This window comes from Chiloscyllium punctatum, chromosome 1 (assembly GCF_047496795.1).
Source record: "Chiloscyllium punctatum isolate Juve2018m chromosome 1, sChiPun1.3, whole genome shotgun sequence".
Taxonomy (NCBI): Eukaryota; Metazoa; Chordata; class Chondrichthyes; order Orectolobiformes; family Hemiscylliidae; genus Chiloscyllium; species Chiloscyllium punctatum.
This window is the reverse complement of record NC_092739.1, coordinates 57,028,552-57,148,305: the sequence shown is the minus strand read 5'-3', so window position 1 is coordinate 57,148,305 and position 119,754 is coordinate 57,028,552. Positions and strand designations below refer to the sequence as shown.

General features: G+C 41.4%; 1 protein-coding gene across 2 annotated transcripts; it reads left to right on the top strand.

The window, feature by feature from the left end:
* The first annotated feature begins 13,333 nt into the window (after positions 1-13,333).
* Positions 13,334-118,264, top strand: LOC140469203 (protein sel-1 homolog 3-like). Of its 2 annotated transcripts, XM_072565543.1 has the most exons (24): positions 13,334-14,078; positions 18,237-18,801; positions 26,132-26,258; positions 27,309-27,430; positions 42,085-42,200; positions 42,420-42,478; positions 52,629-52,761; positions 57,850-57,985; positions 59,383-59,541; positions 60,042-60,262; positions 66,417-66,596; positions 80,706-80,825; positions 82,308-82,448; positions 82,675-82,737; positions 85,598-85,774; positions 92,391-92,518; positions 92,611-92,694; positions 93,497-93,587; positions 93,699-93,777; positions 93,872-93,981; positions 94,085-94,212; positions 96,978-97,080; positions 98,285-98,357; positions 114,576-118,264. In XM_072565543.1, exons 1-24 carry the CDS (start codon positions 13,980-13,982, stop codon positions 114,719-114,721), a joined length of 3,360 nt encoding a protein of 1,119 aa, XP_072421644.1. In that variant the 5' UTR covers positions 13,334-13,979; the 3' UTR covers positions 114,722-118,264. The 2 variants fall into 2 exon arrangements, with proteins under 2 accessions (XP_072421644.1, XP_072421713.1); XM_072565612.1 differs by lacking the exon at positions 96,978-97,080 and having other exon boundaries at positions 114,576-114,689.
* Positions 118,265-119,754: the final 1,490 nt, after the last annotated feature.

Here is a 119,754-nt window from a genome sequence, read left to right as displayed (position 1 = left end):
AATCCACAAATAGTCCATGCCGACCAGGTATCCCAACCTCAACTAGTCCCATTAAAGACCATAAGACATAGGAGTGGAAGTAAGGCCTTTCGGCCCATCGAGTCCACTCCGCCAATCAATCATGGCTGATGGGCATTTCAACTCCACTTACCAGCATTCTCCCAGTAGCCCTTAATTCCTTGTGACATCAAGAATTTATCAATCTCTGCCTTGAAGACATTTAGCGTCCCGGCCTCCACTGCACTCTGCGGCAATGAATTCCACAGGCCCACCACTCTCTGGCTGAAGAAATATCTCCGTATTTCTGTTCTGAATTTACCCCCTCTAATTCTAAGGCTGTGTCCACGGGTCCTAGTCTCCTCGCCTAACGGAAACAATTTCCTAGCATCCACCCTTTCCAAGCCATGTATTATCTTGTAAGTTTCTATTAGATCTCCCCTTAATCTTCTAAACACCAATGAATACAATTCCAGGATCCTCAGCCATTCCTTGTATGTTAGACTTACCATTCCAAGGATCATCCGTGTGAATCTCCGCTGAACATGCTCCAGTGCCAGTATGTCCTTCCTGAGGTGTGGGGACCAAAACTGGACACAATACCCCAAATGGGGCCTAACTAGAGCTTTATAAAGTCTCAGTAACACAACGGTACTTTTATATTTCAACCCTCTTGAGATAAATGACAACATTGCATTCGCGTTCCTAATCACGGACTCAACCTGCATGTTTACCTTTAGAGAATCCTCGACTAGCACTAAGTGGTTAGCACTGCTGCCTCACAGCGCCAGAGACCTGGGTTCAATTCCCGCCTCAGGCGACTGACTGTGTGGAGTTTGCACATTCTCCCCGTGTCTGCGTGGGTTTCCTCTGGGTGCTCCGGTTTCCTCCCACAGTCCAAAGATGTGCAGGTCAGGTGAATTGGCCATGCTAAATTGCCCGTAGTGTTAGGTAAGGGGTAGATGTGGGGGTATGGGTGGGTTGCGCTTCGGCAGGGCGGTGTGGACTTGTTGGGCCGAAGGGCCTGTTTCCACACTGTAAGTAATCTAATCCTTTTGTACTTTGGCTTTACGAATTTTCTCACCGTTTAGAAAGTAGTCCATGCTTGTATTCTTTTTTCCAAAGTGCAAGACCTCGCATTTGCTCACATTGAATTCCATCAGCCATTTCCTGGACCACTCTCCCAAACTGTCTAGATCCTTCTGCAGCCTCCCCACTTCCTCAGTACTACCTGCCTGTCCACCTAACTTTGTATCATCGGCAAACTTCGTTAGAATGCTTCCAGTCCCTTCATCCAGATCATTAATATATAAAGTGAACAGCTGCAGCCCCAAAACTGAACTCTGCGGGACACCACTTGTCATCGCCCATATCCCTCTAAGCCTTCCTATTCATATACCCTTTTAAGTGTTGCAATTGAACCAGCCTCCACCACTTCCTCTGGCAGCTCATTCCATACACACCACCCCCTGTGTGAAAAAGTTGCCCCTTAGATCCCTTTTATATCCTTCCCCTCTCACCCTAAACTTATCTCCTCTAGCTCTGAATTCCCCCACCTGAGGGAAAAGACTTTGTCTATTTATCCTATCCATACCCCTCATGATTTTATAAACCTCTATGAGGTCACTTCTCAGGCTTTGATGCTCCAGGGAAAACTGAGCCAGCCTATTCAGCCTCTCCCTATAGCTCAAATCCTCCAACCATGGCAACACCCTTGCAATCTGCTTTATAGAAAAATCATGCTTTAGAAACAACGCTGAAAGCATTGGCAATGTAATCATGTTACAGCCAACACACATTTTAAAAGTTCACACTTCAGAAACAGCATCCCCAATTCGTCAGTCACATTATAGCGAATTCACGTTGATGAAACACGTGTTATAGCAGAACGACCTGTACACAAAAAGTGGAGCCCCAATAAAAAGGGGATTTCTTTCAGCATCTTAACTCACCCACTGGCAGCACTCATGGAATTGCTAGTGATAATATCCATCTGTTAAAACAAATACTTTCTTCAAAAATAATTAGTGAGACTCTAGCTGATTTCTGTCTTCGTAAAAATGATAAGTAGAATCAGAAAAATGAGGGGAGATGTAGCAGTAAGGTTGAGTCTTACAGTGACAGGCTGATGAGACAGTATAATATACAAAGGAACCTCAATTATCCAGTTTTTGATTATCCGAATATCGGATTAACCGACAAGATCGCAATTTCCCGATTGTTAGCCGACATTCGATTATCCGGAATTTGATTAACTAACCAAAATACTCCGCTTATGGAATATCCACAACAAAGCATGTTTTATGACATGAAGCCACTGAGTAAAATATGTAGGGGTTCGCAAACTTTTGGAAGAGAGACAACAATCAAAAAAGGAGATAGATGGAATTCCCACCGTTTGCACAGCACATTAGTGGGTTTGATGATTCCATTCTGTGGGAATCGCCCATCTCAAAGATGGCGGACGGATGCCTAATCACTTGACATTCTGCGCATGCCAGTGTCCTTCGGATAATCGAGGTTCCTCTGTGTATAGGAGAAAGTGAGGACTGCAGATGCTGGAGATCAGAGTTGAGAGTGTGGTGCTGAAAAATCACAGCAGGTCAGGCAGCATCCAAGGAGCAGGAGAATCGATCTATCAGGCACAAGTCCTTCATCAGGAATGAGGCTTATGGGCCAGTGGGGCTGAGAGATAAATGGGAAGGGGGTGGGCGGAAGATAGCTGGGAACGTGGTAGGTAGATAAAGGTGGGAGTGAAAGTGATAGGTCAATCCCAGACCATCCACAACCTCATCACTTCTGGGGATCTCCCATCCACAGCCTCCAACCTCATAATCCGAGAACGCTACACCACCCGGTTTTACCTCATACCCAAGATTCACAAACCTGACTGCCCCAGTTGACCCATTGTCTCAGCCTACTCCTGCCCCACTGAACTCATCTTTGCATACCTTGACATCATCCTGTTCCCCTTAGTCTGGGACCTCCCCACCTACGTTTGGGACACCACTCACACCCTTCACCTCCTCCAAGATTTTCATTTCTCCGGCACTCAATGCCTTACCTTCACCATGGACATCCAGGCCCTATATACATCAAATGCCATAATGAAGGCCTCCAAGCCCTCCGTTTTTTTCCTCTCATGCCGACCCAACCTGCACCCCTCCACTGTAACCCAGCTATGCCTGCCTCTTCATCGGGTATGTGGAACAGTCCATCTTCCACAGCTACATCGGCACCGTTCCCCACCTTTTCCTCCGCTATATCGATGACTGTATCGGCGCTACCTTGTGCTCCCATGAGGAGGTTGAACAGTTCATCAACTTCACAAGCACCTTCCATCCTGACCTCAAATTCACCTGGACCATCTCGGATACCTCTCTCCCCTTCCTGGACCTCTCTTTCTCCATTTCTGGCACCAAACTAAACTTGGACATTTACTACAAACCCACCAACTCCCGCAGCTACCTGGATTACACCTCCTCCCACCCTGCCCCCTGTAAAAATGCCATCACTTATTCCCAATTCCTCCGCCTCCGCCGCATTTGCTCCCAGGAGGACTAATTCCACCGGAGAATATCCCACCTGGCCTTCTTCTTCAAAGACCACAATTTCCCCTCCCAGATGATCGATGTTGCCCTCCAGTGCATTTCCTCCACTTCCTGCATCACTGCCATGAACCCCACCCCTCCAATCCCAACATGGCGAGAACAACAACCCCTCCCCCGACCTCATCTTCCACCTCGCATTATGCTCCATTATTTCTGCCACCTGAAAACAGACCCCATCACCAGTGATATTTTGACCTCCCCATCCCTATTAACATTCCAGAGAGACCATTCCCCCGGTGACTCCCTTGACAGATCCACTCCCCTGACTCACGGCACCGTTCCCTGCCACTACAAGGTGCAAAACCTGCAACCACACCTCTCCCTTCACATCTGTCTAAGGCCCCAAAGGATCCTTCCATATCCCACAGAAGTCTACCTGTACCTCCACACACGTCATCTACTGTATCATTTGCACCGGATGTGGTCTCTTCTACATCGGGGAGACAGAACACCAATTTGTGGATCATTTCAGAGAATATCTCTGGGACACCGCACCAGCCAACCCCACCGCTAATGGTTGAACACTTTAATTCCCCTTTCCACTCCATCAAGGAACACAGGTCCTGGGCCTCCTCCATTGCCAAGCCCTAACCATCTGACGCCTGGAGGAAGAATGCCTCATCTTCTGCTTTGGGACCCCAAAATCACACGGGATTAATGTGGATTTCACCAGTTTCCTCGTCTCCCCACCACCCACTTTATCTCAGTCCCAAGCCTCCAACTCGGCACCGCCCTCTTGACCTGTCCACCTTCCTTCCAACCTCCTCCCCAACCCATCACTTTCACCCGCACCTTCTTCAACCTACCACATTTCCCAGCTCCCTTCCCCCAAATCCCATTTATCTCTCAGCCCCACTGGCCCACAAGGCTCATTCCTATGAAGTTGAAAAATGTGGTGCTGGAGAAACACAGCAGGCCAGGCAGCATCCGAGGAGCAGGAGAATCGACCTTTCAGGCATAAGCCCTTCTTCAGGAATGAGGCTGGTGTGCCAAGCGGGCTGAGATAAAAGGTAGGGGGGAGGGAATTTGGGGGAGGGGTGCTGGGAATACGATAGGTGGAAGGAGGTGAGGGTGAGGGTGAGGGTGATAGGCCGGAGAGGGGGTGGGGGCGGAGAGGTCGGGAAGAAGATTGCAGGTCAAGAGGGCGGTGCTGAATCCGAGGGTTGGGACTGAGATAAGGTGGGGGGAGGGGAAATGAGGAAGCTGGAGAAATCTACATTCATCCCATGTGGATGGAGGGTTCCTAGGTGGAAGATGAGGCGCTCTTCCTCCAGGCGTCGTGTGGCCAGGGTCTGGCGATGGAGGAGGCCAAGGACCTGCATGTCATTGGCGGAGTGGGAGGGGGAGCTAAAGTGTTCAGCCACGGGGCGGTTGGGTTGGTTGGTGCGGGGTGTCCCAGAGGTGTTCCCTGAAATGCTCTGCAAGTAGGCGGCCTGTATCCCCAATGTAGAGGAGACGCCCTGAAACGTTCCGCAAGTAGGTGGCCTGTGGGATGAATGTAGATTTCTCCAGCTTCCTCATTTCCCCTCCCCCTACCTTTTCTCAGTCCCAACCCTCGGATTCAGCACCACCCTCTTGACCTGCAGTCTTCTTCCCGACCTCTCCGCCCCCACCCCCTCTCTGGCCTATTACTCTCACCCTCACTTCCTTCCACCTATCGTATTCCCAGTGCCCCTCCCCCAAATTCCCTCCCCCATACCTTTTATCTCAGCCCACTTGGCACACCAGCCTCATTCCTGAAGAAGGGCCTATGCCCAAAAGGTCGATTCTCCTGCTCCTCGGATGCTGCCTGGCCTACTGTATTTTTCCAGCATCACATTTTTCAACTCTGGTACTCCAGCATCTGCAGTCCTCACTTATTCCTGATGCAGGGCTTGCACCCAAAACAGCGATTCTCCTGCTCTTTGGATGCTGCCTGACCTGCTGCGCTTTTCCAGCACCACACTCTTGAATATAATATATATAGCATAACTGGAAGTGAGGCAAGTCATGCAAGCATTCTGAGGAAGGGTCACCAGACCCAAAACATTAACTCTGATTTCTCTTCACAGATGCTGCCAGACTTGCTGAGCTTCCTAATGAAGAGTTTATGCTTAAAATGTCGACTCTCCTGCTCCTCAGATGCTGCCTGACTGGCTGTGCTTTTCCAGCGGCATACTTATTCGACTCTGATGTTTAGCATCTGCTCACTTTCTCCTGCTGAGTCTTTGCTTAGCCTGTCACAGAATAGATGTGTTATCCCTGTCCCTCGTAGCCCTACACATGGATGAAAAAAAAACACCATTTCGACTAGGACAACACATCTATCCTAGGACAGGCTAAGCAAAGACATGCCAGAGAATTCCTAGAGGCCTGGCACTCCAACCACAACGCCATAAACAAACACATAGATCTAGTTACCATCTATCAACCCCTCAGAAAACGAACAGAAAATGACATCACCACAAACCCCTGGAACCCCATCCAGGACAAACATATAAATAGAAAGCAGGAGACAACAGCTTCGCTTCACTTGGAGGTCGCCACTGATGATGTTACCTCGCCAGGTAATGAAACGTCTGGATATCAAACCTACAGCTCAGCGAACAAACCTACACCCTAAACAATATGATTAAATTTGGTATGGTAGTTAAATTCACAGATGACACAAAGATAGGAAGGAAAGTATGTTGTGAAGAAGACATCAGAATGTTACAGATAGACATTACTAATTTGAGTGAGTGGTCAACAATCTAGCAGATGGAATCTAATGTGGGAAAATGTGAAGTTGTTCATTTGGTGGGAACAGTCGGAAAAAACAGAGTATATGTTTAATGGCAAGTCACAGGGAGACAATGATGTATTATTATTGCAGGATTAGTATTATACAGACTCAGATAACATTCTGGGAACTGAAATAACTCCACACAGGCTGGTTTTGCGTCACCAAGTCACCCTTTATTTACATGAGGCGAGTCTTTGACATTGATCTAGCTCCCTCAAAGCCAGCTGTCAGAGTGAACAGAATCTCTGACACTTCTGTTCTTTTTTTTGTTTTTTTTTCTTTTATCTTTTCTTTTTTTTAAATTTAACCCCCACACTACCGCCTAAGTGCGGTAGTGCTTATTTTTCCCCCCGCACCCATGGTGTGTGTGTGTGTGCAGGTGTAAAACACAGTGAAGGACACAAAGTGCACGAATCTTTATTCAATTTCCACCACCAGGAAGATATGAAAAAACACCCGAGTGGCCAGTGACAAGCACTGCCCTTCACATCAAAGGGCAATGCTGTGTGATCAAAACAGTGAAGGGGAGGGTAGGGACTAAATCAAAATAGAGTTGGACGGGGAAATAATACACTCCACTCCCTGCGGCGCCCACCTCTCCCTGAACGACTCCAGGGTGTTGGTGGACACCGCGTGCTCCTTCTCCAAGGACACCCAGGCTCTAACGTAACCGCGGAAGAGGGGCAGGCAGTCGGCCCTAACGACCCCCTCCACGGCCCACTGCCTCGACCTGTTGATGGCCAGTTTGGCCAGGCCCAGGAGCAGACCCACGAGGAGGTCTTCAGACCTGCCCTCCCTCGACACTTCTGTTCTTATCTGTCACCCAAGGCTCTATGATTGAACCAGGTTAACAGCCCCAGTCAAGATACTCATATTGTATGAGGTCCACCTGGCTAACCTCATTACAATCACGACAGGAATCTGATTTGGAATCACACCATGGCAGATGAAGAATTTCAGCCTCAATGAGAATCTGAAACATCTGAAAATTAAACTTGTCCACTAATGATCTTCTAATATCAGAAAATATATCTGCCATCCCTATCTGGTCTGGCCTACATATGACTCCAGACCAACAACAATCTGGTTAACTCTTTCCTGCCCTCTGAAATAGCTAGCAAACCATTCAGTTCAAGGGCAATTAGGAATGGTCAACAAATTCTGGCTCAGCTGATGAAACCTATATCCCATGAATGAATTAAAGAAAAACTGCAGAATCCTGAAGTGCAGAGGGATTTGGATTTCTGATGAACAAGTCGTAAAACATCAGCAAAACAGGTACAGCAAGAAAGCAAATAGGATCAAGAGCCAAGAGTCAAAAGTAGCTTTATTTGTCATTTCTACCAGAGACCTGTACAACTGATACAGTAAAAACAAGACTGTGTTCCTCCAGGACCAAGGTGCTACATGGACAGGACAAACTACATGACTATATGCAGGGCAGCATAAAGGATGCTGTCCTTTATCACAAGAGAAATTGAAGACAAATGTAAGGTAGTTGTGCGTCAATTACATTGGTGAGACCACATCTCAAATCTGTTTGTAGCTTAATCTTCTTATTCCAATGTGAATGCATTGGAGGCAGTTCAGAGGAGGTTAACTCAACTGATAACTGGAATGAGTGGTTCACCTTTTGAAGGTAGGGTGGACAAACTGGGCTTGTTTCCACTGGAGATTGGAAGAGTCAGGGTGATTGGATTGAGGTGTATAAGATCCTGAATTATCTTGACAAGGTGAATATGGAAAGCATGGTTCCCCAGAAAGGATGTTTGTGGTTCAGTCCAGAACAGCATGAGGGCGCTGGGTTCAATTCCAGCCTCGGGAGACTGCCTTTGTGGAGTTTGCATGTTCTCTCCATATCTGGGTGGCTTTCCACCTGGTGCTCCAGTTTCCTCCCACAGTCCAAAGATGTGCAAGTCAGGTGGATTGGCCATGCTAAATTATCCATAATGTTCAGGGATGTGTACATTATGTGCATTAGCCATGGAAGTTACAGGGATAGGGTAGAGCAATGGATATGCGTTGGTGTGGACTCGTTGGGCCAAAGGGTTTGTTCTCACACCGTAGGATTCTTTAAAAAACACTAGGGAACAGTGTATTAAAATTTGGACTCACCTTTCAGGGCAGAGACGAGAAGAATCTTTTTGTCAGTGAGTTATGCAATTTTGGATCTCTCCACCTCTGAAGGTGACGGAAATGCATCATTGAATATTTTTAAGATGGATTTGGATGGATTCATGTTAGGCAGGAGAGTCAAGAGTTATCAGGAGTAGATGGAAATATGGAATTCAAAATACAAACAGATCAGCCATCACCCTACTGTATAGATGAGCAGGCTCGATGAGTCAAATGGCCTATCTCTGCTCCTATTTCATATGGTCTATATTTGGCGATAGTTGTTATGGTCACCATTATGGAGTTGAGTATTTGAATCCAGATTTTATTTATTGAATTTAGGTTCCTCCAGCTGTTGTAGTGGTATCTGATCCTGTGTTCCCAGATCATTAACCTAGGTCTCTGGATTACTAATCCAGTGACATTACTATAGCACCAGCATCACCTGCCTATAGATGGATATTTTGCCAGGAAATACAGAATGCCACTGTTTTCAATCAAGGTTTAAAGGAGCAAAAACAGAAATTGCTAGAGAAATCTATACAATCTGTGGAGAATCAACGTGAACCTTCTTCAGAACAGATAGCAGCGAGGAAAAGGTGGCAGTGGAAACAGAGCCTAGACAGAGGGAGACAGACAGACAGACAGACAGGGACAGAAAAGTTAGGGATTGTTGACAGTAAGCCAGGTAAAACTAAAGCTAGAGAAGTGATAATAGGGTCGATGAGTATGGTTGGTAGGTTGAAAATAAGGTTCTCCAGCAATTTTCTTTTTTTTTGTTTATTTCAGATCTCCAGCATCTGCAGTTCTATTTTAGGGTTTAAAGGAGGCTATGCTTGCTGCCAACGCAACTGCAGGGGACACACTCACCAATTATGCAAGCCTTGTATTATAAGGTAAATACCTAATTATGATATCAGTGACACCCAGTTTTTCTGTTCCAGTGCATTGGCAGGAGACACACTTTTTAAAGGAAGAAAAGGAACTGTAGAGGTGCAGAGTTTAAAGGAGAGTAAACAAGCATTGACTGCTGAAGTTGAGAGTATGTTGCTGGAAAAGCACAGCAGGTCAGGCAGCATCCGAGGAGCAGGATGCTGCCTGATCTGCTGTGCTTTTCCAGCAACACACTCTCAACTCTGATCTCCAGCATCAGCAGACCTCACTGTCTCCATTGATTGCTGAAGGCCTAACTGCCAATGGCAGCTGAGCAAAGTAAGTGGGAAGCATACAAAGGATCACACTTGGAAGAGAGTAGGGTTGATGGCTGGATATGAAAAGAAAGCATGATGCAGGATAGTATATAGACAGTTAGTAGTGGATGAACTCAAGTTTATAGGACATAGGCTGGAAGGCTGCAAGCGGAGCTAGGAATCGAAAAGAACGTCATGATTGCAAGTAATCTGAGTCACTCTGAGACAGTGACTAGTTAGTGACAAGACTTTTGAGTTTGTAGTGCAGATTGGAAGTAACAGCTTCATTCTTCACATAATTACATGTCCACATGGAGGAATCTATCAGGATTCTACACAAGCAATTTGACAATAGACAGCCCTGAATGGGTCAAGGAGGTGATACAGAGATAGAGCTGTCTGGACATGTGGAAGCTGACATTATGTCTTCAGAATGATATCGCCATAAAGGCAGCATGTAGACATGGAAGAGTATGAGGTTGAGGATAGATCCTTGGAAGACTCCAAAAGTAACACCATGTTGGGAGGAAGAGAAGTAATTCTTGGAGATGACTGATTACATTTGGATAAGTGAGAATGAAACCAATCAAGAATAGACAATGGAGGTAAATAGAGAAAGAGAGATATTGGAAGAGTATGCAGTAATTAACTGTGTTAAAGCCTGGTAGGATGAACAAGAGGAATTTAACTCCACTCGTCTTAGAGGATGCCACTTGTGCTATATCAAAGGTGAAAATCTGACAGGCAAGATTCAAACGAGGGATGAAAAGAAGGTGACATCAGACTGAAACTTCAATTAGTTCATGACAATCCAAAGGTACTTGAAAGCTCTAAGGTTACATTTGAAAGTGGAAGAGAGAAGCCTGTGCTGATCTGCAATCTAAGAGTAAAAAGAGTTTCAGCAGCAGCCCAAAAGTGCTACATTGATCCAGCACAATGTGGTGAGGGATATACTCTATGTTGTGGTTCTGTTCACCGAGCTGGGAATTTGTGTTGCAGACGTTTCGTCCCCTGTCTGGGTGACATCCTCAGTGCTTGGGAGCCTCCTGTGAAGTGCTTCTGTGATCTTTCCTCCGGCACTATAAATGCCAGAGGAAAGATCACAGAAGCGCTTCACAGGAGGCTCCCAAGCACTGAGGATGTCACCTAGACAGGGGACAAAACATCTGCAACACAAATTCCCAGCTTGGCGAACAGAACCACAACAATGAGCACCCAAGCTACAAATCTTCTCACAAACTTTGGATATACTCTATGTTAGATATTTGCAAGTCTTTTGATACTCACTTCCACAGAGTGAGGATGGTCTGCACTGAGCGATCTATTAGGTTAGACTATTTCTTAAAACTCTTGAATGTTCTCCCATTTTCTACCACATCTATCTTTCATGACATCCAAAACTCTATTTTCCATATTCTAATTCACATTGAGTCCATTTCAGCTATCACCCCTTTGCTTGTTGACTCATACCAACTCCCAATAAACAACATTGTGATAGTAAAATTCTTATCCCTTCTTGAAAATTTTTCCATGGCTTGACGTCCCTATCACTGTAATCTCCTCCAGTTCCACAGCCCTCCAATATACCAGTTCTCCTAAATGTTAGCCTTGTAGGCATTCATTCCACTACTGATGTCCATATGGTTAGCTGCAAAAACCCTCCCTAATATGAAGGGCAGAATATGAACATATATATGATGGGAGCATGTGCATGGGAACATAGATAGTCTGGGAGATGGAAAGAGCTGATTGTGAATAAACAATGATTTATCTGGAGGTTGGCAGTCGTCTTAGTGGCATACTGGCAGATTCCACATGCAGGAGGAGCAGTCGAGGTGTGACCCACAACAACTGAGAGCATTTCTGAGAGATTGACAGCAGTAGCTCATCACAGATGCTTTGCCAGCACCTTCCAAACCTGTGATGTCTACCACCTTAAAGATAAAAGGTAGTAGGCTCCTGGGAATGTCACTAACTGGAAATTGTCTTCAAGTCACACTACATCCTAACTTGGAACTATACTGCCATGTCTTTACTGTCCCTGGGTCAAAGTCCTGACATTCTAATCAACAGCAATGTGAGTGTTTCAATCCCACATGGTCTGCAGCTGTTCCAGATGGCCACTTTTTCAAGGCAAATGAGGATGTGCAATAAATTCTGACCTTGTTAGTGGTGCCAACATTCTGTGTGCGAATACATATAAAAATCAACAACAAATTGATAAACTAATTTGACATTAAGGCTATGAATGTGGATCAGAGTCCATGATTTGGAGGGGCCAGTGTTGGACTAGGGTATGCAAAGTTAAAAATCACACCACACCAGGTTATAGTCCAACAGGTTTATTTGGAAGCACTAGCTTTCGGAGGGCTCCTCCTTCATCAGGTGGTTGCCAAGCACCTGACGAAGGAGCAAGGCTCTGAAAGCTAGTGCTTCCAAATAAAACTGTTGGACTATAAGCTGGTGTTGTGTGATTTTTAACTTTGATCAGAGTTCAGTTAGCTGAATGTGATACAAGAAGCATTGTGAAAAACATCAAGAAAGGGTATATTACATGATGCGTCCCTCTAATGTCTTGCCAATCAAGTTGTCTCAGTTCTCCCGAATGATGTCAAGCTTTTGAGTGTTGTCGGAGCTGCACTGATCAAATTAAGCTGGAAGTGTTGTGTCACACTCCCATCTTGTGCCTTACAGATGGTGAACAGTCCTTAGAAAATCAGGAGGTGAATTAGTCCATGCATGATTCCTAGCTTCTGATCTGCTTAGCATTTATTTGGCAGATCCAATTACATTTCTGGCCAAGAGCGATGTGGTGGTGATGGTTTTGATTATGCTAATACTATTAGACATCAAATGAAGATGGCAAGATTCAATCTTGTTGATGATTGTCATAGACTAGCACTTAGGTGGCACAACTAACAGCCCAAGATTGAATGTGATCTTGGTTTTGCATGCAGATATGGTTTGCTTCATCTCCAAAGCAGTGGGAATGGAACTGAACACTGTGTAATCATCTGAGAACATTCCCTCTTTAGACATTATGGAGGGAATGCTATTGGTACACAACTTACTTGAAGCAAAGGCTGACAGATCCGCTGAGTACTTCCAGTACCTTATGTTTTATTTCAAATTTCCAGCCTCTGAAAAATTTTACTGATTGAATATTTAATACCTGACCTGTTTATTTTTGATGAAGGATTCGTGTGAACAAAAATTTTGAATTCTTGGCCGGTAAACCCTCGATCAGGGAATCTGAAATTAACTCCCGGGTTCACTGTGAACATTTAGTGAGCAGTAGTTGTTTTGGTCATATTGAAATATACACTGAACATTTATTTCTTATAACTCCTTTTAAAAACTAAAAATCAAAGACAAGCCTTACAGGTCAAAACTGGATCAAAAATTTCGTTATATTTTTCAATTATTGCTCCCATAAATCTATCGCAGGAAGAATTAATTGAAACAAAACATAGTTATTTTAACAACTGTGGTTTCTGGAGTCGTTTATTAAATAAAATAGAAACACCAATACTGTAATGCCACTTTGCTAAATATAATTGTGGAGCACACAGCGTTCTTGTCAGTTCGCTATTTTGAATCCATGCTTGCTCACCAGAGGAAGCTTGAGTTTCTATTGAGGAATTGCAACGAGTTCCCAGAGCGGTCAGCGTCACGGGTGATGACTGAGTGAAAACAAAATCTCTCGATCCTGTTTGTAATTGTTATTCACAGCGACGTGGCAGGAGATGAATGAAAAGATATGTGGGGCAGAACTAATTGTATACACAGGAAATGGCACCGCAGTTTACCAGTTCCTTAATCCTGGAGACACCCACTTACACCTCGGGCAGGGCACTTTATTTCTTCAAAATAAGTCGATCCCGGCCTTGGTCCATTAGTGGTCGGAGAAGGGGCATGGTATGAAATCAAACAGGCTGGCGGGAGCAGTGGACCGCACACACCTCGACATTTCAGCGGCGGCCGCAGACCACTTGCTGCCCCCGGGCTGCGGCTCGATCTTCCTGGGTTGCTCCCTGGACGCCTCTCCCATGAGCGGTGCCGTTCCCGGAAGTATTTGTGGAGGCTCCACGTCTGCCAGATTTCCCCAGCCCGTCCTGCAAGCTTCGGGGCAGCCTGCTGCACTCAACCCAGATCAGGATTTACCGAACCACTCTTTGTCTGTGAATTGCTTTTGTGTTCATTTCAAAGTCTTTAAACTGCGAGTTACATAACTCTTGTTTATCCAATATAAACATAATCGCGATGAACTCGATGTGAAATTTAAATGGAAACTACATATTGATGGAAGCGGGGGAGATGTCCAGTTTGTTTCTGATATCCCCTCACAAGAAGATGAGGCAATCCCACTGGCAACTCTGTTTGGGGTGGCTATTGATCCTGGTAAGTGATGCTCAACAGGGATGTAGTAGGTATGGAGACATACTGTCCGAAGCGTAGTCTTTCCACGGTTCTGAGGTATATCCAATTAATTGGTCTGGAATTTTCGGTAAGAACAACAGTGAAACATTCCTGTTCATTATCCCTCGCAAATTTACAGCACCTTCTGCATCCGCACATGTAACTGGGTAAATTCAGAAGTCACTTCTCCCTGTTCCAACTCTCTGCACTTGCTGCAGACACCTGTTGAGTATTTTCCAGTTTGCACTATCATCTCACTGCGAAAGAAAAGTTGAAGACGGGTTTTGCTTTTGACCATAGCGGCAGCTCATTCTGGGAACCCCCGACGCATAGCGGCCGATGGACCATTCCAGCAGACACGCTGGCCGTTCCCCGACCGGATACTTTTATTTCTTTCACACGATGTGGGCGCCCCTGGTTGGGGGGGGGGGGGGGCAGTCTTGGATGCCCATCCCCGATTGCCCTTGAGAAGGGGCTGCTGAGTTGTCTTCCATGTGATGCAGGTGCTCCCACAGAGCTGCTGGGGAGAGATTGAAACAGCAGTAAAAACCAGACTCTCTGAATATTTTTAAAGCTTCTTGACCAACTTCTCTCTAAACTGTAGCCACTGGAAAGTTCCACTCATGTTGAACACATATGGATGCAGGACTTCAGCGTATTGACCTTGGAGAGTCACACAGCAGCAGGAAAGATTACAGAGAACTTTGTTTGTGACTAACAAGTGGTGAAAGTTATCCAAGGTTAGACAGGAATGTGGAGTAATCGAGTCAACCATGATTGTAATGAATAATGTAGTAGGTTTGAGGGGTGACTGGCCTATTCCTGCTCAGAATTTATGTATTCCAATGTATGGAAGTGAATTCCAATATTTTGACTCAGGATTAGTGAAGGAACAAGGATATAGTTCCACATCAGGATAATCTGTGGATTGGAGGGGAACTTGAATTGTTCTTGGGCATCTGTTGCCATGCAGGTAGTAGCGGTCATGGGTTTGGACAGCTCTGTGAAAAGTAGCTTAATGAGTTATTGCAGTACATCTTAAATACAGTACACCTGCTGCCACTGTGCCTGGTGGTGCTGGTGGAGGGGGTGATGGTTTATGTGATCGATGGGATGACCGGCAAACTAGCTACTTCATGCTGGTCTTGAGTTTGAGTGTTATTGGAGCTGCACTCATCTAAGCAAGTGGAAAGTATGCCATCACACTCCTGATTTATACCTAATGAATGGTAGACAATCTTTGGAAAACCAGGAGCTGAGTTACCTGCCCAAGAATTCCAAATCTCTGATCTTCTCTTGTAGCTGTAGTTATATGGCTGCTTCAGTTCAGTATTTGCTTAGTGATAATTCTCTAGGATGTGAATAGTATGGGATTCAATGACAGGGATGCCATTGAATGTCAAAAGTATCATGGTTGGATTCTGTCTTGTTGGAGATGACCACCACTTAGTATTTGTGTGGAGTGAATGTTACTTGCCACATTAGCCCACACCTGGATGTTGTCTCTGTTATATTCCTTTTAATATTAAATTCTTTAAGTTAAGCAAACATCTTTTAAAATAATCCTTTACATTGGAATTATTTTCACTCTTATTTTCTTAAAGAACATACCAAATTTGTCAGTGTCAAATTTGTCACTTTATAAATGAATCTTCAACTATTTTTTAATAACCGTAATGTAGCTGCTCCAGTTTCATTTGTGAGTGATGTCATGTTTATCTCTGTGTCTGTTATCGAACAGAGCGGCCAGAGTAACAGCCAGTTTATTTTCTGGCATGTTTTGAATGTCCAAGCTCTTGAACACATGATTCCACTGTCAATACAGTACTAAGGAAGTTATGAACTTTCAGAAATGCTACCCGTCTGATGAAATGTTAAACATCCTGTTCAGGTGTTCATTAACAACATCCTGTGGGATTATTCATTTAAGAGAAGTTCACTTCCCTGATCATTTCCATTTGCCAAGGCACAAGTGTAACTTCCTGGCTAGGAAGGCAGGGCAGAAGAAAGTTTTAAGACTGATTCCTAACATCAAAGCACTTAGTTATGAGGATGAATTGGAGAAATGTGGATGTTTCAGCCTTGAAGAGCACATAAAATGTTAAGTTTCAGAGCTATACAATAAAATGGTATTCAAAATGGTACATCCAGAAAAAAAATGAAATGACCACATGGAGAAATAAGCAATTGAACTCCAGTTCCCAAAAAGACTGACCCATTACTTAAAAAAAAACAAAGAATTGCAGATGCTGGAAGTCAGAAACAAAAACAAAAATTGCTTGAACACTTCTGCAGGTCTAGCAGCACTTGTGGAGAGAAAGCAGTGATAAGGTTTTGGCTATTGAGGGTTTAACAGACTGATTCCTGGGATGGCAGGATTGATGTACTGGGAGAGACTGGATTAGTTAGGACTGTATTCACTAGAGTTTAGAAGAATGAGGGGTGGATAAAATTCTAACTGGGTTAGACTGGATAGATGTTAGATTAGATTCCCTACAGTGTGGAAACAGGCCCTTCGGTCCAACCAGTCCACACTGTCCCTCCGAAGAATAACCTATTTCCCTCTGACTAATACACCTAACACTAATGGGCAATTTAGCATGGCCAATTCACCTGACCTGCACATCTTTGGACCATGGGAGGAAACCAGAGCACCCGAAGGAAACCCACGCAGACATGGGGAGAATGTGCAAACTCCACACAGACCGTCGCCCCAGGCTGGAATCAAACCTAGGTCCCTGGTGCTGTGAGGAAGAAGTGCTAACCACTGAGCCATTGTGCCACCCTTCTCAGTGACTGGGACTCTGGAACCAGGGAAAGGTAAAGGCCTTTTAGGACAGAAATTTCAACACTCCAAATGGTGAGCATGTGGAAACTATTGAAGTCAAAATATTGAAGACTTTCAAGAAAGGTGTCGGTATAGTTCTGAGGACCGAAGGGATCCAAAGGATATGTGGAGAAAGCAGGAATAGGGCACCAAACTGGATGATCAGCCAAGATCATATTTGAATGCTGGAGCAGGCTAAAAGGGTTGAATAGGAGACAGTGAGGTCTGCAGATGCTGGAGATCAGAGTTGAGAGTGTGTTGCTGAAAAAGCACATCAGGTGAGACCGCATCCGAGGAGTAGGAAAATTGACGTTTCAGGCCAGAGCCCTTCATCAGGAATCACTAAAAAGGTTGAATAGTCTACTCCCGCTCCTATAGTCTATGTTTCTATGTCCCTCCCTATTATTCTTTTAGGAATGCTCTGTCGTTCTTTACATTCTGATCTATCACCTGACCTGCCATTCATATTTGTTCAGTTATAAGCATTTTCCTTAAGTTTAACTCTTTCTTTAACTTCCTTAATTAACCACATATAGGGACCCACCCTTTAGAATATTTCTTTACTGTAGGCATATTTAGTACTTATAAATACTTATTTTGAAATATACTCCGAAATATCACTTCTGCCATGATGTGTCCAATAACCTATAATCTAGCCTACTTTGTTAGTTCACTTCAGCAAGCTCAGTTTTCATGCCTACATAGTTTCTGTTATTTAAGTTTAAATCCTAGTCTTAGACCAAATTTTCTCCTTTTCAAACTGAACATAATGTTCAATCATATCGTGGTTACTACTACATATAAAAAGTGCCTTAACTTCAAAGTTATTATTTAATCCTGTAATACTTCACATCACAGAGATTAATATAAACTGTTGTCTCATTGCTGCTGAGCACAGCAGGTGAATATTTATTTGCTTCCTGGAAACGCTTCAGTAATGTCAGTTAGACTGTGATTACGTTCAGTGCTCATCACAATCCAGAGAACATAAGTGGAGGCTGTGAAGTTCACACATGCAACCTAAATTTATCTGAGTAAAATGTATAAGTCCCTGCTTCAGATTTTGTTCATTACAGTGCAGCAGTGATGATATTAACACTTATTTGCTTATAAATTTTATTTCTTTGTATTTTTCTTATTTTATTGTCCCGATTCATCTAGTTCATTAGAAAATAGTGAAGGGCCATTTCAGTTGATATATGTGTTTTAAGGAATCTAAAAATGCTAAGATTTGATAAAAATGTTCAACAATATTAGTGTTGTGCAGGTGCTGAACCTAATAGAAATTTGTCCTTTTTGCTTATTTTTTCCAGATGCCAGGATCTTTACACAGTGCAATTACAACACAAACTACCACAATTTTGAAATCTTCAACAGACAGACAGCGCAATGATTTCATTAGATTTATTAATGCATCTGACATGGTAGCAGCTGACTACAAACTTTCCATTGATTATTTGTGCTCTGAGCCAAGTACTATTAGAGTTGAGGTGATAGTTTCAACCAGTATTAAAACTGGTGTCGTCATTTACAAGAAAAAATGGAAATGTGAAAAACATCTTAATATCTTGAGAAATCGGACTCTGTGGGTGAAATTTCCAAACATTATGTTATACAGGCCTGATTATGTGCTTCGACGTTCTATTGTCATAAACAATGTAATGTTAAGAGCATGGATTATAAATAATGGATTTGAAGCTCGTGAGAATCACAATCTGTTTGTTTATGAACAAGCTGCAACTAGAACCTACAAGTTACTGAAGACATTAAGTTCTTTTGAAAGGCCTTTTAAAGATCATAAAGAATGCCTTCAGTGGGACACAGAGAAGATACGGGCAATAAAAGAAAGGAAAGTACTCCAGTGTTTGCTTGATAATGGTATGGCCATTTTTTCTCACTTACTTTATTTAACTATATATATAATTTTCTTTCCTATTGTGCTTGTGATTCATAAAAGTGATCAGCTCCAATCACATCTCTTTGGGTCATATTTCTTCCACACACAAAAAAATTCCTCATGTGTTTCATTTGAGTTCTCTCTAATAAAGGGATAAACTTTCCTAGAAATATAGTTATATTAGCAGTTATAAAAACCTGAATATTTCCCAAGATGTCCAATTTAATCAAAGCAATTTTAGAAATTCCAAAATCATTTGAAATACCTTAGATGTGCTCAGCTGTACATTTCTATGAGTCTATGAGTCTATCTAACATTTAGCTCATATCTTTGCTGATTGTTTTATAAGGTTCTCCACACGAGGCTCATTCAGAAAGTAAGTAGGCATGTGATACGGGGAAATCTGGCTGTCTGGATACAGAATTGGCTGGCCCATAGAAAACAGAGGGTGGTATAGATGAAAAGTATCAGCCTGGAGCCTGGTTACCAGTGATGTTCCACAGGGACCTCTGCTCTTTGTGATTTTTGTAAATGACTTGGATGAGGAAGTGGAAGGATAGGTTAGTAAGTTTGCCGCTGACACAAAGGTTGGTGGAGTGGGGTAGATAGTGTGGAGAGTTGTTGTAGGTTGCAATGGGACAGTAACAGGATGCAGAAGTGGGCTGATAAGTGGCAGATGGAATTCAACCTGGAAAAATGTGAAGTGATTTACTTTGGAAGATCGAATTTGAATGCAGAAGGCAGGGTTAAAGGCAGGATTCTTGGCAGGGTGGAGGAACAGAGAGATCATGGGGTCCATGTCCATAGATCCCTCAAAGTTGCCACCCAACTTGATAGATAGGGTTGTCAAGTAGGTGTATGGTGAATTTGCTCTCATTAGCAGGAGGATTGAGTTTAAGAGCCATGAGGTCATGCTGTAGTTGTATAAAGCCCTGATTAGACCACAATTGGAATATTGTGTTCAGTTCTGGTCATCTCATGAAAGAAAGGATGTGGAAGCTTTAGAGAGAGTGCAGAGGAGATTTACAAGAATGCTGCCTGGACTGGAGGGCATGTCTTATGAAGAAATATTGAGGGAGCTAGGACTTTTTGCATGGGAGCGAAGAGGGATGAGAGGTGACTTGATAGAGGTGTACATGATGATGAGAGGCATAGATAGAGTGAATAGATAGAGACCTTTTCCCAGGATGGAAATGGCTATCATCAGAGGCATAATTTTAAGGTGATTGGAGGAAGGTTTTGGGGAGATGTCAGAGGTATGTTATTTACACAGAGAGTGGTGGATGCATGGAATGCACTGCCAGCGGTGGTAGTAGAGTCAGATACATTCGGGACATTTAAGCAACTCTTGGATAGGCACATGGAAGATAGCGCAATGCATGGTTTGTAAGTTAGCCTGATCTTAGAGCAGGATAATAGGTCGGCACAACATCAAGGGCCGAAGGTCCTGTACTGTGTGGTACTGTTCTATGTTCTATGTTCTTCCTACATTAATTCTCAGCTTTGCATTACCCAGATAATAAAAAAATCATGTATGAAAGATTAGATTCCCTACGGTGTGGAAACAGGCCAATCAGCCCAACAAGTCTACACTGACCCTCCAAAGAGTAACCCACCCAGACCCATTTCCCTCTGACTAATACACCTAACACTATGGGCAATTTAGCATGGCCAATTCACCTGACCTGCACATCTTTGGACTGTGGGAGGAAACCGGAGCAGCCGGAGGAAACACACGCTGACACAGGGAGAATCTGCAAACTCCACACAGACAGTTGCCCAAGGCTGGAATTGAACCTGGGACCCTGGTGCGAACCACTGTGCCACCGTGCTGCCTCAATTGTTTTGAAACTAAAAACATTTTAGCTCAGTTGTGTAACAAATCAGGAAAAGGTTTTCAAGGTCTCAAGACTTTGAAAATAACAGTAAAGTCAAACATATGGACATGGTAGAATAGGGAGCTGTCTCTGGTATTTGAGTACTGTAAAGTAATGGTTTTGGGATGAATTGGAATTTTATTTCACCATATGCTTTGAAATGTTTCAAATTGTATTCTTTTGTAAATAACTTGATTTGCTCTATATTGTCTTCATTTAGAGTCATAGAGATGTACGGCATGGAAACAGACCCTTCGGTCCAACCTGTCCATGACAACCAGAAATCCCAATCTAGTCCCACCTGCTAGCACCCGGCCCATATCCAACCAAACCTTTCCTATTCATATACTCATCCAAATGTCTCTTAAATGTTGCAATTGTACCAGCCTCCACGACTTCCTTTGGCAGCTCATTCCATACAAGTACCATCCTCTGTGTGAAAACGTTGCCCTTTAGGGCTCTTTTATATCTTTCCCCTCTCAGCCTAAACCTATGCCCTCTAGTTCTGGACTCACCCACCCCAGGGAAAAGACTTTGTCTATTTATCCTATCCATGCCCCTCATAATTTTGTAAACCTCTATAAGGTCACCCCTCAGCCTCTGACACTCCAGGGAAAACAGCCCCAGCCTGTTCAGCCTCTCCCTATAGCTCAAATCCTCCAACCCTGGCAACATCCTTGTAAATCTTTTCTGAACCCTTTCAGGTTTCACAACATCTTTCCGTTAGGAAGGAGACCAGAATTGCATGCAATATTCCAACAGTGGCCTAACCAATGTCCTGTACAGCCGCAACATGACCTCCCAACTCCTGTACTCAGTACTCTGACCAATAAAAGAAAGCATACCAAATGCCTTCTTTACTATCCTATTTACCTGCGACTCCACTTTCAAGGAGCTATGAACCTGCACTCCAAGGTCTCTTTGTTCAGCAACACTCCCTAGGACCTTACCATTAAGTGTATAAGTCCTGCTAAGATTTGTTTTCCCAAATTGCAGCACCACGCATTTATCTGAATTAAACTCCATCTGCCACTTCCCAGCCCATTGGCCCATCTGGTCAAGATCCTGTTGTAATCTGAGGAACGCTCTTCGCTGTCCACTACACCTCCAATTTTGGTGTCATCTGCAAACTTACTAACTGTACCTCTTGTGTTTACATCCAAATCATTTATGTAAATGACAAAAAGTAGAGGGCCCAGCACCGATCCTTGCGGCACTCCACTGGTCACAGGACTCCAGTCTGAAAAACAACCCTCCACCACCACCCTCTGTCTTCTACCTTTAAGCTAGTTCTGTATCCAAATAGCTAGTTCTCCCTGTATTCCATGAGATCTAACCTTGCTAAACAATCTCCCATTGGGCACCTTGTCGAACGCCATACTCAAGTCCATATAGATCACCTCTACTACTCTGCTCTCATCAATCTTCTTTGTTACTTCTTCAAAAAACTCAATTGTTTGTGAGACATGATTTCCCACACACAAAGCCATGTTGACTATCCCTAATCAGTCCTTGCCTTTCCAAATACATGTACATCCTGTCCCTCAGGATTCCCTCCACAAACTTGCCCACCACCGACATCAGGCTCACTGGTCTATAGTTCCCTGGCTTGTCCTTACCACCCTTCTTAAACAGTGACACCACGGTATCCAACCTCCAGTCTTCCGGCACCTCACCTATGACTATTGATGATACAAATATCTCAGCAAGAGGCCCAGCAATCACTTCTCTAGCTTCCCACAGAGTTCTAGGGTACATCTGATCAGGTCCTGCGGATTTATCCACCTTTATGCGTTTCAAGACATCCAGCACTTCCTTCTCTGTAATATGGACATTTTGCAAGGTGTCACCATCTATTTCCCTACAGTGTATACCTTTCATATCCTTTTCCACAGTAAATACTGCTGCAAAATACTCATTTAGTCTCTCCATTTACTGTGGTTCCACACAAAGGCTGCCTTGCTGATCTTTGAGGGGCCCTATTCTCTCCCTAGTTACCCTTTTGTCCTTAATATATTTGTAAAAACCCTTTGGATTCTCCCTAATTCTATTTGCCAAAGCTATCTCATGTCCCCTTTTCCCCCTCCTGATTTCCCTCTTCAGTGTACTCCTGCCTTTCTACTCTTGTAAGGATTCACTCGATCTATCCTGTCTATACCTTATATATGCTTCCTTCATTTTCTTAACTAAACCCTCAATTTCTTTAGTCATCCAGCATTCCCTACACCTACCAGCCTTTCCTTTTACCCTGACAGGAATACACTGTCTTTGGGTTCTTGTTATCTCATTTCTGAAGGCTTCTCATTTTTCAGCTGTCTCTTTACTGTGAATTTCTGCTGCCAATCAGCTTTCGAAAGTTCTTGCCTAATACCATCAAAATTGGCCTTTCTCCAATTCAGAACTTCAACTTTTAGATCTGGTCTATCCTTTTCCATCATTATTTTAAATCTAATAGAGTCATGATCGCTGGCCCCAAAGTACTCCCCCATTGACACCTCAGTCACCTGCCCTGCCTTATTTCCCAAGAGTAGGCCAAGATTTGCACCTTCTCTCGTAGGTACATCCACATACTCAATCAGAAAATTTTCTTGTACACATTAACAAATTCCTCTCCATCTAAACCCTTAACACTATGGCAGTCCCAGTCTATGTTTGGAAAGTTAAAATCCCCTACCATAACCACCCTATTATTCTTACAGATAGCTGAGATCTCCTCACAAGTTTGTTTCTCAATTTCCCTTTGACTATTGGGGAGGTCTATAATACAATCCCAATAAGTTGACCATCCCTTTCTTATTTTTCGGTTCCACCCAAATAACTTCCCTGGATGTATTTCCAGGAATATTCTCACTCAGCACAGCTGTAATGCTATCCCTTATCAAAAATGCCACCCCCCTCCTCTCTTGCCTCCCTTTCTATCTTTCCTGTAGCATTTGTATCCTGGAATATTAAACTGCCAGTCCTGTCCATCCCTGAGCCATGTTTCCGTAATTGCTAAGATATCCCAGTCCCACCTTCTTAACCATGCCCTGAGTTCATCTGCCTTCCCTTGCATTGAAATAAATACAGTTTAATTTATTAGTCCTACCTTGTCCCTGACTGTTTGACTCGCTTCTATTCTCAACTGTACTAGTCTCAGAATCACCTCTTTCCTCACAAATTCCTGGGTCCCAACCCCTGCCTTACTAGTTTAAATCCTCCTGAGTAGCTCCAGCAAATTTCCCTGCCAGTATTAGTCCCCTTCCAATTTAGATGCAATCCGTCTTTCTTGTACAGGTCACTTCTACCCCAAAAGAGATTCCAATGATCCAAAAATGTGAATCTTTCTCCCATACACCAGCTCCTCAGCCATGCATTCATCTGCTCTATCCTCATATTCCTGTCCTCACTAGCTCGTAACACTGGGAGTAATCCAGATATTACTACTCTCAAGGACCTCCTTTTTAAATTCCTGCCTAACTCTCTGTAAACTCCCTTCAGAATATCAACCTTTTCCCTTCCTATGTTGTTAGTTCCAATATGGACAATGATCTCTTGCTGGCCCCTCTCCCGCGTGAGAACATTCTGCACCCTCTCTGCGACATCCTTGATCCTGGCACCACGGAAGCAACACACCATTCTGATTTTTCGCTGCTGGCCACAGAAACGTCTGTCTGTACCTTGAACTAGAGAATCCCCGAACACAATTGATCTCTTGGAACCCGACGTACCCCTCATTGCATTAGAGCCAATTTCAATATCAGAAACTTGGCTGTTCGTGCTGCGTTCCCCTGAGAATCCATCACCCCCTACATTTTCCAGAACAGCATACCTGTTTGAAATGGGTATAGCCACAAAAGACTCCTGCACTAGGTGCCTAACTGTCTTACCTTTCCGGAGGTAACCCATCTATGTGACTGTATCTGAGACTTGCCCCCCTTCCAATAACTGCCATCCATCATATACTGTTGCTGTTCCAAATTCCTCATTGCTTCTAACTGTGTCTCCAACTGATCCATTCAATCTGATAAGATTCGCAACCAACAGCATTTATGGCAGATATAATCCACAGTAACCCTTAAACTCTCTTTATCTTTTGCATAATAAGCTTCTGTTTTATTGTTAAAACCAAATCTGCTGCATAGCATTGCATTTTTGTATTTCAATGAAATACCACCATGTTAAATACTAAAAGGAAAGATCTGTCAGGCTGAGATCTATGTATTCTTTGGTAGAATAGAATGAGATAGAATAGAATGTCTCCAGTGAGGAAATAGGCCATTTGGCCCAACAAGTCCACACTGGCCCTCCGAAGAGTCTCCCACCCAGACCCATCCCCTTACCCTTCCCCTATAACTCTACATTTCCCATGGCTAATGCATGAAACCTACACAAGTCTGAAAACTATGGACAATTTAGCATGGCCAGTCCACCTAACTTGCACATCTTTGGACGCATGATCAACTGGGTTCATACTGTACCATTTTTCAAATTATGCTACTTGCTCCTTTGCACTAATTTCTTAAATGAGGTGACTTTACAGGCTAAACCAATGACAAGTTTGATTCATATCTTCCAAGGAGCAGCAATGATCTTTGGATTGAGCTCGATATTTCTGTCCAAATCTTTTGATCATAGCTTCTTTGGAAAAGGGTTTTCCGTTGGACTACTTCCTTTTCATGCTGAAGTTCCAGCTTGGGGATTGTTGGGGAATACCTCATCGAGTGATAGAGCTGTACAGCACGGGAACAGAGTTGAGGTGAGAGTGGTGCTGGAAAAGCATAGCAGGTCAGGCAGCATGCGAGGCGCAGGAAAATTGACGTTTCGGACAAAAGCCCTTCACCAGGAAGTATCTTCATTCTTTCCTGTTGTCAAGGAGACAGACGCCAGCATTCTTAAAGATCCATTCCACCCTGGCAATGCTTTTCTACAACCTCAACCATCAGGGAGAAGGTACAGAAACCTGAACACATGCACCAGCCGGTTTCAAAACAGTTTCTACCCTACTATTGTTAGAATACTGAATGGACTCACAAACTCTTAGCGTTCGCCTCTACCTGTGTTTTTGTTTTTGCCACTGTTTATCTTTTATTTACTTTTCTATGCTATTTAACCATGTGATCTGCCTGTGAAAAGACAAAACTTTTCACTGTGCCTCGGTACACATGACAATAAATTAAATTAAATTCAATTCAATTCCTTCCTCTCACTAAACCTTGTGTTCCCTGACATTTTTGGGATGTCATTTGTATCCTCCTTTGTGCTGGAAGAACTCATGTATGTCTTTAATTGGTTTCCTTTTATACCTTTTAGCTGTTTCTAACTGAAATTGGCCGACATTTGTCTTCACTGTTATATTTCTCTTTGCAAATTGATTTACTGGTACTCCTAACTGTCAAACGTTTATGGTGTTTTGGACGTATTCACATCTCCAAATTAATTTTATTTCTTCTAGATGTTGTTGAACTACTTTGTTTTCCTTTTGCATCATCTGGTTCAAATTTTGGCATAGTAAGGAAACTAAAAACATTTAATAACTTTGAAATGGAAATGACAAGTAAAGACCTTCTTCATAATCCAAGGTATGTCCTACAACTCAGAAAGTCCAAAATTATATGCTTGACATTCATTCTTACGATTTATAATTCTAATATCTTATTTGCTTGCATCAGAGAATAGCACAAATTGTCTTTGTAGTTTAATATAGTTCAGTAACTAATGATTTATTTTACTAACTTAAACAGAGCAGAAGGTGTATCCAGTAATATGTTTTGAATTAAAACTTATAATAAGGCTTCAAAAACAGCAAATACAGCAAGATGCACCATGACCAAGGATATGGCCAAAATCTCTCATATTTTCTTATGCAACTGAATGTCTAATTTTGTCTTATAATGTTCCTGTGAGGCGCTTTGGGATGTTCTATAATTTTAAAGTTGTTATATAAATATTAGTTGTTGTTGCCGTCGGAAAGGGTGGCGCTGGAAAAGCACAGCAGGTCTGGCAGTGTCTGAGGAGCAGGAAAGTCGATGTTTCGGGCATAAACCCTTCATGGGGAATGTGGAGGGGGAAGAGAGATGAGAGATAAATAGGGGGGTCGGGGTGGAGCTGGAGGGAAGGTAGGTGGGATGGCAATAGGTGGATGTAAGGGCAGGATAATTATGATAGATTGGTGGAGAGGGTGGTGAGGATAGGTGCGAAGGAAGATGGACAGGTAGGACAGGTCAAAAGGGTGGTGCTGTGTTGGAGGGTTGGATTGGGATGAGATGGGTGGAGGGGAGATTTGGAAACTATTGAAGTTCATGCAGTTCGTGTGTTTGAATGGTCCCAATGCAGAAGATGAGGCATTCTTCCTCCAATTGGCGGGTGGCTTTGATTTGATGGTGGAGGAGGCCTAGGACTTCCATGTCCTTGAGCGAGTGCGAGGGGAGTTGACGTGGTTGGCCACAGGGTGGTGGGGTTGCTTAGTGCGTGTTAATTGTAAAGCAACCAGATACTGTATGTACATGTTATGCTTTTCTTTGAGATATATTTTTTCTCAGATTAGGCTATATTTTGCTTAATATTATTTATAGAATTTTCTGATTGTTTAACATAATCAGGTTTTTTTTTCCTCTAATTTTGTTGGATAGGTTCACTGTGTCCATCTGGCTTTTTGTGCTTCATGATTGTAAATGGCCCCTCTGTGGGATCTTCCATCACATCAATGACAAACAGATCTATGCCACCCCATTGCTGTTTCTTACTCAAGATGGTAAGCCATGCTTCATGACATTCTAAATTGCCAGATACACTTTAACCAGCGCTGTAATGGAATTAAATTGCTACTTTCAGTTTTTCCTTTGATCAGTAGGTAATTGTGAGATAATGGGAGGGGAAGTTATTGGAAGCACCATTGTATCTGCTTTGGGACAGATAGGAGTGGAACTAGCGGAGTTTGCTGCAGATAAAGAGTACAAAGGAAAGATGGTATGGCATGTGGAGGAAGGAATAGTTACTTGTGGAGAAGATTAGAAGGAATTGCCCACCAGGGATGCTGTGATTTAACAGTTTATGGTAAATTTAACCAGCACAGGTTTTGTGCTGTTGAATCCTAGGTTGGAGCAACTAAACAGGGCATGAGTGATGTGACTTGGACTGCATGACATTATTTCATTTTAGGTTGTGGCTAAATGTTTGTCAAGGAGATGTGAGTTATAAATTGTCCAGATTCTGTAATTCCATCTTTGACCTGGAGAAGCTCACCCTTCCTATTTTGGTACCAGGGAGGTAGGCATGGGTTGAAAACAGATGTCTGGTCAGTTGTTCAAACAACAGAAGTCCTAGCACTGATCTTTGCGGAACACCACTGGTAACAAACCTCCAGTCAGTAAGACATCTTCCATAACAACCATCTGTCTTCTATGATCAATCTAATTTTTATTCAATTTAGTATCTCACCATGGATCCCAAGTGACTTAGTCTTCTGGACCAGACTATCATGAAGGACCTTATCAAATGCTTAATAAAGCCAATATAGACAACATCCAATGCCCAACTCTCATCAATCATCTTTGTGACTTCTTCAAAAAATTCAGTCAAGTTTGTGAGACAAGATGTCCCCCACATAAAGCCACACTGACTATCGCCTATAAGTCTTTTCTTTTCCAAACGCAAATGAACATCGTCCCTCAGTTAGAATATTAAATACTTAACTCATGAATAAGCAGTTTCCATTTCAGCAACAGGAGTCGAGAGAGCGCAAGCCAGGAAGCAGCCCGAAAGGTAAGTTAGAATATTAAATACTTACCTCGTGAGTCAGTGCAGTGAAGGCTGAACGGAGTGAAAGCGGACACAGGGACTGCTGAGTAAGTGAACTAATATATTTGGGCAGTGGCTAAACCCAAAACACTACATATGTAGGGTCTCCCATCCTTTCTCCTCCTCTAACCAAAACAGTTGTGTGGAGGGTGGAAGATAAGGTTTTTTTTTGATTTCTTTTGGCAATTTAGAGTACAGAGAGGGAAGCTAGGGCAATTGCATGCTCCTCTTGCAGGATGTGGGAGGTTAGGGTCATTATTAGTGACCCCACTGACTTCACCTGCGAGAAGTGCACCCAACTCCAGCTCCTCACATAGGGATCGCATAGGGAATGAACTTTGGATCATTCGGGGAGGCTGAGGGGTGATAAGAGTTATAGGGTGGTAATTACACCTGAATTATAGGATAACGGTACCTGGGTGACTGTCAGGAGAGGGAAAGGGAATAGGCAGACTGTGCAGGGACCCCTTGTTGCTGTTCTCCTCAATAATAAGTATACTGTTTTGGATACTGTTGGAGGGACGACCATGTCTCTGGCACTGATACAATGGTTAAAGGGACAATGGTTGGAGATTCTGTGGTCGCAAACGAGACTCCTGGATGGTATGTTGCCTCCCGGGTACCAGGGTCAGGGATATCTTGGATTGAGTCTACAGGATTCTTAAGAGGGAGAGCGAACAGCTGGAAATCATGGTAAACATTGGTGCCAATGATATAGGTAGGGAAAGGGATGAGGACCTGGAAAATGAATATAGAGAGTTAGGTTGGAAGCTGAAAGGCAGGATGAGCAGAGTAATAATCTCAGGATTGCTACCAGTGCCACGAGCTAGGAACAGAGCAAGTGCAGATGAACACATAGGTGCAGGGCTGGTGTAGGAGGGAGGGCTCCAGATATTTGGATCATTGGGATACCTTCTGGGGAATGTGGGACCTGTACATGGAGGACGGGTTGCACCTGAATTGTAGGGGTACCAATATCCTGGGCAGGATGTTTGCTCAAGCTCTTTGGGAGAGTTTAAACTAGTTTGGCAGGGGAATGGGAACTGGACCTAGGGATCAGAGGATGGGGTAGCTGGTGAATAGGCAGATACAGTGTGCAGAGTCCATGAGGAAGGATAGATAGTTGATAGGGCAAAGTTGCAGTCAGTGTGATTTGTAGAAGTTTGTCTATTTTAACGTAAGAAGTGTCAGGAATAAGGTGATGAACTTAGAGCATGGATCAGTACTTGGAGCAATGATGTTGTGGCCATTATGGAGACTTGAATATCACAGGGGCAGGAATGGTTGTGGGATGTTCAGGGTTTAGAGCTATAGGGAGAGGCTGAACAGGCTGGGGCTGTTTTCCCTGGAGCATCGAAGGCTGAGGGGAGACCTTATAGAGGTTTACAAAATTATGAGGGGCATGGATAGGATAAATAGACAAAGCCTTTTCCCTGGTGTCAGGGAGTCCAGAACTAGAGGGCATAGGTTTAGGGTGAGAGGGGAAAGATATAAAAGAGACCTAAGAGGCAACTTTTTCACACAGAGGGTGGTACGTGTATGGAATGAGCTGTCCCAGGATGTGGTGGAGGCTAGTACAATTGCAACATTTAAAAGGCATTTGGATGGGTATATGAATAGGAAGGGTTTGGAAGGATATGGGCCGGGTGCTGGCAGGTGGGACTAGATTGGGTTGGGATATCTGGTCGACATGGACGTGTTGGACCGGGTCTGTTTCCATGCTGTACATCTCTATGACTCTAGATGTTTCAAAAGGAACAGGAAGGGAGGTAAAAGAGGTGGGGGAGTGGCATTGCTAATCTGGGATAGTATGACAGGTACAGAAAGGGAGTTTGTTGAGGGGGTTTATGTACTATCAGTATGGGTGGAAGTCAGAAACAGGAAAGGAGCTGTCACTTTATTGGGAGTTTTATATAGACCCCCCCCCCATTAGCAACAGAGAGACTGAGGAGCAGATTGGGAGACAGATTTTAGAAAGGTGCAGAAGTAACAGGGTTGTTGTCATGGGTGACTTTAACTTCCTTAATATTGATTGGAACATCCTGAGTGCAAATAGTTTGGATGGAGCAGATTTTGTCAGGTGTGCCCAGGAAGGATTCCTGACTCAACATGTAGATAGGCTGACTAGAGGAGAAGCTATGTTGGATTTGGTGCTTGGCAACCAACCAGGTCAAGTGTCAGATCTCTCAGTGGGAGTGCATTTTGGTGATAGTGATCACAACTCCCTGACATTTACTGTAGTCATGGAGAGAGATATGAGCAGATGGAATGGCAAAGAGTTTAACTGGGAGAGGGGGAATTACAATGCTATTAGGCAGGAACCGTGGAGCATAAATTGGGAGCAGGTATTCTCAGAGAAATGCACTATAGAAATATGGAGGTTGTTTAGGGAGCACTTGGTGCGAGTGCTGGGTAGGTTTGTTCCACTGAGGCAAGGAAGGGATGGTAGGGTGAAGGAACCTTGGATGACCAGGGGTGTGGAACATTTACTGAAGGATGTAACTGGAGAATGGACTGAGGAGAGCTAGAAGGGGGCATCAAAAAGCCTTGGTGGGTAGAAGTAAGGAAAACCCAAAGGTGTTCTACACTTATGTGAGGAAGAAGAGGATGGCCAGAGTGAGTGTAGGCAAAAGTGAGGACTGCAGATGCTGAAAACCAGAGTTTAGATCAGAGTGGTGCTGGGAAAGCACAGCAGGTCAGGCAGGATCCGAGGAGCAGGAAAATCGATGTTTCGGGCAAAAGCCCTTCATCAGGAATAGAGGGTAGAGCCATCTAGGGATAGTGCCCAGAATCAGAGGAGGTAGGGGAGTTCCTTAATGAATACTTTGCTTGAGTATTCACTAGTGAGAGGGACATTGTCATTTGTGAGGAAAGCATGAAACAGGCTGATATGCTCGAACAGGTTGCTGTTAAGAATGAGGATGTGCTGGAAATTTTGAAAAACATGAGGATAGATAAGTCCTCTAGGCCAGACAGGATATTGTAGAGAGTGTGTTGCTGGAAAAGCACAGCAGGTCAGGCAGCATCCGATGAGCAGGAAAATCGATGTTTCGGGCTGGAGCCCTTCATCAGGAACGAGGCTGGGAGCCTCTGGAGTGGAGAGATAAATGGAGGGGTTTGGGGCTGGGGGAAAGGTAGCTGAGAGTGCAATAGGTGGATGGTGGTGGAGGTAAAGGTGATAGGTCAGAAAGGAGGGTGGAGCAGATAGGTGGGAAGGAAGATTGACAGGTGGGACAGGACATGTGGGAGGTGCTGAGCTGGAAGGTTAGAACTGGGGTAAGGTGGGGGGAGGGGAAATGAGGAAACTGGTGAAGTCCACATTGATGCCATGGGGTTGAAGAGTCCTGAAGCGGAAGATGAGGCGTTCCTCTTCCAGGTGTCGGCTGGTAAGTGAGTGGTGATGGAGGAGGCCCAGGACCTGCATGTCCCCGGCAGAGTGGGAAGGGGAGTCGAAATGTTCAGCCACGGGACGGAGTGGTTGATTGGTGTGGGTGTCCTGGAGATGTTCCCTGAAGCGCTCTGCGAGAAGGCATCCAGTCTCCCCAATGTAGACGAGACCGCATCAGGAACAACGGATACAATAACTGACATGTATGGAATTGCAGGTGAAACTTTGATGGATGTGGAAGGCTCCTTTGGGGCCTTGGATGGAGGTGAGGGAGGAAGTGTGGATGCAAGTTTTGCAATTCCTGTGTTGACAGGGGAAGGTGCAGGGAGGGGAGGGTGGCTTGTTATGGACGTGGACCTGACCAGGTAGTCGCGGAGGGAATGGTCTTTGCGGAAAGCGGATAGGGGTGGGGAGGGCAATATATCCCTGGTGGTGGGATCCATTTGTAGGTGGTGGAAATGTTGGCGGATGATGCGGTTTATGTGGGGTTTGGTGGGGTGGAAGGTGAGGACCTGGGTGTTCTGTCCTTGTTGCGGTTGAAACAGTGGAGTTCGAGGTCAGAGGTGAGGGACATGGATGAGATGCGTTGAACAGCATCTTCAATCACATAGGAGGAGAAAGTTCGGTCTTTAAAGAAGAAGGCCATTTGGTGTGTTCTGTGGTGGAATTGGTCCTCCTGGGAGCAGATGGAGCCGAGGAATTGGGAACACAAGATAGCATTTTTGCAAGAGATAGGGTGGGAGGAGTTGGTGGGTTTGTAAAAAAATGTCAGTGTTGAGTCGGTCCTCGTGGATGGAGATGGAGAGATCTAGGAAGGGGAGGGAGGTGTCAAAGATGGTCCAGATGAATTTGATGTCGGGGTGGAATGTGTTGGTGAAGTTGATGAAATGTTCGAGCTCCTCATTGGAGCATGAGGCTGTGCCGATGCAGTCGTAGTGGAGGAAGAGGCGGGGCATGGTGCTGGCGTAACTGCTGAAGATGGACTGTTCTATGTAGCCAACAGAGACAGGCATAGCTGGGGCCCTTGCGGATGCCCATGGCTACCCGTTTTGTCTGGAGGAAGTGGGAGGATTCGAAGGAGAAATTGTTGAGGGTGAGGACCAGTACAGCCAAACAAATGAGTGTCAGTGCAAGGGTACTGGTGGGGACGTCAGGAGGGGAAGAAATGGAGGGCTTGGAGGCCCTGGTCATGGCGGATGGTCATGACATCCAGTCCCTCTACACCGCCATCCGCCATGACCAGGGCCTCCAAGCCCTCCGTTTCTTCCTCTCCCAGTGTCCCTGTCAGTACCCTTCCAAGAATCTTAAAAACAGGTTCCCACCTGCCATTCTTAAAGACCTTCTTACTTGAGCTGACTCCACAAAATCTCGATCTTAAAACATGGAGGTGAGATCAAAGATGAAATAGCAGCTCAGGAATATAGGCTAATTGGAATTAGATTTTTAAAAAATAGGTTCAGCAGGTTTTGATCATGACAGAACATGAAAACTGATAGGTTAATGCTGTTTTGAGCTTTGAACTGAGAAGAGATAATTCACATTGATGGAGAGGAGGAGGTACAGATCTGTTAAGAGGTATCATAGGTGTGGGTGAAGGATTTTAGAGGGAATTAAAAGCTGAAAAGCTTGCTTTCATATAGAGCCTTTTAAAACCACCAGAAATCTCAAAAGGTCTTTAATGTTGTGAAGGTATGTTAATCAAAATATTAATTTATAATCTGCTTAATTAGAAAGCAAATACATATGTGATGTGCTCACTTAAAGTCAGGGTTATATTTCTGAGACTTGTAACATTGAATGAAAAGATTTCAGGTGAAGCATGAATTCTCTTTGGAGTCGATGTTAAAATTAGAGTTAGGTTCTGGAAGCATTCATTAGAAAAAAAATTCAAGCATCTATTCTTTAAATTGAAACTCAGTACTTTAAATTCCTAATTCCAACATGGTAAATTAAATAACTATTAAAATAACATCATAGATATACAAGAAACATATAACACTCTACTTATGGGGAGAGTAGAGCCAAGGGAACTGCTAACTGCACAGGGTGGGCCTTTGCACTCCGGGCTCAGGGCTGTCTGCTGTTCCTTCCTTTTCCTGATTGCACCTCACCACAACACCCCACTCCCCCCACCCACCCCCCCCCCCCCCCGCCCCCACCACTCCACCTTCTCTCCAGAAGCTACTTGGATGCTGCCTGAACTGCTGTGCTCTTCCAGCACCACTAATCCATTCTCTCCGGTACTGGCCAGTGTCCTCGGGTTCCTGTAGGCAGTTCAAGGCTGAGGGCTGGCAGGGAAGCTGCTGAATTTTGCATAGGCTGTGAGGATGGCCAATCTCGTCTCTATGGAGATCAGCGACTCTCCTGTTTTCCTGGCCGTAGGCTGCAGTCTGCCATGGGGCAGCCTGCGTTCTGGGTGCTGCTTGGGGAAGGAGGTGTTGAGGGAGGGCCTGCTGAGCTCGGCAGTGCCCCATGAGCCAGGAGTGGCTAGGAAGAAATGGACAGGGGGAAGAGCAGAAGGAGGGAGGGCGAAAGTAGGAAAGGAGAGAAAGGGAAGGAGAGAAGATGCGGTTGGAGGAGAGATCAGGAGAGAAACAGAGGAGGGGTGTGGGAGGGAGAAGAGGGTTTCAGGAGAGAGAAAGGGAGGTTGGTGGGGAGAGGAAGGAGAGGAGGCTACTGAGCCAGTCAATGACTGGTTCACTGTGGGCCAGCTCCATTGTGTTCCAGCAGGTCCTACAGGAGGAGGCAGCTTCTTGGGAGATGCTGGTGAATGGTAGCTCCAGCCAGTGATCTGGATTAGTGGTGCTGGAAGAGCACAGCAGTTCAGGCAGCATCCAACGAGCAGCGAAATCGATGTTTCGGGCAAAAGCCCTTCAATCAGGAGTACTCCTGATGAAGGGCTTTTGCCCGAAACGTCAATTTCGCTGCTCGTTGGATGCTGCCTGAACTGCTGTGCTCTTCCAGCACCACTAATCCAGTATTTGGTTTTCAGCATCTGCAGTCATTGTTTTTACCAGCCAGTAATCTGAAGACTGCTGGGTTTGGGGCTCCCTGGGGAGCTAAGAGTGGACTCAAGTTGGAGAGGGTGAGTCAGTACAAAGTGACATCAGTCGGGCCAGGGAAGACATAATACAGTGCTGCAAACAATCTCAATATATAAGTTCATAAGATAAAGAAGCAGAATTAGGCCATTCAGCCCTCGACCCTGCTCTGCTATTCGATCATGGCTGAAATGTGTCTCGACCTCATTCTCCTGCTTTCTCCCCACAAACCTCGATCCTCTCACTTATCAAAAACCTATCTTAAATCTGTCTTAAATCTCAGCAAGTTTCACAGTGTCTGTAGAAGGAAAAACAGAGCTAATGTTTTGTGACTAGTGATCCTTCATCAGAACTGAAAATGAAGTGACAGTGTGGGGGGTGGGGTCAGTGAATAGAGTACATGGAGGTATTGCCCAGAGAGAGAGAAAAGAAAAGAGATAGGCAAGCAAAGAGATTGCCAATGACAAAACTAGAGACAGATCAGTGCTGGGTGGGGTGTCAATGAGAAATGTAAATGGTTGAAACTAAGTCAAAAATTGCTGGAAAAACTCAACATGTCTGGCAACATCTGTGCAGAGAAAGCAGAGTTAATGTTTCGAGTTCAATGACCCTTGCTCAGAAATCAGTTTCAGAACCAGATTTGCTGAGTTTTTAATGAAGATAATGAGATGTTAATGCCTCTTGCTGTACACTAGCAAGAATCCCATATTGCCATTCAATATATTTTTTACACTTAGTCGGGATCCTCCTCACTAACCATCTCACACATTGCTTCAATGACTGAGAAGTTTCAGCCCAAAATCTAAGATAATTTGCCTCAGGACTATTCTCTTTCTCTAAAATATTACCCATGAAAATGTGTGAATAAGTGGAGTGTTCCTAAAGGAGAATTCCATATTTATATCATTGTCTAAGTGAGACAGTTTTTCTCATAACTGATCCAGGAAGCTACTCCAGTGTCAATAGCTTGTATGCAAAATGACATTGGGTGCCAATTAATATTTGCATCATCTGTCAATAATTATATTCCCTGAGTTTACCTGTTCCTTGGCAAAAGTGCTTTTAGAATAACATGGTGCAAAGTTTTATATTTCTCCCCAAGACATGAAGATTATGTGTGTGATTTTCAAGAAGACAAATTGTATATTTTTGTGCAGTTTAAACATTTTGTAAATAATCTTCATATATTTGCTTCAGTGAGTGAAAGGAATCAATTTACCCCTGGGATACAACTGGGTGACAACAGCAGTCAGTCAAGTCATTCTGAAGCAAAGTAACTGTTATAGTGCAGGATTTGTGGCAGCTAATTTGTGTACAGCAAGCTCTAACAAATGACAATGTGAAAATGACCAGATAATTTGTTCTTAAGAGATGTAGTTTGAGAGGTAAATAAAAACTGGCCAAGACATTAGTGATAATTCCCCTGCGAATACTAACATTCAATCATTTGTGTCCATCTAAGAGGGTGGATGGAGCCTTGGTTTAAATGTCTCATCATAAAGATGTCACAACTCACAATGCAGCACTCTCTCATACTACACTGAAATACCAACCTTGATTTTTCATATCAAGGCTTAAAGAACTGGGTGACCAATCACAAAATGGTAGAATACAGAAGGAGCAATTTGGTTTGTCATCACTGCACTATTTTTTTCGATGGAACTGACTGTTGTCCCCGTAATAGATCATATTGGCTTAAAGGCTAAGAGTAAATTCGCCTGGAATCAATTGTACAAGTATTCCAGAGAGCCACATTCTTGGCTGCAGTGGAGAGTCAAGGATCACAACTAGCCCCAAGGACTAACAGCTTAAAGTCTTTCAGGCAGCAGTAAAAGTTGAATTAAATATGAACCTTTCAATGTTTAAAGTGTAATCATTTCTGACATATGGTTTACTTGCCAATTACTGAGTTCTCTTTTTACCATCTCACCTTCCACTGGAATTTTTATTCTCCAGATTTTTCAATCAAAATATGTCATTAGTTTGAACATCTCGAGAAGTTCTCTGAATAACTTTCTGTACTAGAATCATTGCTGTATTTCTTGTCTTGTCATGTAACTGAAGCCATTCATCATTGATACCATTGTAATGAACCTCTAACTGGAGACGAAACACATTGTAAGCACAACCTCCTGGCTTTTGCTCTCTGTACCTCTATTGATAAAACCAAAAATCCCGTATGCTTTTAGTCAACTTACCTGTTTCCTTCAAAGAGTTGTGTATGCATATACCATGGTCCAGCTTCTTCTGGAATCTTTGGAATAGTGTAATGTATTTTATGTTGCCAAAAGGAATCAATTCACATTTTTATATGAGAAATGTCATAGGGTTGTAGCATTTGTCTGTATTTTTCACCACTGAAATCCTCTTCAAGTCAGTTACTGTTTTTCTCACTATTTACTGCACTCCCAAATATTGTGTCAACCGCAATCCAGGAAATAATGTCCTGTAAAGTGCACTCAACAAATGTATATCAAAGGGAATAGTGGGCCTCATGTTGACTCTGGGGAACAGCAACAGCATCTTCCTTTAGTTTGAAAAACACCTGTGAATCAATACTATGCTTTCTGTCCCTTGGTCAATTTTGTACTAACACTGAAGTCCCATGGTTCTCAGTTTTGGTAACAAGTCTACTTTGTAGCATTTTACCACACACCTTTTGAAAGTCTCTATACACAACATCAATCACACTAGGAGAAAGTGAGGACTACAAATGTTGGAGACCAGAGTCAAAGACTGTGGTGCTGGTAAAGCTCAGCAGGTCAGGCAGCATCTGAAGAGCAAGAGTTGACATTTCGAGCATAAGCTCTTCATCAGGAATGTTGGGGGACCCAAGGCGGCTGAGAGATAAATAGGAGGGGAGTGGGGCTGGGGGCAAGGTAGCTCGGAATACGATAGGTAGATGAAGGTGTGGATGAAGGTGATAGGTCAGAGAGGAGAAGCAGACAGGTGGGAAGGAAGATGAACAGGGAGGACAGTTCAAGAGGGCGGTGCCAAGATAGGGTGGGTGGAGGCGAAATAGGGAAACTGGTGAAATCTACATTGATCTAAGGTGGGTCCCAAGGTGGAAAATGAGGCATTCTTCTTCAGGGCATCAAGTGGCTAGAGTTTGGCGGTGGAGGAGGCCCAGGACTTACGTGTCCTTGGCGGAGTGGGAGGGGGAGTTAAAGTATTCAGCCACAGGGTGGTGGGTTGTTTAATATGTGTGTCCCAGAAATGTTCTCTGAAACATTCCACAAGTTGCTGTCTTGTCTCCCCAATGTAGAGGAGACCACATCAAGTGCAACAGACACAGTAGATGACGTGTGTGGAAGTACAGGTAAATCTCTGTCAGATGTGGCAGGATATTTTGGGGCCTTGGACGGAGGTAAGGGCGGAAGTGTTGCAGGTTTTGCACTTCTTGCAGTAGCAGGGGAAGGTGCCAGGTGTGGAAGGTGTGTTCGTGGGGGACATGGACCTAACAAGAGAGTCGCAGAGGGAATAGTTTCTCCAGAATGCAGATAGGGATGGGAAGGAAAATATATCCCTGGTGGTGGGGTCTGTTTGCAGATGGCGTAAATGGCGGAGGATGATGCGATGTTTCTGGAGATTAGTGGGGTGGAAGGTGAGGACCAGGAGACCTATGTCCTTGTTGTGGTTGGAGGACGTGGGGTTCAAGGGCACAGGTGCAGGAAGTGATGTGCTGGAGGGCATTGTCGACCATGTGTGAGGAGAAATTGTGGTCTTTGAAGAAGGAGGCCATCTGGGATGTTCTATGGTGGAATTGGTCCTCCTGGGAGCAGATGTGGTGGAGTTAGAGGAATTGGGAATAAGGGATTTTGTTTTTACAAGAGGCAGGGAGGGAGGAGGTATAGTTCAGCTAGCTGTGGGAGTCAGTGGGTTTGAAGTAGAAGTCTGTGTTGAGTCAGTTGCCAGAAATGGCGATGGAATGGTCCAGGAAGGGGAGGGAGGTATCCTGGAGATGGTCCTGGTGAATTGAGGTCGGGGTGTAAGGTGTTTGTGAAGTTGATGAACTGTTCAACCTTCTAGTGGGAACATGAGGTGGTGCCGATTCAGTCCTTGATGTAGTGAAGGAGAAGGTGGTAAATGGTGCCGGTGTAGCTGCGGAAGATGGATCGTTCCACGTACTAGAGGAAGAGGCAGGCACCCATGGCTATCCCTTTGGTGTGGAGGAAGTGGGAGGATTAGAAGGAGAAATTGTTGAGGGTGAGGACCAGTTCTGCCAATTGAATGAGTGTGTCACTGGAAGGGTACAGGTTGGGTTGGCGGGAGAGGAAGAAATGGAGGGCTTCATCATGGCGGATGGATGTGTACAGGGACTGTATGTCCATGGTGAAGATGAGGCTTTCGAGGCAGGGGGAATGAAAGTCATGGAGGAGGTGGAGGGTGTGGGTGGTGTTTTGAATGTACGTGGGGAGATCCTGGACCAAGGGGGACAAGATGGTGTCAAGATATGCAGAGGTAAGTTCAGTGGGCTCGGAGCAGGCTGAGATGATGTGTCGACGGGGGCAGTCAGGTTTGTTGATTTTGGGTAGGAGGTAGAATCGGGCAGTGCAGTGTTCCCGGATGATGAGGTTGGAGGTTGACGATAGGAGATCCCCTGAGGTGATGAGGTTGTGTACGGTCTGGGAGATGATGGTTTGGTGATGGGAGGTGAGGTCATGGTTGAGGGGGCAGTGGTTTAGAAGGGCGCATCTACCTATGTCCATGAGTTGGCGCCTGGCTTCAGTGGTTTAGAAGTTAGTGAGCCAAACTACCGCTGTGCCCCCTTGTCGGCAGGTTTGATGGTGAGGTTGGGTTGGTGTGGAGTGGAGAGCTGTGTGTTGCGAGGGAGAGAGGTTACAGTCAGTGAGAGGGGTGGACAGATTGAGGTGGTCAGTGTCACGGCAGCAGTTAGAGATGAAGAATCGAGGGCAGGTAACAGACCAGCATGCGGTGTCCAGGTGGCTGGGACGTGTTGGAAGCAGGAGAAGGAGTCTTCGGTGGGTGTACGAGAGTCCTGATGGAAGAAGTAAGCACAGAGGTGGAGGCAGCGGAAGAAAAGTTCAATGTCGTAATGTATGTTGAAGTCGTTGATCCGGGATCATAGGGATTGAAGGTGAGGCCTTGACTGAGGACTGATCGTTCATCCTCAGTGAGGCCAAACACTTTAACTCACCCTCCCACTCCGCCAAGAACATGCAAGTCCTGGACCTTCTCCGCCGCCAAACTCTAGCCACCTGATGCCTGGAAGAAGAACGCCTCCTCTTCTGCCTTAGATACTTCCAACCACAAGGGATCAATGTGGATTTCACCAGATTCCCCATTTGCCCCTCCCCCACCTTAGCCCAGATCCACCCTTCCAACTTGGGACCGCTTCCTTGAACTGTCTTACCTGCCCATCTTCCTTCCCACCCATCCGCTCCACCCTTCTCTCCGACCTATCACCTTCATCTACCTATCACATTCCCAGCTACCTTCTCCCCAGCCTCAATCCCCTCCCACTTACCTCTGTGCCCGCTTGGGCCACACCCCCCACCAATCCTGATGAGGAGTTATGCTCGAAACGATGACTCTCTTGCTTCCTAATTTCGTTGAAGGACTCACTGCAGTTTTTCAAAAATGATTTGCACTTATTAAATCTAATAGAAAAGAAAATTTGGAATATGGAACCTGGGTTGGATGCAGAATAATTTTGGAAAAATTGAAGACAGAAGGTAGATGGCCCTAGTATAGGAACAGTCCAGGGGCTCTTTTCACGGTATGTTCAAAGCTAAGATAAAAATTTAGGAAGAAATGCTGTTGTATTTGACAAAATCTCCATGGTGTGTAATTTGAAACTGCATGAGTAGTTCAAGTTTAACTGGTTTAAAATCTTGAATTGAGATGAGAATTGAAGTGGATACTGTACGTGCACTTTGTGCTTGCGTAGAATTTCAAACAGTAATAGAGAAGGAATATTTGGCTCATTTGCGTCTAATTTTAGTTGAAAAGCAAATAGGTGATGAGGCTTTAACTCATTAAGTCAGATCCAGCAACTGGAAGAGAGTTTGCTCTTGAACAATGTGCATTGTCGTCAGCTGTCTTTGAATTTGTAGCAGTGGTTGTTGTAATGTTTGTTGTATTGTGGAAAATAAGGCAGGATAAGGCAGTAAGTCAACACTGGCATGAAAACTTTAACAATAGAAGTTGACACTTAAAGAGGAAGTTTATGAGGACCAGAGTTATATAATAAGGAAGAGTTTGCAGTGGCAACTTCTGTTATTGAGAAATATTTGAAAATGTATTTTATAAATTACTTCTCACAAATGTAATTTCTGTTACTAAGTCAGCAAATGTGATTTCTAATTTTCACACAGCAGAATTCCATAAACAGTAATCTACAGCATTGTTCATCCACAGCATTAATGTTGATATTGATTGAGGAAATAATGTTGTCTGGCTTCCTTCTTGAATACTGACTTTGGGTGGGCCAGGGAGGAGGAGAGGTCGGGAGCTAGGGGGAATATTTGCTTTGTCTCTGTTCAACCCCCAACAACAGCATTATTTTCAGAATCTGGAGGTCATGGTGGCAAGACCCTGGAAGTGATTAAGTTGCTCCCTCTGAGAGTCCTGACCAATTAACGTTGGCAGGAAGGCTTCTGAGGTTTAAGCGTTGACAGCAGGCCATTCATGACTGAAAAGGTTGGCAGCCTGACTGTCTCTAACTAAAGAGAGAGAACAAGAGCAATATGCTTCAGTTATTGTAGAACATTTCATCTCAGGATGTCCCAAAATATTTTACAACTGCTAAAATACTTTTGGAATACAAATGTTGTTGCAACATGGCCAAACTCAGTGGCTATTTTGGACACAGCAATGGCTGACAAACAACACTTGAATAATTTCAGACAGAGGGAACTGTGCATTGAAAGTGCCTGAGGGAATTTGCATTGAGTGAGTAACGAGAAAGCAGTTAGAAATACCCATCTCATGATCTTAGAGCAGCGAAACCCCTCGCATTCAAGAGGTAAGAGGAATATCCATGGGTATAGATAGAAAATTAATAAACACATTTAATTTTGCAGATTTTTATCATCTGACTAGATGGCTAACTTGCTAAGTCAGCACTTATGAGAACGTCTACAGGGCACGTGTTCACCCACATGATATTTAAGCTGCAATATGTTGCTAATTCTATGATGTTGTGATTTTCCTTAGGTCATATTCACTTTCAGATGATGCTGTCCTCAGGAACATATGTTGCAGGAAAGTCAAATTTCAAATTGTCATTGAGACGATGGTGTCGATTGGATTTCACCTTACAAGACAGAAGGGTACGTGATGTGTCTTTACTAATATGAGATTCATTGATTCTAGTGAGAACATTTCTGACCTCTAAATGAATATGTATTTTGTTTCCATTCCTCGTATAAGAATAAACGTCTACTTAACAAAGCAACTAGCAAAGATAGACTACTCAAATATCAACTTAATAATTCAGTGAAAAAGTGATTGAATAATAATTTTCAAACACTATTTTGATTATTTGATAGATGACTTTGTCAGTCAGCTATGGCGAAAATCTGCAAGGCAGAGAAGATGCATTTTATAAGTAAGTTAAAATACATAATTACATAATATTTTAAGTCTTAATTTATTGTGCATCATTCTGAATAATACAGATCAATAACAGTTCATTATTTTGAGCATTTCTACAAAAAAGAGAGAAATGCAATGATGTGCATCAGTTATACAGGTTCTTTTCAATTAGAGAGCTATCTGACAGAATTAAATTGTTTCATAGAGAAATATATTGGGGAACCAACCAGGAAGAAAACTATTCCAGATTTAATATTGTGTAACAAGATGGGATTAATGAATGATCTCATCATAAAGGATCCTCTTGGGAAGAATGATCACAGTATGCTTGAATTTCAAATTTAGTTTAAGGATAAGAAGCCGAAGTCCCACACTAATGTTTTGATGTTAAACAAAGGTAATTGTGGCATGAGGACAGATTTGATCTTTGTGGACATGACAGAAAGTCAAGAAGGTTGCACTACTGATGAACAATGATAAACCTTTAAGGAGATATTTAATTCCACTCAACTAAAATAAATTCCAGAGAGGAAGGAAGATTGTAAGGGGGCGGTGGGGGCGGTGGAGTGGAGGGGGGCGGTGGTGGGGGGGGGGGGTGGTGGAATCCATGACTAAACAAAGCAGTTAAAGACAACATAATCATAGAATCTCTACAGTGTTGAAGCCAGGGCATTTGGCCCTCTGAGTCCACACCGACCCTCCAAAGAGGATCCCACCCAATCCCTGTAATCCTGTATTTCCCATGGCTAATCCACCTAGCCCGCACATCCTGGAAACTATGGGCAATTTTACATGGTCAATCCACCTAATCTGCACATCTTTGGACTGTGGGAGTAAACCGGAGCACCCTGGAATTCGAGGAAATCACCTCCAACATCTAAAATACCTCAAAAAAAGGAGCCGCTCTTACCTCATAACCTCTTCATTATCTATTACTATTGTGATGGCTTCAATGTTCTCCATCATGAAAATTATCGCAAAATATTAATTTAGTACCATTTCTGTTTTCCCCACTATTAATTCCCGAGTCTTGCCCTCTAATTCACTTTAGCTACTCCCTCTTTTTATATATTTATAGAAGCTTTTGCTCTGCATTTTTAACATATTTTGCACTCATTTTCTTTCATAATTTACATTTGCTCTTTTTATTACTTTTTCAGTAACCCTTTGTTGGTCTTGAAAAGTTTACCAATCCTCCAGCCTGCATTGAGCTTTACAATATGGTATGCCTTACTTTTTGTGGCTCAGTAGCTCAATGTTCAGAATTGCTGCCTCACAGCGCCTGGGACCTGGCTTCAATTCCAGCCTCATGCGGCTGTCTGTGTGCAGTTTGCACGTTCTCCTCATGTCTGTGTGGGTTTCCTCTGCTCAGTGCAGGCTGGAGGATTGGTAAACTTTTTAAGACCAACAAAGGGTTACTGAAAAAGTAATAAAAAGAGCAAATGTAAATTATGAAAGAAAATGAGTGCAAAATATGTTAAAAATGCAGAGCAAAAGCTTCTATAAATATATAAAAAGAGGGAGTAGCTAAAGTGAATTAGAGGGCAAGACTCGGGAGTCAATAGTGGGGAAAACAGAAATGGTACTAAATTAATATTTTGCCATAATTTTCATGATGGAGGATAATGAAGCCATCACAATAGTAATAGATAATGAAGAGGTTATGAGGTAAGAGCGGCTCCTTTTTTTGAGGTGTTTTAGATGTTGGAGGTGATTTCTCGAATTCCAGGAGCAGCAATGACTGTTTTGTATGCTGTTGCATTGTTTTGGAACTTGGGGAAACAAAAAGTCAAAACAACAGCAGTTTAAAAGGGAGAAGAGCAGACAAAGGAAGCATGTGGTGAGGACAGTGCAGGAGAGAGAGAGAGAACCTGCACAGTTACCACCTTTGCTGTTTGAATTCGTGTATCGCTGGACATCGGAGTGCATCTGGGAAAATTAACAAACAATGAAATTCACAACTAATCTTGGAGGAACTGTTGGGCAAAGTTCACAGCACAGAATCAAATAAGTTAATTGTTGTTTTAAGTCTGTCCAAGAGAGAGGCTGTATTTGTGAGTACAGTGGATTCTTTCTTGCTTATATGTTTTTGGAGATAAGTTTCTTGATTAAACTTAAAATATAAGCCATTGCTATTAATTTAACCTGGGGCAGTGTTTGTAGAGGAATAAGACAGTGTTATTTTCTTGGTCTGCAGATTGTGAAGGAGCAAAAATGGCCTTTGCAGTGACATGTACTTCTTGTCAGATGTGGGAGTTTAAAGAGGGTTTAAGGGTTACTGCGGATTATATCTGCCATAAATGCTGTTGGATGCGAATCTTATCAGATTGAGTGGATCGGTTGGAGAGACAGATAGAAGCAATGAGGAATTTGCAACAGCAACAGTACGTGATGGATGGCAGTTATAGGAAGGGGGGAAGTCTCAGATACAGCCACATAGATGGGTTAACTCCAGGAAAAGTAAGAGAGGTAGGCACCAATGGCAAGAGTCTTATTTGGATATATCCATTTCAAACAGGTATGCTTTTCTGGAAAATGTAGGGGGTGATGGATTCTCAGGGGAACGTAGCACGAACAGCCAAGTTTCTAGTATTGAGACTGGCTCTAATGCAACGAGGGGTACGTCGGCTTCCAAGAGATCAATTGTGTTCGGGGATTCTGTAGTCCGAGGTACAGACAGACGTTTCTGTGGCCAGCAGAGAAAAAGCAGACTGGTGTGTTGTTTCCCTGGTGGTGCCAGGATCAAGGGTGTCTCAGAGAGGGTACAGAATGTTCTCACAGGGGAGAGGGGCCAGCAGGAGGTCATTGTCCACATTGGAACCAACGACATTGGAAGGGAAAAGGTTGAGACTCTGAAGAGAGATTACAGAGAGTTAGTCAGGAATTTAAAAAGGAGGTCCTCAAGAGTAGTAATATCTGGATTACTCCCATTGCTATGAGCTAGTGAGGGCAGGAATAGGAGGATAGAGCAGATGAATGCATGGTTGGAGAGCTGGCGTATGGGAGAAGGATTCACATTTTTAGATCGTTGGAATCTCTTTTGGGGTAGAAGTGACCTGTACAAGAAGGACGGATTGCACCTAAATTAGAAGGGGACTAATATACTGGCAGGGAAATTTGCTAGAACTGCTTGGGAGGATTTAAACTAGTAAGGTGGGGGGAGGAACCCAGGGAGATAGTGAGGAAAGAGATTGATCTGAGACGGGTACAGCTGAGAACAGAAGTGAGTCAAACAGTCAGGGCAGGCAGGGACAAGGTAGGACTAATAAATTAAACTGTATTTATTTCAATGCAAGGGGTCTAATAGGGAAGGCAGATGAACTCAGGGCATGGTTAGGAACATGGGACTGGGATATCATAGTAATTATGGAAACATGGCTCAGGGATGGGCAGGACTGGCAGCTTAATGTTCCAGGATACAAATGCAACAGGAAGGATAGAAAGGGAGGCAAGAGAGGAGGGGAGTGGCGTTTTTGATAAGGGATAGCATTACAGCTGTGCTGAGGGAGGATATTCCCGGAAAAACATCCCGGATTATTTGGGTGGAACTGAGAAATAAGAAAGGGTTGATCACCTTATTGGGATGGTATTATAGACCCCTCAATAGTCATAGGGAAATTGAGAAACAAACTTGTAAGGAGATCTCAGCTACCTGTAAGAATAATAGAATAGTTATGGTAGGGGATTTTAACTTTCCAAACATCGACTGGGACTGCCATAGTGTTAAAGATTTAGATGGAGAGGAATTTCTTAAGTGTATACAAGACAATTTTCTGATTCAGTGTGTGGATGTACCTACTAGAGAAGGTGCAAAACTTAACCTACTCTTGGGAAATAAGGCAGAGCAGGTGACTGAGTGTCAGTGGCGGAGCACTTTGGGGCCAGTGACCATAATTCTATCCGTTTTAAAATAGTGACGGACAAAGATAGACCAGATCTAAAAGTTGAAGTTCTAAATTGGAGAAAGGCCAATTTTGATGGTATTAGGCATGAATTTTCGAAAGCTGATTGGAGGCAGATGTATGGAGGTAAAGGGATGGCTGAAAAATGGGAAGCCTTCAGAAATGAGATAACAAGAATTCAGAGAAAGTATATTCCTGTCAGGGTAAAAGGGAAGGCTGGTAGGTATAGGGAATGCTGGATGACTAAAGAAATCGAGGGTTTGGTTAAGAAAAAGAAGGAAGCATATGTCAGGCATAGACAGGATAGATCGAGTGAATCCTTAGAAGAGTATAAAGGAAGTTGGAGTACATTTAAGAGGGAAATCAGGAGGGCAAAATGGGGTCATGAGATAGCTTTGGCAAATAGAATTAAGGAGAATCCAAAAGGTTTTTACAAATATATTAAGGACAAAAGGTAGCTAGGGAGAGAATAGGGCCCCTTAAAGATCAGCAAGGCGGCCTTTGTGTGGAGCCACAGAAAATGGGGGAGATACTAAATGAATATTTTGCATCAGTATTTACTGTGGAAAAGGATATGGAAGATGTAGAATGTGGGGAAATAGATGATGACATCTTGCAAAATGTCCAGATTACAGAGGAGGAAGTGCTGGATGTCTTGAAATGGTTAAAAGTGGATAAATTCCCAGGACCTGATCAGATGTACCCGAGAACTCTGTGGGAAGCTAGAGAAGTGATTGCTGGGCCTCTTGCTGAGATATTTGTATCATCGATAGTCACAGGTGAGGTTCCGGAAGACTGGAGGTTGGCAAACATGGTGCCACTGTTTAAGAAGGGCGGTAAAGACAAGCCAGGGAACTATAGACCGGTGAGCCTGACCTCAGTGGTGGGCAAGTTGTTGGAGGGAATCCTGAGGGACAGAATGTACATATATTTGGAAAGGCAAGGACTGATTAGGAATAGTCAACATGGCTTTGTGCGTGGAAAATCATGTCTCACAAACTTGATTGAGGTTTTTGAAGAAGTAACAAAGAAGATTGATGAGGGCAGAGCAGCAGATGTGATCTATATGGACTTCACTAAGGCGTTCGACAAGGTTCCCCATGGGAGACTGATTAGCAAGATTAGATCTCATGGAATACAGAGAGAACTAGTCGTTTGGATACAGAACTGGCTCAAAGGTAGAAGACAGAGGGTGGTGGTGGAGGATTGTTTTTTAAACGGGAGGCCTGTGACCAGTGGAGTGCCACAAAGATCGGTGCTGGGTCCTCTACTTTTTGTCATTTACATAAACAATTTGGATGCGAGCATAAGAGGTACAGCTAGTAAGTTTGCAGATGACACCAAAATTGGAGGTGTAGTGGACAGCAAAGAGGGTTACCTCAGATTACAACAGGATCTGGACCAGATGGGCCATGGGCTGAGAAGTGGCAGATGGAGTTTAATTCAGATAAATGCCAGGTGCTGCATTTTGGGAAAGCAAATCTTAACAGGACTTTTACACTTAACGGTAAGGTCCTAGGGAGTGTCGCTGAACAAAGAGACCTTGGAGTGCAGGTCCATAGTTCCTTGAAAGTGGAGTCGCAGGTGGATAGGATAGTGAAGAAGGCATTTTGTATGCTTTCCTTTATTGGTCAGAGTATTGAGTACAGGAGTTGGGAGGTCATGTTGCAGCTGTACAGGACATTGGTTAGGCCACTGTTGGAATATTGCGTGCAATTCTGGTCTCCTTCCTATCGAAAAGATGTTGTGAAACTTGAAAGGGTTCAGAAAAGATTTGCAAGCATATTTCCAGTGTTGGAGGATCTGAGCTACAGGGAGAGGCTGAACAGGCTGGGGTTGTTTTCCCAGGAGTGTCGGAGGCTGAGGGGTGACCTTATAGAGGTTTACAAAATTATGAGGGGCATGGATAGGATAAATAGACAAAGCCTTTTCCCTGGGGTCGGACAGTCCAGAACTAGAGGACATAGGTTTAGAGTGAGAGGGGAAATATATAAAAGAGACCTAAGGGGCAACGTTTTCACGCAGAGTGTGGTACATGTATGGAATGAGCTGCCAGAGGATGTTGTGGAGGCCGGTACAATTGCAACATTTAAGAGGCATTTGGATGGGTATATGAATAGGAAGGGTTTGGACGGATATGGGCCGGGTGCTGGTAGGTGGCACTAGATTGGGTTGGGATATCTGGTCGGCATGGACGGGTTGGGCCAAAAGGTCTGTTTCCATGCTGTACATTTCTATGACTCTATGACTGTAAAATGAGGAACTTAAAAAAACAATTATTATTACAAGGGAAAAGATATTGTGAATAATGGTCAATGTACATTTTTTGAGTTGGAGAAAGATTTGTGGTGGGGTCAGTATTGGGACCCTTGCTTTTCCTGATTTGTATTAATGATTTAGATCTTGGTGCACAGGAGGCAATTTCCAAGCTTGCAGGTGACACAAAAGATGGGAGAACTATAAACTGTGAGAAAGATAGTGTAGAACTGCAAAAGGACTTTGACAAGTTGATGGAGTCGGTAGATTAGTGACAGATGTAGTTCAATGCAGACAAGTGTGAGATGATGCATTTTGATCAGACGAACACTGAAAAACATGACAAAATGGATGGTACAATTCTATTAGTGGTGCCGAAGCACAGGAACCTGGGTGTATATGTGCATAGATCATTGAAGATGGCAGGACAGGTAGAGAGAGCAGGGTTTATGGAGAATACAGTGTTTTCGGCTTCATTAATAAAGGCGTAAAGTACAAGAGCAAGAAGATGATGTTAAACATGTACAAGACACTTGTTAGACCACAGCGGCAGTGTTGTGTACAATTATAGCTGCCACAAAGTAGGAAAGGTGCAAATGCATTAGAGAATGTGCAGAAGCACTTTTTACATGGGCCATAGCAGACATGCAATGAATTTCACTTGAATTTGAAAGGGTTCTGAAAAGATTAACAAAAATGTTGCCAGGGTTGGAGTGTTTGAGCTATAGGGAGAGGCTGAATAGGCTGGGACTGTTTTCCTTGGACTGTTGGAGGCTGAGGGGTGACCTTATGGTGGTTTATAAAATCATGAGAGGCATGGATAGCATAAATAGACAAGGTCTTTTCCCTGGGGTGGGAGAGTCCAGAACTAGAGGATATAGAGAGCAACTCTTTCACGCAGAGGGTGATGCATGTATGCAATGAGCTGCCATGGAAGTGGTGGAGGCTGGAATAATTGCAATAATTAAAAAGCATCTGGATGGGTATATGAATAGGAAATGTTTAGAGGGATATGGGCTAAGTCTGGCAAATGGGGCTAGATTAGTTTCAGATACCTGGTCAGCATGGACAAGTTGGACCGACAGGTCTGTTTCCAAGTTGTGCATCTCTATGAATCTATAATACTTTGGAGTCCAATATATAAGTAACATTAGATACAAGTGTAAAGTGTAACACGCTTGGGTCAAACAAGGTGATCTCAAACCAATGATTTCCAATTCTGTCAGCCACTGACATTTTTCACAGGTTATGCCTGGGTCTATTTCAGACTGATCAATCGTGATTGATTGCTCTAATTATGCAGCCCAGGCTGGAGTTTGTTTTTTTTTATCATAAATTAGTTCCTGTGACAACACACATTTGCTAAATGGGACAGACTTCAAACAGATGTAGCAACTTAAGACTGGGCATCCATCAGGTGCTGTGGGCCATCAGCAGCAGCATTATTGTATACCAGCATAATCTGTAACCTCATGACCCAACATATCCCTCACTCAGTCATTATCATCAAGCCAGGGGATCAACCCTAGTTCAATGGAGAATACAGAGAGCATGCCAGGAGCAGTACAAGACATACCAAAAAAATGAGGTATCAACTTGCTGAAGCTACCAAACAAAACTACTTGCATGCCAAACAGTATAAGCAGCAAGTGATAACAGAGCTAAGTGTTCCCACAACAAACGGATCATATTGAAGCTCTGTAGTCCTGTCACATCTAGTCATGAATGGCAATGGACAATTAAACAACTCAGTGGAGGAAAAGGCTCTACAAATATCCCATCCTCAGTGATGGAAGAGCCCAGCTCATCAGTGCAAAAGGTAAGGCTGAAACTTTCACAGCAATCTTCAGCCAGAAGTGCTGAACAAATGATCCATCTTGTCCTCCCCCAGTAGTCCCCAGTATTACAGATACCAGTCTTCAGTCAATTCATTCCACTCCATGTGATCTCAAGAAATGGTGGAGGCACTTGGTACTGCAAAGGCTATGGGCTCTGACAACATTCTGTCAACAGCACTGAAGACCTGTGCTCCAGAACTTGCTGCTCCCTTAGCCCAGCACTTCTGATACAGTTACAACACTGCATCTAACTGGAAAATTGCCACATGTTTTCAATACATGAAAAGCAGGACAAATTCAACCCAGCCCATTAGTCTACTCTTGATCATTAGTAAAGTGATAGAAGGTATCATCAAAAGTACTCTCAAGCAATACCTGCTCAGCAATAACCTAGTCAGCGACGCCCAATTTGGGATCCACCAGGAGCACTCAGCTCCTGACCTTATTACAGCCTTGGTTCAACCATGGACAAAAGAGCTGAATTCCAGAGGTGAGAGTGACTGCCCTTGACATCAAGGCCAACTTCAACTGAGTGTTGCATCAAGGAACCTTAAAAAAAACTGGAAGCAGTGGGCATCATGGGGCAAACTCTTCACTGATTTGAGTCATGCCTGGCAATAGAAAATGGTTGTGTTTGTTGGAGGTCAATCACCTCAGCTCCAGGACACATCTGCAGGAGTTCCTCAGTGTCCGGGACCCAACTATCTTCAGCTGCTTCATCAATAACCTTCCTTCCATCATAAGTTCAAAAGTGGGGATACTTGCCGATGATTGCACAATGTACAGCACCATTCATGACTCCTCAGATACTGAAGCAGAACATGTTTAAATACAACAAGATCTGGACAATATCCAGGTTTGGGCTAAGAAGTGGCAACTAACATTTGTGCCATACAAATGCCAGACAACAACAATCTCCAACAGCTATTTTCTGGGCCTATAGATTGTTAAAGTGCAAAGATGGCCTTTCATAGAGTGCTGTGCTCTTCCTGTCCGATGTGGGAATCATGCAGAGGGTGGTACGTGTATAGAATGAGCTGCCAGACGAAGTGGTGGAGGCTGGTACAATTACAATATTGAAAAGACATCTGAATGGGTAGATGAATATGAAAGCCTGAGAGGGATATGGGCCAAGTGCTGGCAAATGGAACTAGATTACTTTCGGATATATGGTTGGCATGGACGAGTTGGACCGAAGGGTCTGTTTCCATGCTGTACATCTCTAAGACTCTAAGCAACACTCTTTAACATTCGATGCAGTTACCATCATTGAATTCCCACTACTACCAACATTCTTAGTATTATCAATGACTAGAAACTCAGCTCGATTCTCCACGTGAACATAGTGGTTACAAGAGCAAGTCAGAGACTCGGAATGCTATGACGAGTAATTCATCTGTGGACTCTTTAAAGCCAGTCAACTACCTACAAGACACAAGCCAGGAATGTGGTGGAATACTCGCTACTTGCATGGAACAACACTCAAGAAGTTTGACACCATCCAAGACAAAGTAGCCTGCTTGATTGACACTACATCAACAAGCATCCACTCCCTCCACCGCTGACGCGCAGTAGCAGCAGTATGTACTATCTACAAGAAGCACTTCAGAAATTCACCAAAAATCCTTAGCGTCTTCCAAACCCACGACCACTTCCATCTTGAAAAATGGCAGTAGAGACATGAGCAGAGCAAACAACACTCCAAGCCACTTACTCACCATCCTGACAAGAAAATATATCACCATTCCTTCATTGTCACTATGTCAAAATCCTGTAATTCCCTACCTAAGAGCATTGTGGGTCAACCTACAGCATGTGGACTGCAGAAGTTCAAGAAAGCACCTCACTACCACCTTCTCAAGGGCAACTAGGGACAGGCAATAAATGCTGGCCCAGCCAACAATGTCCACGTACATGAGTGAATAATAAAAAAATCAACCGTTCGGAGTTTGTCTTTTTTATACTTTGAAGATAGCATATACTTTATACCTTTTACTTTATACTTCAATTTCAAATAAAATTAAATACTGACTTGCTTGAAATTTTGTCGAAGGGATATCTGTATTATGTATCAAGCTTGTACAGTATGAAATACGAGACCATTTTAATCTCTTTTTCTTCAGAATAATGTAAACATCATTCATCTTTATCTTGCATTGCTTTCCAGCTATCCTGAAGATGTTCATCATAACGATTCAGTTGGGTACTTTGTCCTTGGAGGCAGCAATCATGTCCGAGGTTTTGAAGGATTCATTGGCCCTGTGAAGTTATACCGACTGGTAGGCCTAACAGTCCAAAAGGTAAATTTTGAACTGCAAGCACGTGACACCTAAACAAAAAAATGCTGTGTTTACTCTTTCCACCAGAATGTTTGGACCTGTTTGTTTACTGGTCACTCACCAATAATGTTATGAACATTATTACAGAACTGCTTCAAAAATAATGTGGAAGAGTTAATACAAAAGCAGTTGCTGAAAATCTAAAATAAAACAGACAATGCTGGGAATATCCAGCTGGGTCAGGCAGCATGTGCTAACAGCAAATTAGAGTTAATGGTTCAGGTCTGTTCTAATGGAAGGTCACAGATGGGAAGCACTAACTCTGTTTTCCTCTCCGTATTTGCTACCTTTCCTGCCTTGTGTCCCTTTATTAGATTGTAGTTTTACTTAGCTTTCCTGTATTCATTTGTAGGATGTGGGCATTGTTGTTTGTTTCAGCATTTATTGGCTGTCCATAGTTGCCTTTGAAAAGGTGGTAGTGAGCTGCCTTCTTGAATCGCTGTAGTCACATTTTAAAAAATTTTGCTGTGGAATGATGGCAAGGCTAGCATTTATTACCTATCCCTAATTGTCCATAGGGTAGTTAAGAGTCAACCACATTGCTATGGATCTGGAGTCATATGTAAGCCAGACCAGGTAAGGATGGCAGTTTTCTTTCCTTTAGGACCTTAATGGAAAAAATGGGTTTTTCTGACAATCAATAATAGATTTGTGGTCATCATTAGACTCTTAATTCCAGATGGAGAAAGTGAGGACTGCAGATGCTGGAGATCAGAGCTGAAAGTGTGTTGCTGGAAAAGCGCAGCAGGTCAGGCAGCATCCAAGGAACAGGAGAATCGACATTTCGGGCAGGGCTGAGGCCCGAAACATCGATTCTTCTGTTCCTTGGATGCTGCCTGACCTGCTGCGCTTTTCCAGCAACACACTTTCAGCTCTTAATTCCAGATGTTTATTTAATTCAAATTTGCCATTTGCTTGTGGCAGGATTTGAACCTATGTCCCCAGAACATTAGATTAAGAGCTCTCTAGATTAAGAGTCTTGTAATAATACCATGAGGCCATTACCTCACCATGCTACATGCCGTAGGCTGACCAGTAATGCTCTTAGGGAGGGATTTCCAGAATTTTGACCCAGTGACAGTGAAGGAACAGCAATATGTTTCCAAGTGAGCATGCTGAGTGATTTGAAGGGGAACTTACAGGTGGTGGTGTTCCCTTGTAGCTGTTGCCCTTGTCCTTCTTGATGGAATTGGTTGTGTGTTTGGAAGGTGCAGTTTAACAATCTTTGGTGAAACTCTGCAGTGTATCTTGTAGATAGTACACATTGCTGCTACTGAGCATTGGCGGTACAGGGAATGGATGTTTGTAGATTTTGTGCCAATAAACTAGGTTGCTTTTTACCAGATGATGTCAAGATCCTTGAGTGTTGTCAGAGATGCACCCAACCAGACAAGTGGGGAACATTCCATCACACTTCTGACTTAAAGTCATAGAGTCATACAGCACAGTTACAGACCACTTGGTCCAACTTGTCCATGCCAACTAGTTATCCTAATTTGACCTAGTCCATTTGCCAATAGAAGGCCCATATCCCTCCAAACTCTTCCTATTCACATACCCATCCAGATGCCTTTTAAATGTTGTAAATGTACCCACCTCCACAACTTTCTCTGGCAGCTCGTTCCATACACATACTACCTTCTGCGTGAAAATGTTATCCCTTAGGTCACTTTTAAATATTTCCTCTCTCACTTTTAACCTATGACCTCTAGTTTTGGACTCCCCTACTCCAGGGAAAAGACCTTGACTATTCATTCTATCCATGCCCCTTGTGATTTTATAAACAACCATAAGGTCACCCCTCAGCCTCTGATGCTCCAGGGAAAAAGCCCCATCCTTTTCAGGTTTTTGTTCAGCCAGACCCTACCATGAATTGTCTCAGTCTGTTTGCCTTATCAAAATGCAACACCTTTTCTAAATTAAACTCCATCTACCACTCCACTGCCGGTTGGACAACCTGATCAAGATCCTGTTGTACCCTGAGGTAAATTCTTTGCTGTCCTCTACACCTCCAATTTTGGTGTTTACTAACTGTATTCACATCCAAATAATTTACATAAATGACAAAAAGCAGTGGACCCAGCACCGATCCTTGTGGCACACCACTGGCCACAGGTCTCCAATCTGAAAAGCAACCCTCTACCCTTACTCTGTACTCTGTCTCGTACCTCTAAGCTAATTCTGGATCCAATTGGCTAGCTCATTCTGGATCCCATGTGATCTAACCTTACTACCCAGTCCACCATGTGAAGCGTGTCAAACACTTTGCTGAAGTCAATACAGACAACGGCTACTGCTCTTCATCAATCTTGTCACCTCTTCACAAAATTCAGTCAAGTTAGTGAGACATGATTTCCTCCGCACAAAGCCCTATTGACTATCCCTAATCAGTCCTTGCCTTTCCAAATATATGTAAATCCTGCCCCTCAGAATCCATCCAACAACTTCCCCACCACTGACATAAGGTTCAGTGCCTTGTCGGTGATGGACAGATTTTGGGGAGTCAGGAGGTGAGTTACTCATCACAGTATTTGACCTGCTCTTATAGCCACTTTCTTTATGTGGCAAGTCCAGTTGAGTTTCTGGTCAGTGGTGACATCAAGGATGCTGATTGTGGGGTGTTCAGTGATGGGACATCATTGAATGCCTGGAAGCAGTTTTTAGATTGTCTCTTATTGGTGGTGGTCATTGCCTGGCATTTGTGTCGAGCAAATGTCACTCACCACTTGTCAGTCCAAGACTGGATATTTTCTAGATCATATTGCTGAAACAGCATTGTACCCTAATGCTAGTTGTCATCCCAAGGATCTCCAGGACTATGGCTTATAGGTCTATGAAATCTTCATCCATAATTCCACATTGTTTGAAGAGTGTTGACCATATTATGCCAGGTTAACTTTGTCTTTAAAAGAACCCAGGTTGCTCTTGTTTTTACTGAAATGTAACTTTTTATGGTGTTAATTTCTCATATTCATCCCATTTGTTTAAGCCTTTATTTCTTCACAGAGCAGATAGGTTGAGCTTAGACATTCATACTTAATTCAGGCAAAGTCAGGAATATGATGGGTTTCAGGTCCACTACCGTCTGCTTCATTAAACTTACTTCCAACCTCAAGGTCCATCACCTCCATACCTGGAAGATAGTAACTGTGTTTAGTTTAATATTGTTCTTAGGATTGTTTGCTTATCTTTGATATTCATACATTAAGATTTTGCAGAACAGCTTTGGGACTAGATATTAACACGATTGATATTTACCAAGATGAGGCTTGGCCATGAAAGAGATATTACTGTAAAATGATCTTGCACCAACAAAGGAGCTGGAATTGCCTTTCTCGAAACTTGGACGGCTACATAGTGAGATAGGTCGAACAAAGTTTACAAGGTATTGGTGGGAATAGGTAAGATAGACAGATAAATAATTGTTAGTATTAACCAGGGAGTCCAGGACACCAGATCAATTTTGTTACAGAACAGAAAGAGGGACCAGTTCAACACGAGAAGGGAGGCAGCTGTTTGGAATTCTGCTTGGCGTATGGGAATTGATGCCAGGGGATTTGTTGATTTTTTAAATGATTGACGGATGGCTTTGACAATACCATTCTCATTGTTCCGGGGACAAAAGCAGGTTTGGGAAGATGGGTCACAAATCAGCCACAATCACACTGAATAGGTTTCAAGATTAGGGGCATAATTTTAAGGAGAGAGGAGAAAGATTTTAAAAAAGATGTGAGGAGCAACTTCTTTTTACATGGAGAATGGTTCATGAGTGAAGTGGCCCTCCAGAAGAAGTAGTGGATGTGAGTCAAGTTACAGCGTTTAAAAGACATTTGGAGAAGTTCATGAATAAGAAAGGGAAATGGGCCAAGCACAGGCATGTGGGACCATTTGAGTTTGGGATTATGGTCAGCATTGATGCGTTGGACCGAAGGGTCTGTTTCCATGTTGTATGACTCTGTGACTCTATAAGTTTAGGGGGGTTTAATCAGAAAAGAACTCTGTCTTATTGATTTTTGTAAAAGATTCCAGGCACTACTTTTGGTAAAAAAAAACTAGCATTTTTACTGAACAGCCATATCATATACAGCATTTCTTGCCTCTAGTCTCAAATCCAAGCTCCATTCACTTCTTACTAATTCCATCCCTCTTCCTGTAACTATCTGAATTTGAGCAACTGTACACAGCCTTTTATCATATTTAACTCACAGGATGAGTGTGTCATCATGAATTTCCACTATAATGCTTGCAGATCCTCATTCCCTACTACTGTAACATTGACTAGCATCAGCTGTGCCTCAGAGAATCTGTTGGTGAAATCCTCATTCATGTATGTGTCGCCTTTTCTCTTGACTATTTCAACACCGTCCTTGCTCATCCGGCATTTTCTAACCCCCATAAATCTAAGACCATCCAAAACTCTTCTGCTGCATCTTTACTTACACCAAGAGGTCTTCATCCATCAGCCCTTTGCTTGCCGACCTACACTGACTCCTAGTCAAATAATGAGAAATTAAAATTCTAATCCTTGTTTTCAAGAACCACCATAGCATCATCCTCATGTTTTTCAGCACACAATTCTTTGAAAGATCTGTACTCCCTGTAACTCTGGTCTAGTATGCCTCCCTGACTTCATTGCTTCATTACTGGTGACCATGCCTCTAGCTGCCTCGGCCTTACACTCTGTAATTCCTGCCTAAAGCACTCTGTCCCTCTATTTCATTTTTCTTTCCTCAAGATCTTTCTGTAAGACATAACATTTTGCTTACGACCCTCAAATGGACTTCTCAGGTTTTATTTAGTTTATTTGTTTAACAATCCTCCTGTGAAGTACTTTGGGATGTTTTATTACATTTAATGTGCCATATTGTTGATATTTCTGAACAATTTGATTTATTCATTGTTATGCTGTGTTTGAAGATCTGACCTCATTACTGTCAGAGGGTACTGTGCTTAGTGACAAGTGAGCAGGAGGTCTCTGTATTATCATTGCCGTTTTTATTAGTGTAAGTTCAACTGCTACCTAACCCAACTTCTTTTGTATGTCTACAGATTTCAAATCCTCTTGTAACTGATCACGAAATCCATAAACATATTGAACAGTACTATCAGAAATGCAACTATCTCACTACACTTATCATGAAATATTTCCACAGCCTTGGATTGCACAAAAAGTTACAACATTTGAGTGAGTAAACTTAAGTTTGTGAACCTTTCCAAAAAATGAGCTTATTCTCTCTTTTGCAGAAGAATTATCGATCATTGTAGAATATATAAATCATTGCATAAAATCTGGATGTAGAGGAACTCATGAGCTAACTAGATGTTGTAATGAGAAGCTATGGTTTACTGATCTGTACATTTTAGATTCTAATGAAATGCTACTCATCATCAGGAGGTCTGTACAGAAGACATATATATATAGAATTAGATGTTTTGGAGGCTGTACTTCTTCAATTGGCCTGCAATAGTTGGAGTCAGTAAGCTGAAGGGACAGTGCTTTCTGGGCTGGATCAAGGCAGGAAATGATTTCGAGTAATTCATTCACTCATATGGGTTTTGCTATGGAAAAGCAAATTACTATGGATCCCGGAAATCTGAAACACAGAAAATGTTGGAGGTCCAGCAGTATCTGTGGTGAGAGAAACAGAGTTAATGTTTTCAAGTCCAATATAATGTTCCTTCAGATCTCAAGACATTGCCACCAGAGTGGGGTTTGAACTCATGTGCTGAGAGCATTAACCTGGGGTTCCTGATTACTAGCCTAGTGATTTTACCATTATATCCCAGCATTTTGATAATAGTCTAGGTTTCAGTGACAAATCTTTTTTGAAATGTATGTTCAATAAGAAGGTGAAAGTTTTCATTTTTAAAGATTGTGCAGGGATCCCTTTTCACTGAGTTGACTGGAGTTTGGTTCGTGTGGATCTTAGCTAATTTGTGGGTAATTGCAAGTAACTGCATCATGTGGAACTTTCATCATCCTACAAAATTACATTCCAGTACTGAGGAAGAACTAACTTACCTTAGATCATAAGACTGTAAGGTATAGGAACAGAATTAGGCCATTCAGCCCATTGAGTTTGCTTCATTTTTCGATCATGGCTGATATGTTTCTCAACTTCATCTCCTGCCCTCTCCCTGTAACCCTTGATCTTGGTTGAAGTACTTTTCATGCTAGTTTTGCTCTATTCCTAGTGAGTATTTTGCGAGTTGTTCAGCTTCCAGCATAGAACACTGTGTACCAATACATTCCTATCAATATCATGAAGACTACATATGACATAACACTCCTTACACTACAGATGTTAAATTGCTTTTTGAGTGAATTAATTACATAATTATTGTTCCCTTTCATTTCTATGGTATCAATCCTGAAATTGCTATTGTGATAAAAATGTCCTATTATTTTCCCATGGAATGATTCCTACAAAAAAGGTGTTAAATTACAAGCCTTAAAACAGCAGATCACAATAAGTGCTAGCCAAGATACATTTTATATGTTTTATCTGAAGGCATTTTTCATGGGATATTCTTCATAATTTACCAATGATTATCCATGATTGTAATTTTATTTATTTACAGATCAGAACAACAATTATTATTTAGATTTGGTCACAAAATATGGACCGAAAAACTATGATGAAGAAAAATGTGCAGCACACACCTGGGGGAAAAGAACTGAGAAGAAATACGAGGCTTTATTTGATCTGCTTCAGACAATGGCATTAGAGCCAATTTTAGGTAAATGCAAAGTGTTTTGTTGTTTAGAAAATAAAAACAAAATAGGCAATCAGTCTTGGAAATGTAACTTAATTCATTCCAAATTACATAAAGGGCATCCCTTAAGTCGTGTTTTAACGCATTCAAAAATCCCACACCACATTTATATATTAAAGCATTCTGAATTTGGCATGATAAGTTAAATTGTGCAATAAAACAGAGCACTTTCCATGTTAGAAAGGAATTTACCCTGACATTTCTGTGGAGGGAGATGGAATGATTACTCATTAAATTTTTATGAAGGTAATGGTTCTGTTAAAATGATGGAGAAAATTATTTGTATCTCACTGACCATTGATCCGGAAGATAATCAGTCCACAATTACTGGAATAGCTTAGCAGTTTACAGGGGAAACTGACTGGATGTAGACATCATTAATTTATTGATTTCCAAAACTCAAATTTCATTTTTTGTGTAGTTCTTTTATTTTTACAAATCTTTTGTTGTGACCTTGTGCTTAGACTTTGCTCATTCGCCAAACCTACAATCTACACTCATTAAAGTTGGTGAGAAACTTTTTCAGAAGACAGTGGAGAGTCTTGTTCGTCCAGACAGTGCCCAGCATATTGGCCACCTGATCGCTTCACTCATGAAGGCTAGCTGCTGTGGTTACTACAGGGCAGCCTATTTCCTGGCTGTCATTTTTGAGACTGGTCTAACTGTGGAAATACAACCCTTACAGGTAAAATAGATGACTATTGATTGCATTAATTTGTTTAACTGATAAGTCCATTTATGTGTATCTTAAAATATTTTGCTCTCTTGTTTTGTTTCAAATTTACACATTACTGAAAAACAGCCAGGCACTTCTAACAACACTGCTGTGAGTTTGCTTTGAAACTCTACAACAGGACCAAAATCGTATTCTTAATGTTTGATGGTGGCTGACAATGAAATGTTGATTTGTTGTGAAGTTAACGTGGACTTGACCTATTTCCTAAGAACTTCACTCTCCTTAAAAAAGCATGAATTACTGGTCAAGAAAAAAATCCAAGTGTTACTATGTAGAGGGATTTACTAATCTGACTTGTGAATTCTTGTATTTAGAAATTCACTTCCATGCTGTGGTGTAATTTTAAATAGCTGACATATGAATGTTTTCTGTACTTACATATGGCTGCTTTATATTGGCCTGCATTGTGTTCCAACTTGCGTACACATGTACTTGTGAACAGACTCAGAAATGGAACCCATTTGCAACCTGGGGGCTGCCTGTAACTATGCTGGCATTGTTGACTAATTATAACAATAAATCTTTGTCAGACATGTGGGGATGAAAATCCTCGTGGTCAAACTCACCTATTTCTCCCAAATATGCTACACTTATCTTGTCATGTCTCAAAATACCTGTTTAATGTATCTCATAATCATATTTTCTTCTGGAAATCTACCTCATTCATTTTTGAATAAGTGAATGCCATGTAATTCGAACATCTTCCTCTGGAGGAACATACCATAGATTGACATTCTCTCAGATTGACACTGATATCCTTCGAGCTGAGAAAAGAGCATTGGGCGGTGGGGATGGGTATACAGTGATGGTGATTTTTGGACAAGGCAGCCTAAGTTATGAGTTTACCAGATCCTGCTGTCTTGGAGAATTTAACTGCAGGTTTTCGTTTTCTAAATTTTCTCAAAGTGTCTCCCTCCTGACAGACGAGTTACTATCAGGCAGGAAGGAAACTGGGGAGCAGAAACCAGGTCTGACTTTATGGGTTGGTGTTTAGATCAGAGTGGTGCTGGAAAAGCACAGTAGGTCAGGCAGCATCTGAGGAGTAGGAAAATCGACGTTTCAGGCAAAGGCCATTCATCAGTAATAGAGGCAGTAAGCCTCCAGGGTGGAGAGATAAATGCCAGCCCCACCCCCTCATTTATCCTTCCACCCTGGAGGCTTACTGCCTCTATTACTGAAGGGCTTTTGCCCGAAATGTTGATTTTTCTGCTCCTCGGATGCTGCTTGACCTGCTGTGCTTTTCCAGCACCACTCTGATCTAAACTTTGGTTTCCAGCATCTGCAGTCCTCACTTTCGCCTTTATGGGTTGGTGGTTCATCAGATGTCCTGGGAGGTCAGGGGAGCGGGTGTGATTTTTAGACATGGGAAGTGCTGACCTCTAATACTGCAAGGTTGGTCAAGTTGGAAGTTATCCAGATAGCCTTCATGTCACCTAATCATTAGCATGGTGTCAGCTGAAGGGGGTCCAATGGGAGGGGTAAGCTTGTTGGACTTTGAACACACACTCCTCATGCTTCTTCCCCACATGTAGGGCATTAAAGGCACAGGCCTCATGTATCCAATTCTTTTCCCACCTCCGAACTGCTGTGATTTCTGATTTCAACGATATCCCAATCTCCATGTGTTAATACTGATAATAGTTCTTGATAATAAAGAGGGAACTTTTTTTTCAAATGATTTCAGTTACCAGCTCATCCTAAAATCAGCTTCATTTCCAGTGTGAAGCAGCCTTGATTTGCCCTCTTGTGATGCAGTGGTAATGTCTCTAGTCTTGGACTGGGAGAACAAGTTAAATAGCAAAATAGATTGAACTCAAACGGGAGCATGTTGAAGGTTGGTTTGAATTTAAATGTGTGTCTTCTTTCATTTCTAATCCCAAACCATGTTAAAATCAGTGCACTGATGCCTTAACAGCTTCTAATGGATTTTACTGAAGATGCATTTAATTTATTCCAGTGACAAGATTAAACACAAGGCTCTAATTTGGAAATGTATTTAGAAGTAACAAAATATGATGCAGCCCTTTACAGAACTGCTGCATAGTTTAAGCTATTAACACTACATTTCAGTATCTGGGTGAGAACATGAAACTGGTGCAAATAACTGTGTACCTTCCATATTCTCTGGTTGCATTGAATAAGATTACTTTGAGAAATATCTGTGGTGCAAGAGATGTCCTTGCTTCTGTCCAGATCACTCAAAACTGTACTTCCAGAGAGGGGTAAACCGACTTCACTTGATTATATTACATGGAGACATAATTAAAGCTATTGACCAGATAGAACAGGGTTATATGACTGCAGTTGGAGGAGAACACTGTTTGCTTTCTCCCCCCACTTCACATCTAATAACAAATCTTACTTTTAACCAGCATGGTGATTAAGCAATTTATGGAAGGTTTGGACTATATCTTGTTTAATGTCAGAAACAATTCTGCCAGGTTTCTTTCGTCAACAAAAAATAACTAGTTTATTATAAATAAAGGTTAAACAAGCATATGATTATTGGTTTAGGCAGCTTTAGATCAATCAGGCTTGTGTTCTAACATCACAAAGTTAACATGAGGCAAATATGGGCAACTCTGGTCACACATTCCACAGGATAGATCAAATAGCAAATGCAATCAAATCAATCCTAATGATTACACAGCAGTTTCCCCAGATGTTGGTGGATCACAAATGGCATTAAATTTCACAAGGGATTATCATTTGTTACATTTGGTGACCTAGCTTTGAAATACTGTCAAAGGCCATGGGCTAGCTCAATGACTCAAAGGCTCAAAGACTGTTCCTGTTCTAGTTGTTTGCCATTTTTTTCCTGGGACTGTTGTCACTTGGATTCTGAAGGAATCCTTACTTAGTCACAACCACAACTCTAGATCTTGACAAACCGCAAGCTTCACCATGTTAGCAGGGTCATTGGATTTGTTTCCTGAGCTCTAATCTGGCTCAAGTGCACAAGAAAATTGTACATGTGGTTTTTTTTACACTTATTCTTCTATCTTGAACTATTAATTGTGTGTACACAACTTTGAAGCCTTTTACAGCTGTTAGTATTTTCCTGAGTCCTCACTGCACAGAGCTATGAAATGTTCTGGGACTTCCCTTAGCACCAACTTCATAGAACCTGGACTATTCAGTTGTCTTCAGCAGTATGGCCAATAGCAACCCTACCTAACATAATGTCTTTTTCACTCTCACACTCTCACTCCGACACACTGAACAACGACTTCCAGTTTCACTGGCTGTCACCTTTAAACTCCCCTTCAGTGATCCTGAACTGAAGAGCTACTGAACCCTTTGCAGCAGGTATCATCCCTATTTCTGTGTAGAACTGAATGGAATTACTATTTTAGAACAGTCAAATGTAGCACCCTTAGAATAATCTGTACCACTAAATGTTACACTTTGCCAAGTGTTGTCTCACAAATTGATGCAGCAAAAAATAACTCATTTCACAAGAAAGTATATAAAAACAATATTAAACATAAAATTGAAAACTATAATTTGGTTGTTCCTTAGTGCATATTAAAGATGGAAGTACAGGTGGCTTGTCAAGGTTGCAGCATGTTGGAGTTTCCAGGTTGGCCCAGACTGGCCCAGAGCAAACACATCTGAAGTGAATACCTGAGGCCTGAATAGCTTTAAATTAAAGTTTATAAGCTGGAGGCTGAACCACATACACTGTAATGCATCAGGGAGGGGGAAAGTTACTTGGGTTCTTTGTACTAGGAGGCATTTACAACCTTTAAGATTGGGTCATCTGATTTGCTCAATATTCAGGGACCAGAAGAGTATGATTGTGACTGAAGCAGGTAAGGAGACCCAGAGGCAGGAGTCTCAACCTCTTCTGGGAGATTCCAGAACTGGGGCTGGCAGGGTCACTGTTTAAAAATCAGAGGTAAAAACAATGACTGCAGACGCTGGAAACCAGATTCTGGATTAGTGGTGCTGGAAGAGCACAGCAGTTCAGGCAGCAGAGATCACCCATTTAAAACAGAGATGAGGCAAGAAAAGATTTCCAAGGGGTGTGAATCTTTGGAACTTGGTGGTGATTGTTGGAAGCAGAGTCCTTGAATATTTTTAAAAATTGAAATAGATACATTTTTCTTAGATTTTTTTAGGTGAGAGGTTATCTGGGTCTGGCGAGATTTACAATTTGAGGTTAAAATCAGATCAGCCAAGATCGTTTTGAATGGTGGAACAAGCTCAAGGGGTTGAATGACCTATTCCTGCACATAATTCGTATATCCATGTGACATAGTCTCAGAATAAGGGGATAGGCCATTGAGGACTGAGCTTCGAAAAATTTTGCTTGAAGGATATTTTGATTTGATTTGATTTATTGTTGTCACGTACAGAGATACAGTGAAAAGTGTTGTTTTGTGTGCTATACAGGCAGATTGTACCATACAAATTGCTTTAGATAGCAGAGCAGAGTGCAGAGTAGTGTTACAGCTATAGTGAAGGTGCAGGGAGAGAGATCGACATTAACATTTGAGACATCCATTCAAAAATCTGATAACAGTAGGGAAAGAGCTGTTTTTGAATCTGTTCATATGTGTTTTCAAAGTTTATATCTTCTGCCTGATGGAAGAAGGTAAAAGAGAGTATAACCGGGCTGGGGGGAGGCTCTTTAATTGTGTTGGTTGCTTTCCTTCGGCAGTGGAAAGAATAGATGGAGTCAATGGTTGTTGTATCTGTTGAATATCCTGCCACAACAGTCTGTGGAGGCTCAGTATGTTCAAGATTGTGATTAATAGATTTTAACATATCAAAACATCAAGGGATACAGGGATTGTGCAGGAAAATGGTGTTGAATGATTTCATTGTCAGAAGTCACACGACACCATGTTATAGGCCAACAGGTTTATTTGAAATCACAAGCTTTCGGACTGCTGAAGAATTGAAATGAAGAAAAGCACACAAACACAGAATTTATCGGCGGAGACTTCAAGGGCAGAGAGATCATACAAATGGTGTGGGTGAAGTACTAATTAACAAACTTATTAAGGTAGAGAGATCATAACGAGTTATCTAGGTGATGGTGTCAAAACAGGACAGTAAAGAAAATTTTACAGATACAGAACATTGTGGTGGGGTTACACGTAACGCGACATGAACCCAAGATCACAGTTGAGGCCATCTTCATGGGTAAAGAACTTGGCTATCAGCTTCTGCTCAGTGATTCTGTGCTGTTGTGTATCTCAAAGGCCTTAATTAGTTAGGCCCTTAATTAGTTTATACATTTTTGGAATTACTTATTACTTTAGTTAGACCCTTAGCATGTGACTGTTATACCTGTCATGTTATTCCAGCTGTTTGGTTTATGTTCAGCACCACCTTATTTTTAATTTTTGTCATTATCTCTCTGCCTCCATTAATCAGATTATAGGTCATCCCCTTCTCTTGCTATTCAGCTGTTGACAGTTTACTCACACTATCTGACACTTTTGATCACCTGACTTATTATTCAGCCAATCGACACTCCACTCACACCATTCGAACTATCATTTGATCCCTCTGCCTATAAATTCTGTTCCTGTGTGCTTCTCTTCACATCACCTGACGAAAGGACAGCGCTCTGAAAGCTTGTGATTTCAAATAAACTTAGTGGACTATAACCTGGTGTTGTGTGACTTCTGAGCTTGTCCACCCCACCTCATGATCTCATTGAACGGTGGAGTAAGCTCAAACGGCTGAATGGCCTGCTTCTGTTCCTATTTCTTATGTTTGACATATGAACATTTGAACTTTTCAACAGCCATGTTGTTGAATGCTTCCTTGGATTCACACCAACCAGAATATGCCTGCAAATTATACACAACCTGTAAAATTCAGCCCCTTGCCTTATCATATGTATCATTATTTCACAAGGTTTTAATTCACGAACATATCTTTTTCATGTATATATTTCTGTTTGCAATAGAGTTAGATAATTTGTCAGTCATCAAAACCCTACCTACAAAGCCTAGGGATCAATCTCACAATTACTTGCCTCCTTAGCTCAGTCCATTGTAAGAGAAAAGGCAATATTCAACTTCTTGAATATATTCTTATAATTATTCTCATTAAAAATGGAATTTCATTGATATTTCATCAGGGCATGCTGTACAGTCTGGTTGCTGCACAAGGAAATGAAAGACTTGCCTTAATGCATCTTGGATATAAGCATGATCAAGGTATTGATGGTTACCCCTTGGACTATGATATGTCATATGGTTACTACTCAAACATTGCACAACAGACTGTTCGTGATCGGGATATATTTGATGGAGAACAGGTAGGTGTTATGAACATAAGTAAGACCCATAATAAAAACTAGAGTTGAAAATTCAATAACTGCAGAATACAATTTAATTTAGGAAATCTCACTGTCAGGATCAACTTTTTAAAAAATCAGTAATGAAGAATTCTAAATATTTACAATTTCTTTCAATTTGTAAAGATGTTTCTCAGAATACAACTTCGTAGGTGGTTGATAACTCCCTTTGTGAGGTTGCTGAATTTAGATGCAGCTCAGATATTAGTTACATTTGAATTGGTGCAGTTCCCTGTTGATTGATTCCCCACTGATGTCAGAGATTGCTCTTTAAGACATGTTATTAAACAAAATCAAAATTAATTAAAATACTTTAGAGATTTTTCAGAAAGGATCTGATATTGAAGTTGTAAATCTTGCTGGTTATGAATCCATGCTTTAAGGGATGATAACATTAATTGAAGGTGAACCAAATACAACCGTTTGTGCATATTTTTTAATACTTACATTTGAAACTTTGGGAGGTGATGGGTGGCCAGTGATATTGAGAATCAGTGCCTAACTGAATTTATAACAATCTTTCATTTGTTATGAGGAATTAATATTCTTAAACGGCAGTCTGAGTGGTCTGCTGTGCTGAGCTCTGTGCCATACCCCTGGCAAGGAGGACCTATACCTCCCTCATCAACCACCCCATGAGAAAAAAACTGCTAATATAAACTTGCTGAACATCTGGAGCTGCTAGAATCGTGGTGTGACAGCTTTAAGGCCAGAATGAAAGCAAATAAAGGAAAGGGACCGAAAGGAGTACATCAGGCAGGGCTCCTCCCTACTGCATTGGAGGTGCCTGCAGCCATTGCTCAAACTCCTGGGGCGGCCCCTTTGGATTTAATGGGGCAGCAGCAGCAGTTACTCTCAGAGTTTGGCAAGTACCAAGAAAAGATTGAATCAGCAGTGGAATCACTATCTGGCATGCTGAAAAATCATGAGCAGGAAATGTCATTGTTGGACCGAAGAGTAGAGGCAGTTGGAGGAGAGGGCCACGGTGTCAAAGACCATGGCGGAGATCTTGGGAGGAAGGATCCGAATACTGGAAGACCAGGTTCAGGTCCTTCAGGAGCAAGTGGATGACCTGGAAAATAGAAGAAAAAACTTACGGCGTGTGACTCTTCCGGAACGCGCGGAAGGTGAAGACCTGGTTGGCTTTCTGGAAAAGTAGCTCCCGAAGTTTCTGGGGCTGGAGTTGGAGTCAGGCCTGGTGAGTATGGAGCAGGCCCGCCAGATCACAATGTGCCTGTCCGGGTCAAATCCGTAACCCCATGCGGTCCTAGTGCAACTCCTGCATTATAAAGAAAAACAGTTAATGATTGAAATAGCAAGAAGACTGGGAAGAGATTCACAGGCTTTAATGTACAAAGGCTCAAGAATAATGTTCTCTCAAGAGCTCTAATTTAGAAGAGAAGGGCATTTGATGAAGTTAAGAGAAAATTAAGGACATGAACATTTAATATTCCTTGAGGTACCCGACTGTGTTGTGTTTCGCTCATGGAGGCATGGTGTATAAGTTTGATTCTGTAGAAAAGGCAATGGATTTTGTGAATTCTCTGAATTGAAAGACTCAAGTTGGGGTGGGGGCGGTGGTTACAGGCAATGGTATGGGTTTTAAAATTTTTTTATTGCCCCTTCTTTTCTCCTCTCTCCCCTTTTTTTGTGGTTATCAGCTTTATATATACTGCCTTGATGTAAAACCGGAATTATTTAATATATCAGTCGGTTGGGTATTATCTGGGGATTTTATTTACTGCTGTATTTTTGTTTTATGATTGGGGCTGGCTGTACCTGTGGTTAAGGTGTGTGGGGGGAGGGGAGGGGCATCCTTTGTTAACTCTCAGAATGTAAATAACAGGTTTTCTTCATTTGTGAATTGCCTGGGACTAGGGCACAGCCTCAGCTAGATGGGGTTGGGATGGTAGCAAGGATTGGAAGGAGTGTCCCCTGTGGGCAAAGAGAGAGATCTCTAGTAAATTGGGGGTTATTTGGGTGTTTGCTTAAGTTAAATGTAGTGATTAGTGTTTTAGTTGTAGTAGTTTTTATAGGAGTAGTTTTTAGACTTTATAGGGTTAATGTCTTTGTCACTCACCACACCTCAGATAAGCTCCGTCCTCTTGGGGAACCACGGGCTGCCCTGGATGACCATGGCTAGTGATTTGTTCAGGTGGTGCACCTGGAATGTAAAAAGGAGCCATTCTCCCATTAAAAGAAAAATGATGCTGTCAAGTCTTAGGAAGGAAAGGGTGGACATCACCCTGCTGCAGAGATGCATTTAACTGATAAGGAACATCCGAAGCTGCAGAAAGAAGGTTATGAGAGGGTATACTTCTCCTCCTTTAGCTCTAAGAGTAGAGGAGTGGCTATACTGGTAACTGAGCAAATTAAGGACGAACGTGGACAACTCATCATCATAAAGCTCGAATACATGGAGAAGGGTATGGCGTCTTGAATGTGTGTTGTCCTCCGGCGCACCCTCTTAAATTTCTAATTGATGTAGTCACTAAATTGATGAGTCTTGGGGTGGGCTGCACGATCATATGAGGGGATTTTAATCGCCTGATAGATCCTGAGGTAGACAGGGTGCCAAGGGGCCCAGCAAGTATGCCCGCACAATCTAAGCAGTTGGTGGACTTGTGTGAGGAGTTGGGATTGGTGGATGTATGGAGGCATCTTCACCCTAATGGAAGAGACTTTACTTTCTATTCCAATCTACCCAAGTGCCACACATGACTGGACATGATTTTTTATGCCATTGGATTCTTTGGATAGAACATTGGCATGCAAAATTGGGAATATAGTTGTGTTGGACCATGTGCCAGTGTATTTAGATGTTAAAATCGAGGGTGGTGGAATGGATGCATGGCACTGGTACACGGACCCATTCTTGTTAAGGGATAGCAAATTTGTTGAGTACATCAGAAGAGAGTTCAGGGTCTTCTGGGATATAAACTCAGGTACAGCCAGTAATCTGGCAATACTTTGGGAGGCCACTAAGTCATATTTATGAGGCCTGATCATTTTGTATTCAGCGACTAGAAGAAGGCAAAGGAAGAAGAAACAATGGATGCTGGAGACCTGGCTGCAGATAACTGAGGAAGTATATTATAATAGGCCATCATTGGTCAAGCTGCAGTGGGTCACGGCCCTCCGCGTGGCTGTTGACTCATTGCACACACAGGTGGCAAAAAAAAAGAGGTCTCCTTTGCTACACAAAGACTATTTGAATTTGGAGATAAGCCAGGTAGATATCTGGCATATCTGGTTAGGAAGAAGAAAGCTTCCCAATCTATTATGTCTGTTAGAGAGAAGGCTGACACAGTTACCCGTGAGTTGAAGAAGATCTATGTTAGATTTAGGAAATACTTCGCAGAGTTATATCGGTCGGAGGGAGGCGAACACGGTGCAACGAGAATACAGTCCTTTTTTGAGAATCTGGACCTCCCCAGTATAAACACAAAACAAGTTTCCCTGTTGAATACGCCTATGATGGTACAGAAAGTGCAGGAAGTGATAAAGCATCTCCAGGGTGGCAAAACTCTGGGACCAGATGGATTCCCAAGTGAATTCGAAAAGGAATTGGTGGAGCCACTTCTGGGGATGTATAGCTATTCAAATACATGGGATTGTCTTCTGCCCTCTCTTCGAGAGGCAAATATCTCCCTCATTATAAAGAAGAGGAAAGACCCCAAAGAATGTGCCTCATACAGATCAATTTCATTGTTGAATGTAGATTTTAAATTTCTATCTAAGATGCTGGCTCTGAGGTTGGAAAAGGTCCTGCCCCATATTATAAAAGAAGATCAGATGGGTTTTGTCAAGGGCCATAGCTCTTCCAACAATATCAGGAGGGTACTGAACATAGTGCAGCTATGCCAACAAAGATTGATCCCAGGTTTGGTGGTCTCCCTAGACACAGAAAAGGCACTTGACCAGATAGAATGGCCGTACTTCTTTGGGGTTCTAGAGCGCTTTGTTCTGGGGGTGCCTTTGCTAGGTGGGTGGCCGTATTGTATAATGATCCTAAGGTAGCAGTCATCACAAACAGTACTAAGTCATGATTTGGAGATGCGGTGTTGCACTGGAGTGTACAAGTTAAAAATCACACAACACCAGGTTATAGTTCAACAGATTTAATTGGAAGCACACTTGTGTGCTTCCAATTAAACCTGTTGGACTATAACCTGGTGTTGTGTGATTACTAAGTCAGATAACTTTAATATTGGGAGAGGTAGTTAACAGGGGTGTCCTCTTTCACTGTTGTTATATACCTTGGCAATTGAGCCATTAGCTGAGGCTATCAGGAGGGATCCTGAAATAGTGGTGCCAGGGATGGGAATGGGGAACATAAGATCACCCTACATGCTGATGACATCCTTTTGTTCTTGGCCAATCCGGAGGAGTCCATTTCTCGATTGATTCAAACAATTAATTTATTTGGCAGTTTACGGGGTACAAGATCAACTTTACAAAATCGGAAGCCGTGCCGGTGGGGGGATTAGTGGAGATGCCTGATCTGAAGGATGGAATGCAGTTCCCATTTAGATGGTCGTCAAAAGGTTTTTTATATTTGGGAATTTTTATTACACCTGCCTTCCACCAGCTGTTTAAAGCTAACTATGTATAGTTACTGGAGAGGATAAAACAAGATGTTCAATGGTGGGAGGGGTTACCGTTTTCATGGTTAGGCCGAATAGCCTCGGTTAAAATTAATGTTCTTCCTCGCATGAGAATGCTCCCTTTCTTGCTACCTAGATCAATGTTACAGAGGCTCAATGGTTGGCTAGGTTCTTTTATTTGGTGTCGCAAGTGCCCCCTAATTAAATTTACCAAATTGCAGCCTTGGCAGAGTGAGGGAGGAGTGGAACTTCTGGACTTGAAGAAATATCAAATAAGTGCTCTGGTAGCATATTTCGGTGATTGGGTACGGGGGAATTTGGAGTCGGATTCGGAGACTTTGAAGCTTCACAGTTGAGATGTCCTCTAGTTAATTTATTATTTATGAATCAGATGAAATCCATGATTGAGCAGTGTAAAAAGTCCAATCAATTTAAGTACAGTGAAAGCCTGGAGGATAATGAGGCAAGACGAGAGCAATTAACTTAAATTCACCGTTTACCCCAATATGGTGGGAGCCCAAAGATTTAAACCTGGGACAATGGACTCCAGCTTTAAGTTATGGGATAATAAGGGAATCTCTTGTTTGGGAGATTTATTTGAGGGAAAGGTCTTGATGTCATTTAGCCAACTAAGTCAGATTGTCTAATAGGGACCTTTTCCGATACTTTCAGATAAGGGATTATATACAGAGGAAGACCACGCTCCTGGCTCAGTTTTACAAGTCAGACATGGAGAAAAGAATGCTCTGGTGTATGGGCGCTGTTTCAGTTAGTACTTTGTATCATTTACAGAAAGGATGTGCCTTAGGGGACATGGAGAGACTCTGTAGGATGTGGAATCAAGAGCTAGGAGAGGTTATCTCATTTGAAGTATGGGAGGATATATGGGAAAATGTAAGGAAAATTTCAGTATGTAACAGAATGCAGGCCATGCAATTGAAGATCTTACACAGGGCTCATATGGCACCAGAGAGGCTAGCTGAGTTCAAAAGAGGAGCGTCACCAAGGTGTCCCAAATGTAAAGGCACTCTTACACTTGCTCCTAGTCATGTTGTGAGATCCGAAGATACTGGACTGCTGAAGGACATCCTGGGGATTGAAGTTAACATGGATCTGGTATTTCTGCTTCTGGGGTTGCCAATTTGCCCTTTCTGGGGAAGAGATTGTGTAACATTCTTACCCACTGTGTGAGGAAGAACATGTTAATGAATTGGGCGTTGGTAAAACCACCAGGTCTTATAGGATGGCGTAGGCTGGTGATGGAGCAGCACAAAATGGAGCAGTTTTACAAAATGTGGTGGCCCTTTCTAAATTATGTTGACACAGATTTATCAGCAATATTAATTAGATCCGTAGTTTTAGCCATGGGAATCAGTCTGGATGCCCGTGGGGCCATGGGAGGGGGAGGCTAAAGGAAGAGATTATGGGTACAATGACTGGTGCTCCCAGGGATGGGAGCCCCAGTGGAGATGTGATGAGTGAAATAGAATAAAGTAGTGAGCTATAATTTAATTTAAGTTAATTTGATTTCAGTTTAATTTAATTTTTTATTTAATTTGTTTGTAGTTTAGTTTACGTTAAGTAGATACTTTTGTTGTGGTAGAATAGTAGACAATTCATTATTAATAGTATCGCAATATGATATTGTTGTACTGCCTTTATCTTTCTGTATTTTGGTATTACTCTTTTTTTGTATATAGATGTTTTGTAAAAGATTTAAAAAGGTTTCTAATTAAAAAAAGGGAGATATGCATGGAAAGTTCTTTATGCAGAGAGTGGTGGGTACCTGGAATGCGTTGCCAGCGGAGGTGGTCGAGGTGGATGTGATAGCGTCATTGAAGATGTATCTACACATAAACATGAATGGATAGGGATCAGAGGGATACAGATCCTTAGAAAATAGGCAACAGGTTTAGTTGGAGATCTGTACTGGCACAGGCTTGGGGGGCTGAAGGGCCTGTTCCTGTGCTGTAGTTTTCTTTGTTCTGAAGCTCATATTTATTCTAAGAGTAATAAGTAGTAATGAGAGTGATGGGGTAGCAGGTCAGAAGGGCTAAATACAATATATGTATAGTTACAGAATTACCATGTGTCCCAGACCAACACATCTGCAGGAAGGTGTACCCGACTGCACAAGCTTGACCCCTGGAATTTGGAACTTGAGCAGCAGCTGGAGACTCAGTTGTGCATCTGTAAAGCAGAGGATGACATGAAGAGCACATGTAGGGAGGTGATCACGGTGGACAACAGCCTCATACTGGCTAAGAGGGAACAGATGACTACCAGGTAGTCTAAGGAAAACCAGGTAGGTAGTGCAGGAGTCATCTTGATTGATAATGGGTATCATTTTGGACACTGGTGAGGTTGATGGCTCCTTGGGGGAGTGCAGCTAGGGCCAAGCCCCTGGTACTGCCGGAGACTCAGCTGTCCAGAGGTGGAGGAAGAAGAATAGAAGAGCAGTTGTGATAGGGGATTCCGTATTCAGGGGAATAGACAAGCATTTCTGTGGCAGTAAACATGACTCATGGATAGTGTGCTTCCTCTCTGGTGCAGGGTCAAAGATGTCACAGAGCAGCTGCAAGACAACCTTCTGGGGAAAGGGAATCAGTCAAAAGTCATGATTCGCATTTGTACCAATCTTATGGGTAGGAACAGGGATGAGCTCCTGAAGACAGATTTCAGGCAATGAGGAAGGAAATTCAAAACCAGAATCTCAAGAGCACTCCAGATTACTCCCAGTGCCATGTGCTGGTGAACATAAGAAGGATTGATACAGGGCTGGTGTAGCTAATAAAGAATTAGATTTCCAAGGAATTGAGACCACCTCTGAGGCAGGTGGAACCTTTACAGACTGAACAGATTACACTTCAACAGGACTAGTCTGATATCCCCACAGGGCGATTTGCTAGTGCTGTTTGGGTTGGTTAAAGTTGCTTGTCAGGGGAATGGGAAGCTGAGAAGTAAACCAAATTAGAAGGAAAATAAAACTGGTAACAGGAAGTTGAATCGATATTAGAGGCTAGAAGACTGGAGAAATAAAGCTCAACATCGAGTGTGTTTCAAAAGTGAAATAATGTCAAAATGATAAAGCTACGGGCACTCTACATGAATATACACAGCATTCACAATAAGATTGATGATCTAAAGACAGAAATAAAGATATGTGGGTATGATCTTGTTGCTATTATAGAATAATGGCTGCATGGTACCCAGGACTGGCAATTGAATATTCAAGTATATTCAACATTGAGGAAGGTTAGAGAAGAAGTAAGATGGAGTTGAGCTGATAATAAGGGATAGTAGGGGAAGATCAGAACAATAATTTGTGGAATCTGTTGGAGTGGAATGAAAAAACAGCTCGAGGCAACGAACATTGGTTGTAATTATTTGTAGGGTATAAATAATAATGTTAAATGAGGAATAATATTAATGAGAAGATGAGAGAAGTTTGTACCATGAGCAACATAATTAGCACAGGTGACTTCAATCTGCATATAGACTGGGAAAACAATTGAGCAATAGCTTTGTGGAGGATGAGTTTTGGGATTATGTTTGGAGTTTCTGGGGCAGTATATTGAGAAGTCAATGAAAGGGCATGTTATTTTAGATATGGTAAAGTCCTAGGGAGTGTTGCTGAACAAAGAGACCTTGGAGTGCAGGTTCATAGCTTCTTGAAAGTGGAGTCACAGGTAGATAGGATAGTGAAGAAGGCATTTGGTATGCTTTCCTTTATTGGTCAGAGTATTGAGTACAGGAGTTGGGAGGTCATGTTGCAGCTGTACAGGACATTGGTTAAGCCACTGTTGGAATATTGCATGCAATTCTGGTCTCCTTCCTATCGGAAAGATGTTGTGAAACTTGAAAGGGTTCAGAAAAGATTTACAAGGATGTTGCCAGGATTGGAGGGTTTGAGCTATACGGAGAGGTTGAATAGGCTGGGGCTGTTTTCCCTGGAGTGTCAGAGGCTGAGGGGTGACCTTATAGAGGTTTATAAAATCATGAGGGGCATGGATAGGATAAATAGACAAAGTCTTTTCCCTGGGGTGGGGGAGTCCAGAACTAGAGGACATAGGTTTAGGGTGAGAGGGGAAAGGTATAAAAGAGACCTAAGAGGCAACCTTTTCACTCGAGGGTGAAACGCATATGGAATGAACTGCCAGAGGAAGTGGTGGAGGCTAGTACAATTGCAACATTTAAAAGGCATCTGGATAAGTATATGAATAGGAAGGATTTGGAGGGATATGGGCCAGGTGCTGGCAGGTGGGACTCGATTGGGTTGGGATATCTGGTCGGCATGGATGAGTTGGACTGAAGGGTCAGTTTCCGTGCGGTACATCTCTATATAAACTGTATCATGTAATGAAAAAGAACTGATTAACAATCTTGCAGTAAAAGAACCTTTTGGAATGACTGACCACTATCTGATGGATTTAGCATTATTTTTGAAAGTAAGATTATTCAATCTGAAGCAACAGCGTAAAATTTGAATAAAGGAAATTATACAGGCTTCGGTTAGGCAGAAATTTTCTGAGGTGAATTATGAGAACACATGAAAAGGTCTGACTGAGTATAGGCAATGATTAATCATTAAAGACCTATTAGATGACTTATAGCAACTGTGCATTCTTTCAAACTGCAAAAACGAAAAAAAGGTCAGTCAACCATGGGTAATAAATTTAATTCACGATGACCCTCAGGTTAATTCAAGGTTAAAAGTAAAAGCTGACAAAAAAAGCAGTAAATGTGAGGATTGGGACATTTTTAGAATACAGCAAAGGAGGACCAAGAAACTGGTAAGGAAAGAGAGAATAGAATGTGAATTCAATCGAGCAAAAAACAAACTGAACTGTAAGAGCTTCTATCGATATGTAAAAAGTAAAAAAAATTGGTTAAAATATGTATCAGTCTATTACATGTAGAGTCATAGGAATTTACAATGGGAGCAGAGAAATGGCACAGAGGGTAAGTGATTATCTCGTGTCTGTTTTCACTGAGGAAAATATGAGAAATCTCCCAGAAATAATGATCCAAGTGGTTGAGGTGAATGAGGAGTTAAATGAAATTAATATTAGTATGAAGAATGCACGAGAGAAATTAATTGGGCTGAAAATTGATGCATGCCAGGACCTGATATTCTGAATGAGGTCCGCAAGGTAACTATAGAGATGGTCAATGCATTGATGATCATCTTGAATGATTCCTGTAGATTGGAAGGCACCAAGTGTCACCACTGTTTAAGAGGGAGTGAAAGAGAACATTGAGAACTGCGGATCTATTAGCTTTACATCGATTGTAGAGAGAATGCTGGAATCTATTGTGAAACATATGATAAATAGACATTTGGAAAGCGATGATATGGTTGGGCATAGTCAGCATGGATTTGTGAATGAAAAATCAGATTTGATGAACTTGGTGGAGTTTTTTTTTGACGGTATTACAAAAAAATTGACAGAGAGAGTCGCTGAACATTATATACCTAGATTTTCAGAAGACTGTTGATAAAGACCCAGCAGAACGTTGGATAGGAGATAATGTACTAGCATGGATTAACAATTGGCTAACAGAAAGAAAGCAAAGTGTGAATAAATATTCTTCACCAAGGCTCTTCAGGGAAGGAAATCTGCCATCCTTACCTGGTTTCGCTGACATGTCACTCTATGCCAATGTGGTTGACTCACAACTGCCCTCCGGGGAATTAGGGATGGGCAATAAATGCTGGCTTAGCCAGTGATGCCCTTGTCCCGTGAAGTAATTTTAAAGATGTCTGCACATCTGCTCTTCCTACCAAAGTAGGTAACCTCACATTTTTCCACATTATATTTCATCTGCCATGTTCTGGCCCATTCAGTAAGTCTGTCCATATCCTCCTGAAAATGTTCTCTCAGTGGACTGGTTGGCTAGTTTGTGATGCAGGGGTTCAATTCCTGTATCGACTGAGATTACCATGATAGGTGTGCCACCTCAACCTTGCCCAGGCCCGTGATACGATGACCCTCAGGTTAAATTCACTACCAGTCACCTCGCTTTAATGAGAGGTTTAACCCTATTGTCCTCTGTCACTATAGTGAACTTTATCTTTTACCTCTTCCTCACAACACATTTCCTGCTTAGCTTTGCATCATTTTGTTGTCTGTGTCAAAGCCAAATGATCTGTTTGGTTTCATTTTATTGTTGGGATGTTGATATGATTTATACAACTGTGTGGCTTGCTAGGAAGAGCAGGTGTGCAGAGTTTTTAAAAATTAATTAACGGGATGAAGTCATCACTGGCTCGGCCAGTATTTATTGCCCACCCCTTATTACCCAGAGGGTAGTTAGGAATTAGCCACATTGCTGTGGGTCCAGAGTCAAGTGTGGGCTAGGCCACAGAAGGATGGCAATTTCTTTCCATAAAGGACATTTGTAATACAGGTGGGTAAACTGGCCCTGAATTTTCACAAATTTCAAAGAATGAGAAGTGATCTCATTGAAGCTTAAAACATATTTAAAAGGATAGACAGGATAGATGCAGGTGAGCTGTTCCCTGGTTGGGGAGTCTAGAACCATGAATACAATTTAAAAAGTCGATAAGTGTGGTGCTGGAAAAGCATTGCAGGTCAGGCAGCATCTGAGGAGCAGGAGAGTTGACATTTCGAGCATAAGGTCTTCATCAGAGGGGGGTGCCACTTAGGTCCAAGGTGAGGATTGTTTTTTGGTGTGAGGTTGAGGGCTGTGAATATTTGGAATTCTCTACCATGTAGGGCTGTGGAAGCTCAGCCTTTGAGTATGTTTAAGGTAGAAATTGCTCCGTTTCTGAATACCAGAGACAGGTTATGGGGATAGAAGGTCGGTTATCTTGGTTGGCTGGTCTGTGATGCGGAATAATGACAAGAGCGTGGGTTTAATTCCTGCACCAACTGAGGTCACTATGAAGGTCTCTCCTTCTTAACCTCTCCACCTGCCTGAGGTATAGTGAGCCTCAGATTAAACCAACACTAGTTGTATCTCTTTCTCTAATGAGTCTGGTAAGACTATGGTGACTTTACCTCTACCTGTGAAGATGGGGTGAATAACAGGCATTGAAGTGCTTGACTTGTCCTGATGGAAGGCTTCCATCAATTTTTCATATTAACTTCTAGTAAACAACAGGAAAAGTGAAGAAGGAACAACTGAATCACAGTTGGGAATTAACAGGAGTTGCTTGCATCGAAGACCAATGACTTCACCAAGCTCAGTTCTGTTGAAAGCACTTACAGAAGAAGTTCTGCCTGGGTTGCTACAGATGACTGTGCTGTACTGTAGGATGATGAAAGGGATATTCCTTGTAATCTTCCCTACTTGGAAGAATGCTGGGCTGCTCACAGCTTCTCCTCATCCATCAGATCCCCTCAGGCCGACTCTAGTTGTCCAGAGCACAGTATGTGAGGATTATACGGCACCCTCTTGCTGTACTGTACTGCAATGAGCCCCCTGTTTTGACCAAGCATGGGAACCTCATCTTGAGGAAATATCATCTATCCCTCAACAGCCAGAGTGAAAGGTGTTGCATTGTATGTGGGCCTCACAATATGATCTGCTAGTAGTTGCATCACACTCTATTAATGCCCTATATGCATTAGATCCTGGAGACCTCTGCAGAGAGAGCAATGGGATGCCTCTGCATGGACCTTTAACAGAATAGATAGAGTCATAGAGATGTACAGCATGGAAACAGACCTTTGGTCCAGCACGTCCATGCCAAACAGATATCCCAACCCAATCTAGTCCCACCTGCCAGCACCCACCCATATCCCTCCAAACCCTTCCTATTCATATACCCATCCAAATGTCTCTTAAATGTTGCAATTGTACCAGCCTCCACCATATCCTTTGGCAGCTCATTCCATACACATACCACCCTCTGCATGAAAAAGTTACCCCTTAGATCTCTTTTATATCTTTCCCCTCTCACCCCAAACCTATGTCCTTTAGTTCTGGACTCCCCGAACCCAGGGAAAAGACTTTGTCTATTTATCCTATCCATGCCCCTCATAATTTTGTAAACCTCTATAAGGTCACCCCTCAGCCTCCGACACTCCAGGGAAAACAGCCCCAGCCTGTTCAGCTTCTCCCTGTAGCTCAGATCCTCCAACCCTGGCAACATCCTTGTAAATCTTTTCTGAACCCTTTCAAGTTTCACAACATCTTTCCGATAGGAAGGAGACCAGAATTGCATGCAATATTCCAACAGTGGCCTAACCAATGTCCTGTACAGCCGCAATATAACCTCCCAACTCCTGTACTCAATACTCTGACCAATAAAAGAAAGCATACCAAACGCCTTCTTCACTGTCCTATCTGCCTGCAACTCCACTTTCAAGGAGATCTGAACCTGCACTCCAAGGTCTCTTTGTTCAGCAACACTCCTCTTATTCAGACATTTGCTACACAGGCACAGTAGGAGATTGTAGATGTGGAACAACATGTTTTTCTCCCACCTGCACTCCCCACATTGTCCAAGAAAGACAGAATTGTATATCATATAACATCAAAATTTTACTATCCAATGTGTGAGAAAACAGCTCAGGGATCCTGTGAGATATTGGGAGGTGTTTGTGAATTGTGGAACAGTGTTGAAATTTTATAGCTTCCCTCGGATTGCTTTTGCTTCACAGCCATGACTCAGATTAATTAATAACGATCAATGACATGGTCAGGTTGCTTGTGGTCAGTGTGGTTATTCAACACAGTTGGTCACTGCATGAGGTTCACCTGCAGAGTATTGTGATGAGAGATACCTTTACCCTGGTAGGTGCCTGATTAATGCAATTGCCAGTTGAAAGCCTCACAAATAGAGCCCATTCTCTCAAACAGAAAAAAATTACACTTTGTCTGCCCATGTTGGTGCGGTGGCAGCCATTTTCTATTTCCATTGTGCATTTGAGATTTGAACAAGGTTGATAGATGCTGGACTTCACAAAGCAAAGTTACAAGCTCAGCCTATGAATCTCAGTGATCCCACCCTCACTCCTCAAAACCATCATGTTGTTTTCTGCTCTGCACATCCTGTTAACCCCATCAGGGTTGAGCTGCCACACATTCCCACATAATTCTTTTACTTAAGTGTTCATCTCCCCACTTTACCCCCTGAAGGCAGGCCTGCAGGTTAGTAATGCCAGATGTCATTATGCATTGTCCTGCAGTCAAAGCCAGGGAGATGATGCTTATCAATGATCCCTCCTCCTGCAGTACCCGGTGCTTCCTACCTGCAGAGGAACTTTCCCCTGTTGAGGATGGCTGTATGTGTCTGCAATGTTTTTTGCGCCACCAGGAGAATTAATATTGAAATTGTGTCTATGGATTTGGTACATAATAGCTGTCATGTATAATTTTATTTTATTGAAATTTAAGTTTTTGGTTATATGTTAAAATTTTGCCAATATGGTCTTTTGCCATAAATTGTCTCAATCGATCCTGTAATAATAATAATGTCCAATCTTTTCAGGCTTTTGTTGAAACAATAAGACTAATGGATGATTCAGCTTTACAGAGTCAAACTAAAGAAAATGATGACCTCTTTTTATGGCTCAGGTATCAGGCAAATCATGGGGATGTATTTGCTCAGGTATGTATTGCATATACTGTAATATTTTTGCTTTATTTTATTCATTCACACATTTTGCTGAATCATTAGAAGCTATGACTGTTTGTTGCTGCTACCTTAATAATGGATTCTGTGATTGATTGAATGTTATATTGCCGTGGTCTAGCTGAAGAGCTTTGGATGTGCGTTTGTGCTGATATTTACTCTGTGCAAGTTACTTACCTTGGTGATTTATTAAGAGTTAGTACTCAGTGGAATTTTGCCAGTGTAGACAAAGAAATGGGTAAATTGCAACTTATCTTTGGATAAAGAATGATATCTGTTGTTTGAGAGGGGGAGGAGTGAAAGATCAAACCATTTGATCAGACACTTAAACCAGGCTTATCCTCTGCAGATTTATTCTTCTTTTTGCCTGGGCATTTGTACTTGGTGTTATATCTCATTTATGTTCATAAAGAGCATCAAGCTGATGAGTTCTCAGTTGTAGGTGATCCTGTGGATTACCTATTCTGACTGAATAGGTCTGGTGAAAAGAGGTTTACATTTTTTTGCCATGGCAATTGGCGGTTGAGAAGGAATCATGTACCATCCATAACACCACCTGCTTCCACCCATATCATCCCACCCTCCTGTTGAAATCCTCATCTGTGTTTTTGGCACTTTTTGACTCAACTCTTTTAGTGCCCTCCTAGCTGTCTTTCCATCTTGCACCAAAGCTAATCTACAACTCTGCAGTTAATGCAAACACAGAAAATGCTGGAGAAACTCAGCAGGTGAAAGAAACAAAGTTAACATTTTGAGTCTATGACGAGTCTTTATCTTCTGTTTTGAAGAAGAACAAAGAAATATCTGATTCTGCACCAAATTCCTGCTCATACATGATATATTCTTGCCTCCAAATATTAGAAGTTAAAATTCCAATCTTAATGTTTGGAATCCTATATTGCAACGCTTTTCTCTAATTCTGTAACATTCTCTCATTCTCCATTCCCTACTGACCTCAATGTTCCTCAGAAGCTAGACTTTGGTGCATCATTCTTCTTTTTTGCAGTGTTGACAGTCCAGTTGCCTAGGCCACATGCTTTAGAATTCCCACCCGAAATCTCGTCTTTCTCTCCATATTTCTATGTTTCATTTAAATCCTTCCTCGCAATTTACCTCCTTGATTAAGCTCCTGCTCCCTTCTTCTAATATTCCACCCCCCCCCCCCCCCCCACCACCACCCTCCATTGGCTTGGTGTTTATATTTTAGATTTTACCTCTCCAAGTCTTGGGATATAGGTTGTTGATGAATGTGAGGAACTACAGGTACTTTCTAGTGGAAGGATTGTGAATAAATTGGGCACAGGAAGCAAATCTCTTCCTCAGTTATAACAAAAATATCATATTTTAATCCATTAAATACTTTGAAAAAATATCATAACAATGCTGTCATAACATGTAAATTAGTGAAAGATTTTAGTTGTCCTATTCTAACCAAATAAAGTTTATTCACAATTGCAGCAAAAACTTGCAAGAATGCTTTACTGGGGACAACAGGGTGTCACACGTGACGTGAAAGCTGCTTTGGAATGGTATTCTAAAAGTGCAGAAGAGACAAGAGACCCATTGTCATTGTATGAGTATGGACTTTTTCTTTTCAAGGTAGGTATTATATATTTGGACTACTCTACATACCTTCGCACAAAATTTGGATTCCATTTCTTTGATAAATGATCTCAGTTATTATACATTTCTCAGAGTTAAACCACTCTGCAAACTGACAGAAAGTTACAGATCTGAAACATTAATTCTGTTTTTCTCTTCACAGGTCCTATGAGTTAACCCTCATGTTGTATATTAACTCTGCTACGATTTAAATTTCTCTTAGGGCAAAGGAGTGAAAAAAGATATAAAGTTGGGCTTAAAACTAATCAATGAAGCTGCTTCTAAGGTAAGATATTTGTACAATGTAAACACATGCATTGTTAAACATTTTTGTTATCTATTTTAGAACATAGAACATGGAACACCCCTCAATTTATTGCTGTCCATGTGCTGGTCCAGCAATCACTTAAATGTTCCTAATGTCTCTAACTCTACTAACACTGCTGGTAGTCCACTCCATGCACCCACCACACTCTGTGTAAAGAACCTACCTCTGATATCTCCCCTATACCTTCTTCCAATCACCTTAAAATTATGATCCCTCGTGACAGCCATTTCTGCCTTGAGGAAAGGTCTCTGGTTATCTACTCTATCCAAGCCTCTCATTACCTTGTACACCTCTATCAAGTCATCTCTCTTCCTTTTTCTCCCCAGTGTGAAAAGCCCAAGCTCACTCAATCTTTTAAAGTTTTTCTCCTCTCATCTTAAAAATATACCCCCTATTCTTGATATCCCCTACCCTAGGGAAAAACATCTGCCATTCACCTTATCGATAACTCTCATGATTTTATAAGCTTCTATACAGGTCAACCCTCAATCACCTATGCTCCATTGAAAAACATCCCAGGCAATCAGTCTCTCCTATAATTCAAACCTTACATATCCAATAACACCCTGGTAAATCTCTTCTCAGCCCTCTCCAACTTAATATCCTTCCTATAGCAGGGTAACCAGACTGGACATAGTACTCCAGAAGAGGTCTCATCAAGGCGCTATACAACCTTAACATGATATCCCAATTCCTATACTTAATGATCTGAGCAACAAAGGCAAGCATGCTAAATGACTTAACTACCCTATCGACATATGACACAAACTTTAAAGAATTATGTACCTAAACCCTTAGGTCAAAAGGTTCCAACCTGAAACATCGACTCCTTCTCCTCTGATGCTGCTTGATCTGCTGTGCTTTTCCCAGCTCCATTCTGATTCTCCAGTGTCTGCAGTTCTCACTATCTCCAACTCTCTGTTCCACAACACTACCAAAGGCTCTACTTTTAATTATACAAGCCCTGCCCTCGTTTGTTTTACTAAAATGCAATATATCACGTTTATCCAAGTTAAATTATCTGCCACTCTTCAGCTAGATCTTCAAAATAGTAGTAGGATGTTTCCAGGAAAAAAGTTTGATTAAGCTTTATTGTTTACACTAACTCTACCTGCATGATGAAGTAACTCGGTAAGGAGGCCCTTAATATTTTAAGTCAGATGAATTAACAATTGATAGAGTTTGTTTAACCTTACATATTGCAACTTTGCATGTTACATGATTTTGCAATCTGGTGAGCAACACCATTTGATCAGCATTGGTTATTGTAGACAAATCTGAACCTTCAGTTCTCTTGCAACATGGAAGTGTATATACCAAGCATCATACAGACCTGACAAAATATTATGCTAATCATTATTAACATGATAATCAGAGTGCTGTAGTCACTTTGGAAGACACTTAAAGATGTTTTCATGAAAATTTAAATTTACCAAATGCAAATAAGTATGCTTATCTGGGAGTGATACGGAGAGATTAAAAAGTAACTAGCGCACACAATGTCATAGTGTAAGATTTGAGAATCCTGCTGTAGGTAGTCATGATTTGGAGATGCCGGTGTCAGACTCGGGTGTACAAAGTTAAAAATCACACAACACCAGGTTATAGAGCAACAGGTTTAATTGGAAGCACACTAGCTTTCGGAGCACCGTTCCTTCATCAGGTGACTATCACCTGATGAAGGAGCAGCGTTCCGAAAGCTAGTGTGCTTCCAATTAAAACTGTTGGACTATAACCTGGTGTTGTGTGATTTTTAACTTTGCAGTAGATAGTATTGCTAGCATTTATCAAATAACCCAGGCAATCAATTTGAACAGTGCAAAGCACTCGTAAATGTTGGAACAGCATTGTGTATTGCAGTAAATTATCTTAAATCAATAACACAGAAGCAGGTGAGTCACCCAAACTAGTTTTCCCGGGATTTATAAATCATACCAGCTTCTCACAACTTTCATGATCTCATCCTACCATTTCCCTGTATTCCTCTTCATTAGTCTTTCATTAATTTACTTGATTTGAAAGTATTGCACAGGGGAGGACCCTGAAATGTAGTTCAGCTGCCAGCTGATTGGCCAGTCTGTCCTGCCAAAGGTCTTGTGGGTGAGCTGAGTGAGTTCCTTTTGGGACTTCTTCCCCTCACTGGGAGAATGATCTGCCCTGGGAGCTGTTGGCCAATTTGATTGGCTGGCAGTTTCAATGCCCCCAGCAATGCCAAAGCTGGGTACTGGGTGCTGCTGGATCTATAGGCAGACCCATGAAGAAGGCCCTGTGGATTTGAAAGGAAAGTATGTCCAGGGCTTTGGGTAAGTGGAATTTCAGTACTTCGAAGGGTGAATGTGGGTTTTGCTCTACGGGTAGGTAGGAAAGCAGAGGAGTTGCCATCTTCTTGGGTGGGTTTAGCACCAAGGTACAAGCGGCCCCCTCCAATGGTAGAAGCCCTCTTCCTTTCTAATAGTTAAAACAGTTTTACAAAAAGGATTGACCCACATCATGCCAATTGTCTTATGGCATGGCAACACAATATTGGTGTCAATTGAGCTTTTAATGAGCTTTGCTAATTCTGGTGCCCTCCCACCCTCTGTGCCATAGGGGTAGGCTTGAGTGTAAGTGGGAGCTGGTGTGTTAATCACTCACCCTATAAGACATGCCCTCCTTGTCCAAACCTCATCCTGCATGGGCACATAATATTCGGCCCAATGTTCTGAAGAAGACATGGTTCTGTTTCAAGCCCACTGTACCACTATTGAAATATAAGAGAGTGGAAATACATAATTATGTTAATGTGAATTACATCTAAAGTTAATTATTATTGATTCAGGGATCACATGAAGCAATGAATGGTTTGGGATGGTATTATGAAACCTTTAAGAAGGACTATGTGAAAGCTGTGGAGTACTGGGAGCAAGCAATGAAAATGGGAAATCTGGATGCATTACATAATCTTGGAGTGATGTATGAAAGTGGACTATACCCAGGCAAACCTGTAAAAAATGAGGTAAATATCTGCAAATTTCTTCATCTTGTTCATGTCTTCATCACCAAAATCAAATTGTGCTTCTGTTTTTTTTAAGATCTTGCATTCATTATTCATTCGTTTGCAACCTCCCTATGGAATCATAAAACCTCTTTGATAGAGCTACCTAATTATGCCACTCACTCCTGCTACTCTTTCTCTTAGCCCTGCAAGTATATGTCTCATTTACTTATGAAAGTTCATACAGATTCTGTTCCCATCAACCTTTCAGGCAGTGTTTTTCACGCCATTACAGCTCACTTTAAAAAAAAAACTTCTTGTTTTCCCCTGAATTTTTGCAGATTAAATCTATGTCCCATAACCAACTCTTCTGTAACAGAAATAGTTTTGCCATATCTGGTATGTGAAATTCCCATGCTAATTGTCTGTAGAGTCCTGGGATGTGTTGGTTAGGTGGATTAGCCATGGGAAATGTAGGGTTACAGGGATAGGCTGGTGGTGTGATTCTGGGTGGGATGCTCTTCAGATAGTTGGCGAAGACCTGTTGGGGCGAATGGCCTGTTTTCACACTGTGGGGATTCTGTGGTCAAGCTGTAGATTGTTCTTAAAATGGAATGTATGTTCGAAGCAGCAGAGACTCTCCAGCCAGAAATGTTGTTGCTATGTACTTGCTAATGTTCCACAATTTCTCAACATCGTAAAGTCAAAGCCACACAAGGTGGCTTGTTGCAATTTCTTAATTGTCAGTGAAAACTTCACTATAATGTCAACAGTAAAAGTGTTAGAACAGGCTTAAGAATGTGAAAAAATGAGAACAGGTGCCATATGGCTCTTAGCTGGTGCACCATTTAATAAGATTCTGCCTTAAATTCTGCCAATAGTAAAGTCAAACCTATCACCTATTTCTGTGCCTTCTTGATCCCTCCTGTATATAACAGTGAATTTTTGATGGCTGGGTTGCTAAAATGGCATATAGTAATGCAAATGTTGCCTCACAATGATCCAGGTCAGATTATAACTGGTTTCAATCCATGTAATAACTACTAGTTGTCACAATTAGATTTTGGTAACCTTTCATATAGTGATTAAATATTTCCAGTGAATAACTAAATCTTAGTTATTCCAAAACTGAATAACTTTTCTCTATTAAAAGATTATAGCCCAAATCTACCAATTTCTGTATTATCAAACTTGAACTTAATTTGCGACGTGTGTGTCATTACCTTATAAAATTGTTGACACACACAGGCGCACCCACATGTTGAAGTTGTCAGGGAAATTTAAGCTTTCAGTGGTCTCATGAAGGGTTTTAGTCCAAAACTTTGACTTTCCTGCTCCTTGGATGCTGTCTGCCCTACTGTGCTTTTTCAGGTCCACATCTATTGACTCCTGTTACATGGGATTGTCTGTTTGTGTCTCCTGCACTGTGTAATTACCTTGGAATTGATATAGTTATCAATTTCTGGCTTAATTCAAAGATTAGCCAGTATTACACATCTGGACACCACAATCATCTACTCCACTCACACAGCCTGATCTGTATGATTTGGTTCCCTAATTTACTGGAAGAGATATTAGCTTTGGAGGAAGTACAGAGAAAGTTCACTAAGTTGATTCTGGGTACAGAGATATTTTCTATGGAGAGATGTTGAGTAGGTCAAGCTTGTACTCTTTGGATTTCGAAGTATGAGTGGTGTCCATATTAAAACAAATGAGATCCTTAGTGGCTAGCAGAGTAGATGTGGAAAGGTTGTCTCTCCTGTGAAAGTTTAGGACCAAAGGCCATAATCTCCGAGTAAGGGTCACCCATTTAAAACAAAATTTAAAGATGATTTTTTTTCCCTCAGAGATAGCAAATTTGTGGAATCTTTTACTACACAGGGCTGTTCAGAATGAGTTGTTATATATAATCAACGCCGAGGGAGACAGATTTCTACTCATTAAGGAAGTGAAAAGTTATTGGGAAAAGGCAGGAAAGTGGAGTTGAGGATGATCAGATTAACCATGATCTCATTGAATGATGAAGCAGATTTAACGGGTCAAAAGGTCTACTGCTACTCAAACATCTTATGGTTTTAATGGTCTTATGACCATTCTCTCCCATCATGTAATAGCTACCATCTGACACCTGACCCAAATCCCCATGACCTTCCCGACCTGACCCCAACTGACTCTCCTATCACCATCAACCTTCCCCTAACCTAACCAAATTAATCCCAAACTTGACCTGACCTGAATCTCTCCCAGCACCAGCTACCCAACCCAATTACTAGCCTCACTAACCCAACCCAACCCCAACTCAACCCAACTCAACCCTCTCACAACTACTCTCCTGGCGTGACCCAACAACTAGTTTATTCATGTACCCTCTCATCCACTCACCTGCCCACCTATCCTCTCTCTTACTCACCCAACACAAGAGCTAAAATCTTTTTTAAAATATGTACACAGCAGCTAATATTAAAAATAGGCATGACCTCTCTTTGCCTGTTGTGTCCAGCACCCGTCAGTCTTCTGCAAGAAGAGCTGAACTGACCTCACCAGGATTGTGAATCTCGGCTAAAAATGTACAAAAACCATCTGATCACAGAATCGTTTGCAGGCAGTGGCAATTCATAAAGCAGCAAAACTGACTTGAAGATCTGGGCATGGCATGCATTTGTCTCATGAGTTCATTTGCATTGCACATTACTTAGTCATCCCTTTATTTTGTGCATCCATTCTGAAGAAATGTGAACTTTTTAATGATATGGAATGATTGGGCTGTATGAACGAATTTGTACGTTTTCAACATAAAATCAATGTAGCATCCTTTGGCCTACTTCTTTCATTCACCAAAACCTCTTTGATGGTCTTCAGGTTTCCATGTAACTTAAAATAGGTTTTCTACTTTAAAAAGTACACTTTTTTGCTTCGTTAATGAATTATGCACAATGCAGGAAACTCTCAGCATGCATCAGTAGATCCACCTTGATATCTAATCATTGCCTGTCAATCACAGATTTTTCCAGTGTAGGGCGTCTTTTCAAATGGATTAGTTATGACAGAGCACCCAGTTAAACTAGATTACAATATAATCCTTAAGGAAGTGCTTCACATAACTATCACTTTAATAAGCATTTACTTACAAATATCAGTCAAATGGGTGTGCATCTCACTGCTGAGTACACATATCCTTCATCTGCTGTTTGACCATAATGTTCATGAATGATTGACAAATACTTTTTCCAGAGTTGAGAGTGTGTCACTGGAAAAGCGCAGCAGGCCAGGCAGCATCCAAGGAGCAGGAAAATCGATGTTTCAAGCATAAGCTCTTCATCAGGAATGAATTATTCCTGATGAAGAGCTTATGCTCAAACTGTCGATTTGCCTTCTCCTCAGATGCTGCCTGGTCTGCTGTGCTTTTCCATTGCCACACTCTCGACTCTGATCTCTAGCATCTGCAGTCCTCACTTTCTCCAAATATTTTATCCAGTCATCATTCTTCAACAGATGTTGCCCCACCAGTCAGAAAAAGGAACAGAGTCCATTTTATGGATTTTTAAAAACATTTTTGGGATCTCATATGTGTTTGTAATAAGAGTTTCTATTTAACAGTAATTCGCAGAGTCATAGAATTGTTACAGCACAAAAGGAGGGAATTTGCCTTGCACCAGTTCTGTTACTTCACAATAATCTCATGTCTTTGTCTCATACCCTTGCATGCAATTTCCAACCAAGTAATTATCCAACACCCTCATGAATACATCATTTGAATCTAACTCCATCACATTTCCAGGCAGTGCATTCCATACCCTAACTGCTCACTGAGTAAAGAAATGTTTGCATCACATCATTTTTGCTTCATTTTAAATCTGTGCCCTCTCATTCTTTTTTGTTTTATGAATGAGCACAGCTTCTCTTAATCTACCCTGTCCATCCCCCTCATGACTTTGAAAACCTCCATCAAATCTCCTTCTCTCCTCGAAGCACTTTCTCCACTTTTTCTTTTCACTGAATCGTAAAAGGTTAAGCGACGACCTTATAGAGGTTTATAAAATAATGAGGGGTATAGATAAAGTTAATGGTAGTTTTTTTTTCCATTGGATATGGGATTTCAAAACTAGGGGCACATTTTTCAAGGTGAGAGGAGAGAGATTTAAAAAAGATGTGAGAGGCAAATCTTTTACACAGAGGGTGACTCGTGAGTGGAATGAACTTCCTGAGGAAGTGGTAGATGTGGGCACATTACAATGTTTAAAAGACACTGAGATAAGTACATGAATGGGAATGGTTTGGAGAGATATAGGCCAGGAGCAGGCAGGTGGGACTAGTTTAGTTAGGGATTATGTTCAGCATGGATACTGTATGACTCTATGAGAACAGAGCCAACTTCTTCAATCTATCCTTATAACTGTTTATAATAATTCGAAATCAATTATAGATAGAACTGCTCAAAAGTTATTTCCATCAGTAAAAACCCAAGTCTAATTTTTAAAAGTATGTTTCTGTTCCATTCCACTATTCAGATTTAACATGTTGTATGATTGGTGCATCAAAGGACTAATAGACGGTGAATCTCTATTCTGTCTGGATTTTCCTAACAAATCAATGCACATAGAAGTAATGACAATCAAGATTGGTGGTAGGAAAGTTAATATTGGAGCTAATAGTAAATAATTTAACTACATTTATGATTATTGAAGACATTTTCAAATAGAAACTTTCCTATTTTCAATGTATTTCAATGTCAATTGAAAATTGCACAGAAGTAATTTAGTTCTCATGCCTCCTGGAAAATCTCTGAACCTGCAGAACTCCATAGACCACAGCTTGAGAGTTACTGCTTTATGTTACAGGTAAGGTGAAGTCCTCACATTCGCAGAGGACCTTGCGGCTGCGCTCTCATTAGCGAGACACAACTAGTAATGGGTTTAATCTGAGGGTCACTGTACCTCAGGTGAGGGGCAAGGTTGAGAAAGCAAAATCTTCATGGTAACCTCAACTGGTACAGGAATTAAACTCATGCTGTTGGCATTACTCTGCATTGCAAACCTAAACTGTCCAGCCAGTTGAGCTGACATCTCTGGTGTGTTATTCCTCATTGTCAATTTGTCAGTGTACCTTTAAAAGTCATGTTGCTGACATCATCATGGGAATAGGGGTATAGAGATTACAAGCTCCAGCTTAATTCAGATCACTTTAAGCATGACACACAAATGGGAACACACTGCTCTGTAATATTTAAGTATTTTAGTCTAATAAATATCTGTTTGATTATTCTATACTAGGTTATCCACTTCTAGTCTCTTACGTTACATGGATGACTTAAGCATTGGTGGTGTATGTATGGAATGAGTGCCAGAGGAATTGGTGGAGGCGGATAAAATTACAACATTTGAGTCATCTGGATGGGTGAATGAATAGGAAGGGTTTAGAGGGATATGAGCCAAATGCTGGCAAGTGGAACAAAGTCAAATTGGGATGTCTGACTGATGTGGTCAAGTTGGACTGAATGATCTGTTTCGATGCTGTTTGACTCTATGACTCACTGCTGTTTCAACGCATCACACTGTAGTAAGATAAGAATCTAATTTGGAAGTGAGAAAAACCTGTGAATGTTTGTCTGGCATCCAGTCATGGATGAGCAGAAATATAGTCCAACAAAATATGACAGAAATCATGCTCTTTGATCTACTCTACAAGTTAACACAAAAACATTGACCTCTTTCCTCTTCCTGGAAACTGATTGGGGCCGAACTAGACCATTCTCAAACTTCATGTTATATTTAAACCTGAAATCAGCTTAGACCATCTATGTAGTTGATTATCTCCTTATAGTGGCCACCCACCTTCCAGCCTGCTACATTTGAGCTTAATTAAAGCAATGCTGTATGTATCTGCACTCACCCCAATTCTCATTGATGCAACTGCCCTGGGATCACTGAGTTAAATTGGTTTGTGGTCAATGGTTCCATTTTGTAGTTCTCATTCTTGTCTCTAAATCAATCCATGGCTTTTCTTGCTCTCTCTCTCTCTCATCATCTTTAGCTTTACAACTATCTGAGATGTCTACATCCTCCTATTTTGTCCTCTTGCATGCCCTTATTTTTAAATACTCCACCCTGGTGGGTGTGCCTCAGCTCCTGGAATCCTAAATCTGCCATCTCTCCCACCTTCTCATACCCACTCCTCTCTCTCCCTTGCTAGCCTCCCTTATAAAATGTTCTTTGAAACCTACCTCTGTGACCAAACTTGATATCTCCTTATGTGGTGAGTTTAACTTTGTTTGCTGGCACATTTGAGATTAATGAAATATGAAATTCATTACCTAAGTGGAAGTGTGCACCTCCTACCTAATTTTTTAGGAAGCTGAAATACAATTATTTGGGTTCTCATTACTTTTATGTGCCCTTGGTTACCCATGAATAATTACATGGGATTATCTTGCTCAGATCGTGTTCAGGAATTTCCTCAGAGTTACTGTTCCTTTGCTGTCATAATCAAAAGTACTGTTCAAACTCTTTTCACCCATATCCAAGTTTCCATTACAATTCTGACAACTTGACATAGCTCCAAGAAATTTTCCTGTCTTGGGAATTTGCTCTATCTGAATAACTTTGATGAAAATGATACTTATTTTGTTTTTTTTTACTAGACAGAAGCATTTCAGTATTACTATAAAGCTGGATCTGGTGGACACTTTGAAAGTGTAGTTCGCTGCTCCTTTTATTGGAGTACAGGAAACTTTGAATCTATTCCACATAACCCCAGAATGGCAGTCCTGTAAGATACATATTATAAATTCTTTCTTTGCAATATTTGATTGTAAATAACTGTATTAACGTCATAGTTTCTTTGTGTTTTTCCCATGACAGTTGGACCAGATTTGTTGCTGAAAACAATGGATTTTTGGGTTATTTCATGAGAAAAGCTATGGATGCCTATCTTCAGAAATCCTGGTAAGATGGAGCTGTGTCCTTAGATCCTTGTGATTGTAAATATTGCACTTTTTCAAGATTGTCGTTCAATTTTGTTTCTTATCTAATGCATGAGGAATTAAATTTAGTTATGATTGACAGATTTTCCATTCCATTGTTCACAGTCAGAAAATATTGTGTTTACTGACAATTGGATAGTTTCAACAGTGTCACATGAGTAAAGTGATACTTTAAGGGCTTGTCAACATTCTTTATATACTTTAGAGATTGACAGTGCCTGAATAAACTTTGAAATTTAAACAATGTTAATATCCCAGTTCTAATATTTAACAACACACCCAGGAAGCTAACAATTAAGGCATATACCAAGAAGTAATGATTTCAATTATTTCTTTTGATGTCCCATGGTATCCATGCAATTTTACCTGTTGTATATAACCATTTACTATAAAACTGTAAAATTTGATAAATTCACCTCATCATTTCCATTTTGATCTATTCTAATAGAAGTAAGTGACAAATTCAATCATCTGTATTTTTATACCTATACATTTTTGTTATTATTGATATTGTCAGAAGTATTAGCACTGCTGCTGAATCAGAATTTCTCCCAATACTTTCTGAAATTTTTATGACACATTTCTCAAGTCCAATTTACACTGTTCATTGTTGCTAATGCAGAATAATTGGTGAATTTGCTTATTGCATAATGTTATGATTAGAAGTCTTAACATTTCTATATTTAGAAACTGAACAGTTCAAATAGGTCAAATTATTTCTACTAATGCATTTTTTTAAAAAACTATAATCTCAACTGCCCTAGGAATGAAGCCTTGCTGTATTTCCTTGTGACAGCAGAAACAGGAATTGAAACGTCACAGACAAATGTTGCTTATTTCTGTGAACAACACCCTGTAAGTAACTGCTCATTGATATTTTAATACCATTTGTTGAAAATTCAGGGGTATGTTTTTCATTTGTATAAACAAAAATTAAAAATCTATCTTCAAATGTATTTTGATTAGGATCTCACAAATAGCAGTGATGAATATATATGGAGATATTATAATTTATCTGCATTTCAACTGACCACACATCCTTTTGGTATGTAATCTGTGGAGATTTGATCTGACTTGAAATCACACTTCAAGTAAATAGCAATATATTAATCCACTTCTTAATTGTGTGTAATTTTCAGTTTTAATAAAAATGGGAGATTACTACTATTATGGTCACAACAACCATAAAAAAGACATCACACAAGCAATTGAGATGTACACCTCTGCTGCTTTATTGAAATGTTCCCAAGTAAGTTTTAATATTCCAGTTGTTGGACCACTTCATCATAGTCAGCAAGTTCTATGTGTCCTAATGTCTTATATATCCATAATTTTTTATTGCTTTCCAACAGGCATTTTATAATTTGGGTTCACTGGTAGAGGAGGGAATTAATATACCAGAAAAAAGTTTAGACCTTCTAAACATTCGAGCAGCAAATCATTCCAACAACTCCTCAATCCTGCTGGAATTATATGGAAGGTAAACCAAAATGCCCTTTACAAACATAATCTATTCTGATTTTTATTTCTAATTGTGAATCAAACTACTCAGTACAATAGGTCTCCTAAGGCCCCTTGTGGTTCAGATTTCTGAAGATTTTCCCCATTTAAAAAATAGTCTACACCTTTATTCTGCTTCCCAAAGTGCATAACCTCACACCTTCCCATAATGTATTGCATCTACCACTTCTTTGTCCACTCTCCTAGCCTGTTCAAGTCCTTCTGCAGCATCCCTGCCTCCTCTACACTATCGACCCCTCCACCTATCTTTGTGTTGTCTGGAATAGGACATCATGCAATCAGCAAACATGTCCAGCACTAGCCTTTTTGATGGAGGAAAGGCTATTGATTGAGCAACTAAAGAGGGTCCAACCTTGGATAGTGAGTGAAGGATTCCTGTAATGATACTTTGAGACTGACGTGACTCCCCTTCAACAATAAAGCAAAGGTCGTGTCAATCAGACTTTGGCTGCAAAAAGATATGAAGACAAGAGTTGGACACAATAGTCAGAAATAAAGAAAATGAAATGTAACCCAGTTAAGAGCAGAGGTAGAAACTGTTCACAGTATTCTAGTATCTTGTATAGTTTTAGTGAGACTTGCCTATTTTGATACTCCATTCCCTCTGAAATAAAGGCCAATGTTTTGTTTGCCTTCCCAATAGCTTCTGAATTTATATGCTAACTTCTTGTGATTCACAGATGCGGATGCTCCTCTACAGTTTCCTACATTATATTCCATATATCGGATTTTTTCCCACTCTGTGTTCATCCTCACCACTTGCCTTCCCATTTATTTTTGTGTCATTGTGAACTTGATTATAGTACTTTCACTTTCCTCATCCAAGTCATAGTATATATTGTAAGTAGTTATGGCACAGCATTGATCCCAGTGGAACACAAATAGTTACAAATTGCCATCCTGCCATCCCACCCTTGTTGAAACTCTCTATCATTTGTTGGTTATCTAATCCTGTAATCCATGATAATATACCATTCCCAAGTCTATGAGTGCTTATCTTGTTAAGTTTTATCAGCAGTAACTTATCAAAATCCAAATATATTACATCTCTCATTCCTCTTTACCTATCCTACTTATTACATTCTCAGAGCATTCTAATAAATTTGACGGGCATGTTCTCCCCTTCCTGAAGCCACTCTGCTTGATTATAGTATGAATTTCTAAATGGTTCACTAATGCACCCTTTATTATAGCCTCTAATATTTTCCCAATGACAGATCTTTAGCTGACTGGCCTATAGTCTGCTGTTTTTTGTCACCCTTTAGTTTTGAATAAGGGTCTTATTTGGAAGTTTGCAATAGTCTGGAATTTTTGCAGAATCTAAGTATTTTTGGATGATTATTAAAAGTGTATCCATATAGCTACCTTTGTGGCTACTTCCTTCCTAGGATGCAAACCATCAGGTCAGGAGACTTATTGGCTTTTAGTCCATTAGTTTCCCCAGTACATTTTCTCTGGTGATAGTCTTGGCATTTATTTCCTCCCCACCTTTTTCCTCTCAATTCAATATTTTTAAATGCTATTAATGGCCTCTCATGTGAAGAGGCTATTCAGCCCCTCTGCCATTTCTTGGTTCCTTGTGATTAATTCTCCAGCCTTGTTATCTACAGGGCCTATGTTCACCTTGCCTTCTCTTCCTTTTTTATATATTTAAATACGTTTTTGCCGTACACCTTAATATTGCTTGTTAATCTGACCAAATAAATTATTTTCTCCCTCTTTATTTGTTTTTGTCTTTTCTTTTGGCTTTTAAAACTTTCCCAATCCTCTGATTAATCATTAATCTTTGCCATAGTATGTGTGTTGTTGTTTGTGTTTCAATTAGATATTCTCTTTAACTTCCTTGGTCTATACCCTTCCTCACTGGGATATACCTTTGGTGGGAATCATTAACAATGCTATGTCTACAATTGTTCATCAACAGTCTTATCCTCTAAAATCCTTTCCCACTCCATTGTAGCCAATTCTGCGTTTATTCCTTTGCAAATGCCTCTATTTAAATTTAGCACCATTATTTCCAACCGAGCTCAAGAATGAGTTGAGGGTTCCATCAATGTCACAGATCGTCTGAATTCTGATTGTTATACATGAGACCCTCTATTCCACAGTGAATGAAGTGTATATTATGGAGGTCACTGCGAGTTGCCTGTGCCAACACTTCCATTGAAGATACAACAAGAGTATTAAAACACTCCCTGCCAATGGAGGATAGACATCTTCAGGAGGTTTTAATGCCACTATTGACAAATCTTTGCTTTCCTTCATGATTTTCTTTTCTTGACTCTCTATTAATAAAATAAAAACTATTTCTATAATTTGTTTATGAAAATTATTATGCTTGTATTCTCAAAACAAATTAAGCGTGCATTCTATGAAGACATTTTTAATACACTTTAGTGTACTTACCATCTTCATATTTCTAACCCAAAAGTGCTATCAGTTGATTACCTACCGCACAGGGACTGCAGCAGTTCAATAAGGCAGCTCCCTATCATCTTCTGAGGGCAGTTAGGAACAGACAATAAATGCTGACCAACCAGCAAAGCCCACATCCCACAAATGACTTTTAAAAAATTAGTCCTGAGTTGAATGATGAGAATCCATGGTTTGTTCTCTGTTATAAAATGGGGAATAGTCATACAATAACAGCATGGTAATTCAAATTCAGTTTGAGTTGCTCACTCTGCAATGTATAAATGCATTCCATTTTCTCTGTTTTTCCAGGTGTATAACCGTAGATATGGAAGAGGGTTTTGTCCCATGTTCTATAGCTTTGCTTTGTATTCACCTGAAAACTATATGGAGGAATAGCTGCTCTGCTGCTCTTGTATGTATTCCACAAACACACGCTCTTGCTTTATGTTGCTTTCCTTAGGCATTTCATGAGTAGTTGGTTCAGCGCTTGATATAGGTAAAAACAAGGACTGCAGAGGCTGTAAACCAGAGTCTAGATTAGAGTGGTGCTGGAAAAGCACAGCAGGTCAGGCAGCATCTGAGGAGCAGGGAAATCGACGTCCTGATGAAGGGCTTTTGTCCGAAACGTCGATTTTTGTGCTCCTCAGATGCTGCCTGACCTGCTGTACTTTTCCAGCACCACTCTAATCTAGACTCAGCACTTGATATACCTATGATTCTGAATTTTATTGACCACCATTTTCAAAGAACAATATGGCACAGGAACAAGCCCTTCGACTCTCCAAGCCTGCGCCAACCCAGTTTGTCCATTCTTCATGAAAGCATTGGGACATGGTGTTAGTTCATGAAAAAAAAAATCAAAATTTAATGAAGCTCATGATGTACATCATTGCTGTTTACATCATGTGCTGGCAAACAAAAATGCTTGACAAATAAATTTTCTCAAGCATTGAAACATAGAAATTAGGAGCAGGAGTAGCCCATTCGGCCCATCACACCCACTCCTGCATTCAATGTTATGGCTGATCTACTATCTCAACTGTACTGATGCTGTGTCCCCATAGTCTGGAATCTCTACGCTTCACATAAAATGTTTATGTCCAGTAAAATTATAAATATGCATTCTTATTTCTCAGTTTCTGAGAGCTTGGGTCCAAATTTTATCACTATGGTCAAGCCCTAATCAAGCTAACATCAGCCATTCTTAACTAAGCTAAAGATTTATAAATTTACAGTCAAAGGTGTACAGCTTCCACTTAAGAAAAAAATGCAAATGTCAATGAATCTTGAGTATCATAGAATCATCATAGAATCCCTACAGTGTGGAAACAGTCCTTTGGCCCAACAAGTCCACACTGACCCTCCAAAGAGTAACCCACCCTTACCCATTACCCTACTCTATTACCCTACATTTACTCCTGCCTAATGCCCCTAATCTACACATCCTTGAATGCTGTGGGCAATTCAACAAGGCCGATTCACCTAACCTTCACATCTCTGGATTCTGCATATCTGCATATTTTTTCCATTCAGGATATACATTCTTCAGACTCTATCTTCAGAAACTGTTTTACCTATTGAATTCGAAATTGAATCATTTGTGTGTTTGTTTTCAGTTATATACTGCAGGCTCAATACTCCTATCAACTTTGATTGTTTTTGCTGTTAAGCATTACTGGGACACAACAGGTAGGTTACAGAGATATATTGAAGAAATTCTACAGCCTTTTAATTGAATGCATGACCTTTTTAAGAAAGGAGAGACATATAATTGAAGTGATTATGAAGTTGAAAATAATGTTTTTAAAATTGTTCAATGATGAAATGCTGATGTAGAATAAGATAAACAATTGAACAATTGAAACCTTAAAACAGTTAAATTTGAAAGAATATTAAATTTGTTCTTCACTTTCAATTTGTTTGCTTTCAGTATAAATATGGCCTATACCTTTATAAATGCTATTTTTCCTTCAAACTGATGCAAAATACATTTTATTCAGATATAAATGAAGATATTATGATTGATAGACATGTGGGTACATGTAAGGATTTTATTCAATTATATTTATATTATATGGAAGCTTAAGTTTCTTTGGAATTTAGTATATTTTCACTGACCTTGACATGATAACCCATATTCTATATCATGCTCTATACAGGAGCATAAGAAATAGGAGTAGCAGTGTGCCATGCTGGCCCTTGAATGCCAACCCCACTAATCAATTAGTTTGTGGCTGATCTGTTACATCATTTCTATCTTCCCCACACTTCCCCATATCCTTTCCAATGTTTAACTTCAGGAAATCAATCAACCTCAGTTATGAATACATTCGGTGATTAGGCCTCCATATCATTGTGGTGGAGAATTCCAAGGGGTCACCACCCCTTAAGCAAAAAGATTCCAGTCTCTAAAATTGCCTTTTATTCTGATACAGTGTCCTGTGGTTCTGGACTCACCAGCTATGGAAAATGGTATATCCACTGGTTCCTCATTATCTATTCTGCCAGATACATGCTAGATAGAAGACAAAGAGGTTGCTGAAATCATGAATGTACAATTCTGTTGAAATTACCAGCAGATGTAATGATGTATAAGTTTGGAAACCCTGCTATGGCAGCTCATGCTATTGAGATAAAGAAATATTTACCCTGCTGAAGTCCATGGATGAAATTTAATACACTACACACACTACCACCTCACTCAACACCACCCCTGCCTCCCCAGTGGGTTCTGAGGTAACAAGGGTCATGGGGTGGGGAGACTCCACATTGGATTTCCTGCTGCCCTCTGATTAAGTTTGGATCAGGAGAATTGACAGGACACTACTTCTCTAGGCCAGTTGAGTCCATTAAGTGGGCATCAGGGATGCTATTCAGTAAATTGTATTGATTAGTCAGTGGCCTGTGGGCATTTTGTGACTGAACTGGCATCAAAATTGGGCTCCTTTGAGAATGATTGACTTAATTCAGCTGACAGTGGAAACTGAATGCAGAACATATCTGAACATTACAGCTAAGCTATTCACTGCTGCATCAGAAAATGAGCAAGATTTTATTTAATTGAGGTGGTAGAAAAGTCACGAAATGATTTAAATAACATGATAAAAATATTTTTATTTTCGTAATAGTTTTCAAATATGCCTTGACCTTTTTAGATGAGGATGATTACTGATTGTATTAAACATGCCACCCGTCTATAAGTGATTGTGCACGTGTGTAAGTGCCAATTACACAGCACGCATCTTCATTCCGTGTATGTTTGCATGCCAGAGCACACTAGCGTGTTATAAAGCATTAACTGTGATTCAGAAAAGCAATTCTAGTCAATTGAGCTTTGTGTAATTTGATAAAACGAACAGTAGAAGACACTATTGCTCTTTTACACTCACCTCAGTATTCAGCTGAAATTTAATCATCTATGAACATTTTCCCATATGCAGCTACTTTAAAGTCCAGTGAGCACATTAGCCCAGTAGGATTGTGATAGTCATACCTTTTTGTAATATTAATGTCGACTTTCTAACAACTTATACTAAAATGTTGGTGTAATTGGTTGATTGCAGTGCTAACAATTTATCTTCCCTTTTCCTGAAGGAGCTGATTCATGCTAGGATAAGGTTCCAAGGTAGCAGGCCTCTCCCTTTATTATTCACATTGCCCCTCATCAATACTGCCTTTGTTATGCCTGAGTCCAAACGGTAACAAAAACAGAAGTTGCTGGAAAAGTTCAGCAGGTCTGGCAGCATCTGTGATAAGAAATCAGAGTTAATGTTTCGGGTCCGGTGACCCTTCCTCAGAACTGTACTTGTTTATAAGTTATTTGATACGGTTGACATTGCGAACTAAAGTGATGCTGTTCTTGCTAACTTTAGGCGAGCATCTTTCAGCAGGACGACAGGAAAGGAAGTATTAGTGATAGCTCTGCCTAGAGTGCTATTATTTCTCCCTACATAAGGTTTGAACTTGGCTCCTAACCATATGAGGAAAGAAGCTGCAGTTTGGGCTGATGAAACTTTGTTATTATTTATTTTTAAATGGAGTCAAGGAAATGAAAAACTTGTTTTTATATTGTGCCTTCCATGACAGCGAGTTAATTACTTTCAAAATGTATAAGATCTCACAAACAATGGCCAATGCCCACACAATCAGTTTTGATGATGTTGGTTGAGAGTTGAGGGACAAACAGTGGCTGGGGGGCAAACAATGGCTAAGGCACCACAGCAAACTGCCCCAATGTTCCTTAAAGAGAGCCCAGCTGAGAGCACAAATGGTGTCTCGGCTTAACATCTCACCAAAAGTTGGTACTGGTGACAATGTGGCACTTCTCCAGTGATGCTTTAGAGTGCTAATTGAAATTTTATGCTCAGGACCCTGAAATGAGACTGTGGTGGAGTCTCATTGAGGAACTAGATTCATTTACTGATCAAGCAATATAGGAGCATTTATTTGCAATTAACATCTATGTTAGATTTGAAAAGGAGAAATGGAATATGGATTTAAAGAGCCAATTATTGTTCCAAGTATCTTTAAGGGATCAAGCAGATGCAGGCAACAAAAAGCCTGGTCAAAACTAGTCATGGGTGAAACAACAGGTGAAAATGAGAAGTATGCAAACAATTTATTACATTATCTACCCTAATTTCTGATGAGAATGTCAGCTATCATGTACTGACAGTGCTGTTGTATTAGGATACTCCAAGATGTCGATGCAGCAATAATGAATATTTCACAATCAAGAGGTCAAGTGAGTTAGAGGGGAGCTTAAACTGGTTGTATTCTCCTGTACCTACTGCTTTTTCTCGGTTACAGTTTGGAAAAATGCAGTTAGAGAACTTTTGGCAAAGTGCTGCAGTGCATCTTGTACATGGGACACTTTGTAGCCTCTATGCATGATGTTAGAGGGAGTGAATGTTTATGGTAATGGATGGGACATTAATCAAGTGGGCAACATTTGTTATGACCAGTCCCATTCTCACTTTATTGCAGTTTTAGAGGTGATATCCCAAGTTGTTAAGGGTCCAGATGAGGACAGATGAACTGGCTCCACTTATTTAGTTACCCATCTCTGGGTTTGTTAACATAAGGTAAATTTTTTAAAATCCCTTTCCATGTGGATACCTTTCCTCCAGAACAAATTAACTTACTTTTTAAAAGAAGACTTTTTCTGAGTTAATGAAAGAGTGAGTTTATTATGTAAAAACCTGATTTTAAAAAATAAGCAACACACATACACGCATATTAGAAAGAAGTCCAAAAAAAAGTTAAAAGAAATATGCAGATGAGTCTGGGTTCTGTGAAAAGTAGGCAAGTTGAGCAGTTTATTTGGAGATGCTTGGCTTTTCAGGTTAGCTGGAAGGCTTAGTTCTGTTTCCTTTTGACTGCACTTTCATTTGATTTGTGGTTTCCAACAAAAAGAGTAAGGAATTTCCTAGATTTTTTTTACCAGTAGTGCAGGGGTGTCTAGTATTTTATCAGCTATGACTCTTACAGTACACACCTTTGCCCATTGGCACACACACATCAGGATTGAACTGGCCTTTCACTCCAGGAATAAAGCAAAACCATCTTAACAGGCACCATGTATTCAGCTGGTTCACTAAGGTTCCTGTAGGAAAGGAAATATGTTTTCCTTACCTGGTCTGACTTATGTGACTCCTGAAGCACAACAATGTGCATGACTCTTAACGATCCTCTGGGCAGTTATGAATGAGCCAGTGGCACGCTCATCCCATGAATGTATAAACAAGTAAATCATACTGTCCATGAGATTACAGACTTTGATGGGAACAGTCTATAAACTTATCTTCCCATGAATTCATATTTCTGGTTTCACTCAGCTGTAACATCTCCTGACCATTGGGTGTCTTCCTCCTCTGTCTCCTAAGAAGTCCCAAATCATCTTTCAGCACTAAGACCCAGTCTGCCTCAAGGACAAAAGTTTTTCAGAGTCTCTAGATTGCTATGGATGCATCCCTTCAACCAGAGGTCATACTCCCAACTGCATTACCCAAATTTCTGCTGCCCACTCCAGCCTCAGTCTTTCACAATCTCTGGAAATACAAATCTTCTTAAAGTCGTTGGGGCTCTTTAGGCCATTAAAAATTGTCAGTGAGACTTGGATGCAGTAGTCCAGTCCCTGTTTCTGACAGATCTCATTTTCACTGGGAAAAGGGATAGTCCATGACTCACACATCAGGAAAACCTGAACTCAGCTAAGTCAAATGGTCTCAAAACAGACCTCATTTTCACTGCGGCAAGCATCTTAACCCAGAGTGAGAGTCACAATTTTCTTAGAATAGGTGTAAATGCTCTTGAAGGGAAATAAGATCTGCAAAACTGTCATATCATGATTTTATTTAAATCCCTAGCCCTATAAAAAATTCTAAGAATTTGCGAGGTGGCATCTATGTACACAAGATCAGATCGTTGCAGTTCTATGACACAGTTCTGATACAGCAACTGCTTGTAATAAAGATGGTGTTACCGGTACAGGGTTGGAACTCCAGAATGTCACCCACGATGTTTTACAAAGTCCGGCCAGGTCATAAGACTGTCAGAAATCTTGAAATGACACAAACGGTTTTCAGGGCTTTTTTTCAGTTGGTTATGTGTTTCTTTAACTGCTTGTAAGGTTTGTCTATTTTGATCAATTTGGGAATTAGTCATTCATTAACCTTTAACAATGCAGACCAGTGTAATATTCTGATCATGATGGTTTCAGTAATTATCTGTCAGAGTGTGAGATTAGAGCCTGTCTGCCCCCATGGAAATGGCTGCTGCCTTGAATACAGTGGTGTAGCGTCGCACTGAGTCAAGAAAGCACAGCAATGACTCTACTTCATTAGAAGGCTAAGGAGATTTAGCATGTGCACAACGACCTAACAATTTTGGAGACATGCCACAGCACGCATCCTGTCTGTATGCGTTACAGTTTGGTATTGTACCTGCTTTGCCCCAGACCACAAAAAATTACAGAGAACTGTGAACACAGCCCAGTTCAGCAAGAAAACTGACCTTCGTTCAATTGACTCCATGTACACTTCCTCCTGCCTCGTGAAAGCAGCCAACATAATCAAAGACCTCTGCCACTCTAGGCATACTCTCTTCCACCATATTCCATCAGGTAGTAGATACAAAAGTTTGAATATACCAACAGATTTAAGAACAACTTCTTCCCTGCTGTTATCAGTCTTATGAATGTATCTCTCATAAGTTAGAGTTGATCTTTCTCTTCATCTTCTCAGTGGCTGTGACACTATATATTATCATTATTTTATCACTAATACTTGGTTGCATTCTACAAGCAATAATTATGTCAGCAGGGTATCCCTAAATTCATAACTTATTGAATCATAAATCTCGAATTTAAAGGACAGAAAGAGAATATTTGACCCAATATGTCTGTACCAGCTCCCGAAACAGCTGTCAAGCTGGTCCCATTCTCCAGCCCTATCTCCATCGTCCTCGAAATCCATCACTTTCAAATATATATCCAGCTCTCTTTTGAAACCCCCTATGAAATCCACCTCCACAGCTCTCCCAGGCAGAGCATTCCAAACCCTAATAACTCTCTGAGTAAAGACATTTCTTCTCATCTCATTCCTAGCTGTCTTGTAGACAATCTTGAAATTGTGACCTCTAGTTATTGACATAGCAATGAGTGGAAACATAATATCCTTCTTTACTCTGTTAAAATTATTCATAATTTTGAACACATCAGTAATATGACCTCTTAATTTTCTCTGTTGAAAGAGAATAAGCCCAATTTCTCCAATCTTTTCCTGTATCTCATTCTTGGTATTGTTCTAGTAAATCTCCTTTGCACTCTCTCCAGGGCTTTACCATCCTTCCTTGAATAAGATGCCCAGAACTGAACACAATAATTCAATTGTGGCCTGACCAATGATTTGCAGAGGTGCAGCATCATCTCCTTGTTTTTACGCTCTGTGTCTCTATTTATAAATCCTAATATCCTCTTAGCAACTGTTTCAATTTGCTTGGTCATCTTGATAGGATTATGCACTTGAACCCTGATATCATTCTGTTCCTGTGCTCCCCTCAAGGTTGTACCATTAAGCCATATTGACTCTCCATTGGGTTATTGTTGGCATGAGTTGGCATACATTGGCAGGAACCTTAAGTAGCCTTAGAGCATGAGTTGACAATGAGTGATGTTCTCACAAAGAGTCATACAAAATATTAACCCTGTTTCTCTCTACAGATGCTGTCATAACAGCTGAGTTTCCTTAGCACTTTCTGTTGTTTCATAAGTTGGCATTAAATCAGTATGGGGGTTATACAGAGTCATGGAGACATAGAGACATAAGTTGAAGCTAAATTGACATGTGGTTACAAGGGCTCATGAGGGATTAGGTCATGGATTGACATGGAGATTATATGGACAACTTCAGGCTGGATGTGGGATATATTGGCATGAGTTGGCATGGATGGAATATAGATACTTTGGATGGAAGGATGAAAGCTAGAGAACCTAATATTTAACAGAACAATTAAGACAAAATGTTTTAAGCAGCATGCCACCATGTCTGACAGCACCTGCAACTACCTCCACTTTGTGCCTGAGGGTGCTGGGTCTGTCTACGTTCTGCACCAGCACCCCCACCAAGGATCCTCCATTTGCATGAGTTCCTCCTGATGTGCGTTTGGTGAGTCAGGGATTTCCTGACTCCCATCTCTGCTCCCTGACTTCAGAACAAAGGTCTGAGCCAGAAAGTCTGTCTGGGGCATTTACAAACAAAGTACTGGAGATACTCAGCAAGTTTGGTACCATCTCTGGAGAGAGAAATAGTTATTTTTTTCAAGTCAAATCTGACTCTAGAGCTGAAGGGAGGTAGACCTATGAAAACAGCATTTTGTGCTGTTGAGATGGGGAGTGAGAGGCAAAGGGCAGGAGAAATGAAGTGACAAAGATGCAACAGAATAAGAGACAAACAGAGTGGTGATAGTAACGAGGGGGGAGGAGTAAACAAGGTGGAGATAGAACAAGAGAGAGAAAAACAGTTGAGTGGATGAAGGAATGGGAGTTTTTGTGGACCTGGATGGTGAGTAGAAGTTGTTACATCTCCTGCAATTACATGAGAAGCTGTTGAGGGAAAATAAGGATTCGAGGCGAGGGAGTTTAAATGAGGAGGTCACAGGAGGAATGATCTGTTTGAAATCTTGACAAGGGAAGGGAGGAGACAGGGTTTAGTGGTGAGATTCTGCTGCCATTGGCAGAAATGGTGCAGGTTCATCCTTCAAAGATAGAAGCTGGTGTGGTTGAAAGTAGGGACAAGATGAATGTTATTATGGTTTTGTCAGTATGGGGAATGAGTGAGAGCAGAAATTAGGGGAATGAGTTGGAAACAGTGGAGAGTGCTGTAACAACAAATAAATTTCACCTGATCTGAAGGAGACTGCATAAGCTATTAATGGGCAGAAAATGTCTTAACAAACCTAATTTAATTAAGTAACTAAGTTGGTAGTTGAGAATGTCTATGGAAGTAATTTTAATGTCCGACTAAATGGCATTTGGTAAGATTCTACAGAAGAGATGATTAACTGAAATTAAAACTTGCAGAATTCAAGCCAAATATTTGTCAGAGTTAGGAAGTTGACTAAACCTTAGAAGATAGAATAAAAAGAATGGCTATGTACTCAGAGTACAAGAAAGTAATTAGTCATTGTTTGTCATGATCCCAATACTGGACAAGTCAGATCTAAGAATAAGATCTGATTTGATAAACGAGAAGTTCTGTTTTTTATTGTGGTGGTCAATCACTGAATATATTCACAAAAGATTACCAACATACTTTGAACAATAGAACATAACACTATATTCCACACAAAAACACAAACTATGCTACATTATGCAAGAATATTTTGAAATAGTCCTACTATAAATATGAGAAGAAAAATTAAATCCCTTTACCTCACAACAACGTTTTGGATAACCAAATGTCAATGAGAGGTCGCCCCCTGTTGGCAAGCTGTAAGTCCCTGTTCAACTGACATGGATATATTTGGTTGGTTTCCCTTGTAGTATATTCCTTTGTGTTCAATTGATGTTATTTTCTTTTCTTAATGGCTCTTCCAGAGACCATCAAACATCTTTAACTCACCTAAAAAAAACAAAAAAAAACTAAGAACAAAGAACATTACAACACAGGAACAGGCCCTTCGGCCCTCCAAGCCTGCGCTGATCCAGATCCTCTATGTAAATCTGCTGTCTATTTTCTAAAGATCTGTATCCCTTTGCTCCCTGCTCATTCATGTATCTGTCTAGATACATCTTAAGTGATGCTATCATTCCCATTCCTACCACTGCCACTGGCAACACATTCCATGCAGCTACCACCGTCTGTGTAAAGAACTTTCCATATATGTTTCCTGTAACCTTTTCCCCTCTCACTTTAAACTTGTGAACCCTAATAATTGAATCCTCCACTCTGGGAAAAATGTTTCTTGCTATCCACCCTGTCTACATCGCTCATGATTTTGTGGGCCTCAATCAGGTGCCCCCTCAACCTCCTTCTTTCTAATGAAAATAATACTAATCTACTCAACCTCTCCTCATAGCTAGTACCCTCCATATCAGGCAACACCCTGGTGAACCTCCCCTGCATCCTCTTCAAAGTATCCACATCCTTTTGGTAATATGGCGACCAGAACTGTACGCAATATTCCAAATGAGGCTGAATCAAATTTTTACACAATTGTAACATGGCCTGCCAACTCTTACTCAATACCCCATCGGTGAAGGAAAGCATACTTTATGCCTTCTTGACCACTCTACTGACCTGCGTTGCCACCTTCAGGATACAATGGACCTGAACACTCAGTTCTCTTTGTACATCAATTTTCCCCAGAACTTTTCCATTTACTGTATAGTTCACTCTGGAATTATATCTTCCAAAATGCATCACCTCACGTTTGTCCGGCTTGAAGTCCATCTGCCATTTTTCTGCCCAACTCTCCAATCTATCTATATTCTGCTACATTCTCTGACAGTCCCCTTCACTATCTGCCACTCGACCAATCTTAGTGTCATTTGCAAACTTGCTAATGAGGCAACCTACACCATCCTCCAAATCATTTATGTATATCACAGCAGTGGTCCCAGCATGGATCCCTGTGGGACACCACTGGCCAAACCTCCCTTTGTCTACTACTTTCTGTCTCCTGTTGCCCAACTAGTTCTCTATCCATCTAGCTAGAACACTCTGGACACCATGTAACCTCATCTCCTTCATCAGCCTACCATGGGGAATGTTATCAAACTCCTTACTAAATTCCATGTATATGACATCTACATCCCTTCCCTCATCAATTAACTTTGTCATCTCTGCAAAGCATTCTATTAGGTTTGTAAGACATGACGTGCCCTGCACAAAACCATGCTGCATATCACTGATACACCCATTTTCTTCCAAATGGGTATATATCCTATCCCTTAGTATCTTCTCCAGTAGCTTCCATACCACTGACGTCGGGCTCACAGGTCTGTAATTACCTGGTTTATTCCTGCTACCATTCTTTAACAAGGGGACAATATTAGCAATTCTTCAGTCCTCTGGGACTTCACCTGTTTTCATGAATGCTGCAAAGATATCTGTTTCAGCCCCAGCTTTTTCCTACAGGATAGATCAAGTGAATCCTTAGAAGAGTATAAAGGCAGGGAATATACTTAAGAGGGAAATCAGGAGGTCAAAAAGGGGACGTGAGATATCTTTGGCAAATAGAGTTAAGGAGAATCCAAAGAGTTTCTCCTTAATATATTAAGGATGAAAGGGTAACTAGGGAGAGAATAGGGCCCCTCAAAGGTCAGCAAGGCAGCCTTTGTGTAGAGCCGCAGGAGATGGGCGAGATATTAAACAAATATTTTGCATCAGTGTTTCCTGTGGAAAAGGGCATGGAAGATATAGAATATAGGAAATAGATGGTGACATCTTGCAAAATGTCCATATTACAGAGAAGGAAGTGCTGGGTGTCTTGAAACGGGTAAAAGTGGATAAATCCCCAGGACCTGATCAGGTTTACCCAAGAACTCTGTGGGAAACTAGGGAAGTGATTGCTGGGCCTCTTGTTGAGGTATTTGTATCATCAATAGTCACAGGTGAGGTGCCGGAAGACTGGAGGTTGGTTAACGTGGTGCCACAGTTTAAGAAGGGTGGTAAGGACAAGCCAGAGAACTATAGACCAGTGAGCCTGATGTCGATGGTGGGCAAGTTGTTGGAGGGAATCCTGAGGGACAGGATGTACATGTATTTGGAAAGACAAGGACTGATTAGGGATAGTCACCGTGGCTTTGTGCATGGGAAATCATGTCTCACAAATTTGATTGAGTTTCTTGAAGAAGTAACAAAGAGGATTGATGAGGGCAGAGCGGTTGATGTGACCTTTATGGACTTCAGTAAGGTGTTCGACAAGGTTCCCCATGGAAGACTGGTTAGCAAGATTAGATCTCATGGAATACAAAGAGAAGTAGTCACTTGGATACAGAACTGGCGCAAAGCTAGAAGACAGAGGTGGTGGTGGAGGGTTGTTTTTCAGACTGGAAGCCTGTGACCAATGGAGTGCCACAAGGGATCGGTGCTGGGTCCTCTACTTTTTGTCATTTATATGTTTTGGATCATTTGAATGTGAGCATAAGAGGTAGAGTTAGTAAGTTTGCAGATGACACCAAAATTGGAGGTGTAGTGGACAGCGAGGAAGGTTACCTCAGATTACAACAGAATCATGATCAGATGGGCCAATGGTCTGAGAAGTGGCAGATGGAGTTTAATTTAGAAAAATGCGAGGTGCTGCATTTTGGGAAAGCAAATCTTAGCCAGACTTGTACACTTAATGGTAAGATCCCAGGGAGTGTTGCTGAACAAACAGACCTTAGAGTGCAGGTTCATAGCTCCTTGAAAGTGGATTCGCAGATGGGATAGTGAAGAAGGTGTTTGGTATGCTTTCCTTTATTGGTCAGAGAATTCAATACAGTTGGGAGGTCATGCTGCAGCTGTACAGGACATTAGTTAGGCCACTGTTGGAATATTATGTGTAATTCTGGTCTCCTTCCTATTGGAAAGATGTTGTAAAACTTGAAAGGGTTCAGAAAAGATTTACAAGGATGTTGCCAGGGTTGGAGGATTTGAGCTATAGGCAGAGGTTGAATAGGCTAGGGCTTTTTCCCTGGAGTGTTGGAAGCTGAGGGGAGACCTTATAGAGGTTTATAAAATCATGAGGGGCATGGATAGGATAAATAGACAAAGTATTTTCCATGTGGTAGGGGAGTCCAGAACTAGAGGGCATAGGTTTAGGGTGAGAGAGGAAAGATAAAGCTGTCCAAAGCTGTGCGGGCCAGGTGAATTGACCATGCTAAATTGCCCGTAGTGTTAGGTTAGGGGTATGGGGTGGGTTGCGCTTCGGCCGATCGGTGTGGACTTGTTGGGCTGAAGGGCCAGTTTCCACACTGTCAGTAATCTAATCTAATATAAAAGATACATAAGGGGCAACTTTTTCATGCAGAGGATGGTACATGTATGGAATGAGCTGCCAGAGGAAGTGGTGGAGGCTGGTTCAATTGCAACATTTAAAATGCATCTGGATGGGTATATGAATAGGAAGGGTTTGGAGGGATATGGGCTGGGTGTTGGCAGCTGGGACTAGATTGGGTTGGGATATCTGGTTGGCATGGGCAAGTTGGAACAAAGGGTCTGTTTCCATGCTGTACATCTCTATGACCTTATGACTCTCGCTTCTCTCAGTAAGCTGGGATAGATCCCACCTGGTCCTGGGGTCTGGTCCATCTTAATGCCTTTTAGAATACACAACACTTCCTCCCTCCTTATACCAACTTGACCTAGAGTAATCAAAAATCTATCCCTAACCTCAACATCTGCCATGTCCCTCTCCTCAGTGAATACCGATGCAAAGTACTCATTAAGCATCTCACCCATTTTCTCTGACTCCATGCATATCTTTCCTCCTATGTCCTTAAGTGAGCCAACCCTTTCCCTCGTTACTCTCTTGTCCTTATATATGAATAAAAGGCTTTGGGATTTTCCGTAACCCTTCTTACTAAGGATATCCCATGACCTCTTTTAGCCTTCTTAATTCCTCATTTCAGATGGGTCGTACATTCCCGATATTCTTCCAAATCTTCATCTGACTTCAGTGGCTTAGACCTTATGAACGCATCCTTTTTCCTCTTAGCTAGTCTCATAATTTTACCTATCTCCCATGGTTCCCTAATCTTGCCATTTCTATCCCTCATTTTCACAGGAACATATCTCTCCTGAACTCTAATCAACCTCTCTTTAAAAGCCTCCCACATATCGAATGTGGATTTCCCTTCAAACAGCTGCTCCCAATCTAAATTTTCCAGCTCTTGCCAAAGTTTGGTATCATTGGCCTTCCCCCAATTTAGCACTCTTCCTTTAGGACCACTGTCATCTTTATCCATGTGTAACCTAAAACTTATGGAATTGTGATCACTACTCCCAAAGTAATCCCCCACTGAAACTTCAACCACCTGGCCAGCTCATTTCCTAAAACCAGGTCCATTTATGGCCCCTTCACAAGTTAGACTACTTACATACTGCTGTAGAAAGCCCTCCTGGATGCTCCTGACAAATTCTGCTGTACCCAATCCTCTAACACTATGTGAATCCCAGTCAATGTTGGGAAAATTAAAATCTCCTATCACCACCATACTCTTGCTCCTACATCTTTCTATGATCTCTCTACGTATTTGTACCTCTATCTCATGTTTGTTGTTGGGAGGCCTGTAGTACAGCCCCAACATTGTTACCGCACCCTTCCTATTTCTGAACTCTGCCCATATTGCCTCACCGCTTGAGTCTTCCATAGTGCCCTCCTTCAGAACAGCTGTGATATCTTCTTTGACCAGTAATGCACCTCCTCCACCACTTTTACCTTACTCTCTATCGTGCCTGAAGCATCTATATCCTGGGACATTTAGTTGCCAATCATGGCCTTCCCTTAACCAAGTCTCAGGAAGAGTAATAACATCATACTCCCGGGTACAAATTCAAGCCCGAAGTCCATCTGCCTTAGCTCCTATACTTCTTGCATTAAAACAAATGCACCTTAGACTACCAGTGCCTCAGCGTTCATCCTCCTCTTCCTGCTTACTCTTCCCCTTAGTCACTGACTTCATTATCTAGTTCCTTACAGGCTTTAATTACTACCTCCTTTGTGTCCACTGACCTCCTCATTTGGTTCCCATTCCCCTTCCACATTAATTTAAACCTTCCCCAACAACATTAGCAAAAGCACTCACAAGGACATTGGTTCCAGTCCAGCCCAGGTGTAGGCCATTGAATTTGTAATAATCTCACCTCTCCCAGAACCGGTCCCAATGTCCCAAAAATCTGAACACCTCCCTCCAGCACCATCTCACATGTCATGCATTCATCCTGAATATTCTATCATTCCTACTCTGACTCGCACATGGCACTGATAGCAATCCTGTGATTATAATCTTTGAGGTCCTACTTTTTAACTTGGTTCCTCACTCCCTAAATTCTTCGTGTAGGACATCATCCCATTTTCTACCTATATCATTGGTGCCTACATGCACCATGACAGCTGGCTGTTCACCCTCCCCCTTGAGAATTTTCTGCAATCATTCCGAGACATCCCTGACTTGTGCACCTGGGAGACAATATACCATTCGGGAGTCTTGTTTTCAACTATAGAAATGCCCTACTATTCTCCTTACAATTGAATCCCCTATAACTATAGCCCTTTCACTCTTTTTCCTGCCCTTCTGTAAAGCAGAGCCAGCCACAGTGCCATGATCATGGCTACTGCTGTGTTCCCCTTGTGAGCCATCTCCCCCAGTGGTATCCAAAATGGTATACCTGTTTTGGAGGGAGATAACCACAAGGGACACCTTCACTGCCTTCCTGCTTTTTCTCTGCCTTTTGGTCACCCACTGTCTTTCTCACTCAGCAAACCTAATCTGTGGTGTGACCAATTTGCTAAACCTACTATTCACAACCCTCTCAGCATTCAGCATCACGTATGCTCCAAAGTGAGTCCATCTGCAGCTCCAGAGCCGTCATGCCATCTAACAAGAGCTGCAACTGGACACACTTCTTGCATGTGAAGGAGCCAGAGACACTAGCTGTGTCCCTGAGCTCCCACATTGAGCAAGGTGAGCATAACACGGCTCTGAGATTTCCTGCCATTTTTAATCTTAAGCTTTACCTGAGTTGAGACTAAAGTTACAAAAAAGGAAAGATAATTTTTTTTACCAACTTACCTTAACTTACCAAAATCCACCGCCTGAATATATCAGCATTTTAAATGGTTTGCTTACCTCCCCAGCAGCCCCCTAGTCATTGTTCTCTCTGCCCTCAATGCAATTATAATGCTGACTTACGAATTAACTTGTATTCCTTGGTCCAACCCATCCATGCCGACCAGATAACCTAAATTTGGCCCATATTCCTCTAAACCCTTCCTTTTGGAATGCTTGCCTTTATTGGTCAGTGCATTGAGTATATGAGTTGGGCGGTCATGTTGTGGCTATATGGGACATTGATTCGACCACTTTTCTTCTACTGCATGCAATACTGCACGCATTTCTGGTCTCCCTGTCACAGGAAGGATGTTGCAAAACTTGAAAGGGTTCAGAAAAGATTTACAATGATGTTGCTAGGTTTGAAAGGTTTGAGTTATAGTGAGAGATTGAACAGGGTGGAGCTATTTTCCCTGGAGTGTTGGAGGCTAAGGGGTGACACTATAGAGGTTTATAAAATCATGAGGGGCGTGGATAGGGTAAATAGCGAAGGTCTTTTCCCCAGTGCGTGGGAGTCCAAAACAAGGGAGCATAAGTTTGGGGTGAGTGGGAACAGATTTAAAAAGGACCTAAAGTGCAACCTTTTCATGCAGAAGGTGGTGTGTCTTTGGAATGAGCTGCCAGAGGAAGTGGTGGAGACTGATACAATTACAGCATTTAAAAGGCATCTGGATGGGTATATGAACTGGAAGAGTTGAGTGGGAAGTGGGCCAAATGTTGGCAAATGGGATGAGATTAATTTATGATATCTATTTGGCATGGACAAGTGAACCGAAGACACTGTATCCATGCTGTACAGCCCTGACTTAATGAGTCTATAAATGTTGCAATTATACCAGCCTCCAGCACTTCCTCTGACAGCTTTTTCCGTACACGCACCACCCTCTGCGTGAAAAAGTTACCCCTTAGGTTGCTAGGTTCTAGACCTTTTGTTTTTAATAACTGCTAAGCTACTCAGGACCTCTTTCTAGACTAATTAGAGATGGTAATATACTTCCAGTTCCGGATAGTGAATAGCTTGGAGGGGAACTAGCCTTCCCATCTATTTATTAGACACCCGCAAACGTGGCTGGTCACCACATGTTAGAAAGTATATGTTGGCCTTGGAAAGTATATGGTTTGGATTTACCAGAATGTTGTCAGGGTTCCAAGGGTTAGGTTACAAGGAGAAAGGATCTGAACAAATCAGGTGCCCAGGAGAGAAGTTAGAAGAATCTGACTTTGTTTTTTTTCCTAAGCTAGAGCATTGAAGATTATGCACAAAAACCAGGTAAATGAAGTCAAGATACAAATCAGCAATGATTTTATTGAATGGCGCTGCAGCCTTGAGTGGCTGGATGCTGTGCTTTAAATCAAAGCTCTGAAATTTCGACTCCAATGCAAGCAGCTGCCAACGGGCCAGAATTGATCAGAGGATGCTATCTTTAACCATATTTTCCCCGTTTCTCAAGCAAAGTGCTCGGTTGTTTTCTAAAGCTGTTGGATAACATGTAATGAATGATTGCTACATTTTATCATATTTTGTCTTATATAAATGCATATATTTGTGACAGGATATAAATTAACTACGTTGTTCCCTATATTTTTAGAAATTGTTTCCACCACGGGTACAAATGAACATATTCCAGCTATGAATTCTTTGAGTCAAAATATTCAGTCAGATGAGACTGTATCAGAAGAAACATCGTTACCTTTAACTGCACCAGAATATCGTGATCCGAATGAGGCTGATTGACAGAGTAACAGCAACGAAGGCGGATTAATTTGTTCATGTTGAAAAAAAATTCCTGTGTAATTACTTACATCATTCCTTATTAGGAATATTTCTATATATTGCAGAGTGACATGATATCTGTAGTGAGGAAACAGGCCATTTAGCCCAGTTGGTCGATATCAATATTTCCGCCTCATACAATCTACAGTCCATCCTCTTTTACCTGCCTGGAAGCATAGCTTTCTACTCCCTTTTCCCCTCATATAATTATGCAGCATTCTCCAAATATATCTTTGCTATTTGCCTCAATTGCTCCATTTGGTAGCATGTTTTAGTTTCTATTCACTCTCTTGGTAAAGAGGCTTTTTAGAATTATTTGTTGGATTTATTGATGATTATCTTATATTTATGACTCTAATTTTTGGATCCCTGCACAGTTGGAAACACAGTCTCTGCATCATCCCCATTAAATCCCTTCCTTAATTCCAAACTCTACCAGGTTACCCCAAGCCTTAAGAGCCCCAATGTACCTCATCTTTCCCAACAATTACAACCTCTCAGTTCTGGGATATTCTTTATAAATTTTCCTTACATCTTTTTTATAATGTCTACCAGAACAATGCCCAGTTTTCTAAGTGTTATCTAATTAATGTTCTGTATAGATTTAACAGAACTTATCTGCTTTTCAGTGCCAACACTCTACAAGCCTACATTTGTGTCTTGTTTGCATTGTTATGGATGTGTTTCCCTGCATTGCTACTTAAACAATTTGTGACTGAAATTCTGGTTTCCTTTTCTTCAATTTAGATACTAATATGAAGATAGATTGTATATGGATTAACCTTTTAAAATTTATTTCCATCCTGTAAAGCTCTATGGCTGAGTTCATTAACAGAAGATGAGATTGTATATAGTATACTGCATCAGCTAGTGTAATTTTTGATTACTTGTCCACTTGAAATAAATTATGTGGTCAGATCAGTAAATGTAAATGATTAAGTAGTTCTAGGCTGAATAAGGAACATGGTAAATGTGATCTAAATCAAAGACCAGTTATAATTATTTCTTCTTGAATTAATTACTTTGAGGCAACCTTTGTTAGGAATCTAATGTTGCCTGTTTAAAAAGCTAACTGCTCCATACTAATTTTTTCTTTTAATTTCACTCATTAAGCATAATGCTTGTGTTGAATATTGTGATCTCTGCTATGAGTTGTAGAAACAATTCTCCACACCTAGCTAAATGATATTGAATTATAAATGATACTGATTCTCATGTATGCAGGATATGATTGTCAATCAGTTTGTTGTGAACTTTCTGGCTCTAAAAGAGTTAATGCAGGTAAGGAAAGTGAGTGGAGTTGACTTGACTGAGCAAAGCATATATAAATAATTTAAGATTTGCAAACATCACATTCTATATTTTAGTATGCGTGATCTTGGGTTTACATTGACACAAATTAACACAAGAAAGTTTGAGTGAAGTCCTTGACCTTCAAGTCTGGGATTGACCAAGAGCCTTTCTCATCAGAATGATAATCAGCAGTGTGAAGTACTCTTTTTACACCTTCAAACCATTTTAATGTGGCAACAAACCAACAGTTCAGTTATCTTCTTGAGAGCTTGTTTTTAAGAGCTTGTTAAGTGAAGTTTTGCATGTGTGTGTATGTGCCAACTTCAGCTTTTCCAGGACAAAGATTAATGTAGAAATAGTGTATTATACCACTATCAAGCTTGTATTGCCGTCAGGAACATTTTGTATGACAGCATGCAACATTTGGAATTTTAAATGATGTATCTGCAAAGTGTTGGTGCAGGATTGCTGTTTTGCCATCAGATGGCACTCACGCATTTAGCAAATAGTGACACTATAATTTGTTAGGTTATTATTTTATTTAGTAAGAGTTAGCAATTTTTGAACACTTTCCTCTTGACTGTTTGAAACTTAAACTCCTGAAAATTAGATGTGGGGCTTTGAATTCTTAGTTGCAGAATCAGGGATATAATGGTTTTGCAATTGAGGATAGTTAGGTAGTATAATTTTATGCGTTAATTTTATACAACAACAAATTGAAGGACAGCTCATTAATTGATGCAATCAAAACAAATCTGAATAAATATTACATGTATGATTTTATTCTATTTGTTGATGATTATTATTTACATGGAGGTACTTTGTTTTTCTGGAACTGTTGGTTTCAAACATTTCTCAAGCTAAAATTGATAGCAATTTCATAAATAAATTTCATATTAAATGCTGTTTTGTCAAGAAATTCCAGTCATTGTTATTAATTTCTCTTGTAGCCCACACCATGGAAATCCAATCAGTGGTAAAGTTTGTGCAATATTTTCTAAATGTATTTTATGCAATTTAATGTTTTATTGCGATCATTCCAAACAGTCTTCAGTGTGCCAGCAAATAAATTAATTTATTCTCAATTTTCACCCCTTTCTATTTGGATGTAACTCAAACTTCTGTATTTCACCCATGTCCTGTTTAGCCATTCATATGTGGCTTGGCTTCCTACATGGTGAGATGACATGCAGCAGGAGGCCGCCATCACTCCTGCCATCACTCCTGGCAATTGGAAGGAGGGAGAGAGCCTAAGACCAGGAGGGCAAAGAGATGCTATGATAAGGGTAGAAAAAAAGAAGCCCTAACTGTGATGGAGGGAATAGGTCAACAATCAGGGGGGGATTGGAGAAGACTGGCAATTGGGAGGAAAGGGGGTAAACGTCACCATCAGGAAGGGGCAGAGAGCCCTTGATTTATAAAGGGTGCAACAATGCTTCAATTTAAAGCATGGTTTAAAGCATCCCAACACAGGTGCCTGATTTAGCTATGTTCATGAAATGGCACACCTTTCCAAAGCAGGTCACATGGATGCTTCATGATTCACTAAAGATGCATATCTGGGGAGTTTGCTGAAGAGGGCATTGCATAGTAATCATGAGCAAGAATCTTGATTCTTTTTTAATTCCCTGATCTAAGATTAAATAAAGACAAAATTCCAGTACTCTGACTGGTCAGATAACTTAGCATTAAGAAGACCTCTCTGGTGTAAATATCTAAGTAACACAGCAGTTTCTGACTTAACTTATCAATCATCAGAATTGTCTATCTATAAACCTAAAGGGAAACTAACAATTCTCTGTCAAACAAAGACCTTTTATTTAAAAAGATATATTGTAACTATTAATAGTTGATTTTGCATCAGAGAATTTAGGAACTATATCAATGCACTAATTGGCAGATGATGAATGTATAATTTAGCTACATTGCACTGCAATTCAACATTTTATTAAAATTGTATTTCAGATGGTATGCAAGATCTAAGTCACTGTAATATATTTTGATTTACCATTGTGATATAGTATGTTAAAGAATTGTTGGTGATGCGTGAGAGAAACCTTTAAAAAATAACAAACAATATTCCGCCAAAGTAAATTGAGGGAAAGCGATATCAAAGATTCTAGTAGTTGTGTTGGCTTAAAATGAGTAATACATTTAACTGATTGTTATCCAACTTGAAGAGTATTTGTAAATCAGCAATTCGTATTAAATTTATTTTCCTGATGAACACCTGACAATTTGTGTCTCTTGTAATTACAATAGAGGTGCTACCCATTGATTTTGACACTTCTGAACTTTGTAAGCATTACATATTGTTGACCTTACAGAGCCAAAGTGATTGTGGATCACATGGATTGTATGTACATATATAAAAACTTGACACAGTCAATTCAAGAAACGTATCATGTGCTGAGTGATAATTGTTGGTTTTACCAATTTTTCTTTATACGTCAATAAATTTCATAAAAACAATTGCAAAATCATAAAATTTTACTTGTAGAACAGCCCCTAATCAATGATCCCAGCATCAGCAATCCCACTTTTTTTCCTTTCATGTGTATATAATGTTACATTTTAAAAACAAAATATCAAACAATAGAATACTATGTGTAGTTTAAGGCACTGGTAACCATAGGATAATTATAAATTCATTTTGAATGACAGATGCTTCATTCTTGATAATTGTTCCTTTTGTACAAGACTGGAGAGCTCCAGTCTTCATCATATGTAATACCTACATAGATAATAGATAATACCTGTGTGAGGTATCAGTTTGTGTATATAGGAAAGAAAACTTAGTGAGACATAAATGGTTATAAGTTAGTGGGAGATGAACTTGTCTAACTCTTTTTCACCAAATCTTCTGAGGAGTGGCAATCACCATCAGATTTTCACTCTGCTTGTATTTTCTTGTGTAAATGTGAAGCTCCATAGTTCTAATCAAGACATCCAAATTTGGCCTTTTTCAGAAAAGTGAAATGCACCTATTTTTGGAACCCCTCCTCTATCACAGGATCATTGGGGGAATGAAGGTGCTGTCATCTCGGACATTGTATGTAATGTTTGATTCCATCTGACTGTGTCAAGCTGTTTCTTGACTCCTCTGCATGTCAGCTCTCTCAGGTTTGGCATTAGGCCCCAGTTGTTGGTAAAGAGGATCTTGCAGGATCACCAGGGCTTGGTTTTGCTGTTTCTGGTGCTGAGTTTGATCATTTGGTCCATACAGTTTCATTCCTTTATTTAGATTTTGTCACAGTTTGGCTTGCTAGGCCATTTCAGAGGACAGTTAAGATCAAAACAAATTCTGTGGGTCTGGAGTCACATGGAGGATAGACCAGGTAAGATTAGATTTGTTTGTATTGGTGAACCAGATGGGTTTTTACAACAATCAGTGGTGATCACCATTGGCTAGCTTTGAATTCCAAACTTTACAGGATCAAATTTCACCACTTACTATGATAGGAGTCAAACTCATGTCCCTAGAATATTATCCTGGGGTTCTGGATTACTAGAGCAATGACAGTACCACTGTGCGACTGTCGATGCCTCCCTCATTCAATTGATTCACTTGTTTTATTTGAGCAAAACTGACTTGAAGAGGACAGTGTGCACATATTCAGCCTCATTCCTGTTGAAGGACTTCTGCTTCTCGGACGCTGCCTGACCTGCTATGCTTTTCCAGCACCATACTCTTGACTCTA

Excerpts from the sequence above, each read along its gene's own strand:
- LOC140469203 (XM_072565543.1), top strand. The coding sequence starts at position 13,980 with ATGGAAGCGGGGGAGATGTCCAGTTTGTTTCTGATATCCCCTCACAAG. Across the intron at positions 94,213-96,977 it reads CTGCTGGAATTATATGGAAG|GTGTATAACCGTAGATATGG; the intron begins GTAAACCAAAAT and ends CTGTTTTTCCAG. Across the intron at positions 98,358-114,575 it reads GCATTACTGGGACACAACAG|AAATTGTTTCCACCACGGGT; the intron begins GTAGGTTACAGA and ends CTATATTTTTAG.